The sequence below is a fragment of the Eleutherodactylus coqui genome, chromosome 5, assembly GCF_035609145.1.
Source record: "Eleutherodactylus coqui strain aEleCoq1 chromosome 5, aEleCoq1.hap1, whole genome shotgun sequence".
Taxonomy (NCBI): domain Eukaryota; kingdom Metazoa; phylum Chordata; class Amphibia; order Anura; family Eleutherodactylidae; genus Eleutherodactylus; species Eleutherodactylus coqui.
The window spans coordinates 29,815,645-29,959,823 of record NC_089841.1 but is presented as its reverse complement, the minus strand read 5'-3'; the positions used below and the strand labels follow the sequence as shown (position 1 = coordinate 29,959,823).

Below are 144,179 nucleotides of genomic sequence, written 5' to 3'. Positions count from 1 at the left end.
TAAATAAGCAGGTAACCGCACAGAAGCTCATGAATGAGGTAATCCGCAGATATGGGGTACCGGAAGTGATTGAGTCAAACAAAGGTACAAATGTCACAGGTGAAATAATGCAACACATCATGTCTGTTTTGGGTATATTCCAGGTTTTTCACACACCCTACCATCCGCGGAGTAGGGGGAAAGTAGATACAAAAGGCGATGGAGGAAATGGTAAAATTTTGAATTGAGTGTCTTTCTATTAGTTTTTCTTTTTTCCAGGAGGATACATGCCACAGTAGCAGAGTTTGGGGAATGATTTTCTTGTTAATTTTGTCATAGGTCTCTCCAAGGAATTGTCAATAATGTATTCTGCAGTCTCTGCTTTTCTCCCAGGTCCTACAGATGAGTGTCACAATCTGAAACCAGGTGACAGGGTCTATGTGGAAAAGTTTGAGAGACAAACCCAGTTTAAAGGTCCTTACCAGATGTTGTTCACCACCCCAACTGCAGTCAAGCTTGAAGGAAAGCCCACTTGGATCCACACTTCGCACTGAAAAAACTAATGATCCTGCATATCCTTTACATGCTATAATGTGGTACAATTCCTCTAACACACACCTTTGACTACTGTACACTAGCCCCCTGTTTCAGAACAAATTAATATATTGAAATGTGCAATAAGCCTACACTGAGGGTGAGAATCCAACACCGCATCGTGCTAAGAGAGAAGTTAACGTTCAAGATGGTAACTTTGACCCACATGTATCAATAGGAGTGCCAAGGGGGGTGCCAGATTAATTTAATTCTAGAGATCAGGTTAAAGCAGGTTTTGAGTCCTTATTTTCTATTGTCACTGTTAATAATAATGTAGATTAGATGAATTATATCTATTACAATCAGCAAAGGTTTGTAAACAACACCAGAGATGCTTTGCAAGGGTTAATTGACCAGTTAGGGCCCACTGCATCCATGGCGTTCCAAAATAGAGTGGCCCTGGGTATGTAATTTCCTGTATGTGTATTATCCCTTTAATATGACCAAAATTTCCCTTGTTTGAAAAAAATGAAGAGCCAGTTCCGATAATGCCAACCACGTACGTTACCAGAAGAATGGAGAGATGGACTAGTACTGTGTCTGCCTCAGTCTCATAAGATGGACTGTCAGTGGACTTCCCATTTGCCTAGGGAAAGTGCAGAAGACCTTAGGTTCCGGCGAGGGCACACCCTGTGGGGTGTTAACTTGTACAGATAGAGGGTATGGAGGCCCGGAAATAAGCCCAGGGAATCCATGGCCTCCTTCTGAGGTTAGGTAGGGATCCCTCCCTTTTAGGAGTAGGGACTTACGGGCAGTGGAGAAACCCTGACGTAAGGGAGAGACGACCGAGGAAGAGTGCAAGGTCTGATGCTTGATCTCCATATTAAGTTTTTTAGGGGGGTTTGTGAGGGTATATATATATATTGCCATATGTGTTTTTTATGCTTTTATACCTATATGCAAGTTTTATTCAATTCCAAATGAAAAAAACTTAATACGTCGCCTTAAATCAGATATCCCAAGGTTTTGCAAGGCTTTGCAAGAAGATGTTCTAGAAATTCAGAGAAGATACCGAACCAGACGCAAGGACGCATGTACTTGGCCGATTTCCCAGAAGCCCAGAAACAAGATATCAAGATGTTCAAATGTACATAATTTTCACTGTCTTAGGCCGGACTTCTTAGAATTGTGTGGGTAATTCTTTGTACTGGAGTTAATTGAATACGTGATTTTCTGTATAAGCCAGAGGCGCCTCACTGTCTAAGGCGGAAATCCGGACTGCCCATATATGATTATGAGCCCATCACCCCCTAGTGGTGAGAGGGCAGAGGGTATAAGATCTCATGTAATCTGTAATAAAGTGCGCAGTTTTTTCTCCCGTGTGAGGAGCTAGACCAGACTCCTGTGTGTGGTGTCTCTTCTTACCGCCGGCAGCGGGGCAAGTGGGGTGGGGCCGATTGGTGCTGTACTTAGAATTTTAACCCTCATACATCTAGTTCAGCCTATTTCCGTAGGAAGGCAAAAGCCAATTTAGCCCATTTTGGAGGAAAAAAAATTATTTCCTGACTCCATAATGGCAGTCAGATTAATTCCTGGATCAAAGTTTTAAAGTTCTTACCTGCCTGTAAGACCCAGCTCAACAACCCCACTGGTTATTCAATGTCTATATCCTGTAATATCATAGTGCTCTAAAAAAAACATCTAGTCCCCTCTTAAACTCCTCAATCAGTTTTGCCATCACCACATCCTCAGGCAGAGAGTTCCACATTCTCACTGCTCTTACAGTAAAGAACCCCCTTCTGTGTTGGTGATGAAACCTGCTTTCCTCTAGTCGTAGTAGATGCCCTCTTGTTACCGACGCAGTCCTGGGTATAAACAGATAATGGGAGACATCCTTGTATTGCCCCCTAATGTATTTATACATAGTTATATGGTCACCCCTTAGTTGTCTTTTTCCAGGGTGAATAATCCTAATTTTCTCAGCCTCTCTGGGTATTCCAGTCCTCCAATTCCGTTTATTAATTTAGTTGCCCTTCTTTGAACCCGCTTAAGTGCTGCAACATCTTTGCTGAGCACCGGTGACCAGAACTGTATGCAGTATTCCATGTGAGGCCTGACAAGTGCCTTATATAGTGGGAGGATAATGTTCTCACCCCTATACCTCTTTTAATGCACCCCAAGACTTTTATTTGCTTTTGCAGCAGCTGACTGGCATTGATTGCTCCAGTTAAGTCTACAATCCACTAGTACCCCCAGGTCTTTCTCCATATCACTTTTCCCTAGCAGTACCCCATTCAGTGTATATTGGTGACATCCGTTTCTCCTCCCCATGTGCATAACCTTACATTTATCGATGTTGAACTTCATTGGCCATTTTTTAACCTAAGACCCCAGCTTATCTAGGTCCATTTGCAGCAGTATATTGTCCTCTGTAGTATTAATTATCTTGTATAATTTCATATAATCTGCAAATATTGATATTTTACAGTCACAACCAAACCGTATGTGCTGGATCCGTAAACCTGAAATATGAGCTATGACCAAACAAACCGCAATAGCACACAAAACAGTGATAAAGGAAGTGTGTCGCCGGGAGCAGGACCCACAGATAATGGGACTGTGGTTTCTCCAGTTTACTCATGAATCCTCCCTGTCACACCACTTGGTGTTTTGTGCTACTTTCCTGCTGGCATGTATTACAGAACTGTTTGGTTTCAAGTAAACAAGCCTCACCGACCTTTCCAGGTTTAGCTCTGAAAGTTAAATTCCTGTGTGTGGACCCTTTATTGTGAACAACTAGATTCCCCACAATGGACGAACGGTGGCATCACAAGTAACAAAAGGACTAAGGTAAACCACTCACAGTTTACCCCATTTTAATAGCCTGCCCTTGGCCCCTTGGACGTGTCCCTAGTTACCCCCCAGGTGGGAGACGGTAGAGCCACCGTGACAAAGCCCAAACTCTACCCCGCTGTCACCTAGGCTGGGGCACGTTCCTTGGAGACTGCAATATCTACAATAATAATGTGATATTTTAATAAACTGGACCTTTACGAAGATAGCAAGTTAGGTTTTTATCTTATTTTTAGATGCAACGTTGTGGAAAATTGTTGTCTTTGTAGCTTTTCATAATTTTTATTTTTCTAAAAATTGTAAAACCTTTGCGATCATTTGATCACTTATACAGTTTAATGCAATCCTAGGGTATTGCATAAGGCCTCGGTCACACGGGCGATTTTCCGTGCGATCTGCGCATGCGCATGCGATGTGCGATTTTATAGAACCATTGCTTTGCAATGGTATCAGACACATGAGCGCTTTTTATGCGCTCGTCCGATAAATTATAGAACAGAAATCGCAGATCGCACCTATCTGCGATCTGCGATTCCTGTTCTCTTCTCTATATGCGCTCAATGGGGCCGGCGCCTGGGGCCGACCTCATTGAGAACATATACTAGACAAATCATTCTTCTCTGCCACAGCTGTAACAGCTGTGGCAGAGAAGAATGATGTTTGCCCATTGAATTCAATGGAGCCGGCAATACAGCCGGCTTCATTGAAAGCAATGGGCTGCGGGCGATCTCACGATGAATTTTCGGGAAGGGCTTAAAAATATAAGCCCTTCCCTGAAATTCATCCAGAAATGTGTAAAAAGTTAAAAAAAATATATACTCACCTTGTCCCGGCAGACGGAGTTCAGCCGCGGCCGGCCGGCAGTTCTCCTGAACTGCTACGAGTAGTATTCAGCAGCTGGGGATTTAAAATCCCCGCCTGCTAAATGAACTGCCTCTGATTGGTCACAGCCCTCACCAATCAGAGGCAGCTCTCACTCACCCATTCATGAATCCATGAATGGGTGAGTGAGTGCTGCCTCTGATTGGCTCAGCGCAGGGACCAATCAGGGGCAGCTCTCAGCTGTCATTCAGCTGATGAATGAAACGCGGCTAGGAGCAGTTTTTTCGGGCGATTTTTCGGCCCCGGTCACGTGATTTGCGGATGCGCATCCGTCATGCGATCCGCAAATCGCGGGAAAAACGCCCGTGTGACTGAGGCCTTATACTGTATTTTAACAGACTGCCTATTTAAGACCTGCCATAGGCCACAGGCACATCTTTAATAGACAAAACAATCATGTCAGCCCCGGGGACCTTCAGAAGTATCAGGCTGCCATGATACCTGGATGGCAATCCAATGATCCTGACATTGTGTTTATTTTTCCTTTCTGACGACGTTCACTCTGCAAGATAAATGTGTCTCTTTGATAGATCTGACTTTTACGGACACAGGTATACCAAATATGCTTTTGGTTTATTTTTATTTTTAAGGCACAGCTTCCTAGGCAATCTGCAATGGCGGCCCTGGAAGCCTTCAGAAGGGTCCTGGCTGCCATAACAACCAAACGGCATCCCGAGGGGCTATTCAGAACCCCAGAACCCCCGAACTCCCATCAGGCCATTTAAGTACCACTATCAGAAATGACTGTGGCATTTAAAGTGTTAACAGCCAGGATTAATCATGAGCATTGATCACAGCTGTTCTGGGCAGGTTCAGCTGTCAAAGACAGCCGACACCCCCATTATATGGACTGGGATTGACCCCTGATCCTGCTCCATGCAAACTCCAAGCTGCATGGCGTAACTGTACACCATGGAGCATTAACTCTTTCCAGTCCAGTGTCTTACCTTGTCGGACATTGGGATTTCCCTGCAGAGCTCTCATGTCAGACTAGGTCTGACACATGTTTCTAACACTATGCAGAAGAAATCTCAGACATCAGAGTTCTCTTCTGCATATGTATATTACAGTACACATTGCAAAGGAGCGAAAGAGAGGAAGAGAGAAAGAGAGGGATATGAGCAGTGCGTGTTACTGCTATGGCGCACGTTCCACTATTCCAGTGGGAGGAGAGCCCATTGAGGTATCAAGGGGAGTATAAAGCACAAAATCCGCTGATACTGGGACTATTGGAGGCATAGACCTTTAGCGTGGTAAAGCGATGGTGTGGGGAGTCTGTTCTCCAGTGCAACTATTGGATTTTGGCTGTGACATTTATTTGATAAACGACTTCCAACAGTGGCAAAGCTATAGAGCGTGCAAAGGTAGGAGCATTAACTGTGGAAAACTGACCCTTTGTTGTACTGCCTCTAGCTTGGATGTAAGATGTGATACGGGCAGGCATGGAGGCTCTAGTATCCTGTTGTATCACCTCTAGCTTGGACACAAGATGTGATATGGGCAGGCATGGAGGCTCTGGTAACCTGTTGTATCACCTCTAGCTTGGACACAAGATGTGATACGGGTGGGCATGGAGGCTCTGGTAACCTGTTGTATCACCTCTAGCTTGGACACAAGATGTGATATGGGCAGGCATGGAGGCTCTGGTAACCTGTTGTATCACCTCTAGCTTGGACACAAGATGTGATATGGGCAGGCATGGAGGCTCTAGTAACCTGTAGTATTACCTCTAGCTTGGATACAAAATGTGATATGGGTAGGCATGGAGGCTCTAGTACCCTGTTGTATCACCTCTAGCTGGGATACAAGATGTGATACGGGCAGGCATCGAGGCTCTGGTAACCTGTTGTATCACCTCTAGCTTGAATACAAGATGTGATATGGGTCGGTATGGAGGCTCCAGTACCCTGTTGGGCCGCCACTAGCTTGGATACAAGGCGTGATACGGGCGAGTATGGACACTTAGTACCCTGTTGGGCCGCCTCTAGCTTTGATACAAGATGTGATACGGGCAGGCATGGAGGCTCTAGTACCCTGTTGTACCGCCTCTAGCTTTGATACAAGATGTGATACGGGCAGGCATGGAGGCTCTAGTACCCTGTTGTATAACATCTAGCTTGGATACAAGATGTGATACGGGCCAGTATGGAGGTTCTAGTAACCTGTTGTATCACCTCTAGTTTGGATACAAGATGTGATACAAGTCGGTATGGAGGCTCTAGTACCCTGTTGGGCTGCCTCTAACTTGGATTCATGATATGATATGGGTGGGCATGGAGATATATAGGTTCTGTATAGTATCGTACGGCATATCGCTCCACAATTGCTGTAACTTAGCCTGTAGATTGTGCAAATTTATAGGCTGTCGAAATTGGTATCCAGATAGTCCCATACAGACCAGCAGTGGGGACAGTCTGCCGCTCCATAGCAAAGGCAGGATTGAGACCCTCACCCCTAGGTTTAGTTTGGTCATCATCAGTGCCCAACTAAACATGGGTTTTTCACTAAGGATGGTGGCCCAGTTCCACGTTTTACCTGTCTCTGGATGGCAGACAACTAAAAAGTTGGAGCTGCTCATGCTTTTCTGACAATCAGGCGGTCATCTATACTGGTTTTCTGTCGAGGACGTCCTGAGCCCAATCGCCTTGTGTGCCTTCACCCATCCCTTCTGATTACGCTACCCGCCTTCTCCATCTTTACCGCATACTGAGACCTCCCACTGCTGACCCCTGGCTTCCCTTCTGACTACGCTACCTGCCTCCTCCATCTACACTGCGAGCTGAGACCTTCTGTTGCTGACTCCTGGCTCTTCACTGATTACTCTCCAGACCACCGACTGCCACACATGAGGCTTCACCCTAGTGCCTGAAACCGCCACACCATGCATGCGCCTCTGGAAAATATGCAACTGCAGTGCCACCTAATGGAAGTCAGCATTCCTACAGGTCAATGTTAAACTTTTTCAAACAAGACTTAAAACAACCAAGATTTGTAAGCCAAAGCCAGAGTCACCGCACACAGACAGCTGTTTCGGGGTGATGTGTTGGGTAGGGTGTTGGCTTGGCTAGTGAGAGGCCTATGATGCTGGTCGGGAGGGCGATGGTTTCTCCTCAGGTTGACTCACACAAGAGAAAGACTACAGCATATTGAGCATGTGATACATGGTAATTCGCAGGCTCAAATAATAATCTTTATTTATATCGCGCCAACATCTTCCGCAGCGCTTAAAAAAACAGGTGAGAACAGATACAAAAAACACGGTTACATGTAGTAATCGATTGATGGAAACAGTAGAGGTGAGGGTCCTGCTCCAACAAGCTTACATACTACAAGTAATGGGGGGATACAGAAGGTATAGAGGCTGGAGATGGGCACGGTAAGGCAGCATGATTTATTTGCCACGTATTATACACAAGAGAGACCGTTGTTCTTTATGGATGCGTAATCAACATCACCCATACATAATTACATTGAGTATGGCCGGCATATATATATGTGCCATGTGCAATACAGCATCGCTGCCACATGTAGTGATAGGCCGTCCCCACAGCTGTAAAACCCTGCATGACTCACACATACGGCAGTATGAGCCAGCCTTAGGGAGACACCTAGGTGTGAGGAGACTTGTGAGGCCATGCAAGCTCTTCTGGGAAATATGCAAATGAGAAGGTTACAATCTCCAGGCCATTGTTATAGGGTGGACATTGACTTGCAGGAATGTTGCCTTCCAATAGGTGGTGCTGTGGAGGCTTTATTCCGTCTTACACTTACAAACCAAATTTCTCAGAGGCGCATAGATAGTCTTACAACCCCCTCGCACCTTCTAGGTGTCCTCCACGAGCAGCAACTGACATGACGGGACACACACCTACCTGCAGAACCTGGCAGCAGCCTACAGGACCTGTGATGATGTCAACGTCATGTGATCACCGCTGTGGGAGGAGTCAGGGATCACGTGACCAGGGGTGATCAGACTTTTAGCCGTGATCCCTGCTGGATGTAGCAGAGCTGTGTGTGTGATGTGTGGAGTCAGGACGGAAAAAATAACTACAGACTGCGCTATTTTTCTGTCCAAAAAAAAATTAAAACCTGATGGCAGCAAACTGAAGCCTTTCTAGTTTTTGAAACACCATTGAGATCAATGGAGAAAAAAAACATCCATTTTTTTTTCAGTTTCTCCCCCCCCCAAAAAAAATGGAGCAGAGGGACAGAAACCCTGAACTGACCCTAACGCAGGTGTGACAGCGGCCTGCGATCTGCTGTCAGAGAGCGCGTATGGGTTGTGTATGGTACAGCGAATTACGTGATCACAGAAATGCGCAGTTGGATTATTTTTTTCAATATGGAAGCGCTGTCCGTATGCAACGTATTACGTATGGACAGCGCATCATACACCGCCGATACTAGGGCTACGTATGATACACAGAGAAGTAGAGCATGCTGCGATTTATTTCTCCTGTGTATCGATACGCAGCGTCCCAACGCCGGAGGGCATGGGAGAATGAAAGTCCATTGGGATATACGCTTGTGTAATTCGCGGTGACTATAGGAGCCCTTAGGCTGCCTTCACGGCTGCACTGGGGATTCCACTTTCCTGCTCTGTTCGGGGAGCAGGACAGGGGAATCCCTGCAGCTGAACGGTTTGTTCTCTGGTTGGAACCAAACAGCACCAGATGGACCCCATTGACTATAATGGCGCGCGTCCGCTTTTCTCTACTTGTTTGGCTTTTGGATTAAAGAAAAAGCACTTTTCCTTCCGGTATTTTCAGCCCCATCTGTGACAGACCCCCAGCCGGAGCTTCTGACGTAGATAAGACTGGCCACACTTCACCAAGACAAAAAAATGTAACCTTTAGTTTTCCCATTAAACATAATAAACATGACATGTATGTAAGCTGGGGGTCACTTACTGTGAGCGCACCATCAGCGATAAGAGATGTCTTAGATAGAAGATCTTGTGCTTTTTGATTGATTGAGGCTAGAGTTTTCAGAAAAACCTACTCCACAACACGCGGGAGCGATGCATCTCTCACCCTTGTAAGATCGGTCTCAGACGAGCGTATTTGAATTAAGGATTCTGCGCTCACCGTCCACGTGTATGATATGCGATGATACGTGGCATTGACTTTCACCAGTCAGCTCACACTTGGGGGCAGGAATTGCAGATTCCGCGAGCAGAAAAAAAATCGCAGCATGCTCTGTTTTACGGTGGACTCTGTGCATAAAAAAAATCTATACTTACCTATTCCTCCCCAGGCAGCCTTCCTGCCACATCTTCACCTCACCGATGTTCTCATGGCTCCTCCGCTTCCCCGAGTCATATCACCTCCTGCCGGCCGGATCTTCTTCTTCCGGTGACGAAGCACAGGTTACCGACATTCTGCCTCCAGCAGCCCAGTGTACCCGGTCACTAGTGACGTAGTGTTCACTGCCTAGCAGGAAATGCTGAATGGGTCTGCTTTAGAGCACATGTGCTGGGTGTTTCATATAGTATGTATAGCGGCGAGACCCGATGCATGCGGGCCAAAATTAGCCGTCAGCCACACAAGCTTTTTGTCAGGTAGGCTTGGTCTTAAAGGGGTTTTCCAAGGAGAATACTACTGATGATTTATCCTCAGGATAGGTCATCAATAGTTGGTCGGCTGGGGTCCGTCGCTCGGGACTCCGAGCGATTAGCTGAGGGGGCGCATGCTGTCAGCGCCGCAAATACATAGAGGTCATAGCAGTAGTCTCGCACCGACCTCCTGTGTAGTGGCTGGCACTTGTAACAGCTGTAGTGTACAGAGGTTGATGTGTAGAAGCTTCTGGCTGTTTCTGAGTGATCTATGTAGTCTTGTGCTTCTGTGTATTGTCAGTGTGTTCCATGTGAGTGAATGCGATGTGTATTGCCTAGCTGCAGCACTGAATGGGTTACTGTCTGGGTTATGTCTGGAAAAGTATCTCTTTGTATGTCTTGTGACCTTTTTATATATGTGGTTGCAAAGTGCATGAGTGTGGAGAGTAGTAATAGTAGTGGCGGAGGTGGAAGCAGTCAGTTGCTGGAGTCCATCTGTCCTGAGAGGAGCTGGTAGGGAATATGGAAAAGGGTGCAAGGATAGAGGACGAGCGTTGTGGACCCCTTCTTCTTCCCTGCATGGAGGAATAAGTAAGTGAGAAGCTGCAAGAAGTGCGAGTTCCCACTGTGCAGCGCTGTGTGCATTCTTCTGTTTCATGGGTGTGTACCGGTAGAGAGTCGGTGAGTGTTCACGAGAAGGTGTCCGGGAACAGAGATACACGAATAACTTGGCCTGTGTAAGTTACTTTGTCCTTCTGTGTTGCCTCCCTGTAATACGACATGTTCTCCTGCATTAAGCATATTGAATTCAATGAATGGCTGAGCGCTGCCTGTGATTGGCTGAGCACTGTGACCAATCACAGGCAGTGCTCAGCTGTCATTCAATGATGGCTGGACGCTGCCTCTGATTGGTAACAGCACTCAGCCAATCAGAGGCAGCACTTTCTGGAGGCGGGGATTTTTCAATCCCTGGCCGACAAAAGACGACTGCCAGGGCCGGAGAGAAGAGCCGGACAGCTCTTCTAGGTGAGTAAAAACTTTTTTGTTTTTACTTTTTTTTTTTACAACTACCCTGTTTCCCTGAAAATAAGACATATCATGATTTTCCAGAATTTTTGAGGATGCAAAATGATTTTTCAGGCTTTTTGAGGATGCTTGAAATATAAGCCCTGCTAACAGTTAAATAAAAAAGTCAATTTAAATAGTATCCAGGCAGCTATACATGTAAAAAAGTTAAACCTTTTTGAACAAAAAATAATATAAGACACTGCCTTATTTTCAGGGAAACGCGGTACATATGATTTTCAGGGAAGGGCTTATATTTCAAGCGTGTCAAGAGAGAGTGATGTACTCTCTATGTTTTTAATGGGGCTAGCGCTGCTGCCGCTGGCCCCATTGAAAACAGTTGGCAATAGCGCAGTTTTTTCTTAGCGCTGCTAGCTTGAGTGAAAACCTCACAAATGAGTATAAAACCATTGAAAATCATTGGTTTCATATTCCTGCTTCTTTACTCACTCTCGCATCGCAAGAAAACACATCGTGGGTAGGAGCCCTAATACGCATGCTCCTTGAGGATTGTTACTCCCACTGCGTCCAAGATCATATGACTGTAGCAGTCTATTTTCGTCACTCACAGGGCCAGGTAGATGTCAAAAGCGGTCCATTTAATGGGCACATAAAGTCCAAAATGTCCCTTAGCCAAGCATGTGGTTCCGACAGACACAGGGCCTGTAACAATGGCGCCATCGGTCTCTGGATGCCAGTTAATCAAACAGTTGGAGCTGCTCACGCTTGTCAAACAATCAGATGATCCTCTCTACTGTAGGTCTGTCAGGGACATCCTGAGCCTGGTCACCTTGTGTGCCCTCACACATCCACTGGTCCCAACATCTCCTAACAGTCTGGTGGACAATTCATCGATACGACCATCCAGCTTCTCACACCCCAATAATGCGCTCCTCTCAGACTCTGGTAATAGGGTGAAATTTTTTCTCTGCGTCATAGAGGCATCTAGTGGTCAACAAGCTCTACACAAGTGGAAGAAGAGGTCACTACACACAAGGCCTCCAAGACCCTTTTATAGGCCAAGGGGGGAACCACTTTTAGGGCCTCCGGTGACAAGACCTTTCACCTAATCACCACAACTCTCATCATTTACAGATCTGCCTGAGATGTAACTGCAGCAAAGCGATAACTTTTTCTAGGGGTGGACTTGTTTTTAACAAAGAGCAATCAATGTCTATTAGAGTGTTGGATGATTTGTCATGGTTATATCAAAAACAGGAAAACGTTCAGAATCAGAACAGATTCTTGGTAAGATCTTCAAGCTTTGTTACATTCAGGTAAGAAAAAAACAGAGGGAGAAGAATACAGATGCAGCTAAGAAGCGTGTGCTAATGCAAAACGGCCATTGCCTTGTTTGCAACCAGATGTTCTTCACAGCTGTGATGCGCTTGTTGTACTTGAATAAAGTACAAGATTTACATCCCTTGGTGAATTTCGCATCCTAGACCTTTTATGTCATTGATTTTACGGCAAAGTCATTTCTGTCTATTCGCATTCCATGTGCCGTAACTTTTTCAGTCTTCCTTCAATGTAACCGTGTGAAAGCCTGTTTTTTGTGAACAGGTTGAAATTTTTATTGGGACTTTTTTGGGGTATAATTATTTTTCGGCAAGTCCTAATAGGTTCATGGCAGACTTGGAGGTTGCTGTAACGTCTCCAGTTGCCATGGTAATCTATTGGCACTCCACCACCAATTTTGTGACACTAATGGGCTGAGAGAGGGAGCTCCCCTCTATCTGCCAAATACCTCAGATGCCACAGCCGCTATTTATGTGCAAGCCTCAGCTAACTTCCATTATGTCACAATATCACAAGGTTACATTACGATCTTTAGCTGTGCGACCCGTGTCATGGCAAAAGTTGGCATGCAACTCTAGTGTGTATAGATATGTTCTCTTGCATAAAGGCCTGGCCTGTTTCAAGTGTAACACCCAAGAAATTCATATCTGAAATTCCGGTCTGAGGTAGACCATTTCTGCATAGAGTCTAACCGAGGGACCCATTCCGCAGGACAGGAAATTGAAGAAGTGTTGAAAAACAACCAGCAAAAACATTCCGTAACACCCAGACATCAAGGAAGGTTAAGAGAGCAAATGGTGTTCCAAAAAAGTTAAAATCTGTGAGCAAACCAAACCTACTTGGGTGTAAGCCGTAACTTTATCCTCACAGTGGGTCCAGGAAGTCTTCAGACCCTTTTACTTTTTTCTCAAATTTTGTTACACTGTGGCCTTGTGCAAGTTAAAAAAAATCAACCCTTTTTCCATCATTCTGCACTCAGTAACCCATAATGACTAAGTGACAACAGAATATTAGAAATCTTTTTAATGAAAAACTAAAATTTTGCATTAACATAAGTATTCATGCCCTGTACTTAGTACTCAGTTGAAGCACCTTTGGCAGTGATTACATCTATTCTTCCTGGATATGATGTATAAGGTTTGCTCAGCTGGATTTGGGGATTTTCTGCCATTTTTCTCTGCACATCTTCTCAAGCTCTGTCAGGTTGGTTGGGGCCATCTGTGGATGGCCATTTTCAGGTTTCTTCAGAGATGTTTAATTTAGTTCAAGTCAGGGCTCTGGCTGGGCCACTCAAGGACATTCACAAAGTTGACCATAAGCCACTCTGGTGTTGTTTTGGCTGTGTGCTTAAGGTCATTGTCTTGTTAGAGGGTGAACCTCCTGCCCAGTCTGAGGTCCATTGCACTCTGGTTCATCAAGAATATCTCTGTACTATGTTCTATTCAGCTTTCCATCAACTCTGATCGATTCTCCTTCCCCACTGTATGATACTGCCACCACCAGGTTTCACTGCAGAGATGGTATTGGGTAGGTGATGAGCGATGCCTGGTTTCTTCCAGACAGAATGCTTAGAATTAAGGCCAAAAAGTTCCATTGTTCGTGTCATCAGACCACAGAAGCTTGCATCTCACAGTCTGAGCATCCCTTAAGGTGCTTTTTGGCAAACTCCAGGTGGCTTTCATGTGTCTTTTACTGAGCAGAGGCTTCTTCCAGGCCACTCTGACATAACGCCCAGATTGGTGGAGTGCTCCAGTGATAGTTGATCTTCTGGACATTTCTCCCATCTGCACCCAGTTTCTTCGGAGCTCAGCCAGAGCGACAATTGCGTTCTTGTTCACGTCTCTTACCAAGACCCTTCTCCTCCGATTACTTAGTTTGGTGGGTCAGGTTGGCTTAAGGAAGAGTCCTGCTTGTTCTTCCATACAAGAATTATGTAGGCCACTGTGCTCTTGGGAACTTTCAGTGCAGCAGACGTTTTTGTAGCTTATCCAGATCTGTGCCTACACCCAATTCTTCCTCTGAGCCTTACAGGCAGTTCTTTCATCCTCATAGCTTGGTTTTGGCTCTGATATGCATTGTGAGCTGTGAGAACTTATATAGACAGAGGTGTGTCTTTTAAAATTATGTCCACAATCAACTAAATTTACCACAGGTGACTCCAATCAAGGTGTAGAAATATCTCAAAGATGATCAAAAGAAATGAAAGGCCCCTAGCAATAAATTTCAAGTATCATACCAAAGGATGTGAATACTTAGGTCAATGCAAAATGGTAGTTTTTCATTGAAAAAAAATACAGATTTCTAATATTCTGTTATCAGTGTCATTATGGGGCATGAAGTGCAGAATGATGGGGAAAAGCTTAAATTCTTTTTTTAAAGCGACCCTCCGATCCAGAAACAGATGGTAACACCAGCTTCTTTGACTACCTGATGCACATTGTACATTAGTATGCATCATTAGTCTAAGATATTACACCTGTATTGATTACCAGTGCTCCCCATGTGAGCAGCACTGGCCAGTGACATCAGCATCTAGTGTCTTAGGCTACTGATGCATACTAGTGCACAGTGGGCGTCAGGTAGTCCGAGAAGCGATTTGGCCATCTTTGTTTCTCCAGAACCAACTGGGCGCTTTAATTTGCACAAGGCTACAACTAAATGTAAGAAAGTGAAGGGGTCTGAAGACTTTCCAGATCCACTGTATTTGCATTACAACACACCCTAAAAGGAAGACATGGACTTTCACCATTTGAAATTTTCATTGGCAGGCCAGCACTGACAGGCACTTTCTTTCCACAAAGGTCACATGAACAGTATGTGTCTCCAACTAGGTTATCCAGCTTCATAAACATCTGACTAATCTGCATGGTTAGGTTTTCTCTTCTCTACCATATTGACAAAACACAACTGGAACCCACCACCTACAATTTGGTGACTCTTTGGTAATCTTAAAAAGAATCTGGAGTCCGATTTGATTGACTATGCCAGGTGTTGCTGACCATGGCTTCCTCAGAGAAGGTGGATGAGAAGTCCAACTTGATTCACTTGTCTCATTGTAAGAAAGGTAATTTCAAGGTCCGTAATATACACTTGATCCAAGAAGGCAAGGGCTTTCAGGGGAAGGAGGACTGAAAGACTTTTCAAAATGTACATCCTGTTTCACTCACTCTTAGGTGTTTTAGATCATGGTACTTGAATAATAGCAGAACTTCATGTAGCTTCTACATCAACAAACCGCTGCACACTGCAAACTGTTGGATATTTTCCAGCAAACCATAAAGGAATCACAAAGATCAGTATCCGAATATCTACTGTATCAACGACTTTTAATGACACAGATTATAGCTGATGTTGAAATTACACTGTTCACAATGCTCTCTTAGATCTAAGAACATACTTAAAATTGCTGCCATATTTCCAACACCCACTATATACTATGGTGACGGAAGTATTAGGACACACATAGGTAGCGATGAAATTCAATAATCTTCACATTTTTCTTTCTGGCGTTGGGCTCACTCTGGCCTCAATTACTGTAGAAACCCTCCTAGACATGCTTTCCACCAAATTACCATGAGGATTCTCTCGAGAAGAGCTTAATATAATGATGCTCGATGGGAATCAGATCCAGGCTTTTGGCTGGCAAGTAAAGCTTACAGATATTCTGTCCCTCAGCACTGCATGCTGCATGACATGGTTTTCGGACAAGCTTGTAGGGACACAGAGCTGTACCAAAGTATTTCCACAGGGTAGGTAATGCCACATTGTCTGGAATGTCTCTATACTCATTGGCATTGAGGGTGTACTTCACTACAACCAATAACCCTAGTTCTTCCCAGCATTAATACCCCCCACTATAACAGAATCTCCCCCAAACGTCACTTGTTTGGGTGATGCAGTCACAAAGAAACCACACTCCAGGCAACCACCACACCCAAGTATGACCATCTGATCAGAAGATGGTGTTTGGTGATTCATCTGTCCACAACACTTGCTTCCACTCATTTACAGTCCAAGGACAATGCTCCAAGCACCATCGCAGGTGTCTCTGTGCATTCACTGATGTAATGTTGGGCTTGTGTGCAGCCCTTCATCATGGTAACCCTTTGCAGTTCCATAATGGATGTTCCAATGGCCTGTGAAACCTCCTGAGTGAATGCTTCCGCAGGCATTGTGCATGATGCGTCCATAGCTCATACAAGCCTTTGTTGCCCATGATCTGTCCGTTAACAAGGTCTCCTTGAACGTGGCTGCACTGCACACACCAGATGCTTTCCATTTCCAATTAACATTGCCAACAGTGGATTTTAGAAGGTCCAACAGCACTGCAATGTCCCAAACTGATTAGTTGTCAGGTGACATCCCACCACCAAACCCCATTGCCAGCTCTACATCTGGTGGTATTTTGATGGTTTCTGCACTGGGATATTATGTGTGATACTCTCCTTTATATCTAATGCTCACATATCCAATTTATATATCCCTTTGGTAACACAGGATTGGTTCAGGCTCAATACTTTTGTCAACAGTGTATGCATAGGCCAAAATATGTAGATTATATAGCCAAAATAAGAGACCACTAATTTCATTTTGGTAATGTATTTGTTGGATGGACCAAATGTAAGAATGTCACACTTACATTTAACAAGCAGTATACAAAATGTAATAAATTTGGTATTTGTTAATTACATGCATTTCTTATTCATAATTTAGTACTCTGGATTGTTTCCTCTCTCTTCTATAACATGATACTTTACTTTGAAAGTAACTTTTATTTTAAACCTGTACTATTAACAAGTTTGGAGGGAAAAAATGGCTACTTCTCCGTGTGAATTCTCTGATGTTTAAGAAGATGCGATTTCTGAGTAAAACATTTCCCACACTCTGAACATGAAAATGGCTTCTCACCTGTGTGAATTCTGTGATGTGCAATTAGGGACGACTTATGGATAAAACACTTTCCACATATAGCACATGAAAATGGCTTCTCCCCCATGTGAATCCTCTGATGTCTAGCTAGATCTGATTTACTTGAACAATATTTCCCACATTCTGAACATGAAAATGGCTTCTCCCCGGTGTGAATTCTCTGATGTGTAACAAGAACTGATTTGTGAGAAAAACATTTTCCACATTCCGAACATGAAAACGGCTTCTCTCCTGTGTGAGTTCTTTGATGTTTAAGAAGACGTGATTTTTGGGTAAAACATTTTCCGCATCCTGAACATGAAAAAGATTTCCCTGTGTGAATTCTTTGATGTTCAAGAAGATACCCTTTACTTGAAAAATATTTTCCACATTCTGAACATGAATGTGGTTTTCCTGTATGAATTCTCTGATGATCAAGAAGATAACCTTTCCTTGAGAAACACTTACCACATTCTGGACATGCATACGGCTTCTGTCCTGTGTGAGTTCTTTCATGTGCAGTTAAAGCTGATTTTTGGTTAAAACCCCATCCACAAATCGTACATGAAAATGGCTTTTCTTCTGTGTGAATTCTCTGATGTCGAACAAGATCTGATTTCTGGTTAAAACATTTACCACATACCAAACATGAAAATGGCTTCTCCCCTGTGTGAGTTCTCTGATGTACAACAAGATGTGATTTCACACTAAAACGTTCTCCACATTCTGAACATGAATACGGTTCTGTCCCTGTGTGACGACGTTGATGTACTATAAGATGTGGTTTCTGAGTAAAACATTTTCCACATTCTGAACATGAATACGGCTTCTCCCCTGTGTGAGTTCTTTGATGTTTAACTAGATTTGATTTCCAAGTAAAACATTTCCCACATTCTGGACATGAATGTGTCTTATCCCTTCTGCGACTTTTCTTCTGCTTCTCAGTCTGTGATGAATCAGAAGATGGGACCTGTATAAGAGGATCAGATGATGGATCTTCGCTATGAAGTGCTGAGGGGATATCTGGGATAATGGCAGGTTCTTCATATGTATATTGTATGATATCATAAGCTTCTACTTTACAGTCTGCAGATACCAGACATCCTTCTGAGCTCTCAGCGCCGTCATCTGGCAAGAATAAAATGGATATTATTATTTTTGGGTAATACAACCTTAAACATTATACTGATATTTAACATTTCTACAGAAAATACAAATCATGTAGCAAAATTCCCTTGTTAGAAGATTATGGGTAGGTTGCACCAACCATGCTGCTGATCCTGGTTTACTTAACCTGCGATCAACTGTTGAACTTTAACGAAACAATGTTGCACCAAGTCTTTTTGATTAAGATTTGAAAAAGCAAGTTCACTTGATCTGTGATCAAAGGTTGAACCCAGAAGAAATGTATCATGTACTGTGATTGGTGACTGTAGTTAGGGGATCTTCCCAGCAATCATAGGAATAGTAAAAACATGGCTGCTACCATTTTTTTCCATAAAGAACTCATAGAAAATCTCCTACGAGGCAGGATGGCAGTAAATATAGAACGGTTTATCTATAAAACAGCTTAGTACATACAATAATTCTATATGCTGTCACATCAGACCAGGGCTATGACCACCAATGTGCTCCCTGATGGGTCAACAAGGACCATTATATAGATCTGCCATGAGATATATTGGGACCCCATACAGTGATATAAGTCAGAGCCCCAGGGGAAGGTAGGGGATGGAGTCTTAAGCCGAGGTAGAGCAGAATGGTCAGTGGAAAGCACAGCAAGCTGTAAGTGACCACTGGGCAGGCTACTTAAAGGCATTTTTTTCTCAGATATAATTATTTATAATGCAAACTGCTGACAATCACTTACTTTGGTCAAAAATATTGATATTTTCCTGACAGGCAATAAGTAGCCAGGAGTCAGCGGGGGCCTCTTTAACAGTTTATCTTGCCTGATGGCGGTCCTGCCATTATATTCATACCGATTTCAAAAATGAGGGTTAATAGAATGTAGAAAGATGGAAAACCCAAACCGTGATCAGCACTGCGGGACATCATGAAGTGGTATTTAATCATAGAATGCTAGAGTAGGAAAGGACCTCCAGGGTCATCTGGTCCAACCCCATGCTTAATGCAGGACACTAAATCATCCCAGACAGATGTCTGTCCAGCCTCTGCTTGAACACTTCTATTGAAGTAGAACTCACCACCTCCCATGGCAACCTGTTCCACTCATCGATCACCCTCACTGTCAGAAAGTTTTATCTAATATCTAATTTGTGTCTCTTCCTTTCAGTTTCAACCCATTGCTTCTAGTCTTTCCTTGTGCAAATGACAATAGGATGGATCCCTCTGCACTGTGACAGCCATTCAGATATATGTAGGCAGCTATTAAGTCTCCTCTCAGCCTTCTTTTTTGCAAGCTAAACATTCTCAGATCCTTTAACCGTTCCTCAGAGGACATGATTTGCAGACCACTTACCATCTTGGTAACTCTTCTCTGAACTTGCTCCTGTTTGTCTATGTCTTTTTTAAAGTGGGGTGCCCAGAACTGGACACAATATTTCAGATGAGGTCTGAATAAGAAAGAGTAGAGGGGGATAATGACCTCACAGGATCTAGACTCTGCTTCTCTTAATACATCCCAGAATTGTGTTTGGCTTTTTTGGCTGCTGCATCACATTGTTGACTCATGTTCAATCTATTATCTCTTAGTATATCCAAGTCCTTTTCACGTGTTCTGCTGCTTAGCCCAATTCCTCCCATCCTGCATGTGCATCCCTTTTTTTTATTTTTTTTGCCCAGATGTAGGGCTTTGCATTTCTCCTTGCTAAATACCATTCTGTCAGTCACCACCCACTGTGCAAGCTTTTCTAGATCTTTTTGAATATTCTCTTTCTTCCCTAGTGTTAACTATCCCTCCTAGCTCTGTTTCGTCGGCAAATTTGATCAGTTTCCTATCAATTCCCTTCTCCAGATTATTTATAAAAATGTTGACCAACACTGGGCCTAGGACAGAGCCTTGTGGTACCCCACTTGATACATTCTTCCACTTGGTTGTGCAGCCATTTATGACCACTCTTTGAGTACGATCACTCAGCCAGTTGTGAATCCACCTAACAATTGCCTTGTTAATCCCATATTTGGTCATTTTTTCAAAAAGTATGGTATGATATACTTTGTCAAATGCTTTACTAAAGTCAAGATATACCATATCCACCGCATTTCCCTGATCAATCCAGTCGGTGATTCTGTCATGGAAGAAAATTAGATTCGTCTGACATTACTAGTTTGTTACAAACCCATGCTGGCTCTGGTTAATTATTCTATTTTTATCCAAGTACTTGCATATATGCTGTTCAATAATTTGTTCAAAGATCTTTCCCGCTATAGAAGTCAGGCTCACAGGCCTGTAGTTTCCTTTTTTGCAGATGGACCCCATTGACTATAATGATGTCTGTTTGGTTCTTGCACCTGTCTAGTATTTTTATTGGATGAAAAAGTCCTGCACGCACAACTTTTTCATTCGGATCTGCTATGGATGATCTGAATGGAGCCTCTAAAGCAAATGTAAATAGAGTTCAACATGAGATGTTTCCAGAGAATTGATAGGCCGTCTCATTCCCTGGATCTTACCTCACCTGGCTCTTCCCTTTGGGGCTATTAAGTATAAAGTGTATGCACATCCCATCTTAACAGTCAGCAAATTGAATCTTACTATCACTGAGGAATACAAGAGTCCAGTTCAAATGTGTAGGAATGTATGAGAAAATGTGGCTCATCATCTCCAAGCTTGTATCGATCAGAATGTCGAAAACAGACGTTAGATAACCTTTCTGAATGTTTAATTTTCATTTCTTTACATTGACAGGCACAGAGCTCTGCAACATACGCACACAGCTCTGCAGCATTCACATGCACACTGTGGCAATGTCTGCATTAGGGTGGGGGTCAGCGACACCACAGTGCTCACTCAGTCCACGTAAAAGTTCGAATAACTTTATTTTTTTGAATATTCAGCAATAAAAGAAAATTCAGTGGAGAAAAATAGCTACCGGCAGCAATAAACTAAACAGCAGTACTCTCACTTACTAATAATGTGCAGCAATGGTCAGCAATCAGCAGAAGTCCACCGGATAGATGTGCTCACTCCAGTTTCTAACACTGACTGCCTGAACTTGCAGCTTTTTATGTTTCAGTGATTACCACAGTGTACTCAGCTGAGCTCACTGGGAGCCAGAAGGAAGACCTGGACTGGAGATTTATCTCACCCAGGCTAAGTATTTGGGTGAAATGTATACTCCCTGCAGTACTTTGCCTTACACATGTCTACAACACATACAGCTCTGCAGCAACTCACATACCAGCATACAGCTCTGCTACATACATACACACATACACGCACCTGCAAGCTGGCAATTTAAACATCAATTACCACTAAATCCCAACAAACAGGCATAGTAATACCTGACCCCCTCTAGCGGCTTCTTGCTTACATGGTAATGACATGCTACTGCAAGCCCTTTGATCTTTGCTACTGTCTGTCCCTGTGTGTACAGAAGAGGACCTGCACCTTGGGGAGATATGTGAGGGATCTCCAGCATTATCTGCTAGAGGGGACTGACCCGGCATGGAAAGGGAGGACTGGGCAACTGTGGTATGTATGGCTATAGAGTTCTCCTGATGATCTATCAGTGCACGGCCAGAACATTAGGGCAGTGGTCAGGGGTCTCTGGATCTATCAGATCCCATTGTCCCTGGACGATAAGAAGAAGATGCATTTTAACAAGTTTTTATCTCGCTGCAAACTGCGTCTTATAGTCAGAAAAATACGACGTGCATGTATGTAATGTATACGTGTATATATAATATTATATATATACACGCACACACACATACATAACGTATACATACATACACATCCAAAAATATCATGCACCTAGAATAAGTTGTCGGAATCTAATGAAACTTTCTCTGTGTGATTGTAACGTTGAGATAAGTGATTACAATATCAGAGCCAAAGCATCATTTATTGTGGAAAACTGACCACTCGAAGGGAGGCTCTAGTACCCTATTGTATCGCCTCTAGCTTGGAAACAAGATGTGATACGGGTGGGCATGAAAGCTTTAGTACCCTGTTGTACCTCCTCTAGCTTGGATACAAGATGTTATACGGGAGGCATGGAGGCTCCAGTACCCTGTTGGGCCACCTATAGCTTTCATACAAGATGTGATATAGGCGGGCATGGAGGCATATAGGTTCTGTATGGCATCCTGCGGCATATCGCTCCACATTTGCTGCAACTAAGCCTCTAGATCGTGCACTCGAAGGGTCTCAAAGTTGGCGTCCTAAGGGGTCACATACATGTTCTATTTCTCCACATCCTGAATTCTGTTGTCCGGATCTAGGTCTCCACATTTTCTTTTTATTATGGCATAGTCACATCTTATGAATTGAATACAAGCTAACGGTTCTGAACGCTGAAAGTTGGGCACTTTTGCCTTTTCAGTATTGATAGCAGATGATGCAGAAACTTTATTCTCAGATACATTTTCTATTCATATTACAATGATCATTAAATGTCATCTCCTGTAGTTATAGGGGATATCATTGGTATTATACTTCATCCATATTTAGTTTGTACTCCGGCTGAATAGAGGAACATTCAGCGGAAACTGACAGATCACAGACCTTATAAATCTACATAACTATCAGCAGCCGCTGACCGAGGAGAATCTGTGACTCTTCTCTGCTGTATTTAGTGGTTACTACTCACTTGGGCGGTTACCTGTAGGAATCTCCTCTTTACACCGCTGATCACCCCTCACATTTGTCTCTGTAGTATTAATATCGGTCAGATCTTCATCCGGATACAAAAGCTGTGAGACAAAAATTGTAAAAGTCAGAAGACGGTTGGAGAAGTCGTGTGGAAGGTTTTACCAGAAAAGATCAATAATCATCATAACAACCAAAAATGAGCTGACAGCAGTAGTCATCTGAGCCAAATAGTTGCAGGTCTAGAAGATGGACAGTCAGTCAGTGAGTCAATGGGTTAGGTCATTCACATTTATATATACGTTATACAAACAGAGGTCAGTTATATTCTTCTCAGTATATACACAGAGGTGAGGTAGATTCTCCTCAGTATATACACATAGAGGTGAGGTAGATTCTCCTCAGTATATACACATAGAGGTGAGGTAGATTCTCCTCAGTATATACACATAGAGGTGAGGTAGATTCTCCTCAGTATATACACATAGAGGTGAGGTAGATTCTCCTCAGTATATACACATAGAGGTGAGGTAGATTCTCCTCAGTATATACACACAGAGGTGAGGTAGATTCTCCTCAGTATATACACATGGAGGTGAGGTAGATTCTCCTCAGTATATACATCAATGTGAAAAACAGAAAATTAACCAGCGCTCCGGTGCTTTGGAAAATGGCAGATGATGCAAGGTAGTGCAAACGAGGTGTATATGATGTGGATGTTTACTTACTTCGCAGGGGTGCTAGTGGTTAAGCACCCCTGAATCCAAGGTAGCAGGCAGAATTCAGAAGGTATATATAGTAATTCCTTTTTATTGCGACGCGTTTCGGCCGTTATATCGGCCTTTCTCAAGCATAAAAACATCTACAACATGCCTGCATTATATAGTGTAGGTAACCTCTGTGTGTATACACACAGAGGTGAGGTAGATTCTCCTCAGTATATACACATAGAGGTGAGGTAGATTCTCCTCAGTATATACACACATAGAGGTGAGGTAGATTCTCCGCAGTATATACACACAGAGGTGAGGTAGATTCTCCGCAGTATATACACACAGAGGTGAGGTAGATTCTCCTCAGTTAATACTCATAGAGGTGAGGTAGATTTTCCTCAGTATATACACATAGAGGTGAGGTAGATTCTCCTAGAGCGCGAGATGGCGTCACAATATGAACGCCTGGAGACAAGTTACATCGCAGACCCAACGGACGAACGTAGGGAGCAGTGGCTAAGACAGGGCAGGCAATATCTAACCTACCTACAAGAGAAGGCTCGTAGAGCCTCCTTCTTTGTAAAACAGCGATTCTATGAACTGGGCAACCAATCCAGCAGCCTACTGGCCACCCTGGTGCATCAAAATTCGGCATCACCGTCGATACTCCGTATCGCATTGGAAACAGGAGAAATTCTCCATGAAAAAAACTCGATAGGAGCAAGATTCCAACGCTTCTATAGGGACCTGTATGCCACTGGATTCCATGCCACACAACAAGAACTAACAAGCTTCCTATCTAACCTCAATTTCCCTACACTCTCCCAGGACCAACAGGCCCTAATAGATGCCCCATTCACACTGACTGAACTCTCAGAAGCCCTTCAGGAAATGTCCAACGGTAAAGCGCCGGGTCCAGACGGCCTACCAATAGAGGTATTTGCAAAATACCAAGAGACACTCTTACCCACATTACTTGATACGTACAATGCTGCCTACGGCAACAAGACTCTGCCCCCTTCCTTCTACGAGGCCACAATCGTGCTGATTTTAAAACCGGGAAAAGACGCTCTAGACTGCGGATCATACAGACCCATCTCCCTCCTTAACTCGGACTATAAACTACTGACAAAAATGCTAGTCCGACGCCTCAATGGCGTTATTCTAGACCTAATACACCCAGACCAAACCGGATTCTTGCCGGGCAAATCTACAAGAGAAAATCTGCGGAGAGTCCAGGCAATAACACAAATCGGATCGGTGGACAAAACGGACTGGGCCTTGGCTTCACTAGACGCAGCTAAAGCCTTTGACTCCATAGAGTGGCCCTTCCTGCTCCAGGTGCTGAAGAGATTCGGGTTCGGAGACCGTTTCATTCAATGGATCTCCCTAATCTACAAAACACCACTGGCAGCAATCTCCGTGAATGGCACCTGTTCTACGTACTTCCCCCTGTGCAGAGGTACTAGACAGGGATGCCCTCTCTCCCCGCTTCTCTTCGCCCTGGCCATGGAACCGCTGGCCATCATGCTACGGACGTGCCCATTGTATCACGGGATTAAAATAGGAAACCGGGAGGACCGGGTGGCACTATACGCCGACGATCTCATGCTATTTATGTCAGACCCAACAATTTCCCTGCCCCGCGCCATAGATATCATTAATAAATTTGGAACCTTCTCAGGTCTGCAGATCAACTGGTCAAAATCCGCTCTAATGTTCGTTTCGGCACAAAACCCCCTACAAAACACGGACTCACTGTGCGGCTTACGAGTATCTAAAGACTTCAAATATCTGGGTATCCAGATCACCAACATAATTTCCCGAACCCTAGACCTGAACGTTTACCCGCTAATAGATCTTTATAGATCCAAATTCAAAATATGGGGATCACTCCCCCTATCAGTTGCAGGTCGAATTAATCTGATAAAAATGATAGTCCTACCAAAGTGCCTTTATACACTGCAACACATTTCGGTACCAATCCCGATGAAGTTTTTTCGCACTATGAACTCCCTCATGATCTCTTTCATATGGGGAAGCTCCCGCCCAAAACTTAAGCTCTCCACGCTACAGAGACCCAAGGATGAGGCCGGGGCAGCACTCCCTGATTTATTCCTATATTACCTTGCTGGTCAACTGATACACTTAAAATGCTGGCTGAATGACAGCCCACTGCCCAATTCAGAGGCTCACCTGGCCCAGGCTCTAAACACCTCCAGCCTCTGGCCGCTGCTGGAACTACCCGCCACAGTAAAGGGCAAAATACTACCCATCCATAGGCTGGCAATGCGAGTTTGGCGCCAGGCTAGAGAGGCGAGCGGATTTTCTGACGTGGCCGCCGACATGCCGCTGTGGAGGAACCCAGGGCTAGGGGAACTGCGGCTATTAACAGACCTAGAGGTATGGGAGCAGCATGGGATAGCTCACCTAGGAGACCTTTATAATTCTAATATCCTGATATCCTTCGAGCAATTCCAGGCCCAATACCAAATACCCCGATCCCATTTCTACAAATACCTACAGATCCGGCATGCGCTCCAGACGCAATTCCCGCCAATGAGTAGTACCATATCTCATTACCCGTTAATCGGAATATTAAAATCACGGGGGCCCCGAGGACTCATCTCGACACTATATGCCCACCTAACAACTTCAAAAGCTGCTAGGGAAATCCCTCCCGCTCTGACTAAGTGGAAATCTTTGATTCCAACGCTGACGGAAGAGACCTTCCAAGAGATATTGGAATCGCCTCTATCTGTCTCCCCCTCAGCAAATAATAAATTGACCCAACTGTACATAGTTCATCAATGTTACCTCACCCCGGCGAGACTACATAAGATGGGCAGGACCCCATCCACGCACTGCATTAGATGCACCTGCACATACGCCGATTTCTGGCATATGATCTGGGACTGCCCGCGGATCCGATCATACTGGGACGAAGTTATAAATGTGCTCTCCGCGGTCCTCGATATCCGGGTCCCCGCCACCCCAGAAACCTGCCTTTTCGGAATCCTTGATGAGGAGCAGTGGCAACACTACCACAGAATATTCCTACGGGAAGTCCTGTTTATAGCCAGGAAAGTTATCGCAATGAGATGGATGGACCAGAGAGGCCCGACCGTGACAATGTGGAAGAAAACCACAAACTCGATCATACCCTACAACAATATAGTATACAAAGCCCGCAAATGCCCGGACAAATTCCAAAAGGTGTGGGGTCAATGGTGCGACTCCTCACTGACCCTGTTCCCTCCGCAGCCGCTTTCATCGGCCATATCAGCGTTACAAAGACGGTAAAGTCCCCGGAGGGGTCGTGGTGGAATCGGGAGAGTCTGCCCCGTGCTCGGTCGGCCACGCGGAGTGCAATAACATACCTCCTCCCCCCCTTTTTTAAAAGGGAAGAAAGCACCTTGATGGCCCCGGCTCCGTACCGCAACATAACCAGTTAATAATTATAATTTGGTGTAAAGGTATACATGCCTACTTATGGCGACTCCTATAGCAGACATATGCTTTAAAATATGCCTCAGCACGGCTACATCTTCCCGTATAGACCCCTCGCCACGTCCAGTCTCCCTCACATACCCACCCACCCCATGGCATTTTGTGTTCTTTTTAATTCTAGCCAACCCCCCTATTACTTCTGACCAATGAAACGCCAGACATGATGTACACTGTAAAGCACAGGCCCGACCGGCTTATACATCATACTCAAGATTATGTACTGCACAATGTTCTGTTATTGTACCTGATATGTTGTTAACCTGTCAATAAAACGAGTTTAAAAAAAAAAAAAAAATAGAACAATAGAATTTGTGTATATTTATTAAAAGTGCCAAAATTGGAAAAAAAAATTGTCATTTTTTCACATTTTAAACTGCAATATCTGAAATATGTGCAAACATACTGTACACATTTTTGATAAGATGTATATCTCCATCTGTTTACTTTATTCTGGAAGCACATTTGAGAAACCTTAGTTTTTTTTTAACCATTTAGGAGACGTACAAATTTAACATTAATATTTTAAGGAATATTTTGTTTTCCTACACCAATCCGAGATTGCAAAGGCTCATAGGTATCAGAAAGATGGATATCCTCACAAATGGCCCCACTTTAAAAAATATAGCCCTCAATGTATATTTACTCAAGGGTGTCATGAGTATTTTGACCTCACAGGTTTTTTTTTTTCAGGAGTTAAGGCAATTTAGAGGAGAAAAAATAAAATTTCATATTTTTGCAAATATGTCATTTTAAGGAGTTTTTTCTATAATACACATGAAAATGAGGATTTGCGCAACATAATGTTTGTCCTTTGTCCAGAAACATACCCATTGTGGCCCTAATATTATGTCTCTATGCACAATGGGGCCAAAACTGAAAGGAGCAGACAGTGGCTTTCAGAACAGATATTTTGACTGAAAATGTTTTAGGGCCCATAACCCACTTGTAGAGCTTTTGAGCGGCCAAAACAATAGAGAACCCCCTCAAAATTTTGAAAACTAGACCCCTTATCGAATTAACCTAGGGTCGTACTGTCTATTTTGACCCCCACAGTTTTTGAATTACTCTAAGCAAAGCAGAAAGAAAGAATGACGATTTTAATTTTTCTGGCAATTGTGTCATTTTAAAAAACAGTTTTTTTTTTTTTACAGCACACATATGAATGAAGACTTGTAACCCAAAATGGATACCCCTGTTTGTCGCATGTTTATAAACATACCCATTGTGGCCCCAATCTGCTTACTGGACACATGGCTAGTAGAGATGAGCGAGCATACTCGCTAAGGACAATTACTCGATCGAGCATTGTTCTTAGCGAGCACCTGCTCGCTCGGAAGAAAAGGTTCAGCTGCCGGCGCGGGTGAGAGGTGAGTTGCGGCAGTGAGCAGGGGGATCTGGGGGGAGAGAGAGAGAGATCTCCCCTCCGTTCCTCCCTGCTCTCCCCCGCCGCCGGCAGCCGAATCTTTTCTTCCGAGGGGGCAGGTACTCGCTAAGGGCAATGCTCAATTGAGTAATTGCCCTTAGCGAGTATGCTTGCTCATCTCTAATGGCTAGGCCTATAATGGAGGGAACACTCAGTAGATAGTAGATTTCAGGGCATAACTGAATAAATCCCAGGCCCCATTGCTCATTTTTGCAGAAAAAAAATTGACTCCCTAAAAATAATCCCCCTGCTTTAGTACACTTCCACGACTTGAAGATAGTGTGTGCAAAAAATAATTACCCTAGGTTTTACGGTTTCTGAGAAAAGAACTCTCTCATGTATAGTGGTTTTTTCACGGATTTCCACGCTTACAATTAAATAATCAATTTGCAACTCCTTTACTTTTCCTATTCAGGAGTAAAGAATGGTCGTGCCAAGTTCAGCTTTGCATGATACCCGTAAATTGGAGAATTAGTGACGAGTAATATATATAAATTACCGGACTCCTCCTCCTCCTGAGTACAGTAAGTGCTGGAGATGAGGGAGGAGTCTCACTACACAGTGCACATGGTGTCACACAGGACTGTATGAGGAAAGAAGAAGATGGTTCTGATTTTTCTGCTGGAGGTTTAGGATTGGGGTCCTGGTGAGTTGGCAGGATGATGGTGGGGGGCATTCAGCCTCACGACTTAGTGCAGCTAAATTAACCAAGCTGTTTGTCCACACCTACATATTTATGTATATTTGGCATGGCTAATGGGTAGATGGAACAATTCCTCTGTAGCGCCGCCTATTGGAACGTAGCATATGTGCAAGTCAATGTCAGACCTTTTAAAAAGCCTTGTAATAATAACAGGGAATATCGACCAAAACCAGAGTCTTCTAGAGATTAAAAAAATAAATCGTATACAGAACGATTTTTTCATGATTTTTGCCCCTAGGGTGCTGGCTGTCCAAGGAGAGGCCTATAGATGTGGGTCAGGAAGGGTATGGTTTCTCCTTAGGAAGAGCACCAAGGTGTGAGGAGACTTATAAGGCCATGCATGCTCTTTTTTGAAATATGAAAATAGGAGCTGGAACAATACCACTACACTTAATGGAAGGCAACATTCCTACAAGTCAAAGTCAGACCTGTTAATAAGTGTTCCGATAGGTGGCAATGCAGTGGCATTGCTTTATTTTCAATTTTCATACATTTCCCAGAGGAGCATGCATGTTCTTTAAAGTCTTCTCATTAGGTGCTCTTCCTAAGGAGAAACCATACACCTGGCCTTTGCAATAGGTAGAAAGGCTTTACATTGTCTCAGTGGAGTAGATCAGCATCTACCAGACACATCCGCTGTTTGTCTTGGGGTAAATAAAGGAGCAGATAGATATAAATCCAACCTGTTGGCTCCTTATTCCTACCAGCAGTCTTCACCACCAGAAAACTGGGAGAAGATCCCGACAACATGCAATGTCTCTGGTCAGCGGTAATCCTGCCATCTCCACCGGCCTCATCACACAAGGAGAAGACAACTAATAGAACTGAAGACAAGAGCTTCACAGCCTTCTACAGATCAGAAGGACATCTCCATCTACCTGATGGTCCTGTGGAAGAAGAGGACGGGGACATCTCTCTGGTGGGCTTCTCTTACTGGATGGAACTGGAGGAAACACAGACAGACACTGAAGTCATTCTTTACATACAGATAATAAAGTCCCCGTATATTTAGTCCTGTCTATTACCTGTTGATGGGAGCAGCTGGTGGTCCTCCATCATGGCGTCCTTGTACAGATCCTTGTGTCCTTCTAAATACTCCCACTCCTCCATGGAGAAATAGACAGCGACATCCTGACACCTTATAGGAACCTGACAACACAACATACAGTCATTACCCAGAAGCCTCCAGTGCTGTTACTTTATAATGTCCCAGCATTCCCTGCAGCGTCACCTCTCCAGTCAGCAGCTCAATCATCTTGTTGGCGAGTTCTAAAATCTTCTGTACATTGATGCCCTCATGTATCAAGGGGTGAAATGGGGGCCCCATTATTAGGCTCCGGGGTCTTCCCCACCCATCACACACAGGGGCCCGACAGCCATCACTAGAGGTCTTCTTCACTACTGTGTAATCCTGTATATGGGGAGACATTATTAAATATCACTACAGACATTTCTAAGATCAATCACCTCTCCAATCATATAATCAGTTAATATGATATATAAAAATGATAGAATGTAGCATCATCAGAATCTCTCCCCTCTCCAGTGAGAGTACAAAGAGATAGAAAAGGGGTGGAGCAAACCCAGTGTGTATGAGGGTCCGGAGCCGGTAGGATGTCTGGGGACCAGAAGCCTCAAAGAGCTGAAGAAAAAAAAAAAAGAGTGTAGATTTGTGTGAAAATTAACATCACTTGGAGGCGCTGCCGACCAGATGAAGCCACCAACTGGTGGACAAAATGGAGCGAATAGAGAAGCAATACTTCTAGCCCCACGCTGATCTCCAATGAATTTCAACAGGCAGTGGGATAACTTTTATCCAACTTCTTTTTATTGTGTCAATTAAAACCAGCAGATATGCCTTTCGGGGTAGGCCCTTTCATCAGTTAAGCTGGGTTAGACTAGGTTACAGAAAATAAATAAAGAAATCCAGAAACATAAGAAAGTACGAAAAAACAAAAGAATATAAAAAAATTATATTATAAAACAAATAAGCATTTAGGATGAAAAGATACATATGTCTCTCCAGTGACATCATCTGTTATTACCATAGATAAGAATGATGTAATGTGACATCATCAGAATCTCTCCCCTCTGCAGTGACATCATCTGTTATTACCATAGATAAGAATGATGTAATGTGACATCATCAGAATCTCTCCCCTCTGCAGTGACATCATCTGTTATTACCATAGATAAGAATGATGTAATGTGACATCATCAGAATCTCTCACCTCCCCAGTAAGCTGGAAAATTATCTCGAGGGTTAGATTTAATACACTTTCTGACATCTTGTTTCTGTCCTTCTCCATCCTTCATGGGTCATTCAGGAAAAGTTTCTTATGCAGAAGACATCAGAAGATCCTATACTGTGGGACCTCAATAGAAAGAACATGAACTAATGTAAAAGACACAGAAAATCCCATGTAAAAAATACAATTACAGGAGACAATAAGGGAAAGCATTTGCAGATGTTAAGAGGTAACCTTCTGGAATATTGGGTTAACTTAAATAGAGACAGCATTCTCCTCACCCGAATCAGTTTGACTTATAGCCGATCCAGACAGGGGGAAGTCAGCAGGAACCCGCCCCCTTGACTTTACTCCAGGTTCCCAGCTGCATTTTAAAGTTTTTTCTCTAAAGTACTGGTTTAGTGTACATTATAAATGTCAGCAATGTATGTGCCGTTTGGGATGTACAACATCGGGTAGCAAACAAACGTTTATAGTCTTCCTATGGTGTCCACACTGCAGCAAAAATGACATGAACTTCATTCCACGTGTCAGAACGATTGCAATGATACAAAATTTATATAGGATTTTTTTTTGCTTTATTACTTTAAAAACACGAAATAGGAAGGGTGTGGCATGTGAATGGCGGAGTGAGCAGCATTTTAGGTGAGCTCCCGCTACTCCTCCTCTTCATAGTGTTATAGTAATAATATATGTATTCTATTGTACATACAGTGGGGAAGAAAGTATTTAGTCCGATACCAATTATACAAGTTCTCCCACTTATAAAGATGAGAAAGGCCAGTAATTGACATCATAGGTAGACCTCAACTATGAGAAAACATAAGGAAACACATCCAGAAAATCACATTGTCTGATTTTTAATGAATTTATTTGCAAATTATGGTGGAAAATAAGTATTTGGTCACCTACAAACAAGCAGGATTTCTGGGTCTCACAGACCTGTAACTTCTTCTGTAAGAGGCTCCTCTGTCCTCCACTCGTTACCTGTAGTAATGGCACCTGTTTGAACTTGTTATCAGTATATAAGACACCTGTCCACAACCTCAAGCAGGTCACACTCCAAACTCCACTATGGTGAAGACCAAAGAGCTGTCCAAGGACATCAGAAACAAAATTGTAGCCCTGCACCAGACTGGGGAGACTGAATCTGCAATAGGCAAGCAGCTTGGTGAGAAGAAATCAACTGTGGAAGCAATAATTAGAAAATGGAAGAGATACAAGACCACTGATAATCTCCCTCGATCTGGGGCTCCACGCAAGATCTCACCCCGTGGGGTCAAAATGATCACAAGAACGGTGAGCAAAAATCCCAGAACCACACGGGGGAACCTAGTGAATGACCTGCAGAGAGCTGGGACCAGCATAACAAAGGCTACCATCAGTAACACACTTCACCGCCAGGGACTCAGATCCTGCAGTGCCAGACGTGTCCCCCTGCTTAAGCCAGTACATGTCCGGGACCGACTGATGTTTCCTAGAGAGCATTTGGATGATTTAGAAGAGTGTTGGGAGAATGTCATATGGTCAGATGAAACAAAAGTAGAACTTTTTGGTAGAAACACAACTGTTTGGAGGAGAAAGAATGCTGAGCTGCATCCAAAGAACACCATACCTACTGTGAAGCATGGGGGTGGCAACATCATGCTTTGGGACTGTTTCTCTGCAAAGGGACCAGGACGACTGATCCGTATACATAAAAGAATGAATGGGGCCATGTATCGTGAGATTTTGAATGCAAACCTCCTTCCATCAGCAAGGGCACTGAAGATGAAACGTGGCTGGGTCTTTCAGCAGGACAATGATCCCAAGCACACCGCTAAGGCAACGAAGGAGTGGCTTCATAAGAAGCATTTCAAGGTCCTGGAGTGGCCTAGCCAGTCTCCAGATGTCAACCCTATAGAAAACCTTTGGAGGGAGTTGAAAGTCCGTGTTGCCCAGCGACAGCCCCAAAACATCACTGTTCTTGAGGAGATCTGCATGGAGGAATGGGCCAACATACCACCAACAGTTTGTGCCAACCTTGTGAGAACTTACAGAAAACGTTTGACCTCTGTCATTGCCAATAAAGGATATATAACAAAGTATTGAGATGAACTTTTGTTATTAACCAAATGCTTATTTTCCACCATAATTTGCAAATAAATTAGTTAAAAATCAGACAATGTGATTTTCTGGATGTGTTTTCTCATGTTGTCTCTCATAGTTGAGGCCTATCTATGATGTCAATTACAGGCCTCTCTTTTTAAGTGGAAGAACTTGTACAATTGGTATCTGACTAAATACTTTTTTCTCCACTGTATATCTTTTCATATGTTTCTCGCATCTGCCTATGCAGACACATTTTATATATATCTTCCTTCTTAGTAAATAACAGCATCTAAATGGTTAACTTGCTCAATATCATACGCTGGGATGTGCGAGCAAGATGCTTGCACATACTCCCATGATCTTTCACAGGCTTAGGATTGTCCTGAGATAGCGGTTTTCGACCCCCTCCATTCGGAGAGAAGCTGCTAGAACAATGAACATAGATCAGGTTTGTTTCTTAGGAATCACATGTTTAGCAGTAACACACACCTTAAGGCGTTCACATATGTTAAACCATTAGCACCTAGAGCCAATCATGAGTTCTTATGACTTTGCAGGCATGTATTTCTATTTGCTACGTCATTTGGGGTATATATGTCTCGTGATGCTCCTAATAAATCAGAAGTGTACTGATGTTGACGAACATTGTGTCGGTGTCAGCTACTTGGCATGCATGTACTTCTCACTGTAATCAATTAGGAGCAGTACAGTGAAGTTAGAGGGAAAACAATTATTTTCCCATAACTATAGCTATACAAGGTACATCTTTTTAAATCCGGGGACAAGCTAAACCCCCTGTGGCACCTTAGGGGGACTCCAACATCATTGAACTTTCTTTAGGGCTCTATACGTGCCAAGCTCGGCATTCAAAATGTTGCGGCTATGCACGTCTTCAGTTTCCCTGCCTGGCTCAGCAGCAAAGGTGACCGGCAGTGTCCCTAAGTCAGTATGTGGGCAAGGAACGTGTTTCCTCCCACAACCACTCTACTATCATACCGCATATGCTGGAACCACCATTCCCTGCTAAAGCACATGAATCCTCTGCAGGAGTCTCCTTACTGGGCAGTAGCAGTTCCTCGAGACTTACCCACGATGCTGGGAGCCACAAAGATGGATCAGCTGGACCTCCGATGGGCCCAGGGGGAGTCCCCGATGGTGTGGATGACTTTATCATTGCTCCACTTGAGCCGCCTCAGATACCCAAGATGACGCTGCTGCCTACATGTTCCGCCTCCCCGCCTGACTCGGCAGCAGAGGAACCCGACAGAGCAACCATTGTGGAACTGGAAAGCACAGCAATCATCAGATAGTGAGTATAGAGGGAGATTCCTCCCTTAACCTATGCACCAACCTGCTGCCATTACAAATGACAGGTCCATCAGTATTCGGCTCTCCACTATGTTACATCAAGTGGAACTGAAAAGCACACATTAAAGCTATGAACACTAAAAATTCACTCTTCCAGTGATTTGAAACTTCTCATAAACAAGCTTTATTTCTCATTCAGAAGGAAGTTCAGCAAGTAGGACAGATTAAATACGGTTGAGGAGCCGCAAGAAGATACTTTTGCTTTACTGGAGGCAAAAAGACAAGTTTTATAAGCACAATCCACTCAAATGACTAACATCTTAACCCATATCCATGATCTGGAGAATAGACACCTAAGAAACAATCTCCTTATATGGGATCACTGTGAGGAAATAAATACCCAACTGGAGCAGAGAAGAAAGGATTCAGTTTAGATAACAGTAACTAAAGAAGGATATAGAAAGAATTGTTTTAAGATAAGAAGGATCTATACCGAAGGAATATATTTTAAGAGAAGATATAAAAGCAAGGATTATGCTGTATGTACTGAAGGTTAGAGACTAAGGATTACAGGAAGAAGGATAGAAAAACAGTTACACACAAAAAAAAGAAAGTAAAGAAAATAGTTTGGCAACAGATCTGTGTGTGTTGTGCTGTTTGCCTTGATCAAGCATCACTCCTAACCCTGCTCCTCTGCTGCAAATGTGACTACCCGATAATGACTTATGGCTTCCATCTGACTACGCTTCCTGCCTTATCCATTGGTACTGTAAACGTGACTACCTGGTGACGATTCCAGCTTCCTCTGGACCACTCTCTGGTCCCACAGCTCCTATCCAGCGCCAGTAGGGACATTACAGTGGATTTATGTGTCAGCGCTCATCCTTTCACTAAAAATACCAGCCCTTGGCCTGTGATGTCCCATACGAGAATCTAGGGATGTCTACATACATAAAGGTTTGTTATTCTGGACTCATCAATTTAGGTCATCCTTAGTACACTTTGACCTCACACTGTTGGTAATCCTAAATAACCTCATTGATGTTCTTATTCTATATTTTGCCTAGTGTAGCATTTCTGTTGCTAGGTTTGGAGCCACAGGTGTTGTAGCCGTGCATTGCCACTGAAGTAGACCCTGAGGAACGTTATATATTCCTTAAAATAACCGTAGGTACAAGCACATTGACTATAGCTAATGCATATTTTCCAAATAAAGCACAGATGCACTTAGGATCCCGGATGCTGGAGGCATTATCATGATTGGCTACAGGCTAAAATATATTAATTGGTGGAGATGCAACCTCTGCTTCGACCCGCTGCCGAAGTGAGGGTAGGTCTGGTGTGTCTTCTACAAGTGTACGTAAACTGGGGAGAGCTCTTATATCTCTAAAACTCATCGACCTCTGGAGGTTCTTACATCTGGGGGTTAAGGACTTTAGTTATCATTCTTTAGCTCATAAAAGCAATACTCATCCATCATACTTTTTTAAATCTCCCATAGCTTGTTGGACCTAGCCCCCACTTGTTCAATGAATGTCTTTTTGTGGTCGGATGATGCCCAGTTTGCAGCGCTCTTTGGAGAGGGGTTTAAACCATTCCTGCCGAATAAAGGATAATTTGCTAAAACGATTTACTTTGCCTGAAAGCTGTATGAAAGGCAATTCTGAATTTTCATAGTGACCACGCAAAGGATACTATGCCAGTGCCTACTGAAATGGGAAGTTCTGAAATGTGTGGTCAGAGGAATATTTATTTTGCGTGACATACGTTGAAAGGTCTGCATACAAAATTAGATTCCCTGGAGATTTCAAATAAGTCATCTCCTTCAGACCATTTAGATGGGGAGATTTCCACAATTCGCCAGCAGGTTCTCTCAATTATGGATCAGTCTTCATTATGCTACAAGGACGGGGTCACAGGAGATTTTATGAATACGGAAACAGAAGTGACCATTGGTTAGCTAGGACCATTCTCCCAAAAATATCTCCTCCCTATATGTTCTCTATTAACTCTTCTACTAGAGGCTTAGTCCATTCAACTACTGATATTCTGGATAGCTTCCGATCATACTATCAAAATTTATATAAACTCTCAGGTGACTCCAGGGATGTGCAGAACCAGACTGTGAAGACTATTAAAGGGGTTGTCCCGCGCCGAAACGGGTTTTTTTTTTTTTCAACAGCCCCCCCGTTCGGCGCGAGACAACCCCGATGCAGGGGTTAAAAAAGATCACCGGACAGCGCTTACCTGAATCCCCGCGCTCCGGTGACTTCTTACTTACCCGGTGAAGATGGCCGCCGGCATCTTCTCCCTCGGTGGACCGCAGGGCTTCTGTGCGGTCCATTGCCGATTCCAGCCTCCTGATTGGCTGGAATCGGCACGTGACGGGGCGGAGCTACACAGAGCTACACGGAGCCCCATTGAGAAAAGCAGAAGACCCGGACTGCACAAGCGCGTCTAATTTGGCCATTAGACGGCGAAAATTAGATGGCAACCATGGAGACGAGGACGCCAGCAACGGAACAGGTAAGTGAAAAACTTTTGATAACTTCTGTATGGCTCATAATTAATGCACAATGTACATTACAAAGTGCATTAATATGGCCATACAGAAGTGTATAGACCCACTTGCTGCCGCGGGACAACCCCTTTAAGGCCTACCTGCTCGAAGGAGTATCTGGAGCATATATGGAGCTCCAGATTCTCTTTCGAGCATGGACTCTTCTGGCCTAGACTGTGACCTCAAGGAACAAGAAATCCTGGAGGTGATTCTAGGCCTGAAGATAGGCAAAAGTCTGTTGCTGGATAGCTTCACATGTTTATTTTATAAACTAAGTGGAGATTTGCTATCTCCCTTTATACTCGAGTCCTTTAATGCTATCTCTAAAACTTGTCCATGTCCTCACCAGGCACCTCAGGCCATAACAACAGTACTCCAGGGAAGGATCCCTCAGCCAGTAGTAATTACCGCTCCATATCATTGCTTAACATAGATATGAAACTGTTCTAAAAATATCCTAGCATCTTGGCTGCAGCCATTTATACCATCCCTAATTCACAGGAAACAGGTTGTGTCGGGTCGTGAGGCTAGGGACAACATAATTATGGTGGAGACAAGATACAACACTACCATATCAGCTTTGACAGTATCAGCCATCGTGTCCTTTGGTGGCCAGGTCTTCTTTTGCCACTGATCTGTCCAAGCATTATAGATTTTTCTAGCGACTCTGCTCGCATTACATGGCCAAAATACGTGAGTCTGATCATCTTGTCCTCCAGTGATATATTGGGTTTCAAGGTTCACATCCACAAATTGGGGACCCTTGATACAATCATCCCAACAACTGAAGTGCTAAACCTCAAAACATCTTTTGCCATCTATTGGTGGAATGATTGTTTCTAATATCTAGGGCTTTTTCTGACAGCTGATCTAGATCAACTTGATCTGAATTACAAACCTATGTGCTGCATTTTGCTGGCAGAGGAAACACAAGACGACAAATTGCCTTTTATAAAAGGTTGGAGTGATCATTTCCCAAGGGTTCCTGGGCCAAAACTTTAACGTTAAGGCTGGCTGTCCACGGGCGAGGTGTCATTGCGAGATCCGAGGCGATAGATTGCACGTGGAGTTCGCATGACACGCTATCCATAGGACAAGAATTGAAAAGCGCAGCCTACTGCACACAAGCAGAAAATCATAGCGAAACGGCCGATACATTGCTGTCTCTGTGTGATGGGAGAATAAAGGATATGTTTTATGTAGCACCTCTAAATGCTGCCAGGATTTTCTTCTAGGTCTCAATTGCTTAAGAGTCAGAGGAAAGGGGATTTAACCCTATGTTGCAAGGAGAAAAAAGTGACAAATGCAAACCTATGATATAAGGGATGTACATGTGTTTACAATCGGGGAACGTGACGGAAAGAAGAAAAAAAAGGAGGAAAAGAAGAGGAAAAATGGTAAAAATAATAAAATATGAAATATTTTATAAGAATAGATAAATTAACCTAAATACATATACAAAAAGAATATTAAGATAAAATATGTATTATAAATGCCTGCAAAAAAAAAAATTCCTTTTAAAGAGAATTTTTTTTTTCCTTTTTCCGTTTTTTTATTTAAATATAAATGGTGCATATGAACGGTTGGAAAGTTAATGAATCTTCCCAGTTGGTGCATAATTAAAAATACACATATACCGAGAATTATTATTTCTGCTATTTTCACAAACAGTTTGGATTAAAAAAAAGAATAATTCAATCCCCTAGTTCAAGCCTCAGGGGGCTCCTGTGTCAGGATCAAAAATCCATTTGCTTTCAACTTGGGACATTTGGTGAATGCAGTTTCCAACTCTAAACTGTGGAACTACCTTGTCTATGGCAAAGCATTTGGTGCATTAAAGGGGTTGTCCCGCGCCGAAACGGGTTTTTTTTTTTTTCAACAGCCCCCCCGTTCGGCGCGAGACAACCCCGATGCAGGGGTTAAAAATAAAAACCGCACAGTGCTTACCTGAATCCCCGCGCTCCGGTGACTTCTTACTTACCTGCTGAAGATGGCCGCCGGGATCTTCTCCCTCGGTGGACCGCAGGGCTTCTGTGCGGTCCATTGCCGATTCCAGCCTCCTGATTGGCTGGAATCGGCACGTGACGGGGCGGAGCTACACGGAGCCGCTCTCCGGCACGAGCGGCCCCATTCAGCAAAAAAGAAGACCCGGACTGCGCAAGCGCGTCTAATCTGGCGATTAGACGCTGAAAATTAGACGGCACCATGGAGACGAGGACGCTAGCAACGGAGCAGGTAAGTGAATAACTTCTGATAACTTCTGTATGGCTCATAATTAATGCACAATGTACATTACAAAGTGCATTAATATGGCCATACAGAAGTGTATAGACCCACTTGCTTTCGCGGGACAACCCTTTAAATGTTATTATGTATTTTTGCAAAATGTTTAGAAAGCGGATGGACTTTTACTATATTAGTGAGATGTTCGTTAATCCTGATTTTAAACCGGCGTTTGGTTCTACCGACATAAATATTATTATTACGGGGGCAAATCAGAAGATATATGACCCCTGCCATATTACAGCTGAAAGAGTGTTTGATTTGGAATAAACGTGTATTATCTGACTTGTAAACCCAAACCGTAAATGTGCGTGGTCTAAAGCATACTTTCCCACACATGGTGTAAAACGTTCTTTCCTGATGATGTTCCTCCTATTAGGCTGTTCAATCTTTAACAATATCTTTTGCTCTGGTGAAAATGAGCCAAGGATTGTTCTTTACCAAAAGGACCAATTAACTTATCCTTAAATAGCAGCGTCCGATTCCGGAATCTGACCCAGTCGTGTGTAGGCTGCCTTAAGGCTGGTTTACACGAGCCGATGATCGCTCAAAGATCGCTCAAACAACTGTGCCCAAAAAGCGCGCGATAGGCACACATTTACACCCACCGATTATCGCTAAAACGATCGCCGATGAGAGATTTTTTAGCGATCATCGGCTGGTGTAAATGGGCCTTTAGTCTGTCTTCTTTACTGTTTATCACTGCTTCATGTGCGCTTGTCTGTTTGTTCACGGCCTGCGAGTGTTTCAACTTTTAGTAACCAGCATGTTCTGATTGGACATGACACACTTAGGGACTGTCGCACAGGGTGAGTTACAGCAGGCGTCCTCCATAACCCCACCCCCATATGACAAAAGACCCACCCCCAACCTGCCCTACTGAGCCATGGAAAAATGGTTTTGCTTAAAGCAGGTGTACGATGCAAAAAAGGTTGGGGACCACTGCTGAAGAGAATCTACCTCTCCATTCTCTGTGTATATACTGAGGAGAATCTACCTGACCACTCTGTGTGTATATACTGAGGGGAATCTACCTCACCTCTATGTGTATATACTGAGGAGAATCTACCTCACCTCTATGTGTATATACTGAGGAGAATCTACCTCACCTCTGTGTGTATATACTGAGGAGAATCTACCTCACCTCTATGTGTATATACTGAGGAGAATCTACCTGACCACTCTGTGTGTATATACTGAGGAGAATCTACCTCACCTCTATGTGTATATACTGAGGAGAATCTACCTGACCACTCTCTGTGTATATACTGAGGAGAATCTACCTGCCCTCTATGTGTATATACTGAGGAGAATCTACCTCGCCTCTATGTATATATACTGAGGAGAATCTACCTCACCTCTATGTGTATATACTGAGGAGAATCTACCTCACCTCTATGTGTATATACTGAGGAGAATCTACCTTACCTCTATGTGTATATACTGAGGACAATCTACCTCACCTCTATGTGTATATACTGAGGGGAATCTACCTCGCCTCCATGTGTATAGACTGAAGAGAATCTACCTCACCACTCTCTTCGCATAGACTGAAGAGAATCTACCTCACCACTCTCTGTGTATAGACTGCAGAGAATCTACCTCACCGCTCTCTGTGTATAGACTGAAGACAATCTACCTCACCACTCTCTGTGTATAGGCTGAAGAGAATCTACCTCACCACTCTCTGCATATAGACTGAAGAGAATCTACCTCACCACTCTCTGCGTATAGACTGAAAAAAATCTACCTCACCACTCTCTGCATATAGGCTGAAGAGAATCTACCTCACCACTCTCTGCATATAGACTGAAGAGAATCTACCTCACCACTCTCTTCGCATAGACTGAAGAGAATCTACCTCACCACTCTCTGTGTATAGGCTGAAGAGAATCTACCTCACCACTCTCTGCATATAGACTGAAGAGAATCTACCTCACCACTCTCTGCGTATAGACTGAAAAAAATCTACCTCACCACTCTCTGCATATAGGCTGAAGAGAATCTACCTCACCACTCTCTGCATATAGACTGAAGAGAATCTACCTCACCACTCTCTGCGTATAGACTGAAAAAAATCTACCTCACCACTCTCTGCATATAGACTGAAGAGAATCTACCTCACCACTCTCTGCATATAGACTGAAGAGCATCTACCTCACCACTCTCTGCATATAGACTGAAGACAATCTACCTCACCACTCTCTGTGTATAGGCTGAAGAGAATCTACCTCACCACTCTCTGCATATAGACTGAAGAGAATCTACCTCACCACTCTCTGCGTATAGACTGAAAAGAATCTACCTCACCACTCTCTGCATATAGACTGAAGAGAATCTACACCACCCTCTGCGTATAGACTGAAGAGAATCTACCTCACCACTCTCTGCGTCTAGACTGAAGAGAATCTACCTCACCACTCTCTACGTATAGACTGAAGAGAATCTACCTCACCCCTCTCTGCGTATAGACTGAAGAGAACTTACCTCATCAACTCTCTGCGTATAGACTGAAGAGAATCTACCTCACCCCTCTCTGCGTATAGACTGAAGAGAACTTACCTCATCAACTCTCTGCTTATAGACTGAAGAGAATCTACCTCACCCCTCTCTGCGTATAGACTGAAGAGAATTTACCTCAACACTCTCTGTGTATAGACTGAAAAGAATTTACCTCACCACTCTCTGCGTATAGACTGAAGAGAACTTACCTCACCAACTCTCTGTGTATAGACTAAAAAGAATCTACCTCACCACTCTCTATGTATAGACTTAAGAGCATCTACCTCACCATTCTCTACGTATAGACTGAAGAGAAACTACCTCACCACTCTCTGCACATAGACTGAAGAGAATCTACCTCACCACTCTGTGCGTATAGACTGAAGAGAACTTACCTCACCAACTCTCTGTGTATATACTGAGGAGAATCTACTTCACCACTATGTGTATATACTGAGGAGAATCTACCTCACCTCTATGTGTATATACTAATGAGAATCTACATCCCCTTTGTGCATATACCGAGGAAAATCTACCTCACCTCTATGTGTATATGCTGAGGAGAATCTACATCACCTCTGTGTGAATATACCAAGGAGAATCTACATCACCTCTGTGTGTATATACCAAGGAGAATCCATCTCAGCTCTGTGTGTATTTACCGAGGAGAACCTACCTTAGCTCTGTGTGTATATACCGAGGAGAATCTACCTAAGGTCTGTGTGTATATACCGAGGAGAATCTACCTCATCTCTGTGTGTATATACTGAGGACAATCTACTAACCTCTGTGTGTATATACTGAGGAGAATCTACCTTACCTCTATATGTATATACTGAGGACAATCTACCTCACTTCTATGTGTATATACTGAGGACAATCTACCTCAACTCTGTGTGTATATACTGAGGACAATCAACCTCAACTCTGTGTGTATATACTGAGGACAATCTACCTCTTCTGTGTGTATATACTGAGGACAATCTACCTCACCTCTGAGTGTATATACTGAGAACGATCTGCCTCACTTTCATGGGGTTAGCGATCACATGACCAGACGGTGGTCAGCCTCTGAAAACTTCAGTGCTGGTTGTGATTCTCGCTGGATGAAGTAGAGCTGTGTGTGTGATGTGTGGGGGATCAGGATAGATGAAGTAGAGCTATGTGTGATGTGTGGGGATCAGGATGGATGGAGTGGAGCTGTGTGTGTGTGATGTGTGGGGATCAGGATGGATGGAGTAAAGGTGTATGTGATGTGTGGGGATCAGGATGGATGGAGTAGAGCTGTGTGTGTGATGTGTGGGGATCAGGATGGATGGAGTAGAGCTGTGTGTGATGTGTGGGGGTCAGGATGGATGGTGTAGAGCTGTGTGTGAGATGTGTGGGGATCAGGATGGATGGAGTAGAGCTGTGTGTGATGTGTGGGGATCAGGATGGATGGAGTAGAGCTGTGTGTGATGTGTGGGGGATCAGGATGAATGAAGTAAAGCTGTATGTGTGATGTGTGGGGGATCAGGATGGATGGAGTAGAGCTGTGTGTGATGTGTGGGGGTCAGGATGGATGGTGTAGAGCTGTGTGTGTGATGTGTGAGGATCAGGATGGATGGTGTAGAGCTGTGTGTGTGATGTGTGGGGGATCAGGATGGATGGAGTAGAGCTGTGTGTGTGATGTGTGGGGGATCAGGATGGATGGAGTAGAGCTGTGTGTGTGATGTGTGGGGGATCAGGATGGATGGAGTAGAGCTGTGTGTGTGATGTGTGGGGGATCAGTATGGATGGAGTAGAGCTGTGTGTGTGATGTGTGGGGGTCAGGATGGATGGAGTAGAGCTGTGTGTGTGATGTGTGGGGGATCAGGATAGATGGATTAGGGCTGTGTGTGATGTGTGGAGATCAGGATGGATGGAGTAGAGCTGTGTGTGATGTGTGGAGATCAGGATGGATGGAGTAGAGCTGTGTGTGTGATGTGTGGGGGATCAGTATGGATGGAGTAGAGCTGTGTGTGTGATGTGTGGGGGTCAGGATGGATGGAGTAGAGCTGTGTGTGTGATGTGTGGGGGATCAGGATAGATGGATTAGGGCTGTGTGTGATGTGTGGAGATCAGGATGGATGGAGTAGAGCTGTGTGTGATGTGTGGAGATCAGGATGGATGGAGTAGAGTTATGAATGTGATGTGTGGGGGATCAGGATGAATGAAGTAAAGCTGTGTGTGTGATGTGTGGGGGATCAGGATGGATGGAGTAGAGCTGTGTGTGTGATGTGTGGGGGATCAGGATGGATGGAGTAGAGCTGTGTGTGTGATGTGTGGGGATCAGCATGGATGGAGTAGAGCTGTGAGTGATGTGTGGGGATCAACATGGATGGAGTAGAGCTGTGTGTGATGTGTAGGGATCAGCATTGATCGCCGATGAGCGATTTTTTATCAATCATCAGCTGGTGTAAATGGACCTTTAGTCTGTCTTCTTTATTGTTTATCACTGCTTTGTGTGCGCTTGTCTGTTTGTTCTCGGCCTGCAAGTCTTATAGGTTTTAGGAACCAGCATGTCCTAATTGGACATGACACACTCTGTGTATATACAGAAGAGAATTTGCCTCATCACTCTCAAGGTATATACTGTAGAGCAGGGGTCCAAAATCAATAGTCCGCGGACCAGGACAGGCCGCTGAGGGTTTTTTCCGGTCCACGGCGCTGCCGCAGACCAGCACTAACCACTGACAGTGTTCTCTGCAGCGGCTCAGAGCACAATGTGTGGGCTGGCCTCAGTAGACACAGCTCCCAACAGAGAACATTATGCGGGTGTGCCATCTTTCAGGGGCTGACATCCCCGCTAAGCTAACTGACTGTCGCACAGGGTGAGCCACAGCAGGCGTCCTCCAAAACCCCACCCCCATATGACAAAAGACCCACCCCCACCTTGTCCTACTGGGCCATGTAAAAATGGTCTTGCTTGAAGCAGATCCCTGGTGCCACTGCTGAAGAGAGTCTACCACACAATTCTCTGTGTATATACTGAGAAGAATTTACCTCACCTCTATGTGTATATACTGAGGAGAATCTACCTCACCTCTATGTGTATATACTGAGGAGAATCTACCTCACCTCTATGTGTATATACTGAGGAGAATTTAACTCACCTCTATGTGTATATACTGAGGAGAATCTACCTCACCTCTATGTGTATATACTGAGGAGAATCTACCTCACCTCTATGTGTATATACTGAAAAGAATCTACCTCACCTCTATGTGTATATACTGAGGAGAATCTACCTCACCTCTGTGTATATACTGAGGAGAATCTACCTCACCTCTGTGTATATACTGAGGAGAATCTACCTCACCTCTGTGTGTATATACTGAGGAGAATCTACCTCTCCTCTATGTGTATATACTGAGGAGAATCTACCTCACCTCTATGTGTATATACTGAGGAGAATCTACCTCGCCTCTATGTGTATATACTGAGGAGAATCTACCTCACCTCTATGTGTATATACTGAGGAGTATCAACCTAACCTCTATGTGTATATACTAAGGACATTCTACCTCACCTCTGTGTGTATATACTGAGGACAATCTACCTCACCTCTGTGTGTATATACTGAGGAGAATCTACCTCACCTCTATGTGTATGTACTGAGAAGAATCTACCTCACCTCTATGTGTATATACTTGGGAGAATCTACCTCACCTCTATGTGCATATACTGAGGAGAATCTACCTCACCTCTATGTGTATATACTGAGGAGAATCTACTCCACCTCTGTGTGTGTATACTGAGGAGAATCTACCTCCCCTCTATGTGTGTATATACTGAGGAGAATCTACCTCGCCTCTATGTGTATATACAGAGGAGAATCTACCTCACCTCTGTGTGTATATAAGGAGAAGAATCTACCTCACCTCTGTATGTATATACTGAGGAGAATCTACCTCACCTCTATGTATATACTGAGGAGAATCTACCTCACCTTTATGTATATACTGAGGAGAATCTACCTCAGCTCTATGTGTATATACTGAGGAGAATCTACCTCACCTCTATGTGTATATACTGAGGAGAATCTACCTCACCTCTATGTGTATATGCTGAGGAGAATCTACCTTACCTCTATGTATATACTGAGGAGAATCTACCTCACCTCTATGTGTATATACTGAGGAGAATCTACCTTACCTCTATGTATATACTGAGGAGAATCTACCTCACCTCTCTGTGTATATACTGAGGACAATCTACCTCACCTCTATGTGTATATACTGAGGAGAATCTACCTCACCTCTGTGTGTGTATACTGAGGAGAATCTACCTCACCTCTATGTGTATATACTGAGGAGAATCTACCTCACCTCTATGTGTATATACTGAGGAGAATCTACCTCACCTCTATGTGTATATACTGAGGAGAATCTACCTCACCTCTGTGTATATACTGAGGAGAATCTACCTCACCTCTATGTGTGTATACTGAGGAGTATCTACCTCACCTCTATGTGTATATACTGAGGAGAATCTACCTCACCTCTATGTGTATATACTGGGGAGAATCTACCTCACCTCTATGTGCATATACTGAGGAGAATCTACCTCACCTCTATGTGTATATACTGAGGAGAATCTACCTCACCTCTGTGTGTGTATACTGAGGAGAATCTACCTCCCCTCTATGTGTGTATATACTGAGGAGAATCTACCTCGCCTCTATGTGTATATACAGAGGAGAATCTACCTCATCTCTGTGTGTATATAAGGAGAAGAATCTACCTCACCTCTGTATGTATATACTGAGGAGAATCTACCTCACCTTTATGTATATACTGAGGAGAATCTACCTCACCTCTATGTATATACAGAGGAGAATCTACCTCACCTTTATGTATATACTGAGGAGAATCTACCTCACCTCTATGTGTATATACTGAGGAGAATCTACCTCACCTCTATGTGTATATGCTGAGGAGAATCTACCTCACCTCTATGTGTATATACTGAGGAGAATCTACCTTACCTCTATGTATATACTGAGGAGAATCTACCTCACCTCTATGTGTATATACTGAGGAGAATCTACCTTACCTCTATGTATATACTGAGGAGAATCTACCTCACCTCTCTGTGTATATACTGAGGACAATCTACCTCACCTCTATGTGTATATACTGAGGACAATCTACCTCACCTCTGAGTGTATATACTGAGAACGATCTGCCTCACTTTCATGGGGTTAGCGATCACATGACCAGACGGTGGTCAGCCTCTGAAAACTTCAGTGCTGGTTGTGATTCTCGCTGGATGAAGTAGAGCTGTGTGTGTGATGTGTGGGGGATCAGGATAGATGAAGTAGAGCTATGTGTGATGTGTGGGGATCAGGATGGATGGAGTGGAGCTGTGTGTGTGTGATGTGTGGGGATCAGGATGGATGGAGTAAAGGTGTATGTGATGTGTGGGGATCAGGATGGATGGAGTAGAGCTGTGTGTGTGATGTGTGGGGATCAGGATGGATGGAGTAGAGCTGTGTGTGATGTGTGGGGGTCAGGATGGATGGTGTAGAGCTGTGTGTGAGATGTGTGGGGATCAGGATGGATGGAGTAGAGCTGTGTGTGATGTGTGGGGATCAGGATGGATGGAGTAGAGCTGTGTGTGATGTGTGGGGGATCAGGATGAATGAAGTAAAGCTGTATGTGTGATGTGTGGGGGATCAGGATGGATGGAGTAGAGCTGTGTGTGATGTGTGGGGGTCAGGATGGATGGTGTAGAGCTGTGTGTGTGATGTGTGAGGATCAGGATGGATGGTGTAGAGCTGTGTGTGTGATGTGTGGGGGATCAGGATGGATGGAGTAGAGCTGTGTGTGTGATGTGTGGGGGATCAGGATGGATGGAGTAGAGCTGTGTGTGTGATGTGTGGGGGATCAGGATGGATGGAGTAGAGCTGTGTGTGTGATGTGTGGGGGATCAGGATGGATGGAGTAGAGCTGTGTGTGTGATGTGTGGGGGATCAGTATGGATGGAGTAGAGCTGTGTGTGTGATGTGTGGGGGTCAGGATGGATGGAGTAGAGCTGTGTGTGTGATGTGTGGGGGATCAGGATAGATGGATTAGGGCTGTGTGTGATGTGTGGAGATCAGGATGGATGGAGTAGAGCTGTGTGTGATGTGTGGAGATCAGGATGGATGGAGTAGAGCTGTGTGTGTGATGTGTGGGGGATCAGTATGGATGGAGTAGAGCTGTGTGTGTGATGTGTGGGGGTCAGGATGGATGGAGTAGAGCTGTGTGTGTGATGTGTGGGGGATCAGGATAGATGGATTAGGGCTGTGTGTGATGTGTGGAGATCAGGATGGATGGAGTAGAGCTGTGTGTGATGTGTGGAGATCAGGATGGATGGAGTAGAGTTATGAATGTGATGTGTGGGGGATCAGGATGAATGAAGTAAAGCTGTGTGTGTGATGTGTGGGGGATCAGGATGGATGGAGTAGAGCTGTGTGTGTGATGTGTGGGGGATCAGGATGGATGGAGTAGAGCTGTGTGTGTGATGTGTGGGGATCAGCATGGATGGAGTAGAGCTGTGAGTGATGTGTGGGGATCAACATGGATGGAGTAGAGCTGTGTGTGATGTGTAGGGATCAGCATTGATCGCCGATGAGCGATTTTTTATCAATCATCAGCTGGTGTAAATGGACCTTTAGTCTGTCTTCTTTATTGTTTATCACTGCTTTGTGTGCGCTTGTCTGTTTGTTCTCGGCCTGCAAGTCTTATAGGTTTTAGGAACCAGCATGTCCTAATTGGACATGACACACTCTGTGTATATACAGAAGAGAATTTGCCTCATCACTCTCAAGGTATATACTGTAGAGCAGGGGTCCAAAATCAATAGTCCGCGGACCAGGACAGGCCGCTGAGGGTTTTTTCCGGTCCACGGCGCTGCCGCAGACCAGCACTAACCACTGACAGTGTTCTCTGCAGCGGCTCAGAGCACAATGTGTGGGCTGGCCTCAGTAGACACAGCTCCCAACAGAGAACATTATGCGGGTGTGCCATCTTTCAGGGGAAAATGTGATTGTTCTCAGCAAGAGAAACGACGTAATCTTGTAGATATGATACCTTTTAATGGCTAACAAAAATACATGATGTTATAATAGCGAGCTTTCGTACCAACGCAGGGTACTTCTTCCGGCTAAAATGGATTGGATCTGAAGAGGCATGCATATTTATACACACTTATAACATACATACTTATGACAAGGCACAGATATGGATGTGATTGGTTCGCACTTAAAAGGAGTTCTGCAAAACAGAAAACAAACTTTTTTTGTCTAGGCACTGATAGCGGAGTGAAAGTTTTATGATCCCTAAATTACTGTTGGAGGGGGGGAGGTCAGCAGGCTTGACTTTCTACAAGAGATACACAAACATTTTTAGCTAAATACTGATAAGGGAGTGAAAGTTAATGGCCCCTGAATTACTGCTGATGGGGGTCTTATCTGTGCAATCAAGTCTCACACTTCCCATTCACGCATAAATCCTGGGGAATAATTTAACCCAGTATTCAGCGTGTCAAAGGTTGTTATCAATTTATATTCCCAAATTCTTCTGTGGTTTTGTGACTTGAAACCACCCTTCAATATCAAAACTCTCATATCTCCTATGTCATGTCCATGGTTAGAGAAGTGTTCGGCCACAGGTAATTCTCTTCTTCTGTGTTCAATCGTGTGGCGATGAGATCTCATCCTGTTTGTGTATCTCTTGTAGAAAGTCAAGCCTGCTGACCTCCCCCCCTCCAACAGTAATTTAGGGATCATAAAACTTTCACTCCGCTATCAGTGCCTAGACAAAAAAAGTTTGTTTTCTGTTTTGCAGAACTCCTTTTAAGTGCGAACCAATCACATCCATATCTGTGCCTTGTCATAAGTATGTATGTTATAAGTGTGTATAAATATGCATGCCTCTTCAGATCCAATCCATTTTAGCCGGAAGAAGTACCCTGCGTTGGTACGAAAGCTCGCTATTATAACATCATGTATTTTTGTTAGCCATTAAAAGGTATCATATCTACAAGATTACGTCGTTTCTCTTGCTGAGAACAATCACATTTTGCTCTACTGGCTAACACGGTACCAGATCTTTGTTTTCATTATATCTTTCAGGGGCTGACATCCCCGCTAAGCTAACTGACTGTCGCACAGGGTGAGCCACAGCAGGCGTCCTCCAAAACCCCACCCCCATATGACAAAAGACCCACCCCCACCTTGTCCTACTGGGCCATGTAAAAATGGTCTTGCTTGAAGCAGATCCCTGGTGCCACTGCTGAAGAGAGTCTACCACACAATTCTCTGTGTATATACTGAGAAGAATTTACCTCACCTCTATGTGTATATACTGAGGAGAATCTACCTCACCTCTATGTGTATATACTGAGGAGAATCTACCTCACCTCTATGTGTATATACTGAGGAGAATTTAACTCACCTCTATGTGTATATACTGAGGAGAATCTACCTCACCTCTATGTGTATATACTGAGGAGAATCTACCTCACCTCTATGTGTATATACTGAAAAGAATCTACCTCACCTCTATGTGTATATACTGAGGAGAATCTACCTCACCTCTGTGTATATACTGAGGAGAATCTACCTCACCTCTGTGTATATACTGAGGAGAATCTACCTCACCTCTGTGTGTATATACTGAGGAGAATCTACCTCTCCTCTATGTGTATATACTGAGGAGAATCTACCTCACCTCTATGTGTATATACTGAGGAGAATCTACCTCGCCTCTATGTGTATATACTGAGGAGAATCTACCTCACCTCTATGTGTATATACTGAGGAGTATCAACCTAACCTCTATGTGTATATACTAAGGACATTCTACCTCACCTCTGTGTGTATATACTGAGGACAATCTACCTCACCTCTGTGTGTATATACTGAGGAGAATCTACCTCACCTCTATGTGTATGTACTGAGAAGAATCTACCTCACCTCTATGTGTATATACTTGGGAGAATCTACCTCACCTCTATGTGCATATACTGAGGAGAATCTACCTCACCTCTATGTGTATATACTGAGGAGAATCTACTCCACCTCTGTGTGTGTATACTGAGGAGAATCTACCTCCCCTCTATGTGTGTATATACTGAGGAGAATCTACCTCGCCTCTATGTGTATATACAGAGGAGAATCTACCTCACCTCTGTGTGTATATAAGGAGAAGAATCTACCTCACCTCTGTATGTATATACTGAGGAGAATCTACCTCACCTCTATGTATATACTGAGGAGAATCTACCTCACCTTTATGTATATACTGAGGAGAATCTACCTCAGCTCTATGTGTATATACTGAGGAGAATCTACCTCACCTCTATGTGTATATACTGAGGAGAATCTACCTCACCTCTATGTGTATATGCTGAGGAGAATCTACCTTACCTCTATGTATATACTGAGGAGAATCTACCTCACCTCTATGTGTATATACTGAGGAGAATCTACCTTACCTCTATGTATATACTGAGGAGAATCTACCTCACCTCTCTGTGTATATACTGAGGACAATCTACCTCACCTCTATGTGTATATACTGAGGAGAATCTACCTCACCTCTGTGTGTGTATACTGAGGAGAATCTACCTCACCTCTATGTGTATATACTGAGGAGAATCTACCTCACCTCTATGTGTATATACTGAGGAGAATCTACCTCACCTCTATGTGTATATACTGAGGAGAATCTACCTCACCTCTGTGTATATACTGAGGAGAATCTACCTCACCTCTATGTGTGTATACTGAGGAGTATCTACCTCACCTCTATGTGTATATACTGAGGAGAATCTACCTCACCTCTATGTGTATATACTGGGGAGAATCTACCTCACCTCTATGTGCATATACTGAGGAGAATCTACCTCACCTCTATGTGTATATACTGAGGAGAATCTACCTCACCTCTGTGTGTGTATACTGAGGAGAATCTACCTCCCCTCTATGTGTGTATATACTGAGGAGAATCTACCTCGCCTCTATGTGTATATACAGAGGAGAATCTACCTCACCTCTGTGTGTATATAAGGAGAAGAATCTACCTCACCTCTGTATGTATATACTGAGGAGAATCTACCTCACCTTTATGTATATACTGAGGAGAATCTACCTCACCTCTATGTATATACAGAGGAGAATCTACCTCACCTTTATGTATATACTGAGGAGAATCTACCTCACCTCTATGTGTATATACTGAGGAGAATCTACCTCACCTCTATGTGTATATGCTGAGGAGAATCTACCTCACCTCTATGTGTATATACTGAGGAGAATCTACCTTACCTCTATGTATATACTGAGGAGAATCTACCTCACCTCTATGTGTATATACTGAGGAGAATCTACCTTACCTCTATGTATATACTGAGGAGAATCTACCTCACCTCTCTGTGTATATACTGAGGACAATCTACCTCACCTCTATGTGTATATACTGAGGAGAATCTACCTCACCTCTGTGTGTGTATACTGAGGAGAATCTACCTCACCTCTATGTGTATATACTGAGGAGAATCTACCTCACCTCTATGTGTATATACTGAGGAGAATCTACCTCACCTCTATGTGTATATACTGAGGAGAATCTACCTCACCTCTGTGTATAAACTGAGGAGAATCTACCTCACCTCTATGTGTATATACTGAGGAGAATCTACCTCACCTCTATGTGTATATACTGAGGAGAATCTACCTCACCTCTATGTGTATATACTGGGGAGAATCTACCTCACCTCTATGTGCATATACTGAGGAGAATCTACCTCACCTCTATGTGTATATACTGAGGAGAATCTACCTCACCTCTGTGTGTGTATACTGAGGAGAATCTACCTCCCCTCTATGTGTGTATATACTGAGGAGAATCTACCTCGCCTCTATGTGTATATACAGAGGAGAATCTACCTCACCTCTGTGTGTATATAAGGAGAAGAATCTACCTCACCTCTGTATGTATATACTGAGGAGAATCTACCTCACCTTTATGTATATACTGAGGAGAATCTACCTCACCTCTATGTATATACAGAGGAGAATCTACCTCACCTCTGTGTGTATATAAGGAGAAGAATCTACCTCACCTCTGTATGTATATACTGAGGAGAATCTACCTCACCTTTATGTATATACTGAGGAGAATCTACCTCACCTCTATGTATATACTGAGGAGAATCTACCTCAGCTCTATGTGTATATACTGAGGAGAATCTACCTCACCTCTATGTGTATATACTGAGGAGAATCTACCTCACCTCTATGTGTATATGCTGAGGAGAATCTACCTTACCTCTATGTATATACTGAGGAGAATCTACCTCACCTCTATGTGTATATACTGAGGAGAATCTACCTTACCTCTATGTATATACTGAGGAGAATCTACCTCACCTCTCTGTGTATATACTGAGGACAATCTACCTCACCTCTATGTGTATATACTGAGGAGAATCTACCTCACCTCTGTGTGTGTATACTGAGGAGAATCTACCTCACCTCTATGTGTATATACTGAGGAGAATCTACCTCACCTCTATGTGTATATACTGAGGAGAATCTACCTCACCTCTATGTGTATATACTGAGGAGAATCTACCTCACCTCTGTGTATATACTGAGGAGAATCTACCTCACCTCTATGTGTGTATACTGAGGAGAATCTACCTCACCTCTATGTGTATATACTGAGGAGAATCTACCTCACCTCTATGTGTATATACTGGGGAGAATCTACCTCACCTCTATGTGCATATACTGAGGAGAATCTACCTCACCTCTATGTGTATATACTGAGGAGAATCTACCTCACCTCTGTGTGTGTATACTGAGGAGAATCTACCTCCCCTCTATGTGTGTATATACTGAGGAGAATCTACCTCGCCTCTATGTGTATATACAGAGGAGAATCTATTTCACCTCTGTGTGTATATAAGGAGAAGAATCTACCTCCCCTCTATGTGTGTATATACTGAGGAGAATCTACCTCACCTCTATGTGTATATACTGAGGAGAATCTACCTTACCTCTATGTATATACTGAGGAGAATCTACCTCACCTTTATGTATATACTGAGGAGAATCTACCTCACCTCTATGTGTATATACTGAGGAGAATCTACCTCACCTCTATGTGTATATGCTGAGGAGAATCTACCTCACCTCTATGTGTATATACTGAGGAGAATCTACCTTACCTCTATGTATATACTGAGGAGAATCTACCTCACCTCTATGTGTATATACTGAGGAGAATCTACCTTACCTCTATGTATATACTGAGGAGAATCTACCTCACCTCTCTGTGTATATACTGAGGACAATCTACCTCACCTCTATGTGTATATACTGAGGAGAATCTACCTCACCTCTGTGTGTGTATACTGAGGAGAATCTACCTCACCTCTATGTGTATATACTGAGGAGAATCTACCTCACCTCTATGTGTATATACTGAGGAGAATCTACCTCACCTCTATGTGTATATACTGAGGAGAATCTACCTCACCTCTGTGTATATACTGAGGAGAATCTACCTCACCTCTATGTGTATATACTGAGGAGAATCTACCTCACCTCTATGTGTATATACTGAGGAGAATCTACCTCACCTCTATGTGTATATACTGGGGAGAATCTACCTCACCTCTATGTGCATATACTGAGGAGAATCTACCTCACCTCTATGTGTATATACTGAGGAGAATCTACCTCACCTCTGTGTGTGTATACTGAGGAGAATCTACCTCCCCTCTATGTGTGTATATACTGAGGAGAATCTACCTCGCCTCTATGTGTATATACAGAGGAGAATCTACCTCACCTCTGTGTGTATATAAGGAGAAGAATCTACCTCACCTCTGTATGTATATACTGAGGAGAATCTACCTCACCTTTATGTATATACTGAGGAGAATCTACCTCACCTCTATGTATATACAGAGGAGAATCTACCTCACCTCTGTGTGTATATAAGGAGAAGAATCTACCTCACCTCTGTATGTATATACTGAGGAGAATCTACCTCACCTTTATGTATATACTGAGGAGAATCTACCTCACCTCTATGTATATACTGAGGAGAATCTACCTCAGCTCTATGTGTATATACTGAGGAGAATCTACCTCACCTCTATGTGTATATACTGAGGAGAATCTACCTCACCTCTATGTGTATATGCTGAGGAGAATCTACCTTACCTCTATGTATATACTGAGGAGAATCTACCTCACCTCTATGGGTATATACTGAGGAGAATCTACCTTACCTCTATGTATATACTGAGGAGAATCTACCTCACCTCTCTGTGTATATACTGAGGACAATCTACCTCACCTCTATGTGTATATACTGAGGAGAATCTACCTCACCTCTGTGTGTGTATACTGAGGAGAATCTACCTCACCTCTATGTGTATATACTGAGGAGAATCTACCTCACCTCTATGTGTATATACTGAGGAGAATCTACCTCACCTCTATGTGTATATACTGAGGAGAATCTACCTCACCTCTGTGTATATACTGAGGAGAATCTACCTCACCTCTATGTGTGTATACTGAGGAGAATCTACCTCACCTCTATGTGTATATACTGAGGAGAATCTACCTCACCTCTATGTGTATATACTGGGGAGAATCTACCTCACCTCTATGTGCATATACTGAGGAGAATCTACCTCACCTCTATGTGTATATACTGAGGAGAATCTACCTCACCTCTGTGTGTGTATACTGAGGAGAATCTACCTCCCCTCTATGTGTGTATATACTGAGGAGAATCTACCTCGCCTCTATGTGTATATACAGAGGAGAATCTATTTCACCTCTGTGTGTATATAAGGAGAAGAATCTACCTCCCCTCTATGTGTGTATATACTGAGGAGAATCTACCTCACCTCTATGTGTATATACTGAGGAGAATCTACCTTACCTCTATGTATATACTGAGGAGAATCTACCTCACCTTTATGTATATACTGAGGAGAATCTACCTCACCTCTATGTGTATATACTGAGGAGAATCTACCTCACCTCTATGTGTATATGCTGAGGAGAATCTACCTCACCTCTATGTGTATATACTGAGGAGAATCTACCTTACCTCTATGTATATACTGAGGAGAATCTACCTCACCTCTATGTGTATATACTGAGGAGAATCTACCTTACCTCTATGTATATACTGAGGAGAATCTACCTCACCTCTCTGTGTATATACTGAGGACAATCTACCTCACCTCTATGTGTATATACTGAGGAGAATCTACCTCACCTCTGTGTGTGTATACTGAGGAGAATCTGCCTCACCTCTATGTGTATATACTGAGGAGAATCTACCTCACCTCTATGTGTATATACTGAGGAGAATCTACCTCACCTCTATGTGTATATACTGAGGAGAATCTACCTCACCTCTGTGTATATACTGAGGAGAATCTACCTCACCTCTATGTGTATATACTGAGGAGACTCTACCTCACCTCTATGTGTATATACTGAGGAGAATCTACCTCCCCTCTATGTGTATATACTGAGGAGAATCTACCTCAGCTCTGTGTGTATATACTGAGGAGAATCTACCTAACCTCTATGTGTATATACTGAGGAGAATCTACCTCACCTCTATGTGTATATACTGAGGAGAATCTACCTCACCTCTGTGTATATACTGAGGAGAATCTACCTCACCTCTATGTGTGTATACTGAGGAGAATCTACCTCACCTCTATGTGTATATACTGAGGAGAATCTACCTCACCTCTATATGTATATACTGGGGAGAATCTACCTCACCTCTATGTGCATATACTGAGGAGAATCTACCTCACCTCTATGTGTATATACTGAGGAGAATCTACCTCACCTCTGTGTGTGTATACTGAGGAGAATCTACCTCCCCTCTATGTGTGTATATACTGAGGAGAATCTACCTCACCTCTGTGTGTATATAAGGAGAAGAATCTACCTCACCTCTGTATGTATATACTGAGGAGAATCTACCTCACCTTTATGTATATACTGAGGAGAATCTACCTCACCTCTATGTATATGCTGAGGAGAATCTACCTCACCTTTATGTATATACTGAGGAGAATCTAACTCAGCTCTATGTGTATATACTGAGGAGAATCTACCTCACCTCTATGTGTATATGCTGAGGAGAATCTACCTTACCTCTATGTATATACTGAGGAGAATCTACCTCACCTCTATGTGTATATACTGAGGAGAATCTACCTTACCTCTATGTATATACTGAGGAGAATCTACCTCACCTCTGTGTATATACTGAGGACAATCTACCTCACCTCTATGTGTATATACTGAGGAGAATCTACCTCACCTCTATATGTATATACTGAGGAGAATCTACCTCACCTCTATGTGTATATACTGAGGAGAATCTACCTCACCTCTATGTGTATATACTGAGGAGACTCTACCTCACCTCTATGTGTATATACTGAGGAGAATCTACCTCCCCTCTATGTGTATATACTGAGGAGAATCTACCTCAGCTCTGTGTGTATATACTGAGGAGAATCTACCTAACCTCTATGTGTATATACTGAGGAGAATCTACCTCACCTCTATGTGTATATACTGAGGAGAATCTACCTCACCTCTATGTGTATATACTGAGGAGAATCTACCTCACCTCTGTGTATATACTGAGGAGAATCTACCTCACCTCTGTGTGTATATACTGAGGAGAATCTACCTCACCTCTATGTGTGTATACTGAGGAGAATCTACCTCACCTCTATCTGTATATACTGAGGACAATCTACCTCACCTCTATGTGTATATACTGAGGACAATCTACCACCCCCTGTTCTTAGATATGCAGGGTTTCCAATCCATCAACAAGGGAGCCGATGTCTGCCGGCTGATGGAGTCCTCATTTATGACAGGGGGATGGAGGAGTTCAGGTTTTATTTTGACATGTCAAACCTGCAACAATTCTCCATGTTACCAGAAGCGCAAAATGTTCAAAACTCCAGAAACAAAAGGGTTAATAAACAACTCCCCAGGGACAACTACCATAGGGGGACACACACCTACCTGCAGAGCCAGACCGCAGCCTACAGGACCTGTGAATATGTCACTGTCATGTGATCACCTGGTGTGGGAGGAGTCAGAGATCACATGACCAGGGGATGGTCAGCTCTGAAACCTTCTCTGCTGGTTGTGGTTCTTGCTGGATGTAGGAAAGCTATGTGTGATGTGTGAGGATCAGGATGGATGGAGTAGAGCTGTGTGTGTGATGTGTGAGGATCAGGATGGATGGAGTAGAGCTGTGTGTGTGATGTGTGGGGGTTCAGGATGGATGGAGTAGAGCTGTGTGTGTGTGATGTGTGGGGGATCAGGATGGATGGAGTAGAGCTGTGTGTGTGATGTGTGGGGGATCAGGATGGATGGAGTAGAGCTGTGTGTGTGATGTGTGAGGATCAGGATGGATGGAGTAGAGCTGTGTGTGATGTGTGAGGATCCAGATGGATGGAGTAGAGCTGTGTGTGTGATGTGTGGGGATCAGGATGGATGGAGTAGCGCTGTGTGTGTGATGTGTGGGATCATTATGGATCGAGTAGAGCTGTGTGTGTGATGTGTGGGGGATCAGAATGGATCGAGTAGAGCTGTGTGTGTGATGTGTGGGGATCAGGATGGATGGAGTAGAGCTGTGTGTGTGATGTGTGGGGATCAGGATGGATGGAGTAGAGCTGTGTGTGTGATGTGGGGGATCAGGATGGATGGAGTAGAGCCGTGTGTGTGATGTGTGGGGGATCAGGATGGATGGAGTAGAGCTGTGTGTGTGATGTGTGGGGGATCAGGATGGATGGAGTAGATCTGTGTGTGTGATGTGTGGGGGATCAGGATGGATGGAGTAGAGCTGTGTGTGTGATGTGTGGGGGATCAGGATGGATGGAGTAGAGCTGTGTGTGTGATGTGTGGAGGATCAGGATGGATGGAGTAGAGCTGTGTGTGTGATGTGTGGGATCAGGATGGATGGAGTAGAGCTGTGTGTGTGATGTGTGGAAAATCAGGATGGATGGAGTAGAGGTGTGTGTGTGATGTGTGGGGATCAGGATGGATGGAGTAGAGCTGTGTGTGTGATGTGTGGGGGATCAGGGTGGATGGAGTAGAGCTGTGTGTGTGATGTGTGGGGGATCAGGATAGATGAAGTAGAGCTGTGTGTGTGATGTGTGGGGGATCAGGGTGGATGGAGTAGAGCTGTGTGTGTGATGTGTGGGGGATCAGGATAGATGAAGTAGAGCTGTGTGTGTGTGATGTGTGGGGATCAGGATGGATGGAATAAAGCTGTGTGTGTGATGTGTTGGGATCAGGATGGATGGAGTAGAGCTGTGTGTGTGATGTGGGGATCAGGATGGATGGAGTAGAGCTGTGTGTGATGTGTGGGGATCAGGATGGATGGATGGAGTGGAGCTGTGTGTGTGAGATGTGTGTGGATCAGGATGGATGGAGTAGAGCTGTGTGTGTGATGTGTGGGGGATCAGGATGGATAGAGTGCTGTATGTGTGATGTGTGGGTATAAGGAAGGATGGAGTAGTGCTGTATGTGTGATGTGTGGGTATCAGGATAGATGGAGTGGAGCTGTGTGTGTGATGTGTGGGGGATCAGGATGGATGGAGTAGAGCTGTGTGTGTGATGTGTGGGGATCAGGATGGATGGAGTAGAGCTGTGTGTGTGATGTGTGGGGATCAGGATGGATGGAGTAGAGCTGTGTGTGTGATGTGTGGGGGATCCGGATGGATGGAGTAGAGCTGTGTGTGTGATGTGTGGGGGATCAGTATGGATGGAGTAGAGCTGTGTGTGTGATGTGTGGGGGAGATCAGGATGGATGGAGTAGAGCTGTGTGTGTGATGTGTGGGGGATCAGGATGGATGGAGTAGAGCTGTGTGTGATATGTGGGATCAGGATGGATGGAGTAGAGCTGTGTGTGTGTTGTGTGGGGGATCAGGATGGATGGAGTAGAACTGTGTGTGATGTGTGGGAGTCAGGATGGATGGAGTAGAGCTGTGTGTGTGATGTGTGGGATCAGGATGGATGGAGTAGAGCTGTGTGTGTGATGTGTGAGGATCAGGATGGATGGAGTAGAGCTGTGTGTGTGATGTGTGGGGGTTCAGGATGGATGGAGTAGAGCTGTGTGTGTGTGATGTGTGGGGGATCAGGATGGATGGAGTAGAGCTGTGTGTGTGATGTGTGGGGGATCAGGATGGATGGAGTAGAGCTGTGTGTGTGATGTGTGAGGATCAGGATGGATGGAGTAGAGCTGTGTGTGATGTGTGAGGATCCAGATGGATGGAGTAGAGCTGTGTGTGTGATGTGTGGGGATCAGGATGGATGGAGTAGCGCTGTGTGTGTGATGTGTGGGATCATTATGGATCGAGTAGAGCTGTGTGTGTGATGTGTGGGGGATCAGAATGGATCGAGTAGAGCTGTGTGTGTGATGTGTGGGGATCAGGATGGATGGAGTAGAGCTGTGTGTGTGATGTGTGGGGATCAGGATGGATGGAGTAGAGCTGTGTGTGTGATGTGGGGGATCAGGATGGATGGAGTAGAGCCGTGTGTGTGATGTGTGGGGGATCAGGATGGATGGAGTAGAGCTGTGTGTGTGATGTGTGGGGGATCAGGATGGATGGAGTAGATCTGTGTGTGTGATGTGTGGGGGATCAGGATGGATGGAGTAGAGCTGTGTGTGTGATGTGTGGGGGATCAGGATGGATGGAGTAGAGCTGTGTGTGTGATGTGTGGAGGATCAGGATGGATGGAGTAGAGCTGTGTGTGTGATGTGTGGGATCAGGATGGATGGAGTAGAGCTGTGTGTGTGATGTGTGGAAAATCAGGATGGATGGAGTAGAGGTGTGTGTGTGATGTGTGGGGATCAGGATGGATGGAATAGAGCTGTGTGTGTGATGTGTGGGGGATCAGGGTGGATGGAGTAGAGCTGTGTGTGTGATGTGTGGGGGATCAGGATAGATGAAGTAGAGCTGTGTGTGTGATGTGTGGGGGATCAGGGTGGATGGAGTAGAGCTGTGTGTGTGATGTGTGGGGGATCAGGATAGATGAAGTAGAGCTGTGTGTGTGTGATGTGTGGGGATCAGGATGGATGGAATAAAGCTGTGTGTGTGATGTGTTGGGATCAGGATGGATGGAGTAGAGCTGTGTGTGTGATGTGGGGATCAGGATGGATGGAGTAGAGCTGTGTGTGATGTGTGGGGATCAGGATGGATGGATGGAGTGGAGCTGTGTGTGTGAGATGTGTGTGGATCAGGATGGATGGAGTAGAGCTGTGTGTGTGATGTGTGGGGGATCAGGATAGATGAAGTAGAGCTGTGTGTGTGTGATGTGTGGGGATCAGGATGGATGGAATAAAGCTGTGTGTGTGATGTGTTGGGATCAGGATGGATGGAGTAGAGCTGTGTGTGTGATGTGGGGATCAGGATGGATGGAGTAGAGCTGTGTGTGATGTGTGGGGATCAGGATGGATGGATGGAGTGGAGCTGTGTGTGTGAGATGTGTGTGGATCAGGATGGATGGAGTAGAGCTGTGTGTGTGATGTGTGGGGGATCAGGATGGATAGAGTGCTGTATGTGTGATGTGTGGGTATAAGGAAGGATGGAGTAGTGCTGTATGTGTGATGTGTGGGTATCAGGATAGATGGAGTGGAGCTGTGTGTGTGATGTGTGGGGGATCAGGATGGATGGAGTAGAGCTGTGTGTGTGATGTGTGGGGATCAGGATGGATGGAGTAGAGCTGTGTGTGTGATGTGTGGGGATCAGGATGGATGGAGTAGAGCTGTGTGTGTGATGTGTGGGGGATCCGGATGGATGGAGTAGAGCTGTGTGTGTGATGTGTGGGGGATCAGTATGGATGGAGTAGAGCTGTGTGTGTGATGTGTGGGGGAGATCAGGATGGATGGAGTAGAGCTGTGTGTGTGATGTGTGGGGGATCAGGATGGATGGAGTAGAGCTGTGTGTGTGATGTGTGGGGGGATCAGGATGGATGGAGTAGAGCTGTGTGTGATGTGTGGGGGATCAGTATGGATGGAGTAGAGCTGTGTGTGATATGTGGGATCAGGATGGATGGAGTAGAGCTGTGTGTGTGTTGTGTGGGGGATCTGGATGGATGGAATAGAGCTGTGTGTGTGATGTGTGGGGGATCAGGATGGATGGAGTAGAGCTGTGTGTGATATGTGGGATCAGGATGGATGGAGTAGAGCTGTGTGTGTTGTGTGGGGGATCAGGATGGATGGAATAGAGCTGTGTGTGTGATGTGTGGGGGATCAGGATGGATGGAGTAGAGCTGTGTGTGTTGTGTGGGGGATCAGGATGGATGGAGTAGAGCTGTGTGTGTGATGTGTGGGGGATCAGGATGGATGGAGTAGAGCTGTGTGTGTGATGTGTGGAGGATCAGGATGGATGGAGTAGAGCTGTGTGTGATGTGTGGGGATCAGGATGGATGGAGTAGAGCTGTGTGTGTGATGTGTGGGGGATCAGGATGGATGGAGTAGAGCTGTGTGTGTGATGTGTGGGGGATCAGGATGGATGGAGTAGAGCTGTGTGTGTGATGTGTGGGGGATCAGGATGGATGGAGTAGAGCTGTGTGTGATGTGTGGGGATCAGGATGGATGGAGTAGAGCTGTGTGTGTGATGTGTGGGGGATCAGGATGGATGGAGTAGAGCTGTGTGTGTGATGTGTGGAGGATCAGGATGGATGGAGTAGAGCTGTGTGTGATGTGTGGGGATCAGGATGGATGGAGTAGAGCTGTGTGTGTGATGTGTGGGGGATCAGGATGGATGGAGTAGAGCTGTGTGTGTGATGTGTGGGGGATCAGGATAGATGGAGTAGAGCTGTGTGTGTGATGTGTGGGGGATCAGGATGGATGGAATAGAGCTGTGTGTGTGATGTGTGGGGATCAGGATAGATGGAGTAGAGCTGTTTGTGTGATGTGTGGAAAATCAGGATGAATGGAGTAGAGCTGTGTGTGATGTGTGGAAAATCAGGATGGATGGATGGAGTAGAGCTGTGTGTGATGTGTGGAAAATCAGGATGGATGGAGTAGAGCTGTGTGTGTGATGTGTGGGGATCAGGATGGATGGAGTAGAGCTGTGTGTGTGATGTGTGGAAAATCAGGATGGATGGAGTAGAGCTGTGTGTGTGATGTGTGGAAAATCAGGATGAATGGAGTAGAGCTGTGTGTGATGTGTGGGGATCAGGATGGATGGAGTAGAGCTGTGTGTGATGTGTGGGGATCAGGATGGATGGAGTAGAGCTGTGTGTGTGATGTGTGTGGGATCAGGATGGATGGAGTAGAGCTGTGTGTGTGATGTGTGGGGATCAGGATGGATGGAGTAGAGCTGTGTGTGTGATGTGTGGGGATCAGGATGGATGGAGTAGAGCTGTGTGTGATGTGTGGGAGATCAGGATCGATGAAGTAGAGCTGTATTTTCCGTTATTATGCCTAGTGGGGCTGGAGGAAGTTCATGTCCCGCTGTTTGAGACATGAAAATCCAGGAGTGCAATGTAATCTCCAGCAAGTAGTTGCTGGAGGTCTTTTCTTTAAAGGTCTTTGGGCCTGGATTTTTGGAATGGATGGCAGGTTTGTAGTGGGGCCATCCATTTCACTTCCTCCACTCCAGGTTATGTGCAAGGTCAATCAGCACGGGTGCTGAGGCTGGGCCAGGAAGAGGTGTATAGAAATAGCAGTGTGCACTGACACAGGGGAGACTGGATGGCTGCTGGACCCAGGCAGCCTGAGATACCTGCTGGAGGTAAAAGCCCCGCTGTGTGGTGCTGAACGTGACCTGTACAGGCAGGGACTGCCTATTATCCTATTGCTGGACTGTTGCTTTCTTGCCTGAAGCTAAGGCTGGATTTGTTTTGATTTCCTGGACTGAAATAAACGCAGGTCACGCCTGCACTTGGACTTTAAATACTTGTCTCTGTCTCTGATTGCCGCAAACCCGCACTCTACCGAGCTGTCTTTCCACATATGGTGGAGGATGCGGGCAGTCTTAAAGAGACATGCGCAAAGAATTGAGACCTGTGGCTAACACTGTATGTCCTGGGTAAAAGCCGTTGGTGCCCTGCCTAAGAAGACTGCTGCCATGGAGGACCTGGTCCAACAGCTGGTGCAGGCTAGTCTACAGCAACAAAACGCCCATGCAGAGGCAAGGCAGGTGCAGCAAGAGACTAATCACCTGCTAATGGAACAAATTGTGACACTGCTGTGCCCGCAGTAGGGGTGACCACAAGTGACGATGTCGATTGTCCCCTAGCTGTACTGGTTAGTGACACTGAAAGTTCCTGCCATGCCGGAACTTGAGGTGTCGCGTGAACATTTTGGGTCTGCTCAGCTGAAAGACCCAACATTGATCAGGGCCCGTGAGGCTGTAAAAAAAATAAACGGTGTACCTCAAACTCCAGGTGGGAGTGAGGCATACCCTTATATGGCTGTTAACAGTGACATGTTGTACAGAGTGGATGAGGTGCGCGGGTAAGAACTGGAACAGCTGGTGGTACCCCAACCAGATCACCGGGTTGTTCTCGACCTGGCTCATAAACATGTGCTGGGAGGTCATCTGGGGAGTGAAAAACACACAAATGAGTGTTGCAAAGGTTCTATTGGCCCGGGGTACCTGAGGAGGTTAAGCGGTATTGCGCCTCATGCCCTATATGTCAATCAACGACCCCTAAACCTCATTTCAGGAGTCCATTGGTGCCCTTACCCGTTATCGAGGTACCATTTGACCGGATTGCCATGGATTTAGTTGGCCCAGTAGTGAGGTCCGCTAGGGGACATCAGTATATACTGGTCATTCTAGACTATGCCACGCGGTATCCGGAAGCAATTCCTCTGAGAAACACCTCCTCCAAACTCATTGCCCGAGAGCTGTTCCAGATGTTCTCCCGCACTGGTATTCCTTACCGATCAGGGGACTCTGTTTATGTCAAAAGTAATGAGAGAGATGTGCAAGCTTCTAAAGATTAAACAACTGCGTACCTCAGTATATCAACCGCAAACTGACGGCCTGGTCGAGAGGTTTAATAAAACTTTGAAGAGCATGTTAAAAAGGGTGGTCAGCCAAGATTGGAAGGATTGGGATTGTTTGTTGCCAGCCTCGTAATACGTGAGGTTCCCCAATCCTCCACAGGTTTTTCTCCGTTTGAACTGCTGTATGGTAGACACCCACGCGGTCTCCTCAACCTCGCCAAAGAAACTTGGGAAAGTGAGCACACCCCCTACAAAAGTGTGGTAGAACATATTTCAGTGATGCAGGACAGGATAGCAGCTGTCATGCCCATTGTGAAGGAACACTTGGAACAGGCACAGGTGGCACAGAGTCGAGTCTATAACAGGTCGGCCAAAGTCAGAACCTTTTGCCCGGGAGATAAGGTGTTAGTTTTGGTGCCTACAGTAGAGAGCAAGTTCTTAGCCAAATGGCAGGGGCCATATGATACTAGCATACTAGTGCACAGTGTGCAGCAGGTAGTCAGAGACATGGTTTGGCCATCTTTGTTTCTCCGAAACCAACTGGGCGCTTTAATTTGCAAAAGGCCACAACATAAAGTAAGTGAAAGGGTCTGAAGACTTTCCAGATCCACTGTATTTGCATTACAACACACCCTAAAAGGAAGACATGGACTTTCACCATTTATAATTTTGATTGGCAGGCCAGCACCGACAGGCTGTTTCTTTCACAAGGGTCACATGAGCAGTATGTGTCTCCAACTCAGGAGAGAAGGACTGAAAGACTTTTCAAAATGTATATACTGTTTGGCCAACTATTATGTGTTTTTATATCATTGTATTTAGGTGAAAGAAGAATGGCAGAACTCCATGTGGCATCTACATCAACAAACAGCTGCGCCCCGCAAACTGTTGGATATCTGCTAGCGACCTGTAAGCCCCAATGTCCACAGAAGGATTTTTGCTGTGGAATTCGCAGCCAGACGCCCGCTGCAAATTCTGCAGCAATATCAGTCCATAGACATGCTATGTCAAAAGATTCTTCCCTGCCCACGAGCGGAAATCAACAGCGATTTTCTGCTTGTAAAAGAGAATCGCAGCATGTTCTAGTTGGTAGAGAAAAGCGCACGGACGGCTTCCATTGCAGTCAATAGAAGCCGTGCATCCCACGGCACTTCCATAATGAGCACTGCGGAAGTATCGCGTGAATCCGTGTCATAGCCCAGCGCCAGCGTGTCCTGTTCTGCCCTGCATCGTGTGCGCGCTCGCTGGCAGAGACACTCGCAATGAATCCGGACAGGTTAGTATGGATCTCTAGGGGGTCACCGGGTCTGATTATACAGCTGGAATCCAACTTGGCCGCAGGCAGGAGACCTAAAGGAATCACAAAGATCAGTATCCAAATATCTATTGTATGAATTACTTTTAACGGCACAGATTATAGCTGATGTTGAAATCACACTGTTCACAATGCTCTCTAAGATCTAAGAACATACTTAAAATTGCTGCCATATTTTCAACACCAACTATATACTATGCCTGTGGTGGCGAACCTGTGGCACTCGTCGCCATCAGCCGCTCACCACGCTAGTGAATACGCTGCTAGTAGCGCTGATCCCGGACACACTGTGACGTCAGTGAGCAGCCAGGATCCTCCTCCCCGGCTGTCTCCTACTTGGTTCCACGAGAGCATGGGGCGGAGGCGTCTGGCATCATACACTGACGTCACAGTGTGGCCGGGATCATCGCAGAGCAGGGGAGCTTCCACGCAGAGGAGGAGGTAAGTATGTGGGTCTTGGGGGTATGAGGGGGGGCGCTGGGGGATGTCAATATTAGTACCGGGGGCTGCTGTAGGGTGTCACTATTAGTACTGGGAACCACTGTGGGGTGTCATTATTATTCCCGGGGACCACTGTGGAGTGTAATAATAATAATAATCTTTATTTGTATAGCGCCAACTTATTCCGCAGCGCTTATTGTCACTATTACACTGGGGGCCTCACCAATACTACTGGGGGCCGCTGTGGGGGGTCACCATTACCGCTGAAGGGGGTCACCACTATCCCCGGGGCCGCTGGATGGGGGCGGTCACTATCATCACTGGGGCTGCTGGGGGTCACTATTACCGCTGGGGTAGGTTTACATATGGTGGAAATGGGCAGGGCTGTTTCAAAACAGACAGGGTGCAGATTTTGACAGTTTTTTGGATGCGGAAATGCTGAAGAATTTTCCACAGAAATTCCCGCTGAGGACATTCTGCAGTATTTCCGCATCCAAAAAGCATTCAAAATCTGCACACTGTCTATTTTGAAGCGGCCCTGTCCTTTTTAAAATGACGGGGGTAAAATCATACGTTGTGATAAGCCCCGCCCCCTGACATGTTGGCACTTTGTGATAAAGAAGTGGGGTTTTGGGTTGCAGTTTGGGCACTCGGTCTCTAAAAGGTTCGCCATCACTGTACTATGCTGGTGAAAGTATTGGGACGCACACACATAGGTAGTGATGAAATTTAATAATCTTCACCTTTTTACTCTGGTGTTGGGCTGATTTTGGCCTCAATGACCGCCGTAACCCTCCTAGGAATGCTTTCCACCAAATTCCCATAGCTGTGTGGAGGGATTCCCTCGAGAAGAGCTTCATATAATGATGCTCGATGGGTATCAGATCCAGACTTTTGGCTGGCCATGAAGCTTGCAGACATTCTGTTCCTCAACATTGTGTGCTGTATGACATTATGCTCGGTCATATTAGTAGGAACATGGGAGCTGTACCACAGGGTAGGTAATGCCACATTGTCTGGAATGTCTCTATACTCACTGGCGTTGAGGGTGGACTTCACTACAACTAATGACCCAAGTTCTACACTGTTGGGGCGATGCAATCACGTAGAAACCACTCTCCAGGCAACCACCACACCCAAGTATGACCATCTGATCAGAAGATGGTGTATGGTGATTCATCTGTCCACAACACTTGCTTCCACTCATTTACAGTCCAAGGACAACGCTCCAAGCACCATCGCAGGTGTCTCTGTGCATTCACTGATGTAATGTTGGGCTTGTGTGCAGCCCTTCATCATGGTAACCCTTTGCATGCAGTTCCGTAATGGATGTTCCAATGGCTGGTGAAAGCTCCTGAGTGAATGCTTCAGCAGGCAATGTGCATGATGCGTCCATAGCTCATACAAGCCTTTGTTGTCCATGATCTGTCAGTTAACAAGGTCTCCCTAAATGTGGCTGCACGGCACACACCAGATGCTTTCCATTTCCAATTAACATTGCCAACAGTGGATTTTAGAAGGTCCAAAAGCACTGCAATGTCCCATACTGATTGATTGTCAGGTGACATCCCACCACCAAACCCCATTGTCAGCTCTACATCTGGTGACATTCCGATGGTTTCTGCACTGGGATTTTATGTGGGATATAATAGCCTCGTGTGGCGCAGAGTGAAAGCTCTCATCTACAGACCTGAAGGTTGCAAGTTCAATCCCCGCATGAATCAGGTAGCCGGCTCAAGATTGACTCATCCTTCCGAGGTCGTTAAAATGAGAACCCAGCTTGATGGGGGGTAATGAATAATAATTACCTGAAAGCGCTGCGGAATAAGTTGGTGCTATACAAATAAGATTTTTTTATTTACTCTCCTTTATACCAAAAGGCCCATTTAGACACAATGATTATCGCTCAAAAGCCGTCTTTTGAGCGATAATCGTTGTGTCTAACTGCACTGACATCGTGCAGTTTTTGTTAAGCCGTCGCTCTTCTGCATCCACCGCTAAGAGCGCTTGGCTGTATAACACCTGGGCACTCCGAGTGGGGAACAGCTGGATGCAGAAGACAAGCGGGGATACCCGGCTTATCTTCTGCATCCTCCGCTCGGAGTGCAAGGTGATGGCTCAACGTTTTGAGCGATCACCTTGCGCTGTAAATGACGTGATTATCTTTCAAAAGACATCTTTTGAGCGAAAATCGCTGTGTCTAAATGGGCCTTTAATGCTCACATATCCAATTTGCATATCTCTTTGCCTGATAACACAGGATTGACTCGCGCTCAAAACTTTTATCAACAGTGTAAGCAAAGTCCGAAATATGTAGATTATATAGCCAAAATAAGAGACCACTAATTCCATTTAGCTAATGTATTTGTTGGACAGACCAAATGTGAGAATGTCACACTTACATTTAACAAGCAGTATACAAAATGTAATAAATTTGGTAATTACATGCATTTCCTATTCATCATTTAGTGCTCTGGATTGCTTGCTTTCTCTTCTATAACATGATACTTTATTTTAAACCTGTCACAGTGGCAGTACAAATTAGTTTGCACTATAAGAAGTCAAATTACTGAAAAAGAATTTAAAATATAACTTTAAATATTATAAGATTAAAAAAGGGCGAACATAATAATACATATAACCTCATATGTACCCCGGATTTATAGCTATCCCTGGGTTACCTCAGACCAAGGAATTATACAGAGGAGTTAGATGCGTGAATTCTCTGATGTGTAACAAGATTTATTTTCTGAGTAAAACATTTCCCACACTCTGAACATGAAAATGGCTTCTCCCCTGTATGAATTCTGTGATGTGCAATTAGAGATGACTTATGGATTAAATTTTTTCCACATATAGTACATGAAAATGGCTTCACCGACATGTGAATTTTCTGATGTCTACCCAGATCTGATTTACTTGAACAATATTTCCCACATTCTGAACATGAAAATGGCTTCTCCCCGGTGTGAATTCTCTGATGTGTAACAAGAACGGATTTGTGAGAAAAACATTTCCCACATTCTGAACATGAAAATGGCCTCTCGCCTGTGTGAATTCTCTGATGTGTAACAAGAACTGATTTGTGAGAAAAACATTTTCCACATTCCGGACAGGAGAATGGTTTCTCTCCTGTGTGAGTTCTTTCATGTCTAAGAAGACGTGATTTTTGGGTGAAACATTTCCCACACCCTGAACATGAAAAAGACTTCCCTGTGTGAATTCTCTGATGTTCAAGAAGATACCCTTTACTTGAAAATAATTTTCCACATTCTGAACATGAATGTGGTTTTCCTGTGTGAATTCTCTGATGATCAAGAAGAGAACCTTTTCTTGAGAAACACTTCCCACATTCTGGACATGCATACGGCTTCTGTCCTGTGTGAGTTCTTTCATGTGCAGTTAAAGCTGACTTTTGGTTAAAACCCCATCCACAAACAGTACATGAAAATGGCTTTTCTTGTGTGTGAATTCTCTGATGTCTAACAAGATCTGATTTCTGGTTAAAACATTTACCACATACCAAACATGAAAATGGCTTCTCCCCTGTGTGAGTTCTCTGATGTACAACAAGATGTGATTTCATGCTAAAACGTTCTCCACATTGTGAACATGAATACGGTTCTGTCCCTGTGTGACGATGTTGATGTACTATAAGATGCGGTCTCTGAGTAAAACATTTCCCACATTCTGAACATGAATATGGCTTCTCACCTGTGTGAGTTCTTTGATGTTTAACTAGATATGATTTCAAACTAAAACATTTCCCACATTCTGCACATGAGTGTATTTTTTCCCTTCTGCGACTTTTCTTCTGCTTCTCAGTCTGGGATGAATCAGAAGATGGGACCTGTATAAGAGGATCAGATGATGGATCTTCGCTATGAAGTGCTGAGGGGATATCTGGGATAATGGCAGGTTCTTCATATGTATATTGTATGATATCATAAGCTTCTACTTTACAGTCTACAGATACCAGACATCCTTCTGAGCTCTCGGCACCGTCATCTGGCAAGAATAAAACGGATATTATTATTTTTGAGTTATATAACCTTAAACATTATACTGATATTTTATAACATTTCTACAGAAAATACAAATCATGTGGCAAAATTCACTTGTTAAAAGATTATGGATGGGTGGCACCAACCATGCTGCTGATCCGGGTTTAGTTATACTGCGGTCAGCTGTTGAACTTTAACAAAACTGTGTTACACCAACACTTTTTAATTTAAGATTTGCAAAACCAACTTCACTTGATCTGCTATCGAAGGCTGAACCCAGAAGAAATGTATCATGTACTGTGATTGGTGACTGCAGTTAGGGGATTGTCCCAGGAATCATAGCGATAGTAAAAACATGGCTTTACCATCAGCAAATGTGGCTGTAGTTTCACCATCCAGAAAAACTCTATCAGGCTATCAGCTGAGTCTGCCATCTTGGATTTCGGCTGCTAAATTAAGTTCAACTAGTTTGATCCACCAAAATTGGGGTGGTGGGGGGGATTGAACCTAGATTTTCAGCCAAGATCACAGGCTTAACCATGTTAATGCAATATATTTCTACTTGATCTAAAATCAACTCATTGATTTCAGATAAAAAAAACTTTGGTGCAATGGACCCTAAGACAGTGACGACAAAACATATCTAACAATACACCTCAGAGTGAGGACCAGTAGATCATGATATTCATCCACCTGGCTGTTCTCCTGTAGTTTACCCCTTCTGTGGTGAAGCCTCCACTTTCATATACTCATATATCATTGTACGTTTCACCACTCTTCTAGTAGATGCACAGTGGAGAACCATAAAGGTCCCTGTGAGTCAGTGATACTAGGTTGTGTCTATCTCACACACTCCCTGACAGTAACATGCAGTTTATCGCAGAGGGGAGGAGCAGTATGGGTATGTATGAACAAGTCATGGCTGCGGAGTAAGTGTAAGGCCGGATTACCACATGCAGTTTTTGTACGTTTCACCACTCTTCTAGTAGATGCTCAGTGGAGAACCATAAAGATCCCTGTGAGTCAGTGCTACTAGGTGGTGCCCATCTCATGCACTCCCTGACAGTTACATGCAGTTTATCGCAGAGGGGAGGAGCAGTATGGTCATGTATGAACAAGTCATGGCTGTGGAGTAAGTGTAAGGCCGTATTACTACATGCAGTTTATCGCAGAGGGGAGGAGCAGTATGGTCATGTATGAACAAGTCATGTCTGTGGAGCAAGTGTAAGGTCAGATTAGTATAATGCAATTTGCTATTACTCATTTGTAGTCTAAATTGGGTACAAAAAGGGAACAAGCTCTTTATACATCTTTTTCCTATACAATCCAATTCTGACTTTGGCTAATACATCTTCATAAGGGCTCCTTCCAACTGGAGATCGAGAAAATTGCAGTTTTGTTCAAGCGATTTTTGAGCAACATTGATGCTTTTTCTTGTGAAAAATCCTGCATCGCTACCGCCTGCGTTTTTCTTGCGCAAAGGTTAATTAGGAGTTTCTAATGTTAAAAATTAGAGATGAGTAGAGATGAGCGAACGTACTCGGTAAGGTCGATTTCGCAATCAAGCACCGCGATTTTCGAGTACTTCACTACTCGGGTGAAAAGATTTGGGGGGCGCCGTGGGTGAGCGGGGGGTTGCAGAGGGGAGTGGGGGGGGAGAGGGAGAGAGAGAGAGCTCCCACCTGTTCCGTGCTGCTACCCCCCACTCCACCACGCCATCCCGCACTCCCCGGCGCCCCCCGAATCTTTTCACCCGAGTAGTGAAGTACTCGAAAATCGCGGTGCTCGATTGCGAAATCGGCCTTACCGAGTACATTCGCTCATCTCTAGAGATGAGTGAACGTGCTCGTTTAGGACAATTACTCGATTGAGCATCGCTTTTTTCGAGTAACTGCCTACTCGAGCGAAAAAATTCAGGGGGCGCCGGGGGAAGGGGTGGAGCGGGGGGGGGGGGGGGTAGCAGTGGGGAAAAGGGAGGAGCTCTCTCTCTCTTTCCCCCTCAACCTCACCCCCAGCGACCCCCGAATCTTTTCGCCCGATTAGGCAGTTATTCGAAAAAAGCAATGCTCGATTGAGTAATTGTCTTAAACAAGCACGTTCACTCATCTCTATTAAAAATGCATCACACAAAAATTGCAAGTTCATGAGTTTCACCGCGATAAAAAGAAGGCTCTGTAAGGAAACATGGGCTAGAAAAAAAAAGCAAAATGCAGAAAGATAAGACATACAGCGATTTTTTTTTATATCGCAAATATGAACGAAACCATTGAAAATCATTGCTTTTATAATTCTGCATTTTCACTCACTCGAAAATCGCGTGATTTTATTGCCAGTGTGAAGGCAGCCTAAGGCTAACTACACAGGGACACGCGAGACATCGGGCCCAGCGACTCGTCCCGATATCACGCTCGGTAGCACGCGGTTTACCCGCAGATGTGAGGCGATTTGCAGGCAAAAATGCCTTGCATCGCTTCTAAGAAATGATGAACTTCTGGCACGAGTTTCACACATGATAGAGAACCAGAATTGCTTCTCATTGATTTTGAAGGGAAATCTCGCACTGCACTCGCATACATATCATACGGCATGCGAGAGCCATGCGATGTATCTAAATTCATATTGAAATCAATGGGCGAGGTGTCCCGAGGAAAACGGAGAAATAGAACATGTCACAATCCCTGTGATTGTATGACTCCATTCAAAAGAATAGAAAAAAAGAGGCGCACCAGCAGCACAAGCTTTGCTCCAGGCGTGGTAGGACCTGAAAATAGGACTTGGTTCATATCCCCTTGATGCAATAGCCACTAGGGGATACGAACCATAAATCCCCAATGGAGTCCAAAATAGCAAATGAATTTGTGGCAGCATATCAAAGTGCAAAAATTCAAGTGATTTTTATTAATTATGCCAATAATGAGATGCTACGTCTCAACCGTAATTGTCTTTGTCAAGCTCAAAGGGTAGTGAATAACATATACCATAAATAGTAGGTAGACAATAGTGACTGACCAATCACATAACACTGCTCCTCACTTCTTCCAAGCTCTCCCACCCAATAATAGTGCAAACAATGGTGAAGAATACACATCTTGCAACATACTCCAATGGTGGTCCCTCCATGCATGGTCACGATCCACTCAATAGCCGCGTCCCATGCCTGTATTGTGCAGATGCAAACCACGTCATCCAGCCATGCTATATTCATATTGCGCATGTGCGAGAACTGTAAGCGGCCATCACGATGTTAGAAGCAGAATAGCGATTCCCAAACCGCACATGAGTGTAAACACACCGCGATCTCGTGGTAATGATCGGGATGTGGATTGCGTTGCCCAAGATATCACCATACAAGTAGCATAATCTAGCTATTTGGCATATAATAGTATTTATCCGATATCACTTAAAGGGGTTGTCCCGCGCCGAAACTGTTTTTTTTTTTTTTTAACCCCCCCCGTTCGGCGCGAGACAACCCCGATGCAGGGGTTAAAAAAACAAACCGGACAGTGCTTACCTGAATCCCGGCGGTCCGGCGTCTTCATACTCACCTGCTGAAGATGGCCGCCGGGGTCTGCTCCCTCCGTGGACCGCCGCTCTTCTGTGCAGTCCATTGCCGATTCCAGCCTCCTGATTGGCTGGAATCGGCACGTGACGGGGCGGAGCTACACAGAGCCGGCATTCTGCATGAGCGGCTGCATTGAAGAGAGCAGAAGACCCGGACTGCGCAAGCGCGGCTAATTTGGCCATCGGAGGCCGAAAATTAGTCGGCACCATGGAGACGAGGACGCCAGCAACGGAGCAGGTAAGTATAAAACTTTTGATAACTTCTGTATGGCTCATAATTAATGCACAATGTACATTACAAAGTGCATTAATATGGCCATACAGAAGTGTATACCCCCACTTGCTGCCGCGGGACAACCCCTTTAATGGCTATTCATTAGAGCCATGAATGTGTCCACATGGAGCGCTATTCTGCGGTATCCATAATAATGTTAGTAGTGTTAGCTAGGAAACCAAACAGGCTTCCAAATCCAGTATATGATCATCTAGATTCAATACATAACAAATAACCCTGACATACAGGGCAATGACAGAGTTAATAAATAATACTCCTCCCAATAAGCTGTAGAGCCCCCACCAGATCATAAAGTACATACCCTATATCCAATATAAGTGGTAAATATGGGAATGGAACAGGTCGAATGGATCCTCTCAGTATTATATTGTAAAATGTACTCATTATGGTAAAGGGATAATGGCCTAAATACTCAACCTTCTATATGAGACCCAGATGTAACATATCTACAATCCAATGTATAGATATGTCACAATTAATTATATTCAAACCATATTCATACCATAGTAACATAACATAGTAGGTTAGGCTGAATGAAGACCATGTCCATCTCGTTCAGACTGTTTCAACCCCCCCTCCCCCACTTGTTGGTCTAGAGGAAGGTTAAAAAAAACAAACAAACAAACAAACAAAAAACTAACCAATCTGCTCTTACAGTAAAGAACCCTTTTCTGTGTTGGTTTCCTCTAGACATAGCGGATGCCCATTTGTTACCATCGCAGTCCTGGGTATAAACAGATTGTGGGAGAGATCCTTGTATTGTCCCCTAATGTATTTATAAATAGTTATTTGATCGCCCCTTAGCCGTCTTTTTTCCAGGGTAAATAATCCCAGTTTTGGTGCCTCTCTGGATATTCCAGTCCCGTCATTCCATGTATTAGTTTAGTCGCTCTTCTTTGAACCCCCTCCAGTACTGTAACATCTTTCCTGGGCACCGGTGACCAGAACTGTACGCAGTATTCCATGTGAGGCCTGACAAGTGCCTTATATAGTGGGAGGATAATGTCCTCGTCCCTATACCTCTTTTAATGCACCCCAAGACTTTATTTGCTTTTGCAGCAGCTGACTGGCATTGGTTACTCCAGTTTAGTCTACAATCCACTAGTACCCCCGACTCTTTTTCCATCTTACTTTTCCCCAGCAGTACCCCATTTAGTGTATATTGGTGACATCCGTTTCTCCTGCCCATGTGCATAACCTTACATTTATCAACATTAGGCCGCCTGCAGACGAGCGGGTCGGATCCGGCAGCGAGAAATCTCGCCGCGCGATCCGACCCCAGAGCCTGCAGGGGCGAGCGCGTACTCACCCGCGCCTGGTGGCCCCGGCTCTTTGATGTGCCGGCTGCCGCGCAGCCGGCGCATGCGCAGACCGGAGCCGGCGGCCAGGTGAGTGCGTGCTCCGCACAAAATTAGAACAAGCCGCGGTTTGTTTGCCGCGCGAGATTTCGCGCGGCCAAACCGCGGCCGTCTGCATAGGAGTGCGTATTGTAATGCACTCCTATGCAGACTTTCAGCGGCGGAAATCCCGCGGGAAATCCCGCGGCGGGATTTCCGCTCGTCTGCAGGCGGCCTTAAACTTCATTTGCCATTTTTCTGCCCAAGCCCCCAGCTTATCTAGGTCTGTTTGTAGCCGCACATTGTCCTCCATTGTATTAATTGTCTTCTATAATTTTGTGCCATCTGCAAATATTGATATTTTACTGTGCAGCCCCTCTATCAGGTCGTTGATAAATATATTGAACAGAATGGGGCCCAATACTGAACCCTGTGGCACCCCACTAGTGACGGTAGCCCAATCAGAGTATGAACCATTTATTACCACCCTCTGCTTTCTATCTCTGAGTCAATTCTTTACCCAGATACACATGTTTTCACCCAATCCGAGCTGTCTCATTTTATATATCAGCCTATTATGTGGCACGGTGTCAAACGCTTTAGAAAAATCCAGATATACGAGATCAATAGACTCTCCCAGGTCCAGCCTAGAGCTTACGTCATCGTAGAAGCTGATCAGATTGGTCTGACATGATCGCCTCCTGATGAACCCATGCTAATGAGGAGTTATTCTGTTGTTTTCCTTGAGGCATTCTAGAATGGCATCTCTCAGAAACCCCTCGAATAATATTGAGGTGAGACTTACTAGCCTCTAGTTACCAGGTTCTCTTTTAGACCCCTTTTTGTATATTGGAACCACATTGGCAATGCGCCAATACAGTGGTACAACCCCGGTCTCAATAGTATCCGTAAATATAAGAAATAGTGGTCTAGGTATCACATCACTTAGTTCCTTAGAACCCTTGGGTGTATTCCATCTGGGCCCGGCAATTTATCAATTTTAATCCTCTTTAACCGATTCTGCACTTCCTCCTGTATTAGGCATGCAATTTTTAGCGGAGGGGTTGTTTAATTCCCCTGCATCTTGTGTGACATTTCTTTTTCATCCGTGAATACACTTGAAAAAACTATTTAAAAGATTTGCAGTCTCCCCCCACCCATCGTCTTCTATGGTTTCTCCTGCATTATTTGTTAAAGGGCCAGTACTCTCAGTGCAAATCCTTTTACTGTTAATATAATTGAATAGTTTCTGGTTGTTTTTGCTCTCTTTCGCGATCAGTCTTTCTGCCTCCTCCTTAGCAATGTTGATCTTTTCTTTACTTGTTTTTTCCCTGTATGATTTTAGCACTTCTTTGCTGCCTTCTTGTTTTAGTAGTTTAAACACTTTCTTCTTTGTTTATTGACCCCCTTACAGTCTTGTCGAGCCACATTGGTTTCCTTCTACTTGTAGTTCTTTTATTTTAAAAGGGAATGGACTGCTCACATGAGGGGATTAGGATGTTTTTAAGCTTCTCCCATTTGTCGTCTGTGCTGATATTTTTGAGGATGTTGTCCCAATTAATGTTGCCGATTGTAGTTCTAAGCTGATCAAATTTTGCTTTACTAAAGTTTAATTTATTTGGCGCTCCCTGATAAGGCTTCTTATTGAATGACAGCTGGACATGAATTATATTTAATATAGCTTTTCTAGATAATATGAATATAATAGAATAATATGAGGACCAACAATTACTGGTAAGGTCATAGTACTTTCAGAATGATGCTAGCCTCAGATGAAAGTATGGAATATATGATGACATAAGGCAACGTACAATACATAAACTAATACAATGAATATTTATATTTATCACGGAATATGGATAAATGCATAGAGAAAAGCAAAATGGATGGGATGTGATAATACCCTGCGATGTCTAGAAAAGCTCTGACCTTTTTCTTATTCAAAGGTCTAGGTTAACTCTGTATGGCATCCACCTTATTGACCGGTGGCTTAATTCCACCTCTACTAATGATGTAGCCCAGGTATTTGGCTTCCTCCAAGCCTAAAGGGTACTTTTCTGAGTTTATGGTCAGGCCGGCATCCGTTATTGCATCCCAAACCACCTGTACTTTCCAAAGATGACTTTCCCAATCTGAACTGTAAACGATCACATTGTCCAGGTATGCAGTGAAATAATCACAATGTGTCCTCAAAATCTGGTCCATCAACCTCTGACAAGCAGCTGGCGCCCCGAGAAATCCGCACGGCATGTTTTTGTATTGGAACAAACCATCTGGGGTGGCAAACATGGTTTTCTCTTTGGCTCTTTCTGTAAAAGGTATTGACTAATCCACTCTTGGCATAGGGTAAGCATCAAACTTGGAAATTTTGTTTAGCTTACTTGTACCAGGATAATATGGAACCTCCAAGTGCCATTTGGTTTGGGAATCAAAACAATGGGGCTTGACCACATACTCTTTGACTCCTCAATCACTCTTAGTTCAAGCGTGCGCTTGACCTCAGCAGAGATTGCTTCTGTATGCACTTCCGGTATTCTGTGTGGTCTTAGATTCACCTTCATTTCAGGCTCAGTTATCATGTCATGCCTTATTACATGGGTGCGACCCGGCTGGTCAGAGAACTTCCTTTTATTTCTTTGCAGAAAGTCTTTGGCCTCCTGTTGGTGCACCGAGAAAAAGAGTCTGCTATTCTAGCTGTGGGAAAAGGTTACTGTGTCTTTACCTCCCTAACACCTGAAGCACCCAATGATTCCCTATTAGAGATGAGCGAATCTACTCGTTTCGAGTATTTACTTGATCGAGCACAGCGATTTTCGAGTACTTCAGTACTCGGGTGAAAAGATTTGGGGGGCGCCGGGGGGCATAGCGGCGCGGGGGGTAGCAGCGGGGAACAGGGGGGAGCCCTCTCTCTCTCCCTCTCCCCCCCACTCCCCGCTGCAACCCCCCACTCACCCACGGCGCCCCCCGAATCTTTTCGCCCGAGTACAGAAGTACTCGAAAATCGCGGTGCTTGGGCGGAAAAGGGGCGTGGCCAAGTAGGCTTGCTCATCTCTATTCCCTATCCTTCTAGGGCTGAATTAAATTAACATGTTAGATCTGGTAAGGTTTTCTTCTTCCCGGTTAGTGTACTTCATGATTCATGTCTCCAACCCTCTCTTCTATTTCATAGGGACCTTAGCAATTTTTAACCTTAGCAGACCGATTATAACCTCTGCTCTGGGCCTCTTGCGACTTCTGAAGGTGTTCCCTGACAATAGGCAATGTAGTAGCAATGTGGTCCTGCATCTGTGCCACATGCTCAATAACGCTCTAGTAGGGAGTCAATTCAGTTTCCTAGTCTCTTTGGCTATGTCCAGCAGTCCCCTTATGTGATGGCCATAGACCAACTCAAAGGGAAAGAATCCAGTAGATGCCTGTGGTACTTCTCTAATGGCGAACATTAGGTAGAGAAACAGATGGTCCCAGTTACGACCATCTTTGGCTACTACCCTCTTTAACATTTGCTCTAGAGTCTTGATAAATCTCTCCACTAATCCATCTGTCCGAGGTGCGTATATGCCCGATTTGACCACGTGGCACAGTTCTTTTGTCATCTTGGATATAAACGGTGTTCCCTGGTCAATAAGGATTTCTTTAGGGATCTCTGTCCTGGAAACATGAGGGACAACTCCTGTGCAATACTTTTGGTGTTAGTATTTTTGAAAGGGACAGCTTCAGGATATTGTGTAGCATTATCTAGCACCACCAGGATAGACTGATGTCCCCCTGCCGATTTTACTATGGGACTCACTAGATCGATCACAATTCTTTCAAATGGCCCTTTGATTATGGGGAGGGAAACTAACGGGCTGCAAAAATGTGAGACATGGCCGTTAGCTGACATGTTGGGTAAGATTCACAATATACCTTTACATCTTTCTATGTACCAGGCCAGTGGAAGCTTTAGAAGAATCAGTCCTGTGTTTTATTAATCCCCAAGTGTCCCCCAAGTACATGACTATGCGCTATATCCAGGACCGTACGTCTATATGACTTAGGTACGACCAGTTGTTCAACCACTTGCTCATTAATTTTAGTTACTCTATATATAAGATTGCTGTACATTAAAAAATGGGAGGAAACTGCTGGTCGGCACCTGGTTCTTGTGGCAAACCATTCATGACCACAATACTCTCTCACGCATTTGCGAGAGTGGGATTCCTTAACTGTGCAGTCCCAAAGGTTTCCTGTGAAACGTCTAGTTCAGACACACCCTAAGCTGGAAGAAGATCCTCATCATCTTCTCCAGCCAAGACCTCCAATGGAAAGTTAAAGGGGTTGTCCCGCGCCGAAACGGGTTTTTTTTTTTTCAATAGCCCCCCCGTTCGGCGCGAGACAAACCCGATGCAGGGGTTTAAAAAAAAAAAAAACGGATAGTACTTACCCGAATCCCCGCGCTCCGGTGACTTCTTACTTACCTTGCGAAGATGGCCGCCGGGATCTTCGCCCTCGGTGGACCGCAGGTCTTCTGTGCGGTCCATTGCCGATTCCAGCCTCCTGATTGGCTGGAATCGGCACACGTGACGGGGCGGAGCTACGAGGAGCAGCTCTCTGGCACGAGCAGCCCCATTCAGAAGGGAGAAGACCGGACTGCGCAAGCGCGTCTAATCGGGCGATTAGACGCTGAAAATTAGACGGCACTATGGAGACGAGGACGCTAGCAACGGAACAGGTAAGTGAATAACTTCTGTATGGCTCATAATTAATGCACAATGTACATTACAAAGTGCATTAATATGGCCATACAGAAGTGTATACCCCCACTTTGTTTCGCGGGACAACCCCTTTAACACATTTCTCCTCAATGTTTACAATTTTGCTGCTGTCAGAAGGAAGCAAATTATCACTAGGGATTACATCATGCTCTTTAGATTTAAGCAATACCTTTCCCCACAATTCCCAAAACAGAGGGATTTTTTTTCATGCTTAATTCATAGGACACAGTTCCCACTATTATCTCTATGGTAGCCAGAGCTACAGGGTACACCCCTTGTATCCCCATGTATACACATTACACATATGTGTTTTCCTGGCAGATAGTCCTCAGCTATCAGGCTAGCATGAACCAGTGTAACCAGACTACAAAAGTCCAGAAGAGCCTTCACAACGCAATGATTCACACTCAGCTTGCAGTTCAGTCTCTAGTCCCGGTGATGCAACACGTGTGTTAGCGTTGTGATGGCTGGGATCTGTCGTACCTTTACTCTAGGGTTTGTTGGTTCTGCGTGCCTGTACATGTGTTATGTGTTTGAACAGGGGCTAGTCTAGTGTTTGTGCAGGTGGCCAGACATTAGGTGTGAATAGCCCTAGTTTGTGTATATGGTGTGAACAGCGTCATGTTCTGTATGTCTGTGCAGGTGGCCAGACATGAGGAGAGAATTGTCCTGTTCTGTGTGTGTTTGGCATGCTAACCCTAGTGTGTCCCTGTGTGATTTGTGTTCTGTGTGCCGGTCTGTTCTAGTTCCGTGCAATAACCCTTGAGGAATAGTCAGGACCGAGATTCCAGCATGGGGCCACCTCTATCGAGGCGATTGCCTTGCTTATTAGGTAGGGCCCTGCCATTTTCCCTGCAGTTTGGAATCAGTCATTTTGCTAATGTAGGGACCCGCAAGATAACAAGGATCCTTGATCGTGGCTTGCGGGCTTAAGGATTTTGGCTAATATACGAACCAATACCTCGATCTTTTATAGCTATAACATCTGCTTATGTGTACAGGTATGTATGGCGAGTGTGTGTCGTCAGTCGGTTCCTGTTTGTGTTTGCCGAGCCTGCGGGTCACAGCATGCAGGCTCGGCAAACAAAGAACAGCTCCTAGCCCCGTCACACTCCTTTGGCTTGATAATTAAAGTGCAATTGGCTACGACATGTTCCAACCTCTAGCACCTCCAACACTGCAACAACCCTGGTATTTCTGACCGAGAGTCCTTTCTAGAGTTGACTGGGCCTCTAGGCTCATCAGTCCTTAACCCACGTGGTATCACTTCAGTTGATTGGGCAGGCCATGAAAGTGTGGCAATGTTGTTGGGACGTTCCTGCGACACACTTGTGTATGCGTCCAAGCATTATACTGCTGGAAAATGCCTCTTGGAAGCCGCCGTTTCAGAAAACGCATGTGGCTGCAGGATGTCCTAAACACATCACTGAGCTGTCATTGTCCCTCGTATCACTACTAGGGGTGACCAACTGTCGTATTTGATGCTCCACAGACTATCACACCAGCAGCGGGCAGTGTGCAGCTCCACAGCAAAGGCAGGATTGAGACGCTCAATCCTAGGTCTCCAAAGACAAACATGGCCATCATCAGTACCCAAACTAAACCTAAATTTGACACCCCAGTTCTACTGACGTGACAGTGTGCACCTGGGATCAGCACCAGTAGCAGCGCCGAGCAGAGGAGGCTACTAGACTCTGGAATGTCAATATTACCGCTGGGGCCGCTGTTGGGGGTCAACTCCCACGCTGGGGCCGCTGTCGGGGGTCACGTTCCCTGCTGGGGCCCCTGTCGGGGGTTCACCTTCCCTGTCGGGGGGTCACCTTCCCCGCCAGGGCCACTGTTGGGGGGTCACCTTCCCCGCCGGGGCCACTGTCGGGGGGTTCACCTTCCCCGCCGGGGCCGCTGTGGGGGGGGGGTCACCTTCACAGCTGGGGCCGCTGTCGGGGGGGGGGGGTCACCTTCACAGCTGGGGCCGCTGTCGGGGGGTCACTTTTCCCGCAGCGGCCGCTGTGGAAGGTCACTATTACCGCTGAGGTCACTGTAAGGGGGTCACTTTTACCACTGGGGCCGCTATGGGATCTCACTATTACCGCTAAGGCCGCTGTGTGTGTGCGCGTGTGTGTGTGGGGGGGTGTGGTCACTTTTACCACTGGGGCCGCTGTGGAAGGTCACTATTACCACTGAGGCTGCTGTGGGATGTGATTATTACCGCTGGGGCCACTGTGGGATGTCGCCATTGCCACTGGGGCCACTATGGGATGCCACCATTACTGCTGGAGCCGCTGTGGGATGTCAAGAATACCGCTGGGGCCGCTGTGGGATGTCAAGAATACCGCTGGGGCCGCTGTGGGATGTCAAGAATACCGCTGGGGCCGCTGTGGGATGTCAAGAATACCGCTGGGGCCGCTGTGGGATGTGACTATTACCACTGGGGCCACTATGGGATGCCACCATTACTGCTGGAGCCGCTGAGGGATGTCACCATTACCACTGGGACCACTTCAGGATGTCACTATTACCGCTGGGGCTACTGTGGGATGTCACCATTACTGCTGGGGCCACTGTGGGATGTCACCATTACTGCTGGGGCCACTGTGGAATGTCAACATTACCGCTGGTGCCTCTTTTACCGCGTGGGACCACTGTGTGTGTGTGGGGGTGTCACTATGACCGCTGGGGAATGTTTACATGTAGCGAAAATGCTGCAGAATGTCCTCAGCGGAAATTTCCGTGGCAAATTCTGCAGCATTTCCGCATCCAAAAAAAACAGTTAAAATCTGCACGCTGTCTATTTTTAAACAACCCTGTCCTTTTTAGAACAACAGGGGTAAAATCATACGTTGTGATAAGCTCCGCCCCCTGATGAGCTGGCACTTTGCGATAAAGTTAGTTTTGGGTTGCAGTTTGGGCACTCTGTCTCTAAAAGGTTCGCCATCACTGCCCTATTCTCATTGCAGCCTGTCACTTCTTGTTCAGTTATTAATGGTGTTCGCTGTTATGCAGTTCTCCCTGATAAACTATGCTGTCCGAATTATCGCTATACACTTTCTGAAAAAATGGCGCACCTGATTATATGTAGAACGTTTTATAACAGATTAAAATGTAACATTTGTTTACGTGCATCCTAATTCCAGAAGCCTGTGGTGCGATTGTTTTTTGGGATATTAGGCGTTTACACACTGAGAGTAACACAGTCCAACTCCTTCCCCAGCCACAAACTCTCTGCATACACAACGTGCTATAAAGTGCCAGAGCAGAAGATTCGGGAAGGAGGCAAGACGTACCGGTGATACAGCAAACAGTATTAGTGAGGAAGAACTTCACTTCGCCCTCGCTGGATATTGCAGGTAAGGGAAAAAACTGGTGAAGGACAGCGCTCCAACCCACTGTAACTAATATTAAATGAAAAGTACCAAAATTGGTACAAAGTGGGACTTACCCGATGTAGGTGGGGAAGCCCAGAGTTTGGGCCACCCACCTTACACCTCCAAGTCCTGGTAGGCGTATAAATCCAATTGATGGAGGTCCACGTGCTGGTTTCCTAACCCCTGTCCTGCAAGGGGGGGGGGGCTGGCCACGGCTTGTCACATCCCTGGATAGGGATGCGACCATGTAAAATGGTATACAAAGGAACGGAAAAAAACCCGGCGCTCCCAAGAAACAATCCGTGTGGAGCAAGCGACAGGGTATTAAAGTTGAAAATCTTTAATACAGGATGTGTTGATGCGTTTCATCGCGCTACCGTGACTTCATCAGGTACATGTAAGCATACAATGAATCACAATTTATATACAGACATTCAATGGGACTTACCCCAAGGAAAACCAATGGTATGCGGCAAGTCGTGTCGGCCGGTGGACTCCATTGCCCTTCTGGAGCAGCAGAGGGAAGCCCCAGCACATCCGGGCCCAGGAGTGACATCCGGAACTTGCGATGTGTCGTATTTCCGGCAAGGGATCCCTCCGTGGTGTGTATCATGTGACGTGTGACATCACATGATACCCTCGCTGTTTCCGGATTCCGGGTCGGACGTGTGACGTCACAACGCCCTATTGGAACGCAGGTAGCCAGGGTAATGGAACGCATACTTTCTACAAATCAAGTTCCGGGTGTCACTCCTGGGCCCGGATGTGCTGGGGCTTCCCTCTGCTGCTCCGGAAGGACAATGGAGTCCACCGGCCGACACGACTTACCGCATACCATTGGTTTTCCTTGGGGTAAGTCCCATTGAATGTCTGTATATAAATTGTGATTCATTGTATGCTTACATGTACCTGATGAAGTCACGGTAGCGCGATGAAACACGTCGACACATCCTGTATTAAAGATTTTCAATTTTAATACCCTGTCGCTTGCTCCACACGGATTGTTTCTTGGGAGCGCCGGGCTTTTTTCCGTTCCTTTGTATACCATTGTGAGTAAGGGGGATAACATTCCTGCTATTGTGTGAAAGCTACCAGTAGGACATCCTACCTGAGGAGCCTGGTGACAATCATTGCAAGCCCTACAGATACAACAATATTCACTCCCTTATCAGTGCCTAGAAAAAATGTTTGTCTCTGTTGCAGTATTCCAATCACATCCATGTCTGTGCCATGTCATAAGTGTGTATAAATATTCATGCCTCTTCAGATCTATTCCATTTTAGCCTGTAGAACCCGAGAGGTTCACAAGCTCCCTGTAACATCATGAATTTTTGTTAGCCATTAAAAGGTATCATATCTACAAGATTGCGTAGTTTTTCTTGGGGGGGGGGGGGGGGGGACAATCACATTTGACTGTATTGGCTAACACGGTACCAAACCTTTGTTTCCATTATACCAATATTCCTGACATTCACAGCACTAATTACGAAATACGTACTGTTATCCGGATCTATGTCTGCACATTCTGTATTCTGTTATCTGGGTCTACGTCTCCACATTCTGTATTCTGTTATCTGGGTCTACGTCTCCACATTCTGTTATCTGGGTCTATGTCTCCACATTCTGTATTCTGTTATCTGGGTCTATGTCTCCACATTCTGTATTCTGTTATCTGGGTCTATGTCTCCACATTCTGTATTCTGTTATCTGGGTCTATGTCTCCACATTCTGTATTCTGTTATCTGGTTCTATGTCTTCACATTCTATATTCCGTTACCTGGGTCTATGTCTCCCCATTCTGTATTCTGTTATCTGGGTCTATGTCTCCACATTCTGTATTCTGTTATCTAGGTCTATGTCTCCACATTCTGTATTCTGTTATCTGGGTCTATGTCTCCACATTCTGTATTCTGTTATCTGGGTCTATGTCTCCACATTCTGTGTTCTGTTATCTGGGTCTATGTCTCCACATTCTGTGTTCTGTTATCTGGGTCTATGTCTCCACATTCTGTATTCTGTTATCTGGGTCTATGTCTCCACATTCTGTATTCTGTTATCTGGGTCTATGTCTCCACATTCTGTATTCTGTTATCTGGGTCTATGTCTCCACATTCTGTATTCTGTTATCTGGGTCTATGTCTTCACATTCTGTATTCTGTTATCTGGGTCTGTGTCTCCACATTCTGTATTCTGTTATCTGGGTCTATGTCTCCACATTCTGTATTCTGTTATCTGGGTCTACGTCTCCACATTCTGTATTCTGTTATCTGGGTCTACGTCTCCACATTCTGTTATCTTGGTCTATGTCTCCACATTCTGTATTCTGTTATCTGGGTCTATGTCTCCACATTCTGTATTCTGTTATCAGGGTCTATGTCTCCACATTCTGCATTCTGTTATCTTGGTCTATGTCTCCACATTCTGCATTCTGTTATCTTGGTCTATGTCTCCACATTCTGTATTCTGTTATCTGGGTCTATGTCTCCACATTCTGTATTCTGTTATCTGGGTCTATGTCTCCACATTCTGTATTCTGTTATCTAGGTCTATGTCTCCACATTCTGCTTTCTTGGTCTATGTCTCCACATTCTGTATTCTGTTATCTGGGTCTATGTCTCCACATTCTGTATTCTGTTATCTGGGTCTATGTCTCCACATTCTGTATTCTGCTATCTGGGTCTATGTCTCCACATTCTGTATTCTGCTATCTGGGTCTATGTCTCCACATTCTGTATTCTGCTATCTGGGTCTATGTCTCCACATTCTGTATTCTGCTATCTGGGTCTATGTCTCCACATTCTGTATTCTGTTATCTGGGTCTATGTCCCCACATTCTGTATTCTGTTATCTGGGTCTATGTCTCCACATTCTGTATTCTGTTATCTGGGTCTATGTCTCCACATTCTGTATTCTGCTATCTGGGTCTATGTCTCCACATTCTGTATTCTGTTATCTGGGTCTATGTCTCCACATTCTGTATTCTGTTATCTAGGTCTATGTCTCCACATTCTGTATTCTGTTATCTAGGTCTATGTCTCCACATTCTGTATTCTGTTATCTGGGTCTATGTCTCCACATTCTGTATTCTGTTATCTGGGTCTATGTCTCCACATTCTGTATTCTGCTATCTGGGTCTATGTCTCCACATTCTGTATTCTGTTATCTGAGTCTATGTCTCCACATTCTGTATTCTGCTATCTGGGTCTATGTCTCCACATTCTGTATTCTGTTATCTTGGTCTATGTCTCCACATTCTGTATTCTGTTATCTGGGTCTATGTCTCCACATTCTGTATTCTGTTATCTGAGTCTATGTCCCCACATTCTGTATTCTGTTATCTGGGTCTATGTCTCCACATTCTGTATTCTGTTATCTGGGTCTATGTCTCCACATTCTGTATTCTGTTATCTGGATCTATATCTCCACGTTCTGTCTTCTGTTATCTGGGTCTATGTCTCCACATTCTGTCTTCTGTTATCTGGGTCTACGTCTCCACATTCTGTATTCTGGTATCTGGGTCTATGTCTCCACATTCTGTATTCTGTTATCTGGGTCTATGTCTCCACATTCTGTATTCTGTTATCTGGGTCTATGTCTCCACATTCTGTATTCCGTTATCTGGGTCTATGTCTCCACATTCTGTATTCTGTTATCTGGGTCTATGTCTCCACATTCTGTATTCTGTTATCTGGGTCTATGTCTCCACATTCTGTATTCTGTTATCTGGGTCTATGTCTCCACATTCTGTATTCTGTTATCTGGGTCTATGTCTCCACATTCTGAATTCTGTTATCTAGGTCTATGTCTCCACATTCTGAATTCTGTTATCTGGGTCTATGTCTCCACATTCTGTATTCTGTTATCTAGGTCTATGTCTCCACATTCTGTTATCTGGGTCTATGTCTCCACGTTCTGTATTCTGTTATCTGGTTCTATGTCTCCACATTCTGTATTCGGTTATCTGGGCCTATGTCTCCACGTTCTGTATTCTGTTATCTGGGTCTATGTCTCCGCGTTCTGTATTCTGTTATCTAGGTCTGTCTCCACGTTATGTATTCTGTTATCTAGGTCTATGTCTCCACATTCTGTATTCTGTTATCTGGGTCTATGTCTCCACATTCTGTATTCTGTTATCTGGGTCTATGTCTTCACATCCTGTATTCTGTTATCTGGGTCTATGTCTCCACATTGTGTATTCTGTTATCTGGGTCTATGTCTCCACATTCTGTATTCCGTTACCCGGGTCTATGTCCCCACGTTCTGTTTTCTGGTATCTGGGTCTATGTCTCCATATTCTGTATTCTGTTATCTGGGTCTATGTCTCCCCATTCTGTATTCTGTTATCTGGGTCTATGTCTCCCCATTCTGTATTCTAGTATCTGGGTCTATGTCTCCACATTCTGTATTCTGTTATCTGGGTCTATGTCTCCACATTCTGTATTCTGTTATCTGGGTCTATGTCTCCACATTCTGTATTCTGTTATCTGGGTCTATGTCTCCACATTCTGTGTTCTGTTATCTGGGTCTATGTCTCCACATTCTGTATTCTGTTATCTGGGTCTATGTCTCCCCATTCTGTATTCTGGTATCTGGGTCTATGTCTCCACATTCTGTATTTTGTTATCTGGGTCTATGTCTCCACATTCTGTATTCTGGTATCTGGGTCTATGTCTCCACGTTCTCTTTTCTCTTAAAACATAGTCACATCTTATGAATCTAATAAGAGATAATGGTTCTGAACACTGAAAATTGGACCCTTTTCCCTTATCAGTACTGATAGAATTCCATGAAGAAATCTCTTTCTCAGATATATTTCATATCCATATTCCAATGCTCATTAAATGTGATTTCAATTTAGTTAATAGTGAGAAAGCATAGGTTCTGATAGACGTGTGGTAGCCTTGCCGCGGCCTGTCAGCTTACGCGTTTTGGCCAAAATACGAACTAACACCCGCATTTATCAGCGTTTTTTTACATGAATTGTTCTATGGATGCTGGAGGAGCTAGGGATGTCATGCCAGTGTGGCGCACTGTGGTGATACAGGGCAATCCACTGCTTTGCGAGTAGGGATTGTATTCCTGTATGGTGTGGCACACTTCTCGATGGCTGGCATCTTGGTATCGGTTCATATGTGCAGACTATTTTGTCTGCAGTCAGCCCTTCCCCAATCTTGGGTTGAGTTGAGCAGCTGCACATTAGTCTGCACTGAAAATTTAGCTCCCTCATATTGCAATCTGGCTTTCTGCATGCTACTAGGGTACGAGGGGATTGAGCCTGTCCTGCAGTTTATCAGGTGGCGCATATTTGGCTTTTTTTTCTGTGAGTTATATTTAAATGTTATCACCTATCGGGTTAAGAGATATCATCGGTATCCCATTGTATGCATATTTAGTTTGCACTCCGGCTGATGGGGAATATACAGCGGAAACTGACAGATCACAGGGCTTATAAATCTACACAACTATCTGCAGCCGCTGACCGAGGAGAATCTGTGACTCTTCTCTGCTGTATTTAGTGGTTACTACTCACCTGGGTGGTTATCTGTAAGAATCTCCTCTTTACACCGCTGATCGCCCCTCACATTTGTCTCTGCAGTATTAATATTGGTCGGATCTTCATCCGGATACAAAAGCTGTGAGACAAATATTGTAAAAGTCAGCAGACGGTTGGAGAAGTCGTGTGGAAGGTTTTACATGACCAGAAATATCAATCATCATGATTGACTAAAATTGACAAGACTAGTTATCTAAGCCACATAGCTGCAGGTCTAGAAGCCGAAGAGTTAGTTAGTGAGTCAATGAGTGAGGTCTTTCGCATTTATAAATACTTTATACATACAGATGTGAGCTAGCTTCTCCTCAGTATAGATGTAGAGGTGAGGTCAATTCACTTCAGTGTATGCACATAGAAGTGAAGTAGATTTTCCTCAATACATACGCATAGAGGTGAGGTAGATTCTCCTCAGTATATACACATAGAGGTGAGGTAGATTCTCTTCAGTATATACACATAGAGGTGAGGTAGATTCTCCTCAGTATATACACATAGAGGTGAGGTAGATTCTCCTCAGTATATACACATAGAGGTCAGCTAGATTCTCCTCAGTATATACACATAGAGGTGAGGTAGATTCTCCTCAGCATATACACATAGAGGTGAGGTAGATTCTCCTCAGTATATACACATAGAGGTCAGCTAGATTCTCCTCAGTATATACACATAGAGGTGAGGTAGATTCTCCTCTGTCTCGGGGAGCTAGATTCTACTCAGTATATACACAGAGGTCAGCTAGATCCTCCTCCCTATAAATACATAGAGGTGGGATAGATAGTCCTCAGTATATAGACATAGAGGTGGGATAGATTCTCCTCATTATATACACACACAGAGGTGAGGTAGATAATTAATTTGTGTCCCCTTGATTTTTCCTATTTACATACTGAATTTCCAAGATTTGCGTTTTGATCGTGAATTATCGCAGTTGAACAATGAATTTCTCAAAAAGACCTGCTTAGTACGCCTCCACGACCTAAAGGTAGTGTGTGTGTACAAAAAATTAATTCCCTGCTTTATGGTTTCTAAGAAAAGAACTCCTGTATTGCATTTTTTTGTGTTTAGAATTGAATAATCATGATGTGCCCCTTAATAAATAATTATATAAATATTTTAATGAGATCATTTAAATTTTATTTATTAGTTTTTATACAGGTATTAATTTAAGCAGTATTTTTGTGGTTGTTTAATTGTCATTTTATATATGTATTAATTTAAATATTATTTACAGATAGTACTGGTAAATATAGTCTTCGGAAGGTAGTAGTTATAATGATGCAGTCCAACATAAACTGCAATAGATATAACACCATTTATACGGTGTGTAACAAAAAGCCGCCAACATATCATGTGTCTTCGAAACATGTCTAAATAAAGTTTCATTTGAATACATGGAACGCAACGTGCGTTCCATGTGACGTCTTTCCAGACGTATTCTTGTAATGGGGATACGTGTCCCCGCCTCCCTGGCTTATCACAGCATACTACTTTCGGTTTGCATGTGACGGCGCCGGAACATGCGAGTTTGATCTGTTAATTTGCATTTTATCTATTTAAATGTGTGTGTTAGTTATGTTAGAGGAGTTTGAAAAAGGCGACATGTGATCACTGAAACGCGTTGCTCTGTCACCAATTAATAAAAAATATTGGATTAGAATTTTCGCTTTCTCCCTCCGAGCGCAAACATTTCTTTTATTTTTCGGTTAATTATACTTTGTTACAAGCACCCATTATTGGTGTTGCTTGTCATATGCTTGCGGCTCCCCGTCTGGTTACGGATACGAGAGGATAAAGTACCTGCGATAAGCCTTCCTGGATCATTGGTGTCAGTGAGGTACGTCTAGGTTAGATTTACCTCGCTGCGCACCAGGTGAGTTGATATTCGTTTTACCACCGATTATACTCACCTAGCTGTTTTACATGGCGCATCCGTAACCTATTACTATGTTGTGCCCCTTCTACTTTTCCTATTTAAAACCTAACGAATGCTCCTGCCAAATTTCAAGTTTGTATGACATCCGGAAGTTAGAGAATTAGTGGAGAGTCAGTCAGTCAGTGAATCAATGAGTGAGAGCCTTCGCATCTATACATATAAAAAGGTGAAAGCCCTCACTCACTGACTGACTCTCCACTAATTCTCTAACTTCCCGATATGGTACAAACATGAAATCTGGCAGGAGAATTCTTTAGGTCCTAAATAGGAAAAGTAAAGGGGGTCACAACTCGAAAATTCAATGCTAAGTGCAAAAGTATTGGCGCCCCTGTGTGATGTAGTAAATCTAATTCTCTAACTTCCAGATGCTGTACAAACATGAAATTTGGCACGACCATTCTTTAGGTCTTAAATAGGAAAAGTAAAGGGGTCTCAACCTGATTATTCAATGCTAAGTGCAAAAGTATTGGCACCCTTATGTAATGTACCTAATCTAATTCTCTAAATTCCCGATGTCATACAACCATGAAATTTGGCAGGACCATTCTTTAGGTCCTAAATAGGAAAATCAAAGGGGTCACTTATTCAATGCTAATTGCAAAAGTAAGTGCAAGCCTATGTAATGTAACTTCTCGGTGTGGTACAAGCGTGAAATTTGGTGCGAGCATTCTCTAGGTTCTAAATGAGGAGAGTGGGAGGGGTGGCACATTCTGCAGTGGGACATTGTTACATGCAGCCTGAGGAGAATCCTCTAGGTGTATACATATTTTATTCCTCGGTTACTCTAAAATAACCTCGACTTCATAAAATTTTTCATGCAAACAACACAAACACCTATATCAAATTAACTTGGGCGAGGCCGGGTATATCAGCTAGTCTATATATATAAAGATTACCTAACTCCTCCCCCTCTCTCTGAGTACAGTATGTGTTGGAGATGGGGGAGGAGTCTCAGTACACAATGCACATTGTGTCAGACAGGATAGCATGAAAAAAGTAGATGGTTCTGATTTTGCTGCTGGAGGTTTAGGCTTGGGGTCCTGGTGAGTTGGCAGGATGATAGTGGGGAGCATTCAGCCTCACGACTCAGTTCAGCTAAACTAACCACACAAACAGTATATCCCCACCTACATATTCATGTATATTTGGCATGGCTAATGTGTAGACGGAACAATTCCTCTGTAGCGCCGCCTATTGGAAGGTAGCATATGTGCAAGTCAATGTCAGACCTTTTAACAAGCCTTGTAATAATAACAGAATATGAGCCAAAACTGGAGTCTTCTAGAGATGTACAGAATGACTGTTTCATGGTTTTTGTCCCTCATTAGTATACAGTAGGATGCTGGCTGTGTAGTGAGAGGCCTATAGATGTGGGTCAAGAAGGGAATCATTCCTTCTTAGGAAGAGCACCTAGAACGTGTCAGGAGACTTATAAGGCCATGCATGCTCCTTGTCAAAATATGCAAATAGGAGATGGAACAATACCACTACAGCGCCACCTAATACAAGGCAGCATTCCTACAAGTCAATTTCAGACCTGTTAATAAGAGTTCCAATAGGCGGCAATGCAGTGGCATTGTTCTATCTTCAATTTGCATAAATGTTCCAGAAGAGCATGCATGTTTTTATAAGTCTTCTCATTAGGTGCTCTCGTTATAAAGAAACCATACACTTCCCGACCTTCGCCATGGGTAGAAAGGCTTCACGATGGCCGGTAATCCTGCCATCTCCACCGGCCTCATCACAGAAGTAGAAGACATCTAATAAAACTGAAGACAAAGAGCTTCACAGCCTTCTACAGATCAGAGGGACATCTCCATCTACCTGATGGTCCTGTGGAAGAAGAGGACGGGCACATCTCTCTGGTGGGCTTCTCTTACTGGATGGAACTGCAGGAAACACAGACAGACACTGAAGTCATTCTTCACATACAGATAATAAAGTCCCCGTGTATTTAGTCCTGTCTATTACCTGGTGATGGGAGCGGCTGGCGGGTGTCCATAATGGTGTCCTTGTACAGATCCTTGTGTCCTTCTAAATACTCCCACTCCTCAATGGAGAAATAGACAGCGACATCCAGACACCTTATAGGAACCTGACAACACAATATACAGTCATTACCCAGAAGCCTCCAGTGCTGTTACTGTATAATGTCCCAGCATTCCCTGCAGCGTCACCTCTCCAGTCAGCAGCTTAATCATCTTGTTGGTGAGTTCTAGAATCTTCTGTACATTGATGTCCTTCTGTATCAGGGGGTGAGTTGGGGGCCCCGTGATTGGGCTCAGGGGTCTTCCCCATCCATCACACACAGGGGCCCAACTGCCATCACTAGAGGTCTTCTTCACTACTGTGTAATCCTGTATATGGGAAGACATTGGAAATGCCTGTAGTAATATTTATTATAGTTCACCACCTCTCCAGTGACATCATCTGTTATTACTAGAGATGAGCGAGCACGCTCGGATAAGTCAGTTACTCGAGCGAGCCTCATCTTCTCGAGTAACTGCATTCTTGTCCGAGCGTGCTCAGGGGGAGCGGAGGCGGGTAGCAGGGGGAAGAGAGATCTCTCTCACTCTCTCCCCCGCTACCCCCCGAGCACGCTCAGACAAGAATGCAGTTACTCGAGAAGAGCGAGGCTCGCTCAAGTAACTGACGTATCCGAGCGTGCTCACTCATCTCTAGTTATTACCATAGATAAGAATGATGTAATGTGACATCATCAGAATCTCTCACCTCCCCAGTGACATCATCTGTTATTACCATAGATAAGTATGATGTAATGTGACATCATCAGAATCTCTCACCTCCCCAGTAAGCTGGAAGAGTATCTCTAGGGTGAGATTTAATACACTTTCCGACATCTTGCTTCTGTCCTTCTCCATCCTTAATGGATCATTTAGGAAACGTTTCTTATGCAGAAGACATCAGAAGATCCTATACTGTAGGACCTCAATAGAAAGAACATGAACTAATGTAAAAAACACAGAAAATCCCATGTAAAAAATACAATTGCAGAAGACAATAAGGGCAAACATTTTGCAGATGTTAAGAGGTAACCTTCTGGAGTTTTGGGTTAATCCAAATACAGGCAGCATAAAATCCCAACAAGGTTTTCCTCATCCGGATCAGTTGGACTGATAATCGACCCAGGCAGGGAGAAGTCATCAGGAACCCATCCCTTTGGCTCTTCTCCAAGTTCAGAGCTGCATTTTAAAGTGTTTTCTGTAAAGTGTGCAGCTGCAGTGTACAATATAGAGGACTGCAATATTGTGCCGTTTGGGATGCAATGTATGTATGACATCGGGCAACATAAAAAACCTTTGCAGGTTACAGCAAAATGACATGATAGTTTTATTCTGTAGGTCAAAACGATTGCGATTCTACAAAGTTTAGTTTATATAATTTTTTTTTTTGCTTTGCAGCGTTTTAGGTGAGCTCCCGCTGCTCCTGTTCTGCATAGCTATACTAGGCACATTTTTATAAACAAGCTGACCCTCTGGTGGCCCCTGAGGGGGACCCCAACAACATAGAGGTTTCTTTAGTGCTCCACATGCATCAAGCCCAGCATCCGAAATGGTGCCACCACACACGTCTTCAGTTTCCCTACCTGGCTCGGCGGTGGGGAAGCCCGGAGATATCCCTAGATCTAGCGACAGCCAGATCCCTCCCACAACCACTCTACTAGCATGCCACGTACGCTTGACCTGCCATTCCCTTCCCAGCCATTGGCAGTTCCTCAGGACTTACCTGCAATGCAAGAAGCCACAGAGATGGAACAGCTGGATCTCTGCTGTCCCGGCCTAGGGGAAGTCCCTGATGGTGTGGAGGTCTTTATCACTGCTGTACTTGTGCCCAAGATGGAGCCACTGCCTACATGTTCCATCCCCCCCACCCACACCCCAGCTCAGCAGTAGAGGAACCTGATGGGAGCAACTAGTGTGGGACTGGAAAGCACAGCAATCATCAGATTGATCATAGAGGGAGATTCCTCCCATAACCTATATAACTTGCTGTTTACCCCAAAGCATCCATCCTCTGATGCGACTCACAATTCTACCTCTTGTGCTTCTTCCCCAGACAGCAGTGCTGAAGCATTACAAATGACAGGTCCTTCAGCATTAGATACTCCACTATGTGACACTGAGTGGGACTGGAGAGCATACATGAAAGCTATGCCAACTAAAAATGAGCCCGATTCACTCTTCAGTGATTTGAAACTTAGCATAAAGAAGCTTTAGCGCTCATTCAGAAGGAAGTTCAGCAAGTGGGACACAATAAATATGGTTGAGGAGAGCAAGAACAGACTTTTACTTTACTGGAGGCAAACAGACGAGTTTTACAAGAACAATCCACTCAAATCGCTAACCTCTTAACCCATATCCACAACCAAAGAATAGACACCAGAGAAACAATCTCCGTATACGGGGTATCTCCACGGAAATACGCAACTGGAGTGTTGGGCTCAAAATTTTTTTGCCTCTCTCACTCACCCTACTGAGATAGACTGCATACACAGGGCATTGGGTCCCAAATCGCCTGACCCAAAACACCCCAGGACAAGGGAGGCATCATAGAAGGCATCAGAGGAGCAAATAACTTGTTATACCATGACACTGCAATCTCCATCCTGTCAGACCTAGCCAGGTGTACTCTCCAAATACGCAGAGCCCTACGACCTGTAGTAGATATTCTGAGAGAGAGAGATATTCCCTAACATTGGGGACACCCTTTTCAGCTTAAAAAAAAGCATATTGGCTATATTTCATTCTCTGGGAGACATGCCTAACTTCTTGGGAACTTTTTAATTGCCCATGATCACATTATAGAAAGGCCAGATCTTCCAGCTGTACGTATAATACCCAATTCTCTATTCTGTCTACTCGTCCTCTTTCTTCTTCTCTCGTGCGTGGCAGCAGGAGCTCAATGGTAAAAAGTGTTGACATGGCTAACTTAGCATTCTGCTCCGACAACACAAGGGGCTTGAACAAACCAGCAAACAGCATCCAGATTCTGGATCACCTCCAAAAAGAAGAAGTGATGATTGCTCTACTGCAAGAGACCCACTTCCAAATACCTAATGTCCTAAGATGCTCTTCACGTTATTACACAACATGGCATAATGATTTGCTGCATGCTCCAATATATTACTTGGTGGAAACGTTAACCTCTGCTTTGACCCGTTGCTGGACTCATCTGCGGGTAGGTCTGGTGTGTCTTCTGCTGCTGTACATAAGCTGAGCAGAGCTCTTATATCTCTACAACTCATCGACCTCTGGAGGCTTTTACATCCTGGAGTTAAGGACTTTAGTTATCATTCTTTAGCCCATAACAGCTATACTCATTTAGACTATTTATTAATTTCCGATAGCTTGTTGGACCTGGTCCCCACTTGCTCAACGGGTCTCTTTTTGGGGTCGGACCATGCCCCGGTCTCTGACACTCTTCGGAGCTTATCGGAGAGAGGTGGGAACCATTCCTGGCGATTGAGTGATAATTTTCTAAACTATTCACATTACCTGAAAGCTGTGCGAATGCAATTCAGGATTTTCATAGTGACCATCTGATGGATACTATGTCAGCCTCTATCCAATGGGAGGCTCTGAAATGTGTGGTCAGAAGAATATTTATTTTGCATGGCTCTAGATTGAAAAAAGAGCGATCCCATATGGGGAGAGGTCTGCTTACAAAGTTAGAGTTCCTGGAGATTTCTAATAAATCCTCTCTTTCAAAAACTTGCTTTGCATTTTTAACATTCGAAAGTCCCATTTGTTAAAAAACACAAGGACAGGGCTCACAAGAAATTGTATGTATACAGAAACAGATGTGGCCGATGGTTAGCTAAGGCCATTCACCCAAAATATCTTCACCCTATTTATTCTCTATTAACTCTTCTACTAGAGGCTTGGTCCATTCAACTAATGATATTCTAGATAGTTTCCAGTCATACTATCAAAACTTATATAATCTCTCTGGTGACACCAAGGATGTGCAGAACCAGACTGTGAAGACTATTGAGGCCTACCTGTCCATATATGCTCTGGACTCTCTGGTGTTGACTCCTCCGGCCTGGACTGTGACCTCAAGGAGCAAGAGATCCTGGAGGTGGTTCTCGGCCTGAAGATAGACAAAAGTCCAGGGCCAGATGGCGAACTTCCCTTCTACTCAAGTCCTTTAACGATATTCTCTAAAACTTGTCCATTTCTTCTCCAGGCACTTCAGGCCATAACAACAATACTCCAGAGAAGAATCGTTCAACTTGTAGTAATTATCGCCCCATATCCTTGTTAAACATATATACGAAACAGTTCTAAAAAAATCCTAGTATCTTGTCTGCAGCCATTTATACCATCCTTTGTTCACAGGGAAGAGGTTGGATTTGTGCCGGGTCATGAGGTTATGGACAATATGATTAAACCCTTATTTCCTGGGCTCGCTAGTTTGGGGGCCCCTTGTGCCTGTTAGCGGTTGGTGCTAGGAAAGCATTCCTGGTGCATCCTATGAAAGACTAGCCTGGGTCCCCAGAGCCTGAATCGTATAATTCCCAAATCTCCTTGGTGTACCGTATTTTACTGGCAGAGGAGACACAAGACAAGAAATTGTCCTTTATAATGGGTTGGGAAGGAGAGTTGGAACAATTGTTTACGGAGTAGTCCTGGGCCAAGTCTTCAACTAATATGAAAAAAAAGTCTAAACTATAAGCTTATGTCCCAATGGAACAAAACACCTATACGACTTGCTAGGATGTACTCTCAGGGCTAAAATAAGTGCTGGAAATGCTCCTTGGATAGTGGCACTTTTCTCCACATATGGTTGTCATGTCCCTTGGTTTCTAACCTCTGGCAAGAGGTAAATACCTTGTATAAGGAGAATCTACCTCCCCTCTACGTGTACACGCCGAGGAGAATCTACCTCCCCTCTACGTGTACACGCCGAGGAGAATCTACCTCCCCTCTACGTGTACACGCCGAGGAGAATCTACCTCCCCTCTACGTGTACACGCCGAGGAGAATCTACCTCACCTCTAGGTGTACACGCCGAGGAGAACCTACCCCTCACCTCTACGTGTACACGCCGAGGAGAATCTACCTCTCACCTCTACGTGTACACGCCGAGGAGAATCTACCCCTCACCTCTACGTGTACACGCCGAGGAGAATCTACCTCTCACCTCTACGTGTACACGCCGAGGAGAATCTACCTCACCTCTACGTGTACACGCCGAGGAGAATCTACCTCACCTCTACGTGTACACGCCGAGGAGAATCTACCTCACCTCTACGTGCACACGCCGAGGAGAATCTACCTCACCTCTACGTGCACACGCCGAGGAGAATCTACCTCACCTCTACGTGTACACGCCGAGGAGAATCTACCTCACCTCTACGCGTACACGCCGGGGAGAATCTACCTCACCTCTACGCGTACACGCCGGGGAGAATCTACCTCACCTCTACGCGTACACGCCGGGGAGAATCTACCTCACCTCTACGCGTACACGCCGGGGAGAATCTACCTCACCTCTACGCGTACACGCCGGGGAGAATCTACCTCACCTCTACGGGTACACGCCGAGGAGAATCTACCTCACCTCTACGCGTACACGCCGAGGAGAATCTACCTCACCTCTACGCGTACACGCCGAGGAGAATCTACTTCACCTCTACGCGTACACGCCGAGGAGAATCTACTTCACCTCTACGCGTACACGCCGAGGAGAATCTACTTCACCTCTACGCGTACACGCCGAGGAGAATCTACCTCACCTGTATGTGTATATACCGAGGAGAATCTACCTTACCTGTATGTGTATATATCGAGCAGAATCTACCTCACCTCTATGTGTATATACCGAGGAGATTCTACCTCACCTCTATGTGTATATACCGAGGAGATTCTACCTCACCTCTATGTGTATATACCGAGGAGAATCTACCTCACCTCTATGTGTATATACTGAGGGGAATCTATCTCACCTCTATGTGTATATACTGAGGGGAATCTATCTCACCTCTATGTGTATATACTGAGGGGAATCTACCTCACCTCTATGTGTATATACTGAGCAGAATCTACCTCACCTCTATGTGTATATACTGAGGAGAATCTACCTCACCTCTATGTGTATATACTGAGGAGAATCTACCTGACCTCTATGTATATATACTGAGGAGAATCTACCTGACCTCTATGTGTATATACTGAGAAGAATCTCCCTCACCTCTATGTGTATGTACTGAGGAGAATCTACCTCACCTCCATGTGTATATTCTGAGGAGATTCTACCTCACCTCTATGTGTATATACCGAAGAGAATCTACATCACCTCTATGTGTATATACTGAGGAGAATCTACCTCGCCTCTATGTGTATATTCTGAGGAGATTCTACCTCACCTCTATGTGTATGTACTGAGGAGAATCTACCTCACCTCTATGTGTATATACTGAGGACAATCTACCTCACCTCTATGTGTATATACTGAGGGGAATCTACCTCCCCTCTATGTGTATATACTGAGGACAATCTACCTCACCTCTATGTGTATATACTGAGGGGAATCTACCTCCCCTCTATGTGTATATACTGAGGAGAATCTACCTCACCTCTATGTGTATATACCGAAGAGAATCTACATCACCTCTATGTGTATATACTGAGGAGAATCTACCTCGCCTCTATGTGTATATTCTGAGGAGATTCTACCTCACCTCTATGTGTATATACTGAGGACAATCTACCTCACCTCTATGTGTATATACTGAGGGGAATCTACCTCCCCTCTATGTGTATATACTGAGGAGAATCTACCTCACCTCTATGTGTATATACTAAGAAGAATCTACCTCACCTCTATGTGTATATACTGAGGAGAATCTACATCACCTCTATGTGTATATACTAAGAAGAATCTACCTCACCTCTATGTATATACTGAGGACAATCTACCTCACAACTCTCTGTTGCGGCGTTTCTGGGATCTTATCCTTTCTAGTAATCTGGTTCAGGTCTTGTATTTGGTTCTCTTCATCTTCTGGATTTGCTGGGAGTGGTTTTAGGTGAGACTTGCTTAATGTCACCTGTGGGTAATTTGGGAGGACTATTTAACCTGGCCTTGCACTTAAAGGGGTTGTCCCGCGAAAGCAAGTGGGTCTATACACTTCTGTATGGCCATATTAATGCACTTTGTAATGTACATTGTGCATTAATTATGAGCCATACAGAAGTTATTCACTTACCTGTTCCGTTGCTGGCGTCCTCGTCTCCATGGTGCCGTCTAATTTTCAGCGTCTAATCGCCGGATTAGACGCGCTTGCGCAGTCTGGACTTCTTCTTTTCTGAATGGGGCCGCTCGTGCCGGAGAGCGGCTCCCGTAGCTCCGCCCCGTCACGTGTGCCGATTCCAGCCAATCAGGAGGCTGGAATCGGCAATGGACCGCACAGAAGACCTGCGGTCCACCGAGGGTGAAGATCCCGGCGGCCATCTTCACCAGGTAAGTAAGAAGTCACCGGAGCGCGGGAATTCAGGTAAGCACTATCCGGTTTTCTTTTTTAACCCCTGCATCGGGTTTGTCTCACGCCGAACGGGGGGGGGCTATTGAAAAAAAACAAAAAACGTTTCGGTGCGGGACAACCACTTTAAGTCAATGTATTTCATTCAGTCTCCCTCTGCCTGTTGTGGTAGGTAGAGATTGGTGCTGGATCTCCCGTTTCTTCACTAAGCTGAGTACTGAAGTTAGTATTGTTGATATCTTGGTTTCAGTGGTTTTCTCCTCTCCCTCGTAGGGTCTGCTAGTGGCCTTAGTGTGTGGTCAGATTCACCCTTGTTAGGGCAGGATATCTGCGTATAGGCAGGTCTTTTACCTGGGTAAAGGCTTTATAGGGACAGTTTTTCCCTTTAGGGCTCATGTCCACGGGCAGGTTTGAATAGCAGAATCCACGTGGTGTACCCACACGGATAATCAGCAGTTCAAGCCATCCATAGACAATCATGGGCGCCCGCAGTTTAATTAAAGCATGCGGATTTGTTTTGTGGACCTTCTGGTCCGGAAAACAAATTGCAGCATGCTCTTATTTTGCTGCAGATCCTGCGGGGACGGCTTCCATTGAAGCCCGCCCACACCCATGGAGGAGAAGAGACGGCCCGCTCGGCCACGCAGAGGATCTGGAATAGTAAGTTATGTCCTCATGCCGCGGGAAGGGTGGGATTCTGTGGCGGGGCTCCCCCCACAGAATCCTACTCATCCGTGGACATGAGGCCTTAGTCTGTATAGTTTATTTTGTATACGCTTGTCCATTTCTTCACAGCCTGTGAGTGTCACGCACAGGTGGAGGAAAGGCTTAGATTGTGGAGTACCCAACTTTCTGGGACTCTGCCGTCAACTAGACAAGCGACAATCGCCTTCTGCCACAACTCTACAGCAATCCACCAAGCCCCATTCCAGTGCACTCCACAGCTCGAAAATGCTTACACAACACACTTTAAGGCTGGGTTCACATGGGACGGAAATCCCGAAAAAACTTGAGATTTCGGCAGCTTGAAAACCCGCAGCATTTCACAGCGGGTTTTGGAGCGGTTCGGCCGCCAGCATTCCATTGCGGCTTTCTCTCACCACAGAGAAAAAAAATTGACATGCCACAGAACTGTACTCAAAGCCACATTTCAGTTTCCGCCCAGCTTTGCTGTAACGGATTGGCTGCCCCGTGTGGACCACATGGTTGGCTAATCCCAGGATTAGGAGCCGCGGGCAGAATTGCCGGCTGGAAGTTCTGTGGCAATTCCATACCATGTGAACCCAGCCAAACGCTGCCACCACCAACGTTCACGGGGCATTGGACCTAAATGCAAATACACCCAAAAGGCATATCTTACAAAAATGATGTTGCAAAATAATCGGCAAGAGCCTTCCATATGATATCACAGACAGTGAAATAACAGGGATTACAGTAAGAGTGTTACCATTCCTATGTGTGAAGCCATATGCAGGGAGCACTCCAGAGGGCGGACCCCGAGCACACGCAGGGAGCACTCCAGAGGGCGGACCCCGAGCACACGGCAGGGAGCACTCCAGAGGGCGGACCCCGAGCACACGCAGGGAGCACTCCAGGGGGCGGACCCCGAGCACACGCAGGGAGCACTCCAGGGGGCGGACCCCGAGCACACGTTCCTGTGCAATAATTAAACACTCAGCAGTGTAACTCCCATCTAGCTCCTTGCAGCCCCTGTGGGGGTCTGGCTTACATCGAAGCGCAGGGACATTGAAATCCATATTTCTGTCATAACTCCGTGTGGGTGGGACCCACCATGAAAATATGACAACGAGGCTTCCTCTCGATTTTACCTGCATTTTGAGCCCCCAAATCACTATGTTTACATATATACATTTTCCAGGATTTGCGTTCTGGAGTCTCTGAGCATCGCACAAAGATGGGAATCTCAGCATCTTATTCGTGGTGATGCGACCTTTCACAAAATATCCTTGTCAGCGGGCTGCGACGTCCAGATCAGCCATAGTGGCCAAATTACAGTTTTTCTTTGTATGAATTTTGGCATTATCAGCGCTGGTTACAACCAGCTACAGGAGGGGGAAGGAGACGCTGCTGGCTCCTGAAGGCTTTCCTGTGCTTATCTCCTAACATAAACATCTGCTAGCTCTGGCTTCAGCAGGGCTGCAGGACATCAGAGACCCCCTGGGGGGCTATGACAGTCTTCCTGAAGCCTGCTGCTTCCAAGCTTCCCACAGAACTCAGCTTTCCTGGATGCTGAGAAGCATTCAACTCTTCCGACTACAAACTACACCGCAGTGTTGCAAAATCACGTGGGCCTAAGGTTTGCACACACACTGCCTGCGGGTTGTGGAGGCTTACTGAGCTGATTGTTTGAGAAATGTATTGCCCAACCGCGATAATTCACAATCAAAATCCGAATCTGGGAAATTTGTTATGTAAACTTGATTATCTACGTCGCCGCTCTCTGTGTATATAGACTGAAGACAATCTACGTTGTCGCTCTCTGTGTATATAGACTGAAGACAATCTACGTCGCCGCTCTCTGTGTGTATATAGACTGAAGAGAATCTACCTCACCGCTCTCTGTGTATATAGACTGAAGACAATCTACCTCACCGCTGTCTGTGTATATAGACTGAGGACAATCTACGTCACCACTCTCTGTGTGTATATAGACTGAAGACAATCTACGTCGCCGCTCTCTATGTATATAGACTGAAGACCATCTACGTCGCCGCTCTCTGTGTATATAGACTGAAGACAATCTACGTCGCCGCTCTCTGTGTATATAGACTGAAGACAATCTACGTCGCCGCTCTCTGTGTATATAGACTGAAGACAATCTACGTCGCCGCTCTCTGTGTATATAGACTGAAGACAATCTACGTCGCCGCTCTCTGTGTATATAGACTGAAGAGAATCTACCTCACCGCTCTCTGTGTATATAGACTGAGGACAATCTACGTCACCACTCTCTGTGTGTATATAGACTGAAGAGAATCTACCTCACCGCTCTCTGTGTATATAGACTGAAGACAATCTACCTCACCGCTCTCTGTGTATATAGACTGAAGACAATCTACGTCGCCGCTCTCTGTGTATATAGACTGAGGACAATCTACGTCGCCGCTGTCTGTGTATATAGACTGAGGACAATCTACGTCGCCGCTGTCTGTGTATATAGACTGAAGACAATCTACGTCGCCGCTGTCTGTGTATATAGACTGAAGACAATCTACCTCACTGCTCTCTGTGTATATAGACTGAAGAGAATCTACCTCACCGCTCTCTGTGTATATAGACTGAAGAGAATCTACCTCACTGCTCTCTGTGTATATAGACTGAAGAGAATCTACCTCACCGCTCTCTGTGTATATAGACTGAAGACAATCTACCTCACCGCTCTCTGTGTATATAGACTGAAGACAATCTACGTCGCCGCTCTCTGTGTATATAGACTGAAGACAATCTACATCGCCGCTCTCTGTGTATATAGACTGAAGACAATCTACGTCGCCGCTCTCTGTGTATATAGACTGAAGACAATCTACGTCGCCGCTCTCTGTGTATATAGACTGAAGACAATCTACGTCGCCGCTCTCTGTGTATATAGACTGAAGACAATCTACGTCACCACTCTGTGTATATAGACTGAAGACAATCTACGTCGCCGCTCTCTGTGTATACACAAAGTATCTGTAGCTGCAGAAGCCCTGACTGATTCACTCACTCACGGACTCCTCACCAAAACTAGTTTCACACGGGCGATGCGATAGCGCACCATGAAACTTTGCCTGATATCGCTCGGGAATATGCAATTTCCCCGCGGATACGAGGTGCCTGTGACATAAACATCTCACATCACTTCAAGGAAGTAGCGATCCTCCAGTGTGGCCGAAAGCCGCACCAGAGAATCGACAAGTGTTTTCCATTGTTTCTGATCGCACTCGTGTTCCCCTCGCACGCCATGCAATGCTTTTGGCGGTCCCATTCAAAACAACAGGTAATGCATTCTGAGGGAACGCCCAAAGATAAGACACGCTGTGATGCGATATTCATGTGAGACTTGTGCATCTCGCAACGCACAAATCCCGTATGATTTACTCAGCTGTGTGAAAGCTGCCTTATTCTCTATCTTCCCGATGTCATACAAACTTAAAACTTACAATGAACATTCTTTAGGTCCTAAATTGAAAAAGTACAGGGGTCACAACTTGATTATTCAATTCTAAGCATGAAAAGCCCCCCCAAAAATTGCGGGATACACAAGATAGTTCTTTTCTCAGAAAGCCTAAAGCCTATGGAAGTGATATTCTTGCGCTCGCACTACCATCAGGTCGAGGAAATGACCGCAACGTCATGAACAACAGGTAAACACTAAAGATGAGCGAGTATACTCGCTAAGGCACATTACTCGAGCGAGTAGTGCCTTAGCCGAGTATCTCCCCGCTCGTCTCTAAAGATTCGGGGGCCGGCGGGCGGCGGGGAACGGCGAAGGAGAGCGGGGAGGAGAGAGGGAGAGAGAGATCTCCCCTCCGTTCCTCCCCGCTCTCCCCCATCGCTCCCCGATGGCCCCCGAATCTTTAGAGACGAGCGGGGAGATACTCGGGTAAGGCACTACTCGCTCATCTCTAATCACCATCAAAAGCCGTAAGCGTTTTTATTTTTCCATCTACACGGCCGTATGACAGCTTGCTTTTTGATTGCTGAGCTGTAGTTTTTATTGGCACCTTTTTTGGGTGCACGTGATGTATTGTATTTTTTTTATTTTTTGTTTTAGGGCAGTAAGAAAAAAAAGTCAACTCTGCAGTTGTTTTGATTCGTTTTTCTTACAGCATTGATCATACAATAACAATAGCGCCAAATTTTTTTTAGGTTTTTCCACATGCACATTAAAATGCCTTTTTTTTTAATCACTACATTCATGGTTCCATGAAGTATGATGACCTGTACTTTGTATTGGTACCATTTGGGGGCACACATGGCTTTTAACTTTTATTGCATTTTGCCTCATTTTTTTAGGGTTTTTGTTGTTCATTAAGCTTTTGCTATGCAGGATACAATGGTTTGCCATTTACTGTAGGAGTCGTTACATAGGCAGCAATACCAAATGTGGTTTTTCGTAAATACAAATAGGAGAAAGAGTGCAAAAGGTTTCTTGTTATTTGTCTTTGTTTTCTCATATTTTTTATGTCTAAGGACTTGAGCCAAAAAAGCTCTGATGGCCTTGGTAATGTACCGCACTACTTCCATAATACATATAGCTCTGATGGCCTTGGTAATGTACCGCACTACTTCCATAATACATATTGCTCTGATGGCCTTGGTAATGTACCGCACTACTTCCATAATACATATTGCTCTGATGGCCTTGGTAATGTACCGCACTACTTCCATAATACATATTGCTCCGATGGCCTTGGTAATGTACCGCACTACTTCCATAATAGATATTGCTCCGATGGCCTTGGTAATGTACCGCACTACTTCCATAATACATATTGCTCTGATGGCCTTGGTAATGTACCGCACTACTTCCATAATACATACAGCTCTGATGGCCTTGGTAATGTACCGCACTACTTCCATAATACATACAGCTCTGATGGCCTTGGTAATGTACCGCACTACTTCCATAATACATACAGCTCTGATGGCCTTGGTAATGTACCGCACTACTTCCATAATACATACAGCTCTGATGGCCTTGGTAATGTACCGCACTACTTCCATAATACATACAGCTCTGATGGCCTTGGTAATGTACCGCACTACTTCCATAATACATACAGCTCTGATGGCCTTGGTAATGTACCGCACTACTTCCATAATACATACAGCTCTGATGGCCTTGGTAATGTACCGCACTACTTCCATAATACATACAGCTCTGATGGCCTTGGTAATACACTGCACTACTTCCATAATACATATTGCTCTGATGGCCTTGGTAATACACTGCACTACTTCCATAATACATATTGCTCTGATGGCCTTGGTAATACACTGCACTACTTCCATAATACATATTGCTCTGATGGCCTTGGTAATACACCGCACTACTTCCATAATACATATTGCTCTGATGGCCTTGGTAATACACTGCACTACTTCCATAATACATATTGCTCTGATGGCCTTGGTAATGTACCGCACTACTTCCATAATACATATTGCTCTGATGGCCTTAGTAATGTACCGCACTACTTCCATAATACATGGCAAGATCGCTCAAAATAGCTTTCATAGATAAAGATAAACCATCGGTCCTCGGCCATGACATAGCGGAGCGCCGATGACATCACAGATGGAGCGCGCCTCCACTGAACCATTTACATGCTGCGATCTACATTGTGGCATTTAAAGGGCTGACAGCCGTGATCGGCGATCCCATCAATCCCCACTGTGGCAGCAGTAGGCTGGCAGTCAGACACAGCGGGCTCCTGCTGCCCGTCACCTCTCAGCCCATGCCACACACAGAATGTAAGGTAATGCCCGGCTGTGTTTAGTACCACCCGCCCGGGCGGCATCAACCTTCATGCTGCGGCGCTGACGGGTGGGAAACTATTTTCTATCTTCACGATTAGCGTTCAATGATCGGAGACCGCATCCTCCCTGCTGAGCCCAGGTAAGTGGTCCTCCCTCCTCCTACAAAGCCCCGGGCATCAGGCCCCGCTGGCTGCCGGCGGATGGAGTCCTGATCTATGAATGATGGGGGAGGGGGGATTCAGGATTAATTCTTGCATGGCAAACCTGTGACAATTATCTGCGAAACCAGAAGCGCAAAACTCCAGCGACAAAAGGGTTAATGACCTCCCCAGGGACCCCAACAATAGGAGGACACACACCTACCTGCAGAGCCGGACCACAGCCTACAGGACCTGAGATGACATCACTGTCATGTGATCACCCGTGTGGGAGGAGTCATGGGTCACATGACCAGGGGTGGTCTCTACAAGGCTCCGTTGTGCTGATTGTGATCCCTGCTGGATGGATGGAGCAAAGCTGTGTGTGTGATGTGTGTGAGGATCAGGATGGATGGAGTAGAGCTGTGTGTGTGATGTGTGGGGGATCAGGATGGATGGAGTAGAGCTGTGTGTGTGATGTGTGGGGGATCAGGATGGATGGAGTAGAGCTGTGTGTGTGATGTGTGGGGGATCAGGATGGATGGAGTAGAGCTGTGTGTGTGATGTGTGGGGGATCAGGATGGATGGAGTAGAGCTGTGTGTGTGATGTGTGGGGATCTGGATGGATGGAGTAGAGCTGTGTGTGTGATGTGTGGGGATCAGGATGGATGGAGTAGAGCTGTGTATGTGATGTGTGGGGATCAGGATGGATGGAGTAGAGCTGTGTGTGTGATGTGTGGGGGATCAGGATGGATGGAGTAGAGCTGTGTGTGATGTGTGGGGATCTGGATGGATGGAGTAGAGCTGTGTGTGTGTGATGTGTGGGGATCAGGATGGATGGAGTAGAGCTGTGTATGTGATGTGTGGGGATCAGGATGGATGGAGTAGAGCTGTGTGTGTAATGTGTGGGGGATCAGGATGGATGGAGTAAAGCTGTGTGTGTAATGTGTGGGGGATCAGGATGGATGGAGTAGAGCTGTGTGTGTAATGTGTGGGGGATCAGGATGGATGGAGTAGAGCTGTGTGTGTGATGTGTGGGGGATCAGAATGGATGGAGTAGAGCTGTGTGTGATGTGTGGGGGTCAGGATGGATGGAGTAGAGCGGTGTGTGATATGTGGGGATCTGGATGGATGGAGTAGAGCGGTGTGTGATGTGTGGGGATCAGGATGGATGGAGTAGAGCTGTGTGTGATGTGTGGGGGTCAGGATGGATGGAGTAGAGCTGTGTGTGATGTGTGGGGGTCAGGATGGATGGAGTAGAGCTGTGTGTGATGTGTGGGGATCAGGATGGATGGAGTAGAGCTGTGTGTGATGTGTGGGGGATCAGGATGGATGGAGTAGAGCTGTGTGTGTGATGTGTGTGGGGGATCAGGATGGATGCAGTAGAGCTGTGTGTGATGTGTGTGGGGGATCAGGATGGATGCAGTAGAGCTGTGTGTGTGATGTGTGGGGGTCAGGATGGATGGAGTAGAGCTGTGTGTGTGTGATGTGTGGGGATCAGGATGGATGGAGTAGAGCTGTGTGTGATGTGTGGGGATCAGGATGGATGGAGTAGAGCTGTGTGTGTGATGTGTGGGGGTCTGGATGGATGGAGTAGAGCTGTGCGTGTGATGTGTGGCGATCAGAATGGATGGAGTAGAGCTGTGTGTGATGTGTGGGGGTCAGGATGGATGGAGTAGAGCTGTGTGTGATGTGTGGGGATCAGGATGGATGGAGTAGAGCTGTGTGTGTGATGTGTGGGGATCAGGATGGATGGAGCAGAGCTGTGTGTGATGTGTGGGGATCAGGATGGATGGAGTAGAGCTGTGTGGGGATCAGGATGGATGGAGTAGAGCTGTGTGGGGATCAGGATGGATGGAGTAGAGCTGTGTGTGTGTGATGTGTGGGGATCAGGATGGATGGAGTAGAGCTGTGTGTGATGTGTGGGGATCATGATGAATGGAGTAGAGCTGTGTGTGTGATGTGTGGGGGATCAGGATGGATGGAGTAGAGCTGTGTGTGTGATGTGTGGGGATCATGATGGATGGAGTAGAGCTGTGTGTGTGATGTGTGGGGATCATGATGGATGGAGTAGAGCTGTGTGTGTGATGTGTGGGGGGTCAGGATGGATGGAGTAGAGCTGTGTGTGTGATGTGTGGGGATCAGGATGGATGGAGTAGAGCTGTGTGTGTGATGTGTGGGGATCAGGATGGATGGAGTAGAGCTGTGTGTGTGATGTGTGGGGGATCAGGATGGATGGAGTAGAGCTGTGTGTGTGATGTGTGGGGGATCAGGATGGATGGAGTAGAGCTGTGTGTGTGATGTGTGGGGATCAGGATGGATGGAGTAGAGCTGTGTGTGTGATGTGTGGGGGATCAGGATGGATGGAGTAGAGCTGTGTGTGTGTGATGTGTGGGGGATCAGGATGGATGGAGTAGAGCTGTGTGTGTAATGTGTGGGGGATCAGGATGGATGGAGTAGAGCTGTGTGTGTAATGTGTGGGGGATCAGGATGGATGGAGTAGAGCTGTGTGTGTAATGTGTGGGGGATCAGGATGGATGGAGTAGAGCTGTGTGTGTAATGTGTGGGGGATCAGGATGGATGGAGTAGAGCTGTGTGTGTAATGTGTGGGGGATCAGGATGGATGGAGTAGAGCTGTGTGTGTGATGTGTGGGGATCAGGATGGATGGAGTAGAGCTGTGTGTGATGTGTGGGGATCAGGATGGATGGAGTAGAGCTGTGTGTGTGATGTGTGGGGATCAGGATGGATGGAGTAGAGCTGTGTGTGATGTGTGGGGGGGATCAGGATGGATGGAGTAGAGCTGTGTGTGTAATGTGTGGGGGATCAGGATGGATGGAGTAGAGCTGTGTGTGTGATGTGTGGGGATCAGGATGGATGGAGTAGAGCTGTGTGTGATGTGTGGGGGTCAGGATGGATGGAGTAGAGCTGTGTGTGATGTGTGAGGGATCAGGATGGATGGAGTAGAGCTGTGTGTGATGTGTGAGGGATCAGGATGGATGGAGTAGAGCTGTGTGTGATGTGTGGGGGTCAGGATGGATGGAGTAGAGCTGTGTGTGATGTGTGGCGATCAGGATGGATGGAGTAGAGCTGTGTGTGTGATGTGTGGGGATCAGGATGGATGGAGTAGAGCTGTGTGTGATGTGTGGGGATCAGGATGGATGGAGTAGAGCTGTGTGTGTGATGTGTGGGGATCAGGATGGATGGAGTAGAGCTGTGTGTGATGTGTGAGGGATCAGGATGGATGGAGTAGAGCTGTGTGTGATGTGTGGGGGTCAGGATGGATGGAGTAGAGCTGTGTGTGATGTGTGGCGATCAGGATGGATGGAGTAGAGCTGTGTGTGTGATGTGTGGGGATCAGGATGGATGGAGTAGAGCTGTGTGTGTGATGTGTGGGGATCAGGATGGATGGAGTAGAGCTGTGTGTGATGTGTGGGGGATCAGGATGGATGGAGTAGAGCTGTGTGTGTGATGTGTGTGGGGGATCAGGATGGATGGAGTAGAGCTGTGTGTGTGATGTGTGGGGGATCAGGATGGATGGAGTAGAGCTGTGTGTGTGATGTGTGGGGGTTAGGATGAAGGGAGTAGAGCTGTGTGTGTGTGTGTGTGGGGGGGGGGGTCAGGATGGATGGAGTAGAGCTGTGTGTGTGATGTGTGGGGATCAGGATGGATGGAGTAGAGCTGTGTGTGTGATGTGTGGGGGATCAGGATGGATGGAGTAGAGCTGTGTGTGTGTTTGTGGGGGATCAGGATGGATGGAGTAGAGCTGTGTGTGTGATGTGTGGGGGATCAGGATGGATGGAGTAGAGCTGTGTGTGTGATGTGTGGGGGATCAGAATGGATGGAGTAGAGCTGTGTGTGATGTGTGGGGGTCAGGATGGATGGAGTAGAGCGGTGTGTGATATGTGGGGATCTGGATGGATGGAGTAGAGCGGTGTGTGATGTGTGGGGATCAGGATGGATGGAGTAGAGCTGTGTGTGATGTGTGGGGGTCAGGATGGATGGAGTAGAGCTGTGTGTGATGTGTGGGGGTCAGGATGGATGGAGTAGAGCTGTGTGTGATGTGTGGGGATCAGGATGGATGGAGTAGAGCTGTGTGTGATGTGTGGGGGATAAGGATGGATGGAGTAGAGCTGTGTGTGTGATGTGTGTGGGGGATCAGGATGGATGCAGTAGAGCTGTGTGTGATGTGTGTGGGGGATCAGGATGGATGCAGTAGAGCTGTGTGTGTGATGTGTGGGGGTTAGGATGAAGGGAGTAGAGCTGTATGTGTGATGTGTGGGGGTCTGGATGGATGGAGTAGAGCTGTGCGTGTGATGTGTGGCGATCAGAATGGATGGAGTAGAGCTGTGTGTGATGTGTGGGGGTCAGGATGGATGGAGTAGAGCTGTGTGTGATGTGTGGGGATCAGGATGGATGGAGTAGAGCTGTGTGTGTGATGTGTGGGGATCAGGATGGATGGAGTAGAGCTGTGTGTGTGATGTGTGAGGGATCAGGATGGATGGAGTAGAGCTGTGCGTGATGTGTGGGGATCAGGATGGATGGAGTAGAGCTGTGTGTGATGTGTGGGGGATCAGGATGGATGGAGTAGAGCTGTGTGTGTGATGTGTGGGGGATCAGGATGGATGGAGTAGAGCTGTGTGTGTGATGTGTGGGGGTTAGGATGAAGGGAGTAGAGCTGTGTGTGTGTGTGTGTGGGGGGGGGGGGGGGGGGGGGTCAGGATGGATGGAGTAGAGCTGTGTGTGTGATGTGTGGGGATCAGGATGGATGGAGTAGAGCTGTGTGTGTGATGTGTGGGGGATCAGGATGGATGGAGTAGAGCTGTGTGTGTGTTTGTGGGGGATCAGGATGGATGGAGTAGAGCTGTGTGTGTGATGTGTGGGGGATCAGGATGGATGGAGTAGAGCTGTGTGTGTGATGTGTGGGGGATCAGAATGGATGGAGTAGAGCTGTGTGTGATGTGTGGGGGTCAGGATGGATGGAGTAGAGCGGTGTGTGATATGTGGGGATCTGGATGGATGGAGTAGAGCGGTGTGTGATGTGTGGGGATCAGGATGGATGGAGTAGAGCTGTGTGTGATGTGTGGGGGTCAGGATGGATGGAGTAGAGCTGTGTGTGATGTGTGGGGGTCAGGATGGATGGAGTAGAGCTGTGTGTGATGTGTGGGGATCAGGATGGATGGAGTAGAGCTGTGTGTGATGTGTGGGGGATAAGGATGGATGGAGTAGAGCTGTGTGTGTGATGTGTGTGGGGGATCAGGATGGATGCAGTAGAGCTGTGTGTGATGTGTGTGGGGGATCAGGATGGATGCAGTAGAGCTGTGTGTGTGATGTGTGGGGGTTAGGATGAAGGGAGTAGAGCTGTGTGTGTGATGTGTGGGGGTCTGGATGGATGGAGTAGAGCTGTGCGTGTGATGTGTGGCGATCAGAATGGATGGAGTAGAGCTGTGTGTGATGTGTGGGGGTCAGGATGGATGGAGTAGAGCTGTGTGTGATGTGTGGGGATCAGGATGGATGGAGTAGAGCTGTGTGTGATGTGTGGGGGTCAGGATGGATGGAGTAGAGCTGTGTGTGTGATGTGTGGGGATCAGGATGGATGGAGTAGAGCTGTGTGTGATGTGTGGGGGATCAGGATGGATGGAGTAGAGCTGTGTTCGTGATGTGTGGGGGATCAGGATGGATGGAGTAGAGCTGTGTTCGTGATGTGTGGGGGATCAGGATGGATGGAGTAGAGCTGTGTGTGATGTGTGGGGGATCAGGATGGATGGAGTAGAGCTGTGTTCGTGATGTGTGGGGGATCAGGATGGATGGAGTAGAGCTGTGTGTGTGATGTGTGGGGATCAGGATGGATGGAGTAGAGCTGTGTGTGTGATGTGTGGGGATCAGGATGGATGGAGTAGAGCTGTGTGTGTGATGTGTGGGGATCAGGATGGATGGAGTAGAGCTGTGTGTGTGATGTGTGGGGATCAGGATGGATGGAGTAGAGCTGTGTGTGTGATGTGTGGGGATCAGGATGAAGGGAGTAGAGCTGTGTGTGTGATGTGTGGGGGTCAGGATGGATGGATGGAGTAGAGCCGTGCGTGTGATGTGTGGCGATCAGAATGGATGCAGTAGAGCTGTGTGTGATGTGTGGGGGTTTGGATGAAGGGAGTAGAGCTGTGTGTGATGTGTGGGGGTCAGGATGGATGGAGTAGTGCTGTGTGTGATGTGTGGGGGTCAGGATGGATGGATGGAGTAGAGCTATGTGTGGGGATCAGGGATGTAAACGCCCTGTTCGGTGTTCGGCGGGTCCTGCACTGCCCAGCTCGACCAAGCCACGCCCCACTGTGGTGAGGCTTGATATATTACATTATACTGCGATCTGACAGCAATGTTATGGCATTACATCATTACTGGAGCCTCCTGTGGCGCAGAGTGTAAGCTCTTGCTCATCACCTGAAGGTTGCAAGTTCAAACGCCAAATGGTTCAGGTAGCCAGCTCAACCTTGGTGCTATACAAATAACAAGATTTATTTATACTGCAGGAGTGAACAAACTATTGTAAGTTCTAGTCCCCTCTGGATCTAAAAAAGATATAAAAATTAGTATAAATGTTTTATTAATTATTTAAAAAAGTAATTAGTTTAGCAACCTTTTTGCCATAGCTATATCCATCTAATATATATGTAAAAGCCCTTTCTGACTGATTAACTGAATTGCCACTAAAGCCTCCAGCCTATGGCCATGTCGGATTCTAACTATGAAATATCGCAGCGGAATCAGACCCAGTGCCCCTCAGAGACCTTATACTCACCTGTCCGGATCCGCCGCGAGTGTCTCGGCCGGCGAGCCAGCATGCACGCACAGTGCAGCGCATGACGCACCGGCGCTGGGTTGTGATGCGGATTCCTGTGATAATTGCGCAGTGCTCACTGGGGAAGTATCGTGGGACAGACGGCTTCCATTGACTGCAATGGAAGCCGTCCATGCGATTTTCTGCGCAAAATAGAACATGCTGCAATTCTCCACCACGAGCTGAAAATCGCAGTTAATTTCCGCTCGTGGGCAGTGCTGAATGATTTAACATTGCATGTCTATGGATGGACATTGCTGCGCAATTCATGGTGGGCGTCTAGCCGCGAATTCCATAGTGATAATCCGTCCATGGGCATTGAGTCTAATTCTCTAACTTCACGGTGTTGTACAAACGTGAAATTTGGCATGACCATTCTTTAGGTCCTAAATAAGAAAAGTAAATGGATCACAACTTGATTATTCAATGCTAAGTGCAAAAGTAAGTGAACCCCTATTTAATGTACCTAATCTAATTGTTCCCAGCAAGAGAAACCACGTAATCTTGTAGATATGATACATGATGTTAATGTGAGCTTCCAAACCAACGCAGGGTTCTTCTTCAGGCTTAAATGAAATCCTGGGGAATAATTTAACCCAGTATTCAGCGTGTCAAAAGTTGTTATCAATTTGTATTCCCAAATTCTTCTGTGGTTTTCTGACTTGAAACCACCCTTCAATATCAAAACTCTCATATCTCCTATGTCATGTCCATGGTTAGAGAAGTGCTCGGCCACAGGTAATTCTTTTTTTCTGTCCACTGACTCCGGTCAGGATACAAATCCCCAACACACAGCAGGACTATAAGATCCAGGGGACATTCACATGTTCCTCGTCCAATGTTGTGTACCTAATCATGTGCAGTAAATGTCCTGTTGGGAGCCTTTATGTTGGAGAAACTGGGCAAAGACTGAAATCGAGGATGAGGTCTCATCGCCACACGATTGAACACAGAAGAAGAGAATTACCTGTGGCCGAGCACTTCTCTAACCATGGACATGACATAGGAGATATGAGAGTTTTGATATTGAAGGATGGTTTCAAGTCACAAAACCACAGAAGAATTTGGGAATATAAATTGATAACAACCTTTGACACGCTGAATACTGGGTTAAATTAATCCCCAGGATTTATGCGTGAATGGGAAGTGTGAGACATTTATTATACAGATAAGACCCCCATCAACAGTAATTCAGGGACCATAAACTTTCACTCCCTTATCAGTGTTTAGCTAAAAATGTTTGTGTACCTCTTGTAGCAATTCTAGCCTGCCGACCTTCCCCCCTCCCCCCCCCCCCAACAGTAATTTAGGGACCATAAAACTTTCACACCGCTATCAGGGCCTAGACAAAAAAGGTTTGTTTGCTGTTGCAGAATTCCTTTTAAGTGCGAACCAATCACATCCATGTCTGTGCCTCATCATAAGTATGTATGTTATAAGAGGGTATAAATATCCATGCCTCTTCTATTCCATTTAAGCCTGAAGAAGAACCCTGCGTTGGTTCGGAAACTCGCTATAACATCATGTATTTTTGTTAGCCATTGAAAGGTATCATATCTACAAGATTACGTGGTTTCTCTTCCTGGGAACAATCACATTTGACTGTATTGGCTAACACGGTACCAAACCTTTGTTTTCATTACCAATATTCCTGACATTCACAGCACTAATCTTTCATCCTCCGAAATACGTAAAGTTTTCTGGGTCTATGTCCGCATATTCTGTATTTTGCAACCTTTCCAATTTTGTAAAACTTGAAATTTGGCAGGATCATTCTTTAGGTCCCAAATAGGAAAGTAAAGGTAAGTAAAGGTGTCACAACTCGATTATTAAATCCTAAGTGCAAAAGTAAGTTAACCCCCTATGTTATGTAATAAAGGTGAAATTTGGCACGAGCATTCTTTGGTTGTAAGTAGGAAAAGTAAAGGGCTCGCAAATTGATTATTCAATTCTAAGTGCGAAAATAAGTGACCCCTTATGTAATATAACTAATAACACACATCTGAACCTCACAAACATGAAATTTGCCTCCGCCGTTCTTTATGTCCTAATAGGAAAAGTAAAGGGGTTGCAACTGCAATATTCAATTGTAAGCATTAAAAACTGTGAAAACCTGTGATACATGACATAGTTCTTTTCTCAGAAACCATAGTGCCTAGGAAATGTGTGTATACAGAGAAGAATTTAACGCTCCTCTATGTGTATATACTGAGAAGAATCTACCTCACCTCTATGTGTATATACTGAGGAGAATCTAACTTACCTCTATGTGTATATACTGAGGACAATCTACCTCACCTCTATGTGTATATACTGAGGAGAATCTAACTTACCTCTATGTGTATATACTGAGGAGAATCTACCACACCTCTATGTGTATATACTGAGGAGAATCTAACTGACCTCTATGTGTATATACTGAGGAGAATCTACCTCACCTCTATGTGTATATACTGAGGAGAATCTACCTCACCTCTATGTGTATATACTGAAGAGAATCTAACTGACCTCTATGTGTATATACTGAGGAGAATCTACCTCACCTCTATCTGTATAAACTGAGGAGAATCTACCTCACCTCTCTGTGTATACTGAGGAGAATCTACTTCACCTCTGTGTATAAACTGAAGAGAATCTACCTCCCCTCTATGTGTATATACTGAGGAGAATCTATCTTACCTCTATGTGTATATACTGAGGAGAATCTACCTCACCTCTGTGTATATACTGAGGAGAATCTACCTCGCCTCTGTGTGTATATACTGAGGACAATCTACCTCACCTCTGTGTGTGTGTATATACTGAGGACAATCTACCTCACCTCTGTGTGTATATACTGAGGAGAATCTATCTCGCCTCTGTGTGTATATACTGAGGAGAATCTACCTCTCCTCTATGTGTATATACTGAGGACAATCTACCTCTCCTCTATGTGTATATACTGAGGACAATCTACCTCACCTCTGTGTGTATATACTGAGGACAATCCTACCTCACCTCTGTGTGTATATACTGAGGACAATCTACCTCACCTCTGTGTGTATATACTGAGGACAATCTACCTCACCTCTGTGTGTATATACTGAGGAGAATCTACCTCTCCTCTATGTGTATATAATGAGGAGAATCTACCTCACCTCTGTGTGTATATACTGAGGAGAATATACCTCACCTCTATGTGTATATGCTGAGGACAATCTACCTCACCTCTGTGTGTATATACTGAGGAGAATCTATCTCGCCTCTGTGTGTATATACTGAGGAGAATCTATCTCGCCTCTGTGTGTATATACTGAGGAGAATCTACCTCGCCTCTGTGTGTATATACTGAGGAGAATCTACCTCTCCTCTATGTGTATATACTGAGGAGAATCTATCTCGCCTCTGTGTGTATATACTGAGGAGAATCTACCTCGCCTCTGTGTGTTTATACTGAGGAGAATCTACCTCGCCTCTGTGTGTATATACTGAGGACAATCTACCTCGCCTCTGTGTGTATATACTGAGGACAATCTACCTCTCCTCTATGTGTATATACTGAGGACAATCTACCTCACCTCTGTGTGTGTATATACTGAGGACAATCTACCTCACCTCTGTGTGTGTATATACTGAGGACAATCTACCTCACCTCTGTGTGTGTATATACTGAGGACAATCTACCTCACCTCTGTGTGTGTATATACTGAGGACAATCTACCTCACCTCTGTGTGTGTATATACTGAGGACAATCTACCTCACCTCTGTGTGTGTATATACTGAGGACAATCTACCTCACCTCTATGTGTAGATACTGAGGATAATCTACCTCCCCTCTATGTGTATATACTGAGGACAATCTACCTCACCTCTGTGTGTATATACTGAGGACAATCTACCTCACCTCTGTGTGTATATACTGAGGACAATCTACCTCACCTCTGTGTGTATATACTGAGGACAATCTACCTCACCTCTGTGTGTATATACTGAGGACAATCTACCTCACCTCTGTGTGTATATAGTGAGGACAATCTACCTCACCTCTGTGTGTATATACTGAGGACAATCTACCTCACCTCTGTGTGTATATACTGAGGACAATCTACCTCACCTCTGTGTGTATATAGTGAGGACAATCTACCTCACCTCTGTGTGTATATACTGCCATGAGCTGCAGGGATGACGCATGAATTTAAGGCTAAGAAGGGGCTGCAACCTCCAAGCTGGGGGTAAATTTGAATAAAAAGGGCTCCTACCTTTAAGGGTAAAACATGAGGAGAGTGTGGGGGCCACATTTTGCAGGGGGACATTGGCGCATGCAGCTTGAGGATAATCTATCGCTCCCCAATGTGCATAAACTGGGGAAAATCTAATGCTCCTCTATGTCTATATACTAAGGAGAATCTACCTCACCTCTATGTGTATATACTGAGGAGAATCTACCTCACCTCTATGTGTATATACTGAGGAGAATCTACCACACATCTATGTGTATATACTGAGGAGAATCTACCTCTCCTCTATGTGTATATACTGAGGAGAATCTACTTCACGTCTATGTGTATATACTGAGGAGAATCTACTTCACCTCTGTGTGTATATACTGAGGAGAATCTATCTCACGTCTATGTGTATATACACTGAGGAGAATCTACCTCACCTCTGTGTATATACTGAGGAGAATCTACCTCACCTCTGTGTATATACTGAGGAGAATCTACCTCACCTCTATGTGTATATACTGAGGAGAATCTACCTCACCTCTATGTGTATAAACTAAGGCAAATCTAACTGACCTCAGTGTATATACTGAGAAGAATATTGCTGACCTCTGTGTGTATACATCTTAGGAAAATACTAAATGCATGAATATTTAGATTTAATTTCATTTTAATTCCATCAGTCAGGAATATAGTGAGTAGGTGGATAAACCAGTCATATGTCCAAATCAGAAGAGATGTCCCTTCTTTTGATGTGCAAGTTTGATTTACTTGGACACAAGGGGGAAGTCAAGAAGGTGGACACTTAAGATTAGATCCTGGTCAAGGAAGAGGAGGAATTAAGTTTGTATTTGGATAAAGAGGAATCAAGATTTATGACCATGTGCAGCTGTTTGATCTCCACTTTAAATAGGAATGTGCTAGCACCTTTTTGTTTAGAAGGCATTTGTATGCAGAATGAGGACTTGGTTAGCTGTATTATGCCTAATTTAGACACCAGGATTATCACTCAAAAGTTGCTCAAAAAACGTATTTTGAGCGATAATTGTTGTGTGCATTTACACGGCAAGATGATCGCTCAAAAGTCGCTCAAACAGGAGTGACAGTTTTGAGCGTTCACTTTGCATAAGTGTGTAAATGAAGGCTCACATTGTATGCAGAAGACAAGCGGGACCGCTTTCTTCTGCATACAGTTGTTTTCTTCTCGGAGTGCTCAGGCACAGGCAAGCCCACAGTGATTTTCGGGGAAGGGCTTTAAATATAAGCCCTTCCCTCAAAATCATCCATAGGATGTGTAAAAAATAAAAAGATATATACTCGCCACTCCTCCGCTGCCGGTGCTCAGCTGCGTGCAGCTGGTTCTTCTCCCTGCACTGCTCTGAAGTTCTTGCATCAAGAGGGGATTTAAAATCCCCACCTGCTGAAAGAGCTGTATCTGATTGGCTTAGCGCTGTGATTAATTACAGGTAGCGCTCAGCCATTCAATGAATGACAGCTGAGCGCTGCCTGTGATTGGTCACAGAGCTCTGCCAATCACAGGCAGCGCTTGGCCATTACCTGAATTCAATGATATCAAAGCAGTGCAGGAAGAAGACTACACGCAGTTGAGCCCCGGCAACAGCGAAGAGGTGTATATGTATATATATATGTATATATATAAATTTTTTTATTTTTTTTATTTTTTTTTTTTCACCAGCTATGGATGATTTTTAGGGAAGGGCTTATATTTAAAGCCCTTCCCCAATAATCATTTCCGGGGTGTCGGCAATACTCCGACTGTGTTCACGGAGCACTTAGCTGGTATACAGCTGTGCGCTTCGTGTAGGGTATGCAGAACACAGCTGAACCGCTGTCTTCTTCATCCTCCGGCTGTGTTCTCTGAGTGGGATACCAGCTGAAACAATAGTATCAACGGTATCCCGCTGTGAACTCAGCGCACAGTACTCATAAGGCTCATTGTTCTCTTTCAGCTTGCTAAAAGAGAACGATGAACGATTCATTAACAAAAACTACACGATGTCCGTGCAGTTAGACCCAACAATTCTTGCTCAAAAGACGGCTTTGAGCGATTTTTGAGCGAGAATCGTTGGGTATAAATGGGCCTTTAGAATAATGTAAAAAAATTATAACTTTTGCAAGTCAAAAGGGATAGGAGGTTTTGAAAGCTCTGCGTAGTATGGATGCTTCAGAGATAGAATGAGGATGTCATTTGTTGAACCTCTAGAAGTGAGGGGAACCTTTGGTGAAGGCAATATGTGATATGTAACCTTTTAGTTGTTAGGTCTGGCAGACGTGGGCGTCGTGCTCTGAATCTGTGATTGCCTTTTTTCCAGCACTGTCATGGTTAAATTGGTTCTGCCTCTTCCACCCAGCTGCAGATTGTTGGTTATCTCTTCACCACTATATAGAGGCCTCAGACTTGGCAGCCTCTGCTGCAGTGTTGATGTATGAGCCCTCATATATGCATGTGTCACTGCTGCTCCTGTTTGTTCCTGTGTTTGCAGTTTATGCTTTGTCTTGAGTTTGCTCAAGTACTTCCAGCCTGGTCCTGAACTTGCTCACTCCTTGGTTCTGCAGACGGCGTGGTGTTATCCAACTTTCTGGCGATCAGTTCTGACAGGGTTAATCAGTGCCTAGGTTCCGTCGCAGGGCCACCCTTGTCAGGGCGAATTCTCTGTTGTTGATAGACAGGGACTTTCCATCTCCTGCTTCCAGCATAGGGCTAGATACCGTGGTCACCTCGCATTTCAAGTCACGCCTTCCAGCAATGAGCATCCGGGTTTCAAGAGTAGGCTGTCTGCCCTGCCGGTCTGTTCCATCTACTGGTTGGGTGACACAGCGGATTCACATCCAATCCCTAACATTAGTTAATAATGTGTAGCTAATGATGTAATGTAACTTGCTATCTTTATACTTTGTGATGTGACTTCTTCAACCTTATGCTTTGTATATAGACATTATTCATTGTATATAGGTCTAAATGTTTACAAATGTAGGACAATTAATCGCCACTATGCTTGATTATCCTTTGGTTTGAATAAATTGTTATTGTTAAACCTTACATATTGTCATACTCTCTCTAAAGCATAATCTGAATTTAAGTCATGCTCTTTGCAGCAATACAATATACTGAAAGGCTGTAAAGTACATAAGGCCATCGACTGCAGGGAGCATGCATTTAAGGCTAAGAAGGGGCTGCAACCTCCAGTCTGGGGGTAAAGTTGAATGAAAAGAGGTGTTACCTTTAAGGGTAAAAAGTGAGGAGAGAGGGAGGGGATGGTACACTCTGCAGCGGGACATCGGTACATGCAGTCTGAGGAGAATTTAACGGTCCTATATATATATATATATATATATATATATATATATATATATATATATATATATATATATATACTGAGAAGAATCTAATGCTCCTCTATGTGTATACATATTATGAGGTACTGAGGGGCATGATAGTGGATGGTCGTTACATCGCCCCTAGGTTCCGCTATTATGCCTAGTGGGGCTGGAGGAAGTTCATGTCCCGCTGATTGAGACATGAAAGTCCAGGAGTGCAATGTAATCTCCAGCAATTAGTTGCTAGAGATCTTTTCTTTAGAAGTCTTTGGGCCTGGATTTTTGGAATGGATGGCAGGTTGGTAGTGGGGCCATCCATTCCACTTCCTCCACTCTGGGTAATGTGCAAGGTTAATCAGCACAGGTGCTGAGGGTGGGCCAGGAAGAGGTGTATATAAATAGCAGTGTGCACTGACACAGGGGAGACTGGATGGCTGCTGGACCCTGACAGCCTGTGATACCTGCTAGAGGTAAAAGGCCTGCTGTGTGGTGCATCTGCAGCAAGTGACCTGTACAGGCAGGGACTGCCTATTATCCTAATGCTGGACCATTGTTTTCTTGCCTGAAGCCAAGGCTGGATTTGCTTTTGATTTTCTGGACTGAAATAAACACAGGTCACGCCTGCACTTGGACTTAACATACGTGTCTCCGTCTCTGACTGACTGCCAAACACCCCGCAAACCCACACTCTACCGAGCTGTCTTCCCACAATATCTTATTCTTCGGTTCCCCTGAAGTAAGCATGTCTTCATAAAATTTTCTATGCGAGCAACACGTAAAAACCTGTACCAAATTATTTTGGGCAAAGACTGGTATATCAGCTAGTTTATAATAAAGGAATGTAAATATTAGAACAAAACAACATATTTGTTATTACTGCGCCCATAAAAATCTCATCTATCAAAGTAATGCATTATTAACGTCGTCAGAAAGAAGATAACACCAGAATTGCGTTTCTTTTGATTATCCCGCCTCTAAAAAAACGGAATAAAAGCGATCAAAAAACTGTATGTACTCTGAATCGTACCAATGGAATCACAAGATGTCCCGCAAAACGTGAGCCCTCACACAACTATGTTGACGGAAAAATGAAAGCTATGCTGTCAGAAGATGGCGGCAGAAAATAGTTTAATATCTTTGGCCGAAAATAAAAGTAGTGTAGCAAAAAAACCCAAAAAACAACTATGTGAATTTGGTATCATAGTAATCGTACCGACCCATAGAATAAAGTTATCGTGCCATTTTTGTTGCAGTGTGTACGCTGTGGAAACAGGTCACACCCAAAGATGGCAGAATTTTCTTTTTTTTCCCATTTCACTTAATTTTTTAAAACTTTTTCAGTACATTATATGATACATTAAAAATACAACTCATTCCACACGAAAAAGCCCTGAGACGTCGATGGACGAATAAAGGAGTTTTGTTTTGTTTTTTAAATAGGGGAGGAAAAATCGAAAATGGAAAAAAAAGCAATGCATCCTCAAGGGGTTAAAGAGAACACATAGAAGCTTTTTGTTTAGGGCATACATTGAGGCCAAATTTATAGATTATATCATAGAACAGACTATTGTCATATATCTACCTCATGCGTCTACCTGCTCTTGGATAGGCGGAAACGTTACAGAATTGTTTATCACAATTAGAACTCCTCTAGATTTGGAAGTAAAATGGGACAGAAATATTGAAGGGAAGTCAGGAGGTTTATACGAAAAGCATCTTTTGAAACTATATGTGTCGCCTGCTCACAGGAAATATCTGGAGATGAGGTTTTGTCCACGGAAATGCCCATTTTTCAGAGCTATTTAACTCTTTAATATTAATGATGCTATTTTAATTGTCAACAGTAAATAATTGGAACATATTCATATAGGTTCTTCTGTGTTCAAAGATGTACCTTGTTGCCATCATAGGAATGTCTTCCATGTGCCAAGTAGGCCAATAGATATACCTGGTATAGAACTGGAGAAAAAAGAATAGACTGTCCTCCCTATAACTGAGTGAAGAGGTAGACAAAGCGGCTCAGTTGGAGCTGAGTAGCGTATGGGGGTATAGCTTCTCAGGTGTTTTCACATTTTTGTGTATTTCAAAGATGGACTTGTTTATAAATTTTCACTACTCGCCATTCTTCTGTTAATTGTTGAGGAATTTGCTTAGAGTCCTTAATGGTTAGGGAAACATGTAAGTTCCATTGACATAATAAGTTGATCCCATCTTCCAGTCATTTGACAATAAAGTTGGTGTTATAGGTAACCAGAAGACACACAGAAAATCCTCATTTTTATGTAATTATGTTGTCTCTGAGCACTGTAGAAATAGGAAGTAGTTGTCTTTGTACTAGGATATCTCCACCGGCCTCATCACACAAGTAGAAGACATCTAATGAGACTGAAGACAAGAGCTTCACAGCCTTCTACAGATCAGAGGGACATCTCCATCTACCTGATGGTCCTGTGGAAGAAGACGACGGAGACATCTCTCTGGTGGGCTTCTCTTACCGGATGGAACTGGAGTAAACTCAGACAGTCACTGAAGTAATTCTTTACGTACAGATAATAAAGTCCCTCTGTATTTAGTCCTGTCTATTACCTGGTGATGGGAGTGGCTAGGGGGTCTCCATCATGGCATCCTTGTACAGATCCTTGGTTCCTTCTAAATACTCCCACTCCTCCATGGAAAAATAGACAGCGACATCCTGACACCTTATAGGAACCTGACAACACAATATACAGTTATCACCCAGAAGCCTCCAGTGCTGTTACTGTATAATGTCCCAGCATTCCCTGCAGCGTCACCTCTCCAGTCAGCAGCTCAATCATCTTGCTGGTGAGTTCTAGAATCCTCTGTACATGGATGTCCTCATGTATCAGGGAGTGAGGTGGGGGCGCTGTGATTGGGCTCAGGGGTCTTCCCCATCTATCACACTCAGGGGACTGACAGTCAACATTAGAGGCCTTTTTCACTACTGTAGATGCCTCCCCATATAGAGGATTAAAAATATATCACTACAGACATTTCCATAATCCATCACCTCTCCAGTGACATCATCTGTTATTACCATAGATAAGAATGATGTAATGTGACACCATCAAAATTTCTCCCCTCTCCAGTGACATCATCTGTTATTACCATAGATAAGAATGATGTAATGTGACATCATCAGAATCTCTCCTCAGTGACATCATTTGTTATTACCATAGATAAGAATGATGTAATGGGACATCATCAGAATCTCTCCTCTCCCCAGTGACATCATCTGTTATTACCATAGATAAGAATGATGTAATGTGACATTATTAGAATCTCTCCCCTCCCCAGTGACATCATCTGTTATTACCATAGATAAGAATGATGTAATGTGACGTCATCAGAATCTCTCCTCTCCCCAGTGACATCATCTGTTATTACCATAGATAAGAATGATGTAATGTGACATCATCAGAATCTCTCACCTCCCCAGTAAGCTGGAGGAGTATCTCTAGGGTGAGATTTAATACACTTTCTGCCATCCTTAACGAGTCACATCAAGAAAATTCTCTTATTTAGAAGATATTAGAGGATCCTATATTGTAGGACCTGAATAGAACAAAAATGAGAATGTAAAAAAAACACATAAAATTCCATTAAAAATTCATTTCCTTGAGAGAATATGGAGAAACATTTAAGCAGATATTGGTGCTTTATAATGCAGACATTTATATTCTACTTTGAAACTCTGTGCCATTTTAGAGAAAACATACTTTAAAAAGCAGCCAAGAAGGGGTAGAAGAGTGACCGGTCAGGACTCCATTGGCTTCTCCCCATGCTGAATGGCTAGATTGAGAGATGATTATGGCTAAATTTATCATAGAATTAGAGATGAACAAGCACGCTCAGATGAGGCATCGCTCTTTTCCCGTAACTCCATTCTCGTCCGAGCTGGCTTGAGGGGATGGCGGGGGTGAGCGGGGGGGGGGGGGGGAGATAGAGAGAGAGAGATCCCGGGATGGGAAGATCAAAGTCTGTCCAGGGATTTGAGTAGGCAAGTTATGCTATCTAATTCCATCAGTATTCTCAGTCGGCTGACAAGCTGCCTGGTCCTGGGGCCCCTCTTCATATGTCCAATATGGTAGCTGGAATTCTCAAATCACCCCATGTATACTGAGCACTGGCAGTGCATCAGTAGTCTCAGACATTACAAGATTCTCTGATTGGCCATTGCGGATAATGTGAGCAGTTTTGGCCAATCAGCTTGCAGCATGCCCGTCTGACTACCGAAGCAAAGTGTACATGGAATAGTGAAGAGAGTAATGTGGTCATGCTGGATGTACACTTTTTGTAAAAAAAAAAAAAAAAAAAAAAAACCGTCATCTAGAAGTTGTCATTTTGCTGCAGAACTCGGCATGCAGTTACATCTCAGGCAGATATACAAATGATTAGAGTTGTGGCGTGATTAGATAAAAGGTCTTGCCGGCTGAGGTCTTAAAAGCGGTTCCACTCTTGGCCTAAAAAAGCTTTGCAGAGGCTCCTTGTGTGTAGTGACCTCTTTTTCCGCTTGGGTAGAGCTTGCTGACCACTTAAAGGCTCTACGATGCAGAGAAGAGATTTCACCCCATTACTAGAGTCTGACAGGAGGTGCATTATTGGAATGCAAGAAGCTGCATGGTTGTATCGACAAATTGTTCCCCGCCTGGGCCGTTCTGATCTTACTTTTAGGAGGTGTTAGGACCAGTGGATGCATGAGGGCATATGAAGCCACCAGGCTCAGGATGTCCTTGACAGACCACCAGTATAGAGGATCGTCTGATTGTCCAACAAGCATGGGCAGCTACAACTATTTGGTTGCCTTGCATCCAGAGACAAGTGGTGCATTGTGCCAAACCCCTATATCTGTTGGAACCAATTCCAGGTGCTTTAACAGCCTACGAGTTTGCATAATCTGGAGGCTCAGTTACAGCAAATGTGGATGGATATGCAGCAGGATACAGAACCAGTATGTCTCCATGCCTCCTGTATTAAAATTGTATCCTAGCTGGAGGTGGTACAACAGGGTATTAAAGCCTCCATGCCCACTCATATCACATTTCGTTTCCAAGCCAGAGGCGGTACAACAGGGTATTGAGCCTCCATGCCCGCCTTTATCACATATTGTATCCAAGCTAAAGGTTTCCCAACAGAGTACTAGAGGCTCTCTGCCCGCCATTATTACATCTTGTATCCAAGCTAGAGGCAGTACAACAGGGTACTAGAGTCTGCATGCCCCACATATCAGGTGGTGCCATCGTTCCAGACCCCTATGTCTGTCTGAACCATTTCCAGGTGCTTTAACAGCCTACGAGTTTGCATGATCTAGAGCAGTGTTTCCCAACTCCAGTCCTTAAGGCACCCCAACTGGTCTCGTTTTGTGGATTTCCTCAGTGTTGCACAGGTGATGTAATTATTGTTAGAGCTTCAGATATTGCCACACGTGTTCTTACTATAGGATATCCTGAAAACATGATCTCTTGGGGTGCCTTGGGGACTGGAGTTGGAAAGCACTGATCTAGAGGCTCAGTTACAGCAAATTTGGACTGATATGCCACAGGATACCAAACAGAACCAGTATGCCTCCTGTCTCAAAATTGTATCCAAGCTAGAAGTGGTACAGCATGGTACTAGAACCTTCATGCTCACCCATATTACATCTTGTATCCAAGCTAGAGACAGTACAACAGGGTACTAGAACCTCCATGCACGTTTGTATCCCATCTTGCATCCCAGCTAGAAGTGGTAAAACTGGGTACTAGAGCCTCCATGCCCACCTGTATCACAGATTATATCCAAGCTAGAGGTGTTACAACAGAGTACTATAGCCTCCATGTCCATCTGTATCATATCTTGTATCCAAGCTAGAAGCAGTAGAAAAGGATACACGAGCTTCTCTTTCCACTAGTATCACATCTTGTATCCAAGCTAGAGTCAGAAGAACAGGGTACTAGAACCTCCATGCATGTTTGTTTCACATCTTGCATTTAAGCTAGAGGCTGTAAAATCGAGTACTAGAGCCTCCATGCCCACCTGCATCACAGATTATATCCAAGCTAGAGGCGGTACAACAGGGTACTAAAGCCTCCATGCCCACCTGTATCACAACTTGTATCCAAGCTAGGGGTGGTACAACAGAATGCTACAGCCTCCATGCCCACCTTTATCACATCTTGTATCCAAGCTAGAGGCGGTACAACAGGGACTATAACCTCCATGCACATTTGTATAACATCTTGCATCCAAGCTAAAGTCAGTAAAACAAGGTACTTGAGCCTCCATGCCCGCCTGTATCACATATTGTATCCAAGCTAAAGGTGGTACAACAGGGTACTAGAGCCCCCATGCCCTTCTGTTTCACATTTTCTATCCAAGCATGAAGCGGTACAAAAGAGTACTAGAGCCTCTCTGCCCACTAGTATCACATCTTGTATCCAAGCTAGAGGCTGTCCAATAGCATACTTGAGTCTCCATGCCCGCCCATGTCACATCTTGTATGCAAGCTAGAGGCAGTACAACAGGGTACTAGAGCCTTCATGCTCACCTGTATCAAATCTTGAATCCAAGCTAAAGGTGGCCCAACAGAATACTAGAGCCTCTCTGCCCACTAGTATCACATTTTGTATCCAAGCTAGAGGTGGTACAGCAGGGTGCTATAGCCTATATGCCCATCTGTATCACATCTTGTATCCAAGCTATGGTGGTACAACAGAGTACTAGAGCCTCCCTACAAAAGGTCAGTTTTGCACAATGAATTATTGTTTTGTGTGGATGTTTTGTGGTAGCACGTTCCAGAGGACGGGTAGGCTCTGTAGATGTCCTGAAGGCGAGCATGTGAGGAACGAATCAGAGGGATGTTTAATCTAAGTGTGTTACCTGATCAGGGTGTATGAGTTGGGCAATGTATGGACAGGTGAGAAGTGAGGTATGGTAGCGCAGCGCCATGTGGAGCTTTGCCAGTTAATGAGCTTGAATTTAGTTGTGTAATGGATGTCCAGTCAGTGCAGCGAATGGCATAGCGCAAAGGCATCTGCGAAGCAGCTGGATAGGTAAATAAGTTTAGCTGCCGCATTTAGTATGGATTAGAGAGGAGAGAGACTGCGAGTTGCAGTAATCAAGTTGGGAATGGATGAGGGCAATAACCAATTTTTTTAGCATGTCCATGATAAGAAATGGCCTGATTTTAGCAATACTTCTGAGGTGCAGGTGGCATAACAGTGAATGTGGGGGGTGAAGGAGAGGTCAGAATCCAGAGTGACCCCAAGACAGCGGGCATCCTGTCTGGGCGTTATTATGGTGTCAGATGATATGGTATGGATAATAATATGGAGATGTTGGGGGAAGATCGGTTGGAAGGCAGAAAGATGAGAAGGTCAGTTTTTCAGAGGCTAAGTCTGAGAAACAGGGAAGACATGGTATATGAGACAGCAGACAGGCAGTCAGTGACATTTTGGATGAATGGTACTGAGATGTCACGAGAAGAGCTGTATAGTTGGGTGCCGTAAGCGAAGAGATGGTATTGGAGGCCAAAGCTGTGGTTGGTTTGACCAATTGTGGCTGTGTAAATAGAAAAGAGGAGGGGACCGAGCCCTGGGGGACCCAACAGTGAGAGTAAATGGAGGTAGAGCCAGTGAAGGAGATGCTGAATGAGCGGTCAGAGAGGTAGGGGGAGAACCAAGAGAGAGCAGTGTCCTTTTGGCCGATAGATTGAAGCATAGCGAGGAAGTCAGGTTCAACGGTGTTAAATGCTGTAGGGAGTAGTCACTCCTCAACTTTGCTGTCAACAGGTCGTTTGATACTTTTGTGAGGGCGGTTTTGGTTGAGTGCATGGGGCAGAAGTCACACTGGAGGGAGTCAAGGAAAGAGTTATCAAAGAGAAAGCGTGTGAGGAGGGAATAAACCAGGTGTTCTAGTAATTTGGAGATGAAGGGGAGGTTTGAGATGGGTTGGTAAATGGCAGGGTCGATTGGATCAAGGATAGGTTTTGAAGGGGAAATGATGGAGTGTTTGAATGAGGAGTGAAAATACTCCGGAGGTCAAGATGAGGTTGAAGATTATGGTGAAGTGGGTAATGACAGCCAGAGAAAGGGACCAGAGGAGGTGTGAGGGAAGAGGGTTGCTAGTGCAGGTAGTGGGGCGGGCAGCGGAAAGCAGTCTTGGGGCTTTTTTCTTCTGTCGTTGGTTCTAGTATAGAAAGTGAGTGAGTGATAGATGTAGTGCTGAAGAGGTTGGGGTCGGGGCTAGCCATGCAGTTTTTGGATGTTCTCAATTTTTTTTTTTTTAAGTGGGCCACTAGTTCTGTGGGGCTGAGGAGGGAGTGGAATATGTCAAAAAGTCGTTTAGGGTTGTGGGATAGCGAGGAGACCAGTGAGGTGAAGTAAGTTTGTTTGATATGGTGGAGTGTGAGGTTGTAGGTTTTGAGCATAAATTTGAAGTGGAGGAAGTCTATGGACTGCTTTGACTTTCCCCACAGCCAGGGAATGGGATTTCCATGTACTGTGTGTTTATAAATAAGTAATTAGCAGCTAAATAACAGGTTATCTAAAAGGAAACATACTGCCCAAATAAAACATGTAATTTATAAAGTAAATTTTATTAACCAACTAGCAACAAAACAGGTGGGTTATCTAGATTGTCTTTGGTTTCTCAATAACAGATGTTTATTGGTAATTACATACATTTCTTATTCAACACACAGTGCTCTCAATTGCTTCCCTTTCCTTGTACATGGCATGTCACTACTTTTCCATTTCTTGTACAGTTTGCCAATAAAATGGGTTTTAAAAAAAAGGCTTCTCCCTAGCGTGAATTCTTTGATGTTTCATAAGATTTGATTTGTAGTTAAAACGTTTCCCACATTCTGAACATGAAAATGGCTTCTCTCCTGAGTGAATTATTTGATGTTTAACAAGATTTGCTAACATAGTAAAACATTTCCCACATTCTGAACAAGCAAACGGCTTCTCTCCTGTGTGAGTTTTCTGATGTCTGACAAGATCTGATTTCGTAGAAAAACATTTCCCACATTCAGAACATGAAAACGGCTTCTCCCCTGTGTGAATTATTTGATGTACAGTTAGAGCTGACTTTTGTTTATAACACTTTCCACATACAGCACATGAAAATGGTGTCTCCCCTGTGTGAATTCTCTGATGTGTAACAAGACCTGCTACCTGGGTGAAACATTTCCCACATTCTGCACAAGAAAACGGCTTCTTCCCTGTGTGAGTTCTCTGATGATTCAGAAGATTTGATTTGTAAGCAAAGCATTTCCCACATTCTGGACATGAAAATTGTTTTCCCCCTGTGTGAATTCTCTGATGCACAATTAGAGATGCCTTTTGTTTATAACACTTTCCACATACTGTACATAAAAATGGCTTCTCCTCTGTGTGAATTATTTGATGTGTAACAAGATATGATTTCTGGCTAAAACATCTCCCACATTCAGAACATGAAAATGGCTTTTCCCCAGTGTGACTTCTTTGATGTTTAACAAGATTTGCTAACTGGGTAAAACATCTCCCACATTCTGAACATGAAAATGGTTTCTCTCCTGTGTGAATTCTGTGATGTTCGATAAGATGTGATTTATTTGTAAAACCTTTCCCACATTCTGAACATGAAAATGGCATGTCTCCTGCATGAGTTCTTTGGTGCACAACAAGATTTGATAACTGGGTAAAGCATTTCCCACATTCTGAACATGAATATGGTTTTTCCCCTGTATGAATTCTCTGATGTGTAACAAGCGTTGATTTAACACTAAAACATTTACCACATTTCAAGCATAAATATGGTTTCTCTCCTGTGTGAGTTCTCTGATGCTGAATAAGATTTGATTTCAAAGTAAAATATTTCCCACATTCTGAACATGAATATGGCTTCTCCCTTCTGTGAGCTCTTTGATGTTCTCCCCTTCTGTGACTTCTCTTCTGCTTATCAGTCTGTAATAAATCTGGAGATGGAACCTGTATAAGAGAATCAGATGATGGATCATTGCTGTGAAGGGCTGAGGAGATATCTGGGATAATGGCAGGTTCTTCATATGTATGTTGTGTGATACCACAATCTTCTGCTTTACAATCTTCAGATATCAGATGTCCCTCTGAGCTTCCGGTACCATCATCTGTCAACATTAAATATATCTATTTTTTTAATAATACAAACATTAAAACATTGATATTTTACATTTCTTTATTAACTTTTCCATACAAATTACAAGCTATGTAGCAAAATGTAACTACCATCTACGACAGTGGTGGTAAAAGAGATAACAATCTAACGTTATATCTCAGAGCGAGGATCAGCAGACCATGACATTTGGCCACCAGGCTGTTCTCTTGTAGTTCTCCACTTCTGTGGTAAAGCCTCCATCTTCATAGGTTCATATATTAGTGTACCTCAGTGAAGAGCCATAAAGAGACCTGTGAGTCATTGCTGTTAGGTGGTGTCCATCTCACACACTCCCTGACACCTACATGCAATTTAGTGCAGAGGGTAGGAGCAGTATGCTACTGTATGAAGAAGACACAGCTATGGAGCAAGTGTAAAGCTGGATTACTACATGCAGTTTTCTATTATATATTCAGTTTTAGCTGAAGTTAGGAGATGATATAACAAAGTTCTTTAAACTTTTCCTTCCTTTACCATCTACTGCTGACTTTGGTTAAAATGCATCTGCATAAAACATCACCAGAGATTGCGTATATGAATCTTACTAGCTGATATACCCGGCTTCGCCCGAGTTAATTTGGTACTGGTGTTCACACGAAAAATCTTATGCAGTCGTCGTTACTTTAGAGATACCGAGGAAAAAAATATGCTCACCATTTTGCATGGTTCTTTGCGTTACCCAGGAAACACCACGTGGAGGTAACCATGCGATGTTTCCTTTATATAAAATGACATCAGGAAGTGAGAGAATTAGATTACGTACGTAATATTTGGACGCTAATTCTTTTGCGCTTAGAATTAAATCGAGTTCGGACCTATTAACTTTTCCTATTTATGACATAATCAATGCTCATGCCAGATTTCAAGTTTCTATAACATTGAGAAGTTAGAGAATTAGAGTTCGTACGTAAAATTTGGATGCTAATTCTTTTGCGCTTGGAACTGAATAATCGAGTTGGGACCCATTAACTTTTCCTATTTATGACATAATAATCAATGCTCAAATTACAAGTGAGAGAATTAGATTACGTACGTAAAATTTGGACGCAATTTTTTTGCGCTAAAATTAAATAATCGAGTTGGGACCCATTAACTTTTCCTATTTTTGAGATAATCAATGCTCGTGCCAAATTTCAAATTTCTATGACATCGGGAAGTGAAAGAATTAGATTACGTACGTAAAATTTGGACGCTGATTCTTTTGCGCCTAGAGTTGAATAATCGATTTGGAACCCATTAACTTTTCCTATTAATGGCATAATCAATGCTCGTGCCAAATTTCAAGTTTCTATGACAATGGGAAGTGAGAGAATTAGATTCCGTACGTAAAATTTGCACGCTAATTCTTTTGTGCTTAGAATTGAATAATCGAGTTGGGACCTATTAGCTTTTCCTATTTATGACATAATCAATGCTCGTGTCAAATTTCAAGTTTCTGTGACATCGGAAAGTGAGAGAATTAAATTACGTACGTAACATTTGGACGCTAATTCTTTTGCGCTAGAATTGAATAATCGAGTTGGGACTGCTTTACTTTTCTTATTTTGAACATAATCTATGCTTGTGCCAAATTTCATGTTTCTACGACATCGGGAAATGAGAGAATTAGATTCCGTACGATAAATTTGGATGCTAATTCTTTTGCGCTAGAATTGAATAATCGAGTTGGGACCCATTAGCTTTTCCTATTTATGACATAATCAATGCTCGTGCCAAATTTCATGTTTCTATAACATTGGGAAGTGAGAAAATTAGATTCCGTACATAAAATTTGGACGCTGATTCTTTTGCGCCTAGAGTTGAATAATCAATTTGGAACCCATTAACTTTTCCTATTAATGGCATAATCAATGCTCGTGCCAAATTTCAAGTTTCTATGACAATGGGAAGTGAGAGAATTAGATTCCGTACGTAAAATTTGGACGCTAATTCTTTTGTGCTTAGAATTGAATAATCAAGTTGGGACCTATTAGCTTTTCCTATTTATGACATAATCAATGCTCGTGTCAAATTTCAGGTTTCTGTGACATCGGAAAGTGAGAGAATTAAATTACATACGTAAAATTTGGACGCTAATTCTTTTGCGCTAGAATTGAATAATCGAGTTGGGACTGCTTTACTTTTCCTATTTTGAATATAATCTATGCTTGTGCCAAATTTCATGTTTCTACAACATCGGGAAATGAGAGAATTAGATTCTGTACGTAAAATTTGGACGCTAGTTCTTTTGCGCTAGAATCGAGTTGGGACCCATTTACTTTTCCTATTTTGGACATAATCTAAGCTGGTGCCAAATTTCATGTTTCTACGACATCGGGAAGTTGGAGAATTTTTGGCAAGTGAGTCAGTGAGGGCTTTCGTCTTTATATATATAGACAAGTAACTAATTATAGCTTTTATCAATAAAATTGGGGCCTGGAAGATCTGAAAAAGGGTTATGCAAAGGGGTTATTGTGTTATCTGGGCCTAGGTCTCCACGTTCTGCATGGTGTTATATGGGTCTATGTCTCCACATTCTGTATTCTGTTAGGAGTTTAATAAGAGCTAATGGTTCTTTACTTTGAAAGTTGGCCACTTCTCCCTCTTCAGTACTGACAGCAGAAGGTGAAATAGAAGCTTCCTTCACAGATATTCTTTTTTTAAAGGAACGTTTATTGGGCATTTTATACATCACAACACAAAAAAGAACATAAAGGAAGGTGCATCAGTAATATTCCACAGTATTAGACCATCATACTTTCATCAATCCTTTATGATTTATAATACCCTCTTTTTTATTCTTAACTAAAATATAGTTAACCACAAAAAACATAAACAAAGTTAGGACATACTAAACCTCTACCTTTAACTTCACGCACAGCGCTATCGCCAGTACAGTGGACCTTTAGTCTTCATGCAAGTATTAAAACGTGATAAAAAGAGGAAGAACTTTAAAGGGATTGTCCCGTGCCGAAACGGTTTCTTTTTTTTTCAATAGCCCCCCCGTTCGGCACGAGACAAACCCGATGCAGGGCTTTAAAAAAAAAAACGGATAGTACTTACCCGAATCCCCGCGCTCCGGTGACTTCTTACTTACCTTGCGAAGATGGCCGCCGGGATCTTCACCCACGGTGGACCGCAGGTCTTCTCCCATGGTGCACCGTGGGCTCTGTGCGTTCCATTGCCGATTCCAGCCTCCTGATTGGCTGGAATCAGCACACGTGACGGGGCGGAGCTACGAGGAGCAGCTCTCCGGCACGAGCGGCCCCATTCAGAAGGGAGAAGACCGGACTGCGCAAGCGCGTCTAATCGGGAGATTAGACGCTGAAATTAGACGGCACCATGGAGACGAGGACGCTAGCAACGGAACAGGTAAGTGAATAACTTCTGTATGGCTCATATTTAATGCACGATGTACATTACAAAGTGCATTATTATAGGGCCATACAGAAGTGTATAACCCCACTTGCTTTCGCGGGACAACCCCTTTAAATTTCCCTAAAGGAATTAGTCAGACATGTTTGATGTAGTGTTAGGGAATTCAATGCACCGGCCCATATCTTATTAAATTTGGCACGGCAACCTCAAGCCATGTACATCAGCTTATATAAGGGGGTAACACTATTTATTCCACGCAGCCAGGCAGTCTTAGTGAGTTTTTTGGGCTGCTTCGGTTGAGTAATATAACTTTTTTTGCATAGAAAAACAAGAGCTTGTATAGAGTGCGTGTTGCTGCGTCAACTAGGATGTCCTCCACTAGCATCAATGGGAGTGAATCCCAACGCGTTGCCATATCTCCTGCCCATTCCGAAAGTGGAGCTAGATTGTCTGTGTAAAAGTAGTCAGTGGGTCTCCGTACCACTATGCCCAAGTAGGTGACACTGTCTGTGTATCCTAGGGGGGCATGGAGTGTTAGAGAGGCCGCAGGGCTGTCAACTGCCATCAGTCCAATCTTATCCCAGTTAACCTTCACTCCGGAGTATACTCCAAAGGCGTTGAAAATAGAAAGGACGGAGGTCAGGGGTAACTCCGGGTCTTGTAAGAATGGTATCGTCCGCGTATAGTGCCACACGCTCTTCATAGGTTTTCAACCGGAATCCTATAACCTTTGTTGATGCCCACATTTAGATGCAAGTGGCTCAACTGCAACAGCAAAAAGTGCTGGGGATAGAGGGCAGCCCTGTCGCGTCCCCTGGCAAGGAAAAACTGCTCCCATATATGGGTGTTCGTCCGTATCTGGGCTACCAGGAAATAATATAATGCTTGTACCCATTTAATAGAAACTGTCCGAAACTCAAAACAAGACATCACCTCCCACAAATATTTCCAGTCTACTGAGTCAAAGGCTTTAGCCTGATCAATAAAGACCAAAGTACGCTTGCCCGGGTTGAAGTGTGACAATGCTAGGTTAATAAAAAGTCGCCTGACGTTCATGGCTGCACTTTTACCCAGCATAAATCCTGATTGGTCTGCATGTATAATGTGACTGAGGGCTCTATTAATACACCTCGCCAATACTTTGGCTAAGATTTTAATATCATTGTTGAGGAGAGAGATAGGGCGGTATGAGCTACAGTCCTCTGTGTCTTTCCCAGGCTTGGGAATTAAGACTTTCAGGGCCTCTCGCATAGTCCCCAGCAGAATCCTCTCCTGAAGGTTAATATTGTATAGAGCAAGGAGTTTCGGGACTATGAATCCTACATTCTTCTTATACCATTCCATTGGAAGACCATTAGGTCCCAGAGATTTCTCCTCCTGCTCTAACTCTCCATCTAGCATATCCACACTACTTTGGGGCAATTTCGGGAAAGGTAATATTGTCTATTCACAGATATTCTTATCCATATTATAAATGCCCATCATGTGTTATCACCTTTAACGGTATCACATGTCATCCATATTTAGTTTGTACTCCGGCGGAATGGGGGAATATACAGCGGAACCGGACAGATCCCAGAGCTTATAAATCTACATAACTATCAGCAGCCGGTGACCAAGGAGAATCTGTGACTCTTCTCTGCTGTATTTAGTGCTTACTACTCACCTGGGTGGTTACCTGTAGGAATCTCCTCCTTAATCTCTTGTTTGACCCCGACATTTATCTCTGTGGCATTAATATTGGTCAGAATTTCATCCTGATACAAAAGCTGTGAGACAAATGATGTAAAAGTCAGCAGACGGTTGGAGAAGTCGTGTGGAAGGTTTTACATGACCAGAAAAGATCATTAATCATCATTACAGCAGTAGTTATCTGAGGCACATAGCTGCAGGTCTAGAAGCCGGACATAGATATTAGATGGTGGCTCAATGACCTCTCAGAAACATCATACACATGTATATCCGGCATGGTTAGACACACTGCATGTTGTCTCAGTGGAGGAGATCAGCATCTACCAGACACATCCGCTGTTTGTCTCGGGGGACATAAAGGAGCAGATAGATATAAATCTAACCTGTTGGCTCCTTATTCCCACCAGCAGTCTCCACTGCCAGAAAACTGGGAGAAGATCCAGACAACATGTAATGTCTCTGGTCAGCGGTAATCCTGACATCTCCACCGGCCTCATCACACAAGTAGAAGACATCTAATAAGACTGAAGACAAGAGCTTCACAGCCTTCTACAGATCAGAGGGACATCTCCATCTACCTGATGGTCCTGTAGAAGAGGATGGGGACATCTGTCTGGTGGGCTTCCCTTACTGAATGGAACTGCAGGAAACACAGACGGACACTGAAGTCATTCTTTATATACAGATAATAAAGTCCCCGTGGATTTAGCCCTGTCTATTACCTGGTGATGGGAGTGGCTGGTGGTCCTCCATCATGGCCTCCTTGTACAGAACCTTGTGTCCTTCTAAATACTCCCACTCCTCCAAGGAGAAATAGACAGCGACATCCTGACACCTTATAGGAACCTGACAACACAATATACAGTCATCACCCAGAAGCCTCCAGTGCTGTTACTGTATAATGTCCCAGCATTCCCTGCAGCGTCACCTCTCCAGACAGCAGCTCAATCATCTTGTTGGTGAGTTCTAGAATCTTCTGTAAATTGATGTCCTCATGTATCAGGGGGTGAGGTGGGGGCCCCATGATTGGGCTCAGAGATCTTCCCCATCCATCACACACAGGGGCCCGACAGCCATCACTAGAGGTCTTCTTCACTACTGTGTAATCCTTTATAAGGGAGACATTAATAAATATCACTACAGACATTTCCAGAGTCCATCACCTCTCCAGTGACATCACCTGTTATTACCATAGATAAGAGTGATGTAATGTGACATCATCAGAATCTCCCTCTTCTCCAGTCATATCATCTGTTATTAGTGTTGAGCAAACTTTTGGAAAGTTAAGTTCGGCAAGTTTGATCCAAATGAGTTTGAAGCAAACCTTCACCAATACCCCTAAAAAAGGTGTATAAAACTGTATGCTGAGACAAACTGCCCAAGGTTCTCGTTTGTGCCAAACTGAAGCTTTAGCAAGTTTGCCCTGAAACAGTGTCTAACTGTTTAGGTTCACTCAACAGCAGTTATTACCATAGATGAGAATGATGTAATGTGACATCATCAGAATCTCTCCCCTCTCCAGTGACATCATCAGTTGTCATGATACATAAGAATGATGTAATATGACCTCATCAGAATCTCTCACCTCTCCAGTAAGCTGGAAGAGTATCTCTAAGGTGAGATTTAATATTCTTTCTGTCATCTTGTTTCTTTCCTTCCTCCTTTATGGAACAATGATGAAAATTCTTTTACATTGTAGGGACCTGAATGAAAAGCAGATAAGCCATTATAAAAAAGCCAAAAATCCCATATAAAAATGTAAAACATTTCCTGAAAGAAATATGGTAAAGAATTTGGGACATATTAAAGGGAATCTCTCCCTAGTTTTATGATGCTTCAATTACAAGCAGCATAAAATCCACACAGGGTTCTCCTTACCCTGATCAGCTAGACCGACAGCCCATCCAGGCAGAGAGAAGACAGCATGGACCCACCCCACTGATTGTTCTTCACATTCCCAAATCACAGAGGGATATATAGATTCTAGCAGGGACGACCATCACAGAAAGGAGGACCTAAAACATAACTTTTATTAGTATTGGATTAAAGAAAAAGAACACATAGCTGGGAGCGTTGGTAAAAAGGCATGTGTGCGAGTGACCTAAGGGTTAAAGCTAAACACCCCAGCAATCGGCCCAGTGCAGGGGCCATGACAATAAGAATATAGGGCAGCAAACTGACTCAAGAAGCTGCCTTGGACTGGGGGAATGGTGATAGATTGGAGAGGGCAGCGACCGGAAGTTTAGGGGTTGGATTAGAGTAGGGGGATAGAGAGAGAAAGAAGGTTGGAGAAGACATCCGCCCGCCCAAAGGAAGGGGTTCAAAGGATTGCGGCGAAATTGAGAGGAGGAAGTCAGATGTTCTTTCGGAAGTCGTCACAGCTAAGGTGTAGACGGAAGGTTTGCTTTCCATGCAAGCATTCCGATTGAAGAAGGGTGGTTTACAAGCCCGAGTTTAGCGGGATTTTACAACGCCTCGCGTTGTAAAGAGCCGCTAAAAGAAATTCCACCATCTATGGGTGCGTCTTATTTCAACGGCGCACAAACTGCAACAAAAACGACCTGATAACTTTATTCTATGGGTCAGTACGATTACTACCAAACTTGTATAGGTTTTTTTTGCTGTAATTGTATTTTTATTTCAAAGACATAAAATTTTTTAAGTTATTTTCTGCCGCCATCTTCTGACAGCCATAACTTTTTTATTTTCCGTTGACATAGTTGTGCGAGGGCTCATTTTTTTTGCAGGACGTCCTGTAGTTCGTGTTGGTACCATTTTGGAATACATACGACTTTTTGATCTCTTTTTCTTGCATTTTTTTTTCTGGGAGACACGGTGACTGAAAAAAGCGTATTTCTGGCGTCTGTTTTTTTAATTTCTGACAACATTAATCGTGCAGGGTAAATAATACATTACTATAACAGATCAGACTTTTATGGGTGCAGTGATACCAATTAAGCATTTTTAAAAAAAAACTTTTATTACTTTTTTAAAATTAATTAGTAAACCTTTGTAATTCTTACTTTTTTCTTAGCCCCCCCTAGGGGACCAAAACTAGCAATGCTTTGATCGCTGCTGCAGTGCGATGTAATGCCATAGCATTACATCACACTGCGATTGGGCAGGCATTCTATCAAGCCACCCCACGGACATCGCTTGACAGGCATACTGCCATGAAAGCCCTGGGGCCTTTCAGAAGGCCCCCGACTTACATTAAGTCTCATCGTGGGGGGGTCATACGAGACCCCCAAAAATCGACCGGGGGGATTTTAATGCCGATATCAGAATTGACAGCAGCATTTAAAAGGTTAACAGCTCCGATATGCTGCACAGCATATCAGAACTGTTGTCGGGTGGTGTTAGCTATAAACAGCCGACGTCTGGGTTGTATGGAGTGAGATCGCCATGCCATGTCCGTTCATACATAAGTGGATGCTCCAGGACGTAACCACATGTCTTATAGCGTTAATGGGTTAAACCTCATACTCCCATTGCCAAAGCTTTTCCAAAAAGGCAAACACAATTCTGGGATGTATTAAGAGAAGCAAAGAGTCTAGATCACAGGAGGCAATTATCCCCCTCTACTAGAGATGAGCGAGTATACTCGCTAAGGGCAATTGCTCGAGCGAGCATTACCCTTAGTGAGTACCTGCCCGCTCGAGACAGAAGGTTCGGGTGCCGGCGTATGGGGAGCGGTGAGTAGCGGCAGTCAGCAGGGGGGAGCAGGGGGAAGAAAGGGAGAGAGAGATCTCCCCTCCGTTCCGCCCCGCAGCTCCCTGCCTGCCGCCAGCACCCGAGCCTTTTGTCTTGAGCGGGCAGGTACTCGCTAAGGGCAATGCTCGCTCAAGCAATTGCCCTTACCGAGTATACTCGCTCATCACTACTCTCTACTCTTCTTTAGTCGGACCTCATCTGGAATACTGTGTCCAGTTCTGAGCACTCCACTTTAAAAAAGACATAGACAAACTGGAGCAAGTCCAGAGAAGAGTTACCAAGATGGTGAGCGGTCTGCAAATCATGTCCTATGAGGAACGGTTAAAGGATCTGGGAATGTTTAGCTTGCAAAAAAGAAGGCTGAGAGGAGACTTCATAGCGGTCTACAAACATCTGAAGGGCTGTCACCGTGCAGAGGGATCAGCCCTATTCTCATCTGTACAAGGAAAGACTAGAAGCAATGGGATGAAACTGAAAGGAGGAGACACAAATTAGATATTAGAAAAAAAAAACTTTCTAACAGTGAGGGTGATCAATGAGTGGAACAGGTTACCACAAGAGGTGGGGAGTTCTCCTTAAATGAAAGTGTTCAAACAAAGGCTGGACAAATACCTGTCTGGGATGATTTATTGAATCCTGCACTGAGCAGGGGGTCGGACCCGATGACCCTGGAGGTCCCTTCCAACTCTACCATTCTATGAAACCATCATCATCTCTTAGAGATTACACTCAGGATAATGTTAGGATTTATTTTATGATACATATCATGATCTGTACGTCTGAAGAGCAGGGGGTCTCTTAGATAAATATATGTAGATAATAACTCGTATGATCTCACCAATATGGTCTTTTGAAATATGAGATGATATATATAGGGTCCTTTGTGTGTAATGCTTCGGCCTTGATTGATATAATATATAATACACTCCGAATTGGTATATGGACAAATCTTTAGTGCGTGTGCGCATTATGCCTAGATGACGTAGGACTAAACACATGACCACCTTTAGCGGTCATGTGATTGTATAATACTAACACATGCTCACTGCGTCTTGATGATGTATGGTTAGACACATGACCGCTATAGCGATCATGTGACTGTGTGATGCCAATGCATGCGTGATTGAGTGACATCTATATGGCGGATATGACGCGTGGGTGTTGTAACATCACGTGATTGGATGCGATTCCGCTCATGCGCATTAGGTTATACCGGCTCCTTGAATGATTATGATTAACCCTATCTAGGTGACCAGCTGAGACGGCTCTCTGCTATACCTTGGTATGTATTACCACCTGCATAAGTGATGTGGTTACTGATAATTAAGGGTTAACAATCTGCCTGGACGCAGCTGTAATGCATTTCTGTGATTTTAAAGTTTGTGTGTATATATATATATATATATATATATATATATATATATATATATATATATATATATGTGCCATTTTGTCTGTGCCAACTATGCTTGATAAAGACCCCTGAGACGGGTCGAAACGTCGCCGGTTATCGTTTTTATGGAGGAATAAGGATTCTCATTTTTTTATTCATCTAACGCTGCCTGGACCGCACATTTCATTGGCCCAATGCAAATACGCCCGTGTGCATTGGGGCTCACGCTGGTTCGCTCATATTTACGTATAGGAATTGTGCAATACGCAAAAAATAATGCAGCATGTTCTATTTTGCCACGTATTGTGTATGGGTGATGGAAACACGTGCCGAAGCAGGAGCACGGGAAATTTAAACAAAAAACCCCAGGAAGACTGCGCCTGTGCGTGAGATACGCTGCGGTGCGCAGTACAATATCGCTGCCATACACGGCGACCGGCCGCATCCACAGCGGTAAAGCACTTATTCACCCGCCTAGCAGTTTCTGCATATGGCTGTGTGAGCCCGACCATAGACAGGGTATCCACAGGACAGGTGATAACCTGCTCCTCCCTGCTGAGACCCCGACGAGCTAGAATGGGGGTCCCGTGTCCCCTGCATTCCTCATTGTGGGGCTAGTGCACCCCCCAAAATGAGCAGGAGACTGAATGAGCACCAGCGCTCCATTCACTTTCAGTGGACCCACCACAACAGCTGGGTGCTGCCGCTCGGGTGAATTCATCAGCTCTATGGAAATGAGTGCAGCGCTGACTGTGGAGCTCGGCCAGCGCTCCATTCCCAGTGATGACACTGTGGGGGAGGGGTGGGAGGAGCGACCCCGCAGTGGCAGGACAGTCGGATTTGAGTCCCCGGCTAGATAGGGGATCATTGCTATGAACCCGTTTAATATTGTATGCAATATCTGATTTCACCTGTGATCTGTACAAATCTGCGCAATATGTTGGCGCTCTATAAATAAAGATTATTATAGTTGCAGCCCATGTTAATCAGTTCTTACAGAGAGCCGCCACAATAAACCTGCAGGGATCGCACGCTAGCCCGTCGCGTTTGCCTAAAGACTTCTCAATTTAAAAAAAAAAACAACAAAAAGTCTTTATCAGGGTAATTCGACACGCGGGATTGCGGTTTTTTGGGTCGACTGCACACGGGCGGGTCGGCTAACATATGTGGGCGCTCACAGCGGAATCCGTCTCTGACCGCTGCCAGGGACCCCGTGTACCTTCACTTTCCTGTATTGCGGATGGCTGCGGACCCCCGCCGACGGTCATGCGCAATACAGATTGGTTTCTTAAAAAAATCTTTGGGATTTTCTGTTTGTTTTTCCCGCACCGTCGCTAGGCGATGACACGAGTACCCGCAACCTATCCGTGGATGAACCGCAGGTCGGACAGCTTCCATTGACTTCAGCGAAAGACGAACGGGCGAATTCGGCATAAAAATAGAATGTGCTACGATTTTAAATCCGTTCCCAGGAATCGCAGTCGTTACCCACTCATCTGAGCGGACATGCGAATGTTCTGTGTTTAC

The 144,179-nt window shown here is 44.5% G+C and overlaps 2 protein-coding genes and 1 pseudogene across 9 annotated transcripts in view; all 3 read right to left on the bottom strand.

The window, feature by feature from the left end:
* LOC136629220 (zinc finger protein 585A-like) overlaps nt 1-34,988 on the bottom strand; it is a 56,078-nt pseudogene extending 21,090 nt beyond the window's left edge.
* Nucleotides 34,989-69,369: 34,381 nt separating this feature from the next.
* On the bottom strand, nt 69,370-108,243 carry LOC136629155 (zinc finger protein ZFP2-like). 2 transcript variants are annotated; one of them, XM_066605310.1, is made up of 7 exons: nt 108,175-108,243; nt 94,622-94,756; nt 93,995-94,174; nt 93,789-93,912; nt 93,642-93,706; nt 89,861-89,963; nt 69,370-71,022 (listed from the first exon to the last, which is right to left on the bottom strand). In XM_066605310.1, the coding sequence occupies exons 2-7, from the start codon at nt 94,697-94,699 to the stop codon at nt 69,710-69,712; spliced, it is 1,863 nt and encodes a 620-aa protein (XP_066461407.1). In that variant the 5' UTR covers nt 94,700-94,756; nt 108,175-108,243; the 3' UTR covers nt 69,370-69,709. The 2 variants fall into 2 exon arrangements, with proteins under 2 accessions (XP_066461407.1, XP_066461408.1); XM_066605311.1 differs by lacking the exon at nt 108,175-108,243 and having other exon boundaries at nt 94,622-94,779.
* Nucleotides 108,244-130,894: 22,651 nt separating this feature from the next.
* The window catches only part of LOC136629094 (zinc finger protein 84-like), a 341,525-nt gene continuing 328,240 nt past the window's right edge, over nt 130,895-144,179 (bottom strand). For 2 of the 7 annotated variants that reach the window (XM_066605222.1, XM_066605221.1), the window contains exons 2-8: nt 139,424-139,560; nt 139,131-139,248; nt 138,474-138,653; nt 138,268-138,391; nt 138,124-138,185; nt 137,520-137,622; nt 130,895-132,449 (exon numbers count right to left, since the gene is read on the bottom strand). In XM_066605222.1, the coding sequence (XP_066461319.1) occupies nt 131,101-132,449; nt 137,520-137,622; nt 138,124-138,185; nt 138,268-138,391; nt 138,474-138,653; nt 139,131-139,187 (1,875 nt within the window). In that variant the 5' untranslated portion in view covers nt 139,188-139,248; nt 139,424-139,560 and the 3' untranslated portion in view covers nt 130,895-131,100. Of the gene's footprint in view, nt 132,450-133,150; nt 133,224-137,519; nt 137,623-138,123; nt 138,186-138,267; nt 138,392-138,473; nt 138,654-139,130; nt 139,249-139,423; nt 139,561-144,179 lie in introns of those variants that run through there. The other 5 variants (XM_066605218.1, XM_066605220.1, XM_066605223.1 and 2 more) reach the window with 4 other exon arrangements.

Excerpts from the sequence above, each read along its gene's own strand:
- LOC136629155 (XM_066605310.1), bottom strand. The coding sequence starts at position 94,699 with ATGGAGAAGGACAGAAGCAAGATGTCGGAAAGTGTATTAAATCTCACC. Across the intron at positions 94,175-94,621 it reads TCTTCCAGCTTACTGGGGAG|GATTACACAGTAGTGAAGAA; the intron begins GTGAGAGATTCT and ends TCCCATATACAG. Across the intron at positions 93,913-93,994 it reads TTAAGCTGCTGACTGGAGAG|GTTCCTATAAGGTGTCTGGA; the intron begins GTGACGCTGCAG and ends TTGTGTTGTCAG.